Source organism: Hemiscyllium ocellatum, chromosome 1, assembly GCF_020745735.1.
Source record: "Hemiscyllium ocellatum isolate sHemOce1 chromosome 1, sHemOce1.pat.X.cur, whole genome shotgun sequence".
NCBI classification, from domain to species: Eukaryota; Metazoa; Chordata; class Chondrichthyes; order Orectolobiformes; family Hemiscylliidae; genus Hemiscyllium; species Hemiscyllium ocellatum.
In genome coordinates, this window is record NC_083401.1 from 123,396,765 (window position 1) to 123,540,943 (window position 144,179).

At 42.2% G+C, this 144,179-nt stretch overlaps 1 protein-coding gene across 4 annotated transcripts; it reads right to left on the reverse strand.

The window, feature by feature from the left end:
- Positions 1 to 3,866: 3,866 nt before the first annotated feature.
- LOC132819876 (complement C1q tumor necrosis factor-related protein 7) lies at positions 3,867 to 59,619 on the reverse strand. 4 transcript variants are annotated; one of them, XM_060831803.1, is made up of 4 exons: positions 57,738 to 57,787; positions 57,131 to 57,301; positions 30,415 to 30,672; positions 3,867 to 5,090 (listed from the first exon to the last, which is right to left on the reverse strand). In XM_060831803.1, the coding sequence occupies exons 3-4, from the start codon at positions 30,662 to 30,664 to the stop codon at positions 4,462 to 4,464; spliced, it is 879 nt and encodes a 292-aa protein (XP_060687786.1). In that variant the 5' UTR covers positions 30,665 to 30,672; positions 57,131 to 57,301; positions 57,738 to 57,787; the 3' UTR covers positions 3,867 to 4,461. The 4 variants fall into 4 exon arrangements, with proteins under 4 accessions (XP_060687786.1, XP_060687815.1, XP_060687796.1 ...); XM_060831832.1 differs by lacking the exons at positions 57,131 to 57,301; positions 57,738 to 57,787 and adding an exon at positions 59,332 to 59,619; XM_060831813.1 differs by lacking the exon at positions 57,131 to 57,301.
- Between the last annotated feature and the right edge of the window lie 84,560 nt (positions 59,620 to 144,179).

The window sequence follows — 144,179 nt, forward strand, 5'->3', positions numbered from 1 at the left end:
AGGTATTCAAGAGGGAGTTGGATGATTATTTAATGCTGGGCAGAATCTTCCAATCCAATGAACGATGTGAGCATTGGCAAGAAAGTTGGGACAATAGGTTGAGATCATGCAGAGGGTGACTGGCATGTAGCAGTCCAATTTAAAGGAACAATGAATCGGACGAAATAAACCTTGAGTTATTGACTGTTTATTCATGAGCTCACAGGGAGAGACAAGTCGACCAAATGGTCACAAGTCACTCTGATTTGATACAGAGGATTGCGTGATTATATAGATTACAACCATTTAACAATTAGCAAACTTTTAATTGCAGGATAAGGCAAGTTTAGGCACTTTGCCCAGTCACTAGCCTCAGTGACGTAGTATCTGGACAGTACTAGTTAGTAGTTGATAAGCACGTGTTAGAATGCAATAGGTTCTTGTAAAAGAAGAACATTCCCAAGCTGGGAAAGAGTTCACTATCAGGTATCAGTACAGCTGCATGGTCAACCACCTCACTGAGCCTAGGAATGTATGAGCTCAGCAAGCAGACACTGACATAAGATTCAAAATGGTTTCTAGGCTTTTAATATGTGACAAAATGGCTGCTTTGGATCTAATAAACCTCCCACAGATCAGGATATCCTTGGTGTCAGCAGCAAAAAAAATCACATTTTCCAAGAGTTGAACAGGGAGACGAGAGTCTCACTAGCAAGAGGCCTATTTGCAACCATTTGTATGCATTATTATCTTCTTATCAGTTACTCTTTCCTCATTGATATGCAGATTCCCATACTTCAGATAGAAACTAGATGGTAACAGTTTCTGACATGAAAGTTAAGTGGTTACCTCACAATTCCAGCCCACCTCTTGCTTCTCCGTACCTCTAGCTTGGACATCAACCAGCAACTCAGAGCAAACCTCATAGACAGCAACCACACACAACCCTAATCCATAGGCGTTAGCATCAGACATGTACCAGCCTCAGTGCACCCTCAGGACACATCTCCAATTGCTTGCACTTCACTGCTGCATCTTGTTTGTATAGATAATAAGGCCAGAGCATAGCATCATGCACAATAACTCACCCTGGGCCAGGTAGAAAAAACAGCATTTTACTTCACCTGTTTCCATACATTAACTTCAAAGTAGAAAATCACAGTCTTATTTTAACGGGCATGCTTTTTATATACTTGTGAATGTTTTTAAATTCTATTTTATATTCCTGGTTAATTCAGTCATTGTATTTTTTTCCCCTTTTAAATCGACCTTTTGGTGTCCCATTGTAACTTCCTAAGCATTTCCAATCCCCAGTCTTTCAACTATTCTTTGCATTATTACAAACCTCTACTGTCAAAGTAATATCATCTTCAACTTCCTTTGTAAGCCACAGATGGATTTTTACTATTTATGTTTTGTTTTTTAATTTTTGTTGAGCTTTTTTAATTGTTTTTTCTAAAAATCTTCCATTGTATAATGACTGCCATCCCTATAGCTCTATTTATCTTTGCTGGCTCTCCTCTAGTACCTAAATAGTATGATTTTCTGAGTGAAGTATATTGTTTTCAAATTTAATATGGAAGAAATGCACTGAACACTTCCAGAATTGTTATGGTGCAGAAGGAAGCTATTCAGCCCATTGTGCTTGCATCAGTTCCAGTACTTCATGTCAATCCTCTGCTTTTTCCTGATATTCCCCCACACATTTCTATCCAAATAATCCTCCAGTGTCATCTTAACTGTCCCAACTGAATCTGCCTCCATTGCATTTCGAGACAGTGCATTCCATTTTCCAGGCAACACATTTTATTCTACCCACTATGTCCCAGTGGATTTATTGCTATAAAATTACTAATTAATCCCTGCTGCATTGCACAAAGATTTACAAAACAGCTTTATCCACAACTGGTCTTTCAAAGTATTGTTCCTGGATACAATTACAAAAGCATTCTACAAACTAATCTCCCAAACCACAAATTAAAAGGACCCATCATTTCTGAATCTCTTTTTTAAATCTGTTTTGACAGACTCAAAGAAAAGCAACAAATTAAGTTAAAAATTGTTCAGATGCCATCACCTTGACCAGCAAAATGCTGCTGCAAGGCTCCATCACCCTCACCTTAACCTCCTTCCACCTATCGCATTTCCAACTCCCCTCCCCTAAGTCCCTCCTCCCTACTTTTTATCTTAGCCTGCATGGCACACTCTCCTCATTCCTGAAGAAGGGCTCATGCCCGAAACGTCGATTCTCCTGTTCCTTGGATGCTGCCTGACCTGCTGCGCTTTTCTAGCAACACATTTTCAGCTCTGATTTCCAGCATCGGCAGTCCTCACTTTCTCCATGGTCCTGGTGACAGGATTTTCTGTCTGCCATTATGCCGCCTCCTCACACTTGTTATAAATCACTGCCAAAGTTTGGTCTTCCCCATCCAAAGCATAAATACAGTAATCAATGAAAAACTGTATGGAACTCATCAACAGGTTTGCTCAATAGCTTGTCAAGTTCTAAATGACAGCAAGTTTTCAATTTTAATGCCTGCTCACCGTGAATATTCTTAGACTAGCATGATTGATGTTATGTTGCCAATACAAAATTGTCATGTCATGTTTCACAATTGTATGGGTGCCTACCAACTCTACTCCTGGCCATAAAATCAAGCCCTATGTTTCTGTAATGGTGATTAGGTCCAAACCATTTATCTCTCTATTCATGCCATTGTTTCTACTTTATTCAGGATGGTTTGTGTATCCTGATAAAGAGCCTTTAATTTTATTTTCATTGTCTGACCAATATTATTTGTATTGACCTTATTGCTGATGTCTTGGACCAGACCAAACCCCTTCAAAATATAGATAGACTAGACCCTAACTTTTTCTTATTTTAAAGGCAAATGTAAGGTGTTGTATTCCAGTTGCAATTTGATTGGTCAAACTACTCGACTTTAAGCAAAACACACTTTATTTTTACACTGGAATGAAAATACAGACAAATAAAAACAAATGAAAAGAATTGGCTTGACTGTAATTCTATCGAAATGTTTAACAAAATAATATATATGTATTAACTACTACTAATTAGCTGTTTCAATATAGTAACATCCCAAAATATACCCATGGCAAAAGGCAAATTCAATAAAATAGATTGTCTCACATGCAATTCTAGTAACAGGAAGAAAATGCTAGCTTTTAGCTATAACAAAGGGAGGAAAAATGTAGCTTTCGCATGTGGCTTCAAGTCTTCAGCAGCCGCAGAAAGCTAAAACCAAAGATCCTGGTTCAGTGGGAGCTTAACCCCACCCATTCAGGCTGCTTCTATTGCTCCAACATTTAAAAAAATGTCCCGACAAACTGCTTGCTTTACTGGCTTTGAACAAAGCGCTTGGAACCTCTGTCTGAACCTTTCTTCATAAAGAAAGGACAATATACACCTCTTAAAGCCATAGTACCATCACATTGATGCACTACCAGTAAATTCGCTGTCCCTTCCTTATTGTCTTGACACAACTTGCTTTGTTGTTTTGAGTGTTCTCTTTGGACTTATACATTTCCCTTCATCATATCCTACCTGCTCCCTCCCTCCCTTCCACACCCATTAGATTAAATGTTAACAGCAACAGTTAAATGTTCACATTACGTAATTAAGTTTAAAAACCAATATGTGCTGAATTTTAGTTTTCTTTCTAAATACTTGCTGCATATTATGGTCCAATGTATCTTAAAGCCCACTAAATAAAGCAATCATTTAAGATAGAAAGCCAGTTGCCAAATTTTAGATGTATTGTTTTTATAAAACATTCAGTTAAACATAACACTTGGTTATACATGAACAAAAAGTAAAACAACTTTCAAGTTCCAGAAAATACGTAATTCATATTCAACATAACAAATAATGAAAAGAGGATTAATCATATAAATCTGTTGTGAACAGACAAGTTGATGATCTAACTTCATACCTTAAAACTGAAATATTTGCAGTTTCTGTCATCAATAGGTTTGCGAAATTAGATGCAACCAAAAGTTCACAGTGATAGAATAAACTTGCAACTTCTCCATACGAATTATTACAGAGAACCTGTCCTTCTTGAAAAAAAATTAAACTCTAAACAAAATCAGTCAAGGTGCGTAAAATGTTGTTCCTGTAAATGATAAAATACTAGATTTGTGAATTGGAACCATTGCATCAGGAGTGTTCACATTTCCTCTGAAAAGGTCTGAGCTGTTCAAAATTCGAACCAAACTCATGGCATCCAGTACCCCTGTGTTGAATATACCAGTACTGATGTTGATCTCAGATACATCACTCCTAATTAAATCAGTAAATTAAATAACATTAAAACAAGTCCGCAAGCAAGCATTATCTCATGATCAGATCCTTAAATGATTCTAAGAACAGTTTCACATAATGTCTATAAGTCTTCATTACCATAAAAGACTATATTGCATCTTTATAAAAGATCAAATAGAAATATTTGGAGATAACTATTACAATTCATCTTCTGCCAATGCATCTAGGTAATCAGCATCAGGATAAAGTAAAAACCCAGAAAATAAACTGTCGGTCCAGTTTGGATCAGAAAACAGACCATTTTGTTCATAATCAAAGATCTCCAGCCACACTTCATCTTCTGGCTTCAGGTACATGACTGTCGATCCTGAAGATACATCATGGTTTCCTGTATTGGCATCAAAGGTTTTGATGCGATACTCACCATTGTGCACGAGAGCAATTGCAACGTGCTTATTTGCCAGGGTAATGTCATAAGAGAAATAATAAATCCCTGGAATGGCACATATAAACTTTCCAGAGGAAGCGATGTAATGACCGCCCTCATTAAGAAGGATTTTATTAAATATAATTGGTGTTTTTTCTGTTGGATAACTGGTTGTAATGCTGACAGAAAAGGCAGATTTGAGTACTAAACTCCCACATTTACAAACACCTGATGGTCCAGGCTCTCCTTTTTGTCCTTTGTTTCCTTTAAGTCCCAACATTCCTGGTGGTCCTATTTTTCCTTTTAGGCCATTCAGTCCTCTGAGTCCTGCTTTACCGATTGGTCCTCTATCTCCTTTACTGCCTATATCTCCTCCACGTCCCACTTTGCCCTTGGTTCCTGGGATAAATCACAATAATGAAAGTTACTCTGGTAAATTTTAAATAATTCAAATTCAGAACTTACAAGCCATCATCAAACATGTCGTGCTGAATTCCAAGAACAACAAACAGTAAGCAAAGTATAAAGAAATTAATTTCCTTTTCTTCTATTTATTTCCAGTAGTAGATACCAGTCCAAAATAAGTAATTTCTTTATAACACATAAAATCTGTTACTATCGTAGCTTTAATTATTTTAGAAGGATCCTCAATGAAGCTCTGCTGATGTAACTATAATTTCCATGTGTAAAATGCAGAGGTCTCTTTCTCAGGTGGAAATAAAACCTTTATTCAATGTCATCGTCATTGTTCAGTAACATGATGGACTCCTCAACAGTGCTCATTAATGACCTCTTCAGTTAAATTTCATCTGAGGTGCATTTGACTACACACGTACGTAAAGTGTGTGAAATCAGTGTTTTGCTGGAGAAGTTGACATAAGTTCTTTCAGTCAGAACAGAATGATACTTTGGAAAACGTGATTTAAATTAGAAAAGCTTCTAGGTCCAATATTTGTTCTGAGTCACAAGGTTTCTCGTGGAAATTCATCCTGAGCTGCAGTATCGCAATAACATGGAGCAGGAGCAGTAAAGAGGAGAGGCTGTTCTCAAAGAGAGGTGAAGGACATTCTCAGTAGGATTCTCAGTATCTACCTCAGGCCCTGATAGAGTATTTCTCCTCACTATGCCCCAGCCAGGAACAGTATGTTCAGTTGCTGCAATTCACCAAGGAGAGGTAACAGAACTGTGACAAGTCCTCAAACCAAATGTGCAACCTCAGAGCAAGATGAGGATGAAAGAACCCATGGTAATCAAGGACATTGGGACCTTCAAGTTTGATGCTAGTGAATTCTCCCAGGCTGGAGCAGGTGACTTTGCCAAGATGTTGCTGTTTAGCTGTACCTGAAAGGTCACAGAAGTCTTTCTCCTAGAGAGGGAATTTCATTGCTATTTAAGCAGAGAGAGAAAATATTGTGGGCTTTCCTATGGTGCAATGTGACATTGACTGCAAATGCGTTTCTTCGCAAATAGCCCTACACATTGAAGAGGTGCACTGAAACTGTGAGGGTTACCACTTTCTGAATGTGCAGCTGTGATGCAATCATGGCTCAGCCATTAAGCTGGGGAATGTTTATCATTGTGGCAGCAGTCAGGACACTTTCATCCCACAACACGCTTCAACAATCTTACAGTCACCACATGTGAGCAGAGGGTAGTTGCTCAGCTATAACAGCTCTCTCATGTACATGTTACTAATGACTCCCCTCTGCCATCAGCCATATGCGGCTAATGTTCCTGCATTGAGAGACATGCTGCAAATAGGAACACCATGAAGCATACCATTGGCATCCTCAAGCAACATTTCCACTGGCTGATCTCCTGGGAAAGGGTAATTCTACTAGCACTGGTGTGGGAGTCCCAGTTGGTGGCAGTCTGCTAAATCCTCCAAACCTGACCACCATAAAGTCTCAATGACAGGGCTTTGGAGACAACCTCAGAAAAATGAAGAAGGGAAGAGGTCGCTGGCATTTCCACATTTTCAACGGGCTGTCCTTGAGGCACTCATCAGATTTTAGTTCCTTGAATAAATTCCCAGATCCACATTTCTCAACAATTTTCATTTTGTTACTTCGGCAAAAAAATCTATTAAATTTGTCAGGTATGATTTTCCCTTTATGACTGTCCATAATCATATTATATAATTTCTAAATACTCAGCTATTATGTCTTTAATGGTGTACTCTAACATCTTCCTAATGAGAGATATTAAGATAACTGAGTCATAACACCTTTTTAAAGAAAGGTGATACATTGGCAGATTTCCAGTCCCCTGGAACTTTTACAGAAAATTCTTGGAAGGTTATTACCACTGCATCCATTCTCTCTTTGCTACTTCCTTTCATATTCTAGAATGCAATTCATTAGGTCGAGGGGATCATTGGCATTAAGTCCTATTCATTTCCCAATCACTGTTGTCTATAGTGATAGTTATTGAATCAATTTTCTCCCCAATCCATTTTTGTTCGTTATTGTTCAGCAATTTTGGAATAAAGATTAAAGATTTCCATAGAGATTAAAGTACCTATAAATAAGAAAACTGATTACAACTATTTCTTCATCCCCTGCCATTTCCTTATTCAACCCAATTATATTCTCTTATTCTGTAAGGGACTGATATTCACTCTGACCTATCTCTTTCTTTTTATGTATTTAAAGAAGCTGTTACTGACCATTTTTATATCACTTGCTAGTTTACGTGCTCCCTCTTTTTTGGTTCCCTTCTGTTAGTTTGTAAAACTTTCCAAATCTTTTGGTTTACTACTAATCTCTGTGACACTGTATGTTGTATCTTTCAATTTGTCACTACTGTTAATCATGGCTTGTTTTCCCCCTTCCTAGAATCCTGCTGCCTTATCTTTGCCATGAGTCATGATTATTTTCTTGAATATTTATGATTGTTCATTAACTGTCTTCTATGCTAAATTATTTTCCCAGTCCACTCCAGCCAATTCTGCCTCATTCCTTTGTGAATACCCTTGTTTAAGTTTAGCACAGTTATTTCTGACCCAAGTTTCACTAGCTCTATCTGAATATTAAATTCTACCATGTTATGGTCATTGTTTCCTAGGGGATATTTTACTTTGACATAATTTATTAAAACTACCTCGTTACACATCACCAGTTCCAAAACAGCCTGATCCCTGGTTGGATCCACAACATATTATTGCTTGAAACTGTTCTGAATATGCTGTATGAATTTTTCCATGTGGCTACAATGGCAAGTTGATTTTTCCAATCTCCGTAAAGATTATCATACACATAATTAAAGGATTGCTTTTTAAAGTATGTCCTCATTATCTCCTGCTTTATTCTGTTTTACAGTATAGCAACTGTTTGGGGTCTATGAACTACATCCACAAGTGTAATCTTTGCCCTCTTATTTCTTCCCTCCACCCATATGAATTCCACAACATTGGATCTAAAACTACTTCTTGCTATTATACTTACTCCATCTCATGCTAACAAAGCGACTTCACTATCCTTTATTTTCTGCTTATATTTTCCAAAAGTCACATATCCATGAATATTTAATTCCCAGCTTTGATTTCCTTGTAACCATGTTCCTATATTGGCCAGACAATCCTGCCCATTAATCTCTACTGTGGCCTTAATTTACTTGTTTTTTTTCCCCCAAAACTCCATGCATTTAGAAGAACCATTAATTTTGCCTTTTCACACATTTTCCCCCTTTGACCCTATTTGCTACTGTTTTTGTACATTGATACACTGTTTCCCTTCGTGTCCCACTCTATTTCACTAGCATGTGTCACTGTGACTTTGCCTTGCAACGCTGCCATATCCTTTTGCTTTGTAAATCTACATACCCCTTCTCCAGAACCCTATTCCATCTTTAGTTTCAAGCTTAGTCTCCAGTGTTAGTTATTTTCAATTCGCCAAGACACCGGTCCTAGCATGATTCAAACAAAGCCCATCCTACTAGAACATCTCTCTTCAAGCCCACTACCAGTGCCAGTGCCCTGTGAACTTCAATTCATTCCACCCACAGCAATCTTTAGGCCCCTGATTTAACTAGTTTACTTTATTAACCTGTGACACATTATTCATGGCTCAAGTAGTAATCCTGAAATTATTATCTTGGAGATATTGCTATATAATTTAGTACCTAGCTGTTCAAATTCAATTCAAAATGGTCCAAAATCATTCAAAATCAGCATCTTCTTTCAAGTAGTATCAATGTCATTGGCACAAAAGTTTACATTGCCAAATGGATCCCTCCTGCTCCAAGTTCTTTTCCAGTTTTGAGGAGATCCCGTGATCCCTGGCATTGGGCGGGCAATATAGCCTTCAAGACTTATGCTAATGACTGCAGAGAACAGTATCTATCCCCTAAATTATACTGTTCCTACTACAGCTATGTTCCTTCTTCCTCCACCCCCACTTGAATGGTTCCCTGTTCCAAGTTAGCACAGAGAGTTCACTCATTCCCATTCTCATTCTCAGAGTTTGTAAGCATCTCATAATTGTTGGACAATTGCAGGCGTCAAAGCTTTCTAAGAGGAATTATCCTTTCCACATAGAGTCATAGAGTCATAGAAATGTACAGCATGGAAACAGACCCTTTAGTCCAACTCATCCATGTGGACCAGATATCCCAACCCAATCTAGTCCCACCTGCCAGTACTAGGCCCATATCCCTCCAAACCCTTCCTATTCATATACCCATCCAGATGCTTTTTAAATGTTGCAATTGTACCAGCCTCCACCACTTCCTCTGGTAGCTCGTTCCATACACACACCACCCTCTGTGTGAAAATGTTGCCCCATAGGTCTCTTTTATATCTTTCCCCTCTCACCCTAAACCTATGCCCTCTAGTTCTGGACTCCTGCACCCCAGGGAAAAGACTTTGTCTAATTATCCTATAAATACTCCTCATAATTTTGTAACCCTCTATAAGGTCACCCCTTAGCCTCCCACACTCCAGGGAAAACAGCCCCAGCCTGTTCAGCCTTTCAAGTTTCACAACATCTTTCCGATAGGAAGACCAGAATTGCACGCAATATTCCAACAGTGGCCTAACCAATGTCCTGTACAGCCTCTACATAACGTCCCAACTCCTACCTTCAATACTCTAACCAATAAAGGAAAGCATACCAAACGCCTTCTTCACTATCCTATCTACCTGTAACTCCACTTTTAAGGAGCTATGAACCTGCACTCCAAGGTCTCTTTGTTCAGCAACACTACCATTAAGTGTATACATCCTGCTGAGATTTGCTTTTTCCAAAATGCAGCACCTTGCATTTATCTGAATTAAACTTCATCTGCTACCTCTTGGCCCATTGGCCCATCTGATCAAGATCCTGTTGTAATCTGAGGTAACCCTCTTCACTTTCCACTACACCTCCAATTTTAGTGTCATCTGCAAAACTTACTAACTGTACCTCTTATGCTCGCATCCAAATCATTTATGTAAATGACAAAAAGTAGAGGACCCAGCACCGATCCTTGTGGCACTCCACTGGTCACAGGCCTCCAGTCTGAAAAACAACCCTCCACCATCACCCTCTGTTTTCTACCTTTGAGTCAGTTCTGTATCCAAATGGCTAGTTCTTCCTTTATTCCGTGAGATCTAACCTTGCTAACCAGTCTCCCATGGGCAACCTTACTGAAGTCCATATAGATCACATCTACTGCCCTGCCCTCACCAATCCTCATATGCATCTTGTCAAAACAATTTAGGGTCTTACACACCTCAAAAAAGTCACTCATTGCACTTTATACTCCAATAGAAACAGGCCTATCCTGTCGAACCTATCTTCATTAGAAAATCTTCATTCCAGACTTCCATCTAATAAAACTCTCTGAGCTATCTCCAACACATCCTCCTTTAAATATGGAAGCCAAAACCACACACAGCATTTGAAACACCAATCCCCTGCATAAGTTGAGGATAACACCCCTAATTTTATGTTCAATTAGCCCTCTTTGTTAAATGTTTTATCTGCAAGATAACTTTAGTCATGCAACTCAAGATCAAGTCTGTTTTCAGTTAAGAATTTGAGTTCTGTTATGCCTAATTGTCTACCCTACATTTATTCCATTAACAAAAATGCAGCTAAATGAAAGAGGAAAGCAGTAATCAAGAAAACATACAAACTAGATAAACCAGAAGAATTTATTTCTAATGGTAAAGTATGGGTAAATTGAATCCCTTCAATAAGTATAACTTGCGTTGAATTGTACCTAAAGTTTAGGAGAAGGCAATCTAATACATTGGAATTGTTCCACAAGTCTATGGAGGATAATCAGGTACAAATTAATCCCTGTTGCTTAAAATGCTTTCTTGTAACTCTTATTATATGTTTCTGGTTCTGTAACGTTTAGTCTATTCTAAATTGCTTTGATTACAGCAATTCCAAAAGCTGTACCATTTTTATATTATTTGAAAAACACAATTTGGGGTATAAGTGCATTGCAGAGATCAGGACATTGGCCCAGCGAAAATCTTGCCTGCCAAGGCTGCAGAAGCATATATGAGGGAATGTCCTATTGTTACACCCCAGCCTGTACTGTGCAGTGCACTTAGATGTGCAGTGCTGGCACAATCTTGAATATAAGTCACGTGGAGTACTGACAGGAAAGATGCCAGCACTGAAAGATTAATTCAAGTCAGACACAAAATTTGTAATGGCACTCCTGAAGGCCAAGGGCTGCCTGGTGGCGCCTTTATCCTCTCGAGGATGATTTTAATGAAAAATGTGCTTCTTCAAGGTTTGTAATCAGCTTCACGCCTCACTAAAACCTACTCAAAGTGAAAATCTGACTAAACTGTCAATCCTGGTTATGCAGTCTGAGCCTGCATTTCATTTTTAATTTGGAAATCTGTGAAATCGACTACAATTATAACCATCGCTGTCTAAGTAGAAGAAGTGAGGAACAATTTATTACATTAGATTACTTTTCTTTAAACAGTTAATTATGAAAAATATGTACATTTCATAATCTTGATTGTGAGTACTCCTGCTAATAATCAGCAATTACAACAAACTAATCACCTGGTTAAAAAAAAAATCAGATATTCATCAAAATGAAGAAATATCCTACAGGTACCATAATTGTCATAAATGGTGGATAATGTTTGTATGAGCTGTACTTGTAACTCCTTTAACTGTCTGTCTAATTAATGTTCTTGAGGTAAGGAAATTTACCTGGTCTGACCTACAGATGACTCCAGAAACACAGCATGTCATTAATTCTGAACTGCCCCCTGAATTAGCCTAGGAAGCCACTCATTTCAGTGTAATTGAGGATGGGTATTAATGCTGGGCTTGGAGCCAATTTAACCAGACTTTCTTGAACTAACAAGAAGAATGAATTTATTAATTAGTAAATGTGAGAAGAAATAGCAATACGACACACACACACACAGATTAGAAATATGAGGTGAGTTCAACAAGATAAAAATGAAATAGAAATTCAGATATATAGACCAGTCTCTCAGCTGACTACCAAGAGTAGATAGTTAAATGTTGTGTCCATCACACCAGAGGTTAGCCGTAGCATTGATGCTGGTAATTGAACAATTGTTTCTTTCTGAGATTCTTGGTGTTGTAAGCTGATTTAAGTTATTTATTCGGATTCCTGTGTTGTAACTGATTGGCAGCACTCTGAATGAGAGAGGATCTTTACCTGAAACACAAGGGTAACTTGGGGATGGTCCTCTGACTGTGGTTTTCATAGCACACTAATGCTTGCAGACTGGTTTACCACAAGAACATTCAGTCCTAGATTTGCATTCTAGTTGAGTCAAAACTGGATTTGTAACCTCTGTCCTTGAGTATTCTCAAAGTTAAAAGTACAAATGTGTCTGCAGTTTGGGACAGAAACTGCAGTGGGTATCCTGCTGTTGAGCAGGGGGACATCTGCACCTTACTGTCATCCTTGTGATCTATTGAGATGACCCTTGTCATCTCAATAGATCACTGTCCACCATTGGTAGTTACATCTCCTTGGTCCTTTGCAGAGTTTTTTATACACCTGCAGTTACTTTGTCTCTGTAGCAGTCCTCTTTTAAAAAGACACATCTTAGGATTAAGGGCTTAAAACGCCCCTGAAATTCCAACCTATCACCATAAAACTATCTACAAACCGTGTTCTCAACTGTGCTTGCCTTGGCAGTGCAGAAAAACAAAACATGGCCGGAAACCTGGGCCTATTTTCATATTTAAGAAGATAATTAATACAAGAATGCATAATGAACAAACCATGATAACTAGATGCAGAATTGAGTGAGTTCTGAATGTAAACAGAAATGCAGGATAAATGTGAACCGTTTTGTTTAATGCGGCTCAATGTTAGTGAATTAAGCGCAGTTTCAGGGTATTTTCTTGCCTGTAAAGTTTTACATGTTGACTTTAATTTAGCTTCAATTTTAAAACAAAACATGCTTAACCTTTAACATACTTATTCATCTGTACAGTGATGTTTACCACCAGCTGCTCAAGGCAGTCTGCAGCTGTACAATTCCTTATAGAACTTCTGAACGAGTTTAGCATCTGGAGGGGCTGGAGTTAAAATCACTTAATGGCATATTAACAAGAGATGGGTGAAGTCACTTGGCATATGCTCTTTTAAGAGACAGAGATATTGTGGGTGGTAATTCCATTCGAGAAAAGTGAGACAGATCATAAATTTGGAGCTGGATTATGAAGAGGTAGAATGTACATTGCAGCTGTTCTGAGCTCTGGTTAAACTATCAGGAGTACTCCACTCGGTTCCAGGCACCATGCAGCAGAAGAATACATCCACCTTGTACAGGTTCAGCATAAATTCACCAGAATGACAGCAGGACTAAAAGGATTAAAACTACGAAGTCAGTTTGCATAGATTCCATTTTTATTTTGTTGTAATGAAAGAATTTGAAAAAAAAACACTATTTCAAATGGTGGGCAAGTCCAGAACAAGGAGACTTGAATTTATATGTTCAAAAACAGTCATTCACACAAATGGTGGTGAAACTCGGGAACTCTATCCTATAATCACTGTTGATCTTAAGTCAATTGATATTAACTGATACTAGAGCTTTTTGTTAGTCACAGTTTGAAGGTCTATGGAATAAAGGTGGTTAAATGAGGGTTAGGATTCAGCTGAAACACAATACTAGTTGAATTATAGAACAGGTTGGAATGAATGGACACATATTCCTATGTAACTCACTGAGAATTGGGTCAGACATCACATATTTTCTTTTTTAGCACTAGAAACTGAAATATAAGTTTGATTATATAAAGCATTGGTTATGCCACAGCTATAGTTGTGACAATATGATGACTTCAAGAGGTGTATTTTGTCCTTTACTTTTAATGAAGAAAGATTGGGACAGAGTTACAGAGCAGTTTGCTCAAAGCCAATATAGTAAACAGCTTGTGAGGCTTTGGATTTTTTAAAAATTAAAGTTGGAACAATAGGAGCAGCCTGAAAGGGTGGGGTCAAGCTCCTACAGAACCAGGACATTTAGTTTTGGCTTTCTGCAGTTGCTGGGATGTGGAAGCTATTGTTCCTAACTCTGTCATAGCTAAAAGCTGGGATTCTCTTCCTGCTGCTAGAATTGTATACAAAACAACCTGTTTTACTGGATTTGCTTTGCCAAAGGTTTGTTTATAGGATGTAACTACATTGGAATAGTAAATGAGTAGAAGCTAATATATCAATTATTGTATTCAACATTTTGACAGAGTTATAGTTAAGTCAATTCTTTTCTTTAATTTTTATTTTGTCTGTATTTTAACTGTAGTATAAAAATAAAGTGTGTTTTGCTTAACATTGAGTAGTTTGACCAATTGAATTGTTTTTGGAATGTAACATCTTACACTTAACTTTACAATAAGAAAAATTTAGGTTCTAGGCTAACTTCTTAATGTATTTTGAGGGGGCTTGGTCTGGTCAATAACATAATATAATGTGCAGTCTGGAATCCACATTATAGAAGGGGTGTGATTGCAGTAAAATGGGTGCAAAAGAGATTTACCAGTATATTCTTGGGATGGAGAGTTTTAGTTATAAAGAGTGAGTGGATAGATTTGGTGTGTTTCCTAGGAACAGAGGAGGCTAAGTGGAAACATTATTGAGATGTATGAAATTATGAGGGGCATAGGTAAGGGTAAACAGAAAAAAACTTTCTCCTGATGGAGGGATTTAAGGTAAAGGGGTTTAGAGGGGATGTGAAGAAAGTGACAGGAATCTGGGACTCACTGCCTATAAGGGTAGTAGAGGCAGATACCCTCACATCATTTAAGAAGTATTTAGATGTGCACTTGTCATGCTAAGTCATACAATTCAATGGCCCAATTGCAGGAAAATTGGATTGTGACCGACACAGACTCAATGGGCTGAAGGGCCTTTTTAGGTGCTTTAGACTTCAGTGACTCTATGACTTCTAAACAATGAAACACCAAAGTGCTTATAAACTAGATGATACAATGTTGCTTTATGAAGTAGTGAGGGGGAGAAATTGTGACTGAGGTCTGGAATTTTGATTACGATGACTGCATTTTTCTTCCTTTCCCTTTATGAATCTGTTAAACTGGCTTTTGTCTGTCTAAATTATGATTGAGGGTATATAATTAGCACAGGCATGGATAGAGGATTGGCTGACTGGCAGAAGACAGTGAGTATGGATAGAGGGGTCTTTTCCAGGAAGGCAGCTGGTGACTAGTGGAATTTCACAGGGGTCAGCACTGGGATTACAACTATTCACATTACGCATTAGTAATCTGAACAAAGGAACTGAGGGCATTGTTGCTAAGTTTTCAAATGGCATAAAGGCAGGTGGAGGGACAGGTAGTGTTGAAGAAGCAGGGAGCTGCGTAAGGACTTTGACGTATGAGGTGAGTGGTCAAAGAAGTGGCAGATGGAATACAATGTGGTGAAGTGTGAGGTTATACATTTTCGAAGGAAGAATACAGGTGTAGACTATTTTGTAAATGAGGAAAGGCTTAGAAATCAGAAGTGCAAAGGAACTTGTAACCCTTAGATCAGGATTCTCTTAAGTTTAACATGCAAGTTCAGCTAACAGTTCGGAAAACAAATGCAATGTTAGCATTCATTTTAAGAGGGCTAGAATACAAGAGCAGGGATGTAACTGCTGAGGCTGTAGAAACATAGAAAATCGGTGCAAGAGTAGGTCATTTAGCCCTTTGAGCCGGAACCACCTGGCTGATCGTGCAATCTTAGTATCCCATTCCCACCCTCTCCCCATACCCCTTGATCCCTTTAGCCACCAAGGCCATGTCCAACTCCCTCTTGAATCTATCTAATGAACTGGCCCCAACAGCTTCCTGTGGGAGAGAATTCACAGATTCACAACTCTCTGAGGGAAGAAATTCTTCCTCATCTCAGTCCTGATTGGCTTACCCCTTATTCTTAGACTGTGACTCTTAGTTCTGGAGTTCCACAACATCAGAAACATTCTTCATGCATCTAGCCTGTCCAGACTGCTCCAGTCAGACTGTATTTGGAATATTGTGAACAGTTTTGAGCCCATAGCTAAAGAAAGCTGTGCTGGCCTTGGAGAAGATCCAGAGCAGGTTTACAAGAATGATCGTGGGCATGAAGTGATGGTCATATGTGGAGTGTCTGAGGACTCTGTGTCTGTACTCAATGGGATTTAGAAGGATGAGGAGGGGATCTGACCAAAACTTACAGGATACTGAGAAGCCTGGATACTGTGCATGTGGAGAAGATGTTTCCACTAGTATGTGAGACTAGAACCTGGGGGTACAGTCTCAGAGAGAAGGGACTGACCCTTTAGAACTGAGATGAGGAGGAATTTCTTCAACCACAGGATGGTGACTCTGTGGAATTCATTGCCACAGAAGGCTGTGGAGGCCAAGTCGTCCAGTGTATTTAAGACGGAGACAGATAAGTTCTTGATTGGTAAGGGAATCAAGGGTTACAGGGAGAAGGCAGGAGAATGGGACTGAAAAGCATATCAGCCATGATTGAATGGCTGAGCAGATTTGATGGGCTGAATGACCTAATTTTGCTCTTACATCTTATGGTATTTGGGCTTTTAAAGGGGTATTTTTCAAGCTACATGGTAGATTACAAATCCTATATCTTCTGTGTTACTATAAGTAGTCATGTTACAATAAGTAGTTATTTTGCTGTTACTGATGAACCTGCTATGAATTGCTTTTGTTCTGTGTAGCAGTCAGTCAGATAAATTGGTTATTTTGATGGTCTCACTAGAATTGCATAAAGTTACACTTTTTCGGATGATTTGTGGAACAGTGGGGAGTTATTACTGGTACATACTTCCTCGTCAAGTCATAACAAAGGCCAAAAGGGGATGACAGGTACTGATTGGCAGGAAACTATCAAATCATTCTCTTATGCTTCTTCCACACTCAAACCAGAACTGACTAGAGAATAATTACTTTCAGCACATTTACACAGATAAGAGATTGGTCTGCTCCACATTTATTGTGTACAGCTTGAATTAATTTCATAGTAAATTGAATAAAAAAGGTACAAATTAGGGGCATTCGTGTTAAAGGAAACTAAAATAATCTAATACAAATAAATAACAAGTTAAGGAAAAAAATGTGAATGGGGATTTATTTAAAGCTAAATAGGTCATGCATTTGAAAGTTTGGCTGGGATTTAATGCTTTTTGCACGAAATATGGGGTTGGATGTCTTTAATGGTGACAAATCCTCACCTCCATCAGGTCAAATGTAAACCAGGAACCTATGTCCTGACCAATGGCTTTTCCACCTGTCAGATACTCTGCCAAGAGATCTACACCAATTGGAGCTGCCAGCCGATCAGAAGGCAGCACCCACTGAGAGCGGGAGACCCTGAGGCTGGAGCAGCAAGGAGAGTGATTTTTGTTGGAGAACATGAGGTCAGGGGTCAAAAGCAAGGGCAGTGAATTGGCTTTCAGCAACCACACACCTGCCCTAATCTGTGACTCCAATTGCCTCAGGACTGGCCTGGTTTCCAATTTTTTTTGCAACAGGGCGGGTAATGGGGCTGATGGTGGTTTGAGGCTCTAATTAACCACTTAAAGGGGTTTAAATGATACAGGGTTGGGGATGTTGTCCATGCGTCTTCCATCCGGAACCTGGTTGCTAAGAGGGCAAAAAGGGAGTGAGTTTCTCACCAGTGCAAACTTGCCCCAATGATTGCTCTCTTACAATAATAACAGAGTGTTACAGAGAGAGTACACCAGATAGAGGGACGGTGAGTGTTACAGAGAGAACACCAGGGATAGGGGCAGTGATTGTTACAGAGAGAGAACACCAGGGATAGGGACAGTGCGTGTTACAGAGAGAGAACACGAGGGAGAGGGACAGTGAGTGTTACAGAGAGAGAGAGAACACCAGGGAGAGGGACAGTGAGTGTTACAGAGAGAGAACACGAGGGAGAGGGACAGTGAATGTTACAGAGAGACAGAGCAGCAGGGATAGGAACAGTGACTGTTACAGAGAGAGAACACCAGGGATAGGGACAGTGCGTGTTGCAGAGAGAGAACACGAGGGAGAGGGACAGTGAGTGTTACAGAGAGAGAGAACACCAGGGATAGGGACAGTGAGTGTTACACAGAGAGAGAGCAGCAACAGGGATAGGGACAGTGAGTGTTACAGAGAGAGAGAGAACACCAGGGATAGGGACAGTGAGTGTTATAGAGAGAGAACACCAGGGATAGGGACAGTGAGCGTTACAGAGAGAGAACACCAGGAGAGGGACAGTGATTGTTACAGAGAGAGAGAACACCAGGGATAGGGACAGTGAGTGTTACACAGAGAGAGAGCAGCAACAGGGATAGGGACAGTGAGTGCTACAGGGAGAGAACACAGGGGAGAGGGACAGTGAGTGTTGTAGCAAGAGAGAATACCAGGGATAGGGACAGTGAGTGTTACAGAGAGAGACCACCAGGGATAGGGACAGTGAGTATTACAGAGAGAGAGCAGCAGGGAAAGGGACAGTGAGTGTTACAGAGAGAGAGCAGCAGGGACAGGGAGTGTTACAGAGAGAGAACAGCAGGGAGAGGGACAGTGGGTGTTACAGAGAGCAGCAGGGAGAGGGACAGTGGGTGTTACAGAGAGAGAGCAGCAGGGACAGGGAGTGTTACAGAGAGAGCAGCAGGTAAAGGGACAATGAGTGTTACAAAGAGAGAGAGAGAGAGAGAGCAGCAGCAGCAGGTATAGGGACAGTAAGTGTTACAGAGAGAGAACCCAGGGAAAGGGACAGTGACTGTTACAGAGTGAGAGCAGCAGGGATAGGGACAGTGAGTGTTACAAAGAGAGAACCCAGGGAAAGGGACAGTGACTGTTACAGAGAGAGAGCAGCAGGGATAGGGACAGTGAGTGTTACAAAGAGAGAGAGAGAGAGAGAGCAGCAGCAGCAGGTATAGGGACAGTAAGTGTTACAGAGAGAGAGAGCAGCAGTAGGGATAGGGACATTGATTGTTACAGAGAGAGAGAACACCAGGGAGAGGGACAGTGAGTTTGCAGACAGAGACACCAGGGAGAAGGACAGTGAGTGTTAGAGAGAGAGAGCAGCAGCGATAGGGACAGTGATTGTTACAGCGAGAGAGAACACCAGGGAGAGGGACAGTGAGTGTTACAGAGAGAGAGAACAGCAACAGGGATAGGGACAGTGAGTGTTACAGAGAGAGAGCATCAGGGATAGGAACAGTGAGCATTGCAGACAGAGAACACCACGGAGAGGGACGGTGAGTGTTACGGACAGAAAACCCCAGAGAGAAGGACAGTGAGTGTTGGAGACAGAGAACACCAGGGAGAGGGACAGTGAATGTTACAGAGAGTGAGCACCAGGGAGAGGGGCAGTGAGTGTTACAGAGAGTGAGCACCAGGGAGAGGGACAGTGAGTGTTACAGAGAGAGAGCAGCAGGGACAGGGAGTGTTACAAAGAGAGAACACGAGGGAGAGGGACAGTGGGTGTTACAGAGAGAGAGCAGCAGGGATAGGGACAGTGAGTGTTACAGAGAGAGAGAGAGAGAGAGAGAGCGCAGCAGGGATATGGACAGTAAGTGTTACAGAGAGAGAGAGAACACCAGGATAGGGACAGTGAGTGTTACAGAGAGAGAGAGAGCAGCAGGGATAGGGACAGTGAGTGTTACAGAGAGAGAACACCAGGGAAAGGGACAGTGACTGTTATAGAGAGAGAGCAGCAGGATCAGGTACAGTGAGTGTTACAGAGAGAGAGAGCACCAGGGATAGGGACAGTGAGTGTTACAGAGAGCACCAGGGAAAGGGGCAGTGAGTGTTACAGAGAGAGAGCAGCAGGGAGAAGAACAGTGAGTGTTACAGAGAAAGAACACCGGGGAGAGGTACAGTGAGTGTTACAGAGAGAGAGCAGCAGGGATAAGGACAGTGAGTGTTACAGAGAGAGAGAACACCAGGGATAGGGACAGTGAGTGTTATAGAGAGAGAACACCAGGGATAGGGACAGTGAGTATTACAGAGAGAGAGCAGCAGGGAGAGGGACAGTGAGTGTTACAGAGAGAGAGCAGCAGGGACAGGGAGTGTTACAGAGAGAGAACAGCAGGGAGAGGGACAGTGGGTGTTACAGAGAGCAGCAGGGATAGGGACAGTGGGTGTTACAGAGAGAGAGCAGCAGGGACAGGGAGTGTTACAGAGAGAGCAGCAGGTAAAGGGACAATGAGTGTTACAAAGAGAGAGAGAGAGAGAGAGAGCAGCAGCAGCAGGTATAGGGACAGTAAATGTTACAGAGAGAGAACCCAGGGAAAGGGACAGTGACTGTTACAGAGAGAGAGCAGCAGGGATAGGGACAGTGAGTGTTACAAAGAGAGAACCCAGGGAAAGGGACAGTGACTGTTACAGAGAGAGAGCAGCAGGGATAGGGACAGTGAGTGTTACAAAGAGAGAGAGAGAGAGAGAGCAGCAGCAGCAGGTATAGGGACAGTAAGTGTTACAGAGAGAGAGAGCAGCAGTAGGGATAGGGACATTGATTGTTACAGAGAGAGAGAACACCAGGGAGAGGGACAGTGAGTTTGCAGACAGAGACACCAGGGAGAAGGACAGTGAGTGTTAGAGAGAGAGAGCAGCAGGGATAGGGACAGTGATTGTTACAGAGAGAGAGAGAGAGAGAGAGAGAGAGAGAGAGCGCAGCAGGGATATGGACAGTAAGTGTTACAGAGAGAGAGAGAACACCAGGATAGGGACAGTGAGTGTTACAGAGAGAGAGAGAGCAGCAGGGATAGGGACAGTGAGTGTTACAGAGAGAGAGAGAGCAGCAGGGATAGGGACAGTGAGTGTTACAGAGAGAGAACACCAGGGAAAGGGACAGTGACTGTTATAGAGAGAGAGCAGCAGGATCAGGTACAGTGAGTGTTACAGAGAGAGAGAGCACCAGGGATAGGGACAGTGAGTGTTACAGAGAGCACCAGGGAAAGGGGCAGTGAGTGTTACAGAGAGAGAGCAGCAGGGAGAAGAACAGTGAGTGTTACAGAGAAAGAACACCGGGGAGAGGTACAGTGAGTGTTACAGAGAGAGAGCAGCAGGGATAAGGACAGTGAGTGTTACAGAGAGAGAGAACACCAGGGATAGGGACAGTGAGTGTTATAGAGAGAGAACACCAGGGATAGGGACAGTGAGCGTTACAGAGAGAGAACACCAGGAGAGGGACAGTGATTGTTACAGAGAGAGAGAACACCAGGGATAGGGACAGTGAGTGTTACACAGAGAGAGAGCAGCAACAGGGATAGGGACAGTGAGTGCTACAGGGAGAGAACACAGGGGAGAGGGACAGTGAGTGTTGTAGCAAGAGAGAATACCAGGGATAGGGACAGTGAGTGTTACAGAGAGAGACCACCAGGGATAGGGACAGTGAGTATTACAGAGAGAGAGCAGCAGGGAAAGGGACAGTGAGTGTTACAGAGAGAGAGCAGCAGGGACAGGGAGTGTTACAGAGAGAGAACAGCAGGGAGAGGGACAGTGGGTGTTACAGAGAGCAGCAGGGAGAGGGACAGTGGGTGTTACAGAGAGAGAGCAGCAGGGACAGGGAGTGTTACAGAGAGAGCAGCAGGTAAAGGGACAATGAGTGTTACAAAGAGAGAGAGAGAGAGAGAGCAGCAGCAGCAGGTATAGGGACAGTAAGTGTTACAGAGAGAGAACCCAGGGAAAGGGACAGTGACTGTTACAGAGTGAGAGCAGCAGGGATAGGGACAGTGAGTGTTACAAAGAGAGAACCCAGGGAAAGGGACAGTGACTGTTACAGAGAGAGAGCAGCAGGGATAGGGACAGTGAGTGTTACAAAGAGAGAGAGAGAGAGAGAGCAGCAGCAGCAGGTATAGGGACAGTAAGTGTTACAGAGAGAGAGAGCAGCAGTAGGGATAGGGACATTGATTGTTACAGAGAGAGAGAACACCAGGGAGAGGGACAGTGAGTTTGCAGACAGAGACACCAGGGAGAAGGACAGTGAGTGTTAGAGAGAGAGAGCAGCAGCGATAGGGACAGTGATTGTTACAGCGAGAGAGAACACCAGGGAGAGGGACAGTGAGTGTTACAGAGAGAGAGAACAGCAACAGGGATAGGGACAGTGAGTGTTACAGAGAGAGAGCATCAGGGATAGGAACAGTGAGCATTGCAGACAGAGAACACCACGGAGAGGGACGGTGAGTGTTACGGACAGAAAACCCCAGAGAGAAGGACAGTGAGTGTTGGAGACAGAGAACACCAGGGAGAGGGACAGTGAATGTTACAGAGAGTGAGCACCAGGGAGAGGGGCAGTGAGTGTTACAGAGAGTGAGCACCAGGGAGAGGGGCAGTGAGTGTTACAGAGAGTGAGCACCAGGGAGAGGGACAGTGAGTGTTACAGAGAGAGAGAGCAACAGAGATAGGGACAGTGAGTCTTACAGAGAGCGAGAGAGCAGTAGGGAAATGGACAGTGAGTGTTACAGAGAGAGAACACCAGAGAGAGGGACATTGAGTGTTACAGAGAGAGAGCATCAGGGATAGGAACAGTGAGCATTGCAGACAGAGAACACCAGGGAGAGGGGCAGTGAGTGTTACAGAGAGTGAGCACCAGGGAGAGGGACAGTGAGTGTTACAGAGAGAAAGAGCAACAGAGATAGGGACAGTGAGTCTTACAGAGAGCGAGAGAGCAGTAGGGAAAGGGACAGTGAGTGTTACAGAGAGAGACACCAGGGAGAGGGACAGTGAGTGTTACAGAGAGAGACACCAGGGAGAAGGATAGTGAGTGTCAGAGAGAGAAAACAAGGGAGAGGGACAGTAAGCAGAATTTACCAGCCCCTGAACAATGAGTAATGTTATATCAATACTGAATTTGATTAAAATGGAAATATTCCATTCTTGATGTCGATAAACAAAAGTTCTCAATTTCCCCAAAACCAAGATTTTAACAACCGGTTCAGAATTTTATACATAGCTGTCGAGAAGTTGATTTGCATGCATTAACATCTCCTATTAACCTAATCTTATCCCATTTTACTACAGTTTGCAATTTTACCAGGCACTGGAGAGAAATTAGTTGGCAACAGTTCCCAGCAGGAAATACTGAGTGGTGACCAGATGACTCCAGTCACAATTTCCTATTCTGGGCATCCATCTTGGCTGATAGTGGCCAACATCTCAGGGCCTTTTGCCCTGAGCAGTGACCTTCAGCAATCATTCACCCAAGGAGGCTGGCATTGGATATGCACCAGCTGCAAACATCCTCATAGCACATTTCCACCTGTAGCACAGTTCAGTCCTTCAGTACTGAAATTTGGAATGTTGATTCCAGATCAGTTCGTACAACAGGACAAGCACCTTTGCATTGTTGACAGTTTTTCTCAGGGGTCTTAGTTTGTTCTCTGAGCGCTCACTCACTTCTCACTTACTTGACATTCATTGCATCTCTGCTTTACCTTGCCTTTCTGTGCATTGCAACATCTTTTGGAACTTACAACTTCATGGTACTTTGGTCTTCGAGAGTGTGGTGCTGGGAAAGAGTCTGATGAAGGGCTTTTGCCTGCAATGTCAATTCTCCTGCTCCTCGGATGCTGCCTGACCTGCTGTGCTTTTCCAGGACCACACTCTCCACTCTAATCTCCAGTGTCTGCAGTCCTCGCTTTCGCCTGGTACTTGTCTTGCCTTGCTGCAAATGTGTTGCTGGTCAAAGCACAGCAGGTTAGGCAGCATCTCAGGAATAGAGAATTCGACGTTTCGAGCATAAGCCCTTCATCAGGAATAAGAGAGAGAGAGCCAAGCCGGCTGAGATAAAAGGTAGGGAGGAGGGACTAGGGGGAGGGGCGATGGAGGTGGGATAGGTGGAAGGAGGTCAAGGTGAGGGTGATAGGCCGGAGTGGGGTGGGGGCGGAGAGGTCAGGAAGAGGATTGCAGGTTAGGAGGGCGGTGCTGAGTTGAGGGAACCGACTGAGACAAGGTGGGGGGAGGGGAAATGAGGAAGCTGGAGAAATCTGAATTCATACCTTGTGGTTGGAGGGTTCCCAGGCGGAAGATGAGGCGCTCCTCCTCCAGCCGTCGTGTAGTTGTGTTCTGCCGGTGGAGGAGTCCAAGGACCTGCATGTCCTCGGTGGAGTGGGAGGGGGAGTTAAAGTGTTGAGCCACGGGGTGATTGGGTTGGTTGGTTCGGGCGGCCCAGAGGTGTTCTCTGAAGCGTTCCGCAAGTAAGCGGCCTGTCTCACCAATATAGAGGAGGCCACATCGGGTGCAGCGGATGCAATAGATGATGTGTGTGGAGGTACAGGTGAACTTGTGGCGGATATGGAAGGATCCCTTGGGGCCTTGGAGGGAAGTGAGTGTGGAGGTGTGGGCGCAAGTTTTACATTTCCTGCGGTTGCAGGGGAAGGTGCCGGGGGTGGAGGTTGGGTTGGTGGGGGGTGTGGATCTGACAAGGGAGTCACGAAGGGAGTGGTCCTTGCGGAACGCTGATAGGGGAGGGGAGGGAAATATATCCTTGGTGGTGGGGTCCGTTTGGAGGTGGCGGAAATGGCGGCGGATAATACGTTGTATGCGCAGGTTGGTGGGGTGGTAGGTGAGAACCAGTGGGGTTCTGTCTTGGTGGCGGTTGGAGGAGCGGGGCTCAAGGGCGGAGGAGCGGGAAGTGGAGGAGATGCGGTGGAGGGCATCGTCGATCACGTCTGGGGGGAATCTGCGGTCCTTGAAGAAGGAGGCCATCTGGGTTGTGCGGTGTTGGAATTGGTCCTCCTGGGAGCAGATGCGGCGGAGACGAAGGAATTGGGAATATGGGATGGCGTTTTTACAGGGGGCAGGGTGGGAGGAGGTGTAGTCCAGGTAGCTGTGGGAGTCAGTCGGTTTATAATAGATGTCTGTGTTGAGTCGGTCGCCCGAGATAGAAATGGAAAGGTCTAGGAAGGGGAGGGAGGAGTCTGAGACAGTCCAGGTGAATTTCAGGTCGGGATGGAAGGTGTTAGTAAAGTTGATGAACTGTTCAACCTCCTCGTGGGAGCACGAGGCAGCGCCGATACAGTCATCGATGTAGCGGAGGAAAAGGTGGGGGGTGGTGCCAGTGTAGTTGCGGAAGATGGACTGTTCCACATATCCTACAAAGAGGCAGGCATAGCTGGGGCCCATGCGGGTGCCCATGGCAACTCCTTTAGTTTGGAGGAAGTGGGAGGATTGAAAAGAGAAGTTATTCAGGGTGAGGACCAGTTCAGTCAGTCGAAGGAGGGTGTCAGTGGAAGGGTACTGGTTAGTGCGGCGGGAAAGGAAGAAGCGGAGGGCTTTGAGTCCTTCGTGATGGGGGATGGATAGCCAGACAGCTTTTCATGTCTGCCAGCAGTGATCAGTCTAAGAGGTGGACAGACACCAATCTCCATCAATATTTGTTTGCAAGAAGGAAGTGGATATAGCTCTTGTGGCTAAAGGGATCAAAGGATATAGTAGAAGGCTGGATTAGAATATTCAGCTTGTTGATCAACCATGATCATATTTAAATACAGAGCAGGCATGAGGGGTCAAATGGCCTACTCCTGCTCCCACCATCTGTGTTTCCCTGTTAATATCAGATGTATATGAGTGTGAGGGAATCACATAAATTTACAGTAGTTCTAACAGATTTACAATCTCCTACTGTATTTACATGACATGACTTGTTCTGCATGTTTTGGAATAATGACTCAATGTCACATCCATGTTGAACCATCCCAGTGCCCTCCTTGCCAGAAGCTCCATCTCCCACTGTATTGAGGACTATGTGAAACTGTCATTTGTGCATTATGTCAATGCTGACGGCTCATATTATTAAGGACTTGTGTTATTTCTGATATTCCCCACACAGGTTCAGTAGAACCATCACCCTTGGTTGCAGCCACAGCAATTGGACAAAAAAATTGTGAAGGAACAAATGCAGCAGCAAGTCTAAGACCAGCAGCTCCTGAGCAGCCTCCAATTGCCAGATTCATAGCTGGAACTCCCCTCAGAGAGTGGACGAGCTACAGGAAGCCTAGAGGATATCATCCTCAATGCTAATTCCTCCAGATAAGTGAGGTGCAGTGCTGTTGCTGTCCCGGGATGCCATCATAGATATTTGACGGAAGGACTTGTGAACTGAAGGGGTAAGTAGCCTTTCTATCGCACTGGCCATCAAAGTGACAGTGGCACTAATCATTTTATGGAACTGGCTGCTTCCAAGGACTCATGTGGGATCTCTCAACCCACAAGGTATCAAGGCTGTTACTGATGCAATTTATGTCAGTTCCCACTACCTTATCTTGTCTCCCTGTGATATGTTCCATGTTGACACCCAAGCGGCAGGTTTTGTGAATATGCATGTCTTCTTCCAGGTGTAGGATTCTGTTTACTGTACACGTCACGTTAGAACCCCACATCATCACGTAGGTGACTTCATCAATAGAACAGGTTGCCATCTGGTCATTGCATAAGTCCTCTGTAATCAAAGTCAGCATCAAGTACCCTGGGAGCAGCCATTATACTTATAAGAGAAGTCTTACTTCCTAGCTTCATTTTAAGGGTCAGATGCCTTACAAGGATAGCTATTGGGAGACAAGTGCTACCATGGCAGATAAATACATGAGGCAACCCCTGACTCAGCCATGTGTGAGTACAATGGAGCCTCTACTTCCACCAATTTCCCTGAAATTTTGATGATTGAATCAGTTGGAGGTATAAGGACCTCCAGATTCTTGATGAAGGGCTTATGCCCGAAACCTAAAATTTCCTGTTCCTCGGATGCTGCCTGACCTGCTGTGGTTTTCCAGCACCACACTCTCGACTCTGATCTCCAGCATCTGCAGTTCTCACTTTCTCCCAGTATAAGGACCTTGCCGTATAGTCCAGACAGAGTGTGTCACAGAATAGAAGTTTGCTGAGTTTTCTAAAGGTAAAGTCAGACCACATAGCTGCTCTCTCATTAGAGAAAAAGGACTGGTGGTGCTTTACTTGAGGGTCACCACACCTCAGGCAGTGGGAGCGACTGAGAAGGGAGAATCCTTCACGGTAACCTCAGCTAAGGCAAGAATTGAAGCCACTCAGTTGGCATTGGAAACCAGCTGTCTGGCCAACTGAGCTCACCAACCCCAAGGTGTTTTGTAGAACTAGAGCAGATAATGAGGGGATAGGATTGAGCTTAAGAGTTTGAGAACAGCAGCAGGCTTCCAAGGAGGAAGCTGAGGACATTGAGCAGGAGGAACATCGCCAGTAGCATGACACAGCAGTGCAATGCTGGACACAATTAACCAGACAGGACTTAACTGGTACTCACTTCCAATAGGTATGAGATGGGTTAAGCGGTCAGTCATTGACTGTAAATTTGATGTTCATTGAAAATCTTTCAAGGTGATTTATTCCCAGAAGCAAATGCAGTTTTGTTTTGTTTGTTGCTTCTTCATTTTTCCTGATGCTTAGTAAAAGTTAACATTAACAACTGGACAAAAGCTTTCTAACATGGGATGCTCCTGCATTGTAGCAATGACTCTATGTTATGCTGTACTTCTGACTGGATTCCAACATTGTATAGCACTAGGGGCGGCATGGTGGCACAGTGGTTAGCACTGCTGCCTCACAGCGTCAGAGAACCGGGTTCAATTCCCACCGATTGTCTGTGTGGAGTTTGCACATTCTCCCCGTCTCTGCATGGGTTTCGTCCGGGTGCTCTAGTTTCCTCCCACAGTCCAAAAATGTGCAGGCTAGGTGAATTGGCCATGCTAAATTGCCCATATTGTTAGGTGAAGGGGAATGGGTCTGGGTGGGTTGCTCTTCAGAGGGTCAGTGTGGACTTGTTGGGAAGTCATACTGGAAGCAATCCAATCTAAAGCTGAGGAGCATCTGTAGCTTCATTCCTGCAGCTGCAGTTACAATAAAACAGTCAATGCAAAATCTGATGATGTAAGAGGCAACATATTTATAGATGTGAGAATTCATTTCCAACAAAGTGTCACTCATACCATCCATGTACCATCTGAAGCTTTTCTTTCTTGTCTCTCTCTCAATATTCTCTGAAGATATGTTTGTGGCTGACACCACCTGACCTGGTACAGTTGGCATTAACTCTGGCACTGGTAGTGTGAATCCCAGAAGGTCCCAGTAGTGGTGGGTAATTCTGCCACTAGTGATCACATGATAATCCAAGTGTAGCGGCATTGAGGTGCAGTACATACATAATAGGGTCAGCAGTAGAGAATTCCTGGAGATAATTAGCTCAAGTTCATGGAGAGAAATACTCCATTAAACTCCCCTATATTTACACTTATCTGATTTTTGGTAATATGTAACCCAGATCATGAAATAAAACAAACTCCAGGGGGAGAGAGACAGGGTGTGCCACAAAGCAAAATACCTGCAATGGGATAGTGAATGACATAGACTGAACATGAGGAAGAGTGGAACAAAATATAAAGGGACATAATATCTGATCCTCAAAACAAAGCTGTACAATATATAATATAAAATCTTAAATGTAGAGGTTGTTGATCTAAAGTTTAGTTAAAATGGATCTATCTTCATAAAGCTAGAGAGCTGCTGATGCCCCTAAGGCATTTGGATATAACTCTTTAATAGAATCTCCTGTGTCTCCATTTAAAGCTTAAGGCATTGATAAATGGGTTTGAGGTGTGGGCGTGCAAACGAAGGGGTTATGGGCTCCATGAAGTTGGTTCTGACTTCTGAAAAGGTAGACTTTAGGTGAGGCAAAATTGAGGAGTTTAGCAAGGAAATATTAAAGGGATTGAGCTGAATATAGTGACGGGATGAATAAGAATTTCAACAGAGGTTAAACAAAAAGCGCCTGAGTCATTATCAGTGGTGAGCAACGTTGCAAATATATTTGTAAGTGATGTGTGTGATGGAACGTTTACGGGATTTGAAGCTCAGGTCAGAGTCAAATTGAACAAAAGCTGTGAATAGTTTGACACAGTAGAAAACTGTGATCAAGAGCGGATACAGTTACAAGGATGCGCAGTCTGTTACAGTTTGTAAAAGATGGTTTAAAAAGTCATCAAAATTCAGTGGGAAGTACTTTACCTTATCCAAGCAGAAGACTAATGCTCACCCTTTGTTTGCCACTCTCCATGGTCACCACCAAGCTTCATTAAGATACCATCAATGTACTTTTGCTCTTCTTTCCAGCGGGCTTTTGAAAGTTTTAAGAAAAAGGGGACTTCTCAGGGTGTTGTAGCAGGAAACAGGAGGAAGAGGTTGATGGCCTAAATCTTCCTTTCTGTGTCCTGCTCTTCCTGGTCCCATGGAAGAACTTACCTAGAGGCCTTCTTGAGCTTATTAATCCCCTTCTCATGGCATTCCCTCAGTGGGAAAGATGTAGGTGATGTCTTGCTCAACCCAAAGTGAAAATCATGTCAAGAATTAATGGTGTCATAGATGATGATTAATATGTGACATGTAACCAAAATACTGCACATGCTAGAAGTCTGAAATAAAAGCAGAAAATGCTGGGAATACTTAGGAAATTAGGCAGCCTCTATGTGGAGAAACACAGTTAACATTTCACATTGATGATTTCCCTTATGAAGGGTCAGAAGCTGCTTCACTTGCTGAATATTTTGAACATTTTCTGTTATTAATATCTGAATTAGCACCATGCTGACTTTAGGCAAGCAGTAGGCAGCTTATCCCTCTATCCAGAATCATTGGTTGAAATGGTGGGAACTTTCCAGCAGTTATTAACATTTTAATAAGACTTTAATCACCACCCTCCTAATATTATCAAAGTGGGTAAGGTTAGTTTTACCCAGAAACATTGGGAAAGCAGTCTAATATTAAAGAAACTACAACAAAGAGGGATGGTGATGATTTCCAGTTGCGTATCATTAATGTGCACTTCAAAAACATTTATAATGTCCCAGTACGGCAATAACATGCAGATAAATGAACTTCTGATTGACACAAGATACGTTTAAGTTCTGTTTTGATGTCTTTATTAACTGCACTGATTGAAGATTACTTGATCAACCTTACACTTTATACTTTAGACCATTGCATTTAAAGAAAAAAGTGAAATGATCCTTTGCCTGGAAATCCTTATTGATTGCGTGAAAGTTGCTCTCAGATTCAACCAATTATTCCAACAGTTAGTCTGGAAATCTGGAAAACTCTCAGATTTCCATTAAACACAGTTATTTTAAGATGTTGAATATCCATATTGAGATTGGCATATTGCAAATGTAATTTAGCATTAATCCTAATTTGACTGTTTTGTAAGATACATATATTTCTACAATAGCTGACTAAATAAAGAAATGTAAATACTGTACCCGATGCCCCTTTCTCTCCCTTTTCTCCTGGTCTGCCATCTCTTCCATCTCTGCCTGGGAGGCCTATGCGTCCATGAGGTCCTGGGTTTCCATTTGCTCCAGGTGGCCCTGGTGGGCCAGGTAAACCAGGTACACTACATATTAACTTGGAAATATTACTGGTGTATCTTCGATCTCCCTTGAGTTTGCTCAGAAGAGCTTGGCCAGATACGCAGTAAAAAAAAGCTGCCAGGTAAAGTGAGGCAAACATCTTGAGATCTATAAAAAAAATGCACAGAATGCTTTAATACAGTTTGACAATGACACACTTTCACATGAATTGTTCAGACATGAAGTAGTGCTCACTGCTGCCTACTGGTGGCAATATTCAAGCATTTGATTAATTTATGAAGTAATTGCAAAGTGAAAATGGCATGGTGGCTCAGTGGTTAGCACTGCTGCCTTACAGGGACCTGGGTTTGATTTCAGCCTTGGGTGACTATCTTCTGGATGCTTTGGGTTTCCTCCTGCAGTCCAAAGATGTGCAGGTTAGTAGGATTGGCCATGGTAAATTGCCTTTAGTGTCCAGGGATGAGGGTCCGTGTGGGATACCCTTTGGAGGGTTGGTGCAGCCTCAGTGGGCTGAATGGCTTCTCTTTGCAGTGTACAGATTCTAGGATTCATTAGCATTCTGAAGAGAAAAGCTGAACTACCTTTTTCTAAGAAAGTTCTGATTGGTTGAGTTTCGCCTTTAATTTTAATCTCGACAAAACACAGTCTTAATAACAATTATTCTCCAAGTTTCTGATCATAAAATCTTACCAAACAATGATGAAATTCACAAGTGTTTGTCCTTTCATGTTAGCCCCATGGCTTGAAGTGGGAGTGATCGGAAACTGCCAGTATTTGCTGTTGTCATTCTATTGAATTGACAGCTACTTCAGAAGTCTGCATGTGTACAGCATTAAGTCTATTGGAAATCTAGGAGATGTTTTCAGTAATTTCTCCAGAAGTTGTGTTGCTGAAATTCCTGGGGACTGAAATATCTAAGAGAAGAAAGTGAGGTCTGCAGATGCTGGAGAAGGGCTTATGCCCGAAACGTCGAATCTCCTGTTCTTTGGATGCTGCCTGACCTGCTGCGCTTTTCCAGCAACACATTTTCAGCACTGAAATATCTAAGCAAACAATGAACTTTTAAAATGTTCCACTTTCATGCTGTTAGTTGTGTTGCAAAAAAAACCCTTGAGAATTAGCTTGTTGAATGAGAAGTCTTTAACTTCAAATTTATCAGTTTCAAATTTACCTTGAATAATCTCAAACTTGATCCTGAAAAGTTTATTTTATGTTTGTCTTTATATTTATGCCAATTTTTTCATTGCTGATAAATAACAATAAGTAGCAACAATAAAAATCTTCCTGTTGCAGTTTGCACACTTTCATTTTAACCATTTTCTTAATTCTATCATAATTATTTGCTTCACTGTCTGAAAATTTAAATAAAAATGATAATCAATATTTTTAACCACTTAGTTTGGTTTCTGCAAGAATACTTCAATGTCATTGGCTGCTCATTCCGCTTCAATAAAGTGTGGCGCTGGAAAAGCACAGCAGATCAGGCAGCATCCAAGGAGCAGGAGAGTCAAAGTTTCAAGCATAAGCCTTTCATCAGAACTGGGGAGAGGGAAAAGGCTCAGAAATAAATAGAGGGAGGGGGATTGAGGTTGAGGGTAACGTAGGTGGGATGGCGATAGGTGGGTGCAGGTAGGCGGTGTTTGCGATAGGTCAGTGGGAAGTGTGGAGCGGATAGATGGAAGGAAGATGGGCAGTAGGTCACGTCAACAGGGCAGTGCCAAGTCAGAGGATTGGATCTGGGATGAAGTGAGGGGAGGGGAGATTTGGAAACAGGTAAATTCAATGCTGAGGCCGTGTGGTTGTAGGCTCCAGTTTGCAGGTGGCCTTGTGTAGGCGGTGGAAGAGGCTCAGAACAGACATGTCATGGGGGGAGTGGGAGGGAGAGTTGAAACGGATGGCTACAGGAAGGTGGGGTTGGTTGGTGTGTATGGGCCAGATATGTTCTCTGAACCGCTTTGCAAACTATTGCTTGGTCTGTCTGATGTAGAGGAGACCACATCGGGAACAACGGATGCCGTAAATGCAAGTAAATCTCTGCCGGGTTTGGAATGATCCTTTGGGGCCTTGGACGGAGGTGAGGGGGGAAGTGTGGGCCCAAGTTTTGTGCCTCTTACAGTGGCAGGGGAAAGTGCCAGGTGTGGAAGGGGGTTGGTGGGGAGTTTGGACCTAACAAGGGAGTCACAGAGGGAATGGTCCCAACGGAATGCAGATAGCGGTGGAGAGCGAAAAATATTTTTGGTAGTGGGTTCTGACTGTAGATGGTGAAAATTGCAGAGGATGATCTGCTGGATTTTGAGGACCAGGGGATTCTCTCCTTGTTGGGGTTGGGGATGGAGGGGGGTGGTGGTTTGAGGGCAGACGTGCAGGAAATGGGAGGAGATATATTTGGGGGCATTGTGATCATGGGAGAGGGCAAATTATAGTCCTTGAAGTAGGAGGATATCTGAGATGTCCTGGATTGAAATTGTTCATCCTGGGAGAAGATATGGCAACGGCGGAGGAATTGGAATTAAGGGATCGCATTTTTGTGGGTGCAGTGCGAGGACTGCTGATACCATTGCTGATGGGTACTTTGAGATCTTAAGTATGTATGTTAGCTCGCTGAGCTCGAAGGTTTGTTTTCACACGTTTCGTCACCATACTAGGCAACATCATCACTAAGAGTCTCTGGTGAAGCGCTAGTGGTATGTCCCGCCTTATATCAGAGGTGTGCACATGTTCCACAGATACCATTTTGGAAGAAAACTAGTTGTGTTAATACATTGGTGAGCAAAGAGTCAATATTTTGGACTATTATCTTTATGTGTTATATCTTCTCCTCGTGCTCAGTTGATATTTTGTACATAATGTTTCTAATTAACATGTGATTAACCAACCTCTGAACTTCTGATTGATTCCAGATGTGGTCAAATGTGGCCTGTAATTACTTACAGATTTTATAAAAGAAGATTGACATGAAGAATTAATCTACCACATCTGCCATTCCCTGGTCTACCAGGATATGTTCTTTGATTTGAACCCTTTCTATCGAGCCATGACCTTGAAATCAGGTCTAATTATGTAACAAGACTTAGCAGAATCTTCCCTGCCCTGTTGAGGCAATTTTGGAAACTTGGTCCAAGGCACGTCAATTCCACTCTCACTTCCAGATTTTCCCAGAAGCAGACTCACTGTTCTCAGTTTTGATAGGCATTAAATCGGGTTATATAAAATGGACAATTAGAATGTAATTGCGCACAGCAAACTTATAGGAAGTGCATTGACCCCACTCTACAATAGAAACTCAACAATACTCTGGTGAAGATCCCAAGACAGAAGGTCAGAAGGAGTGCAGAGGCTGCTGGCCTTGCCGCTATCATGGAGCCCCACAGCTGAAATCAGCACAGCTGTGCTCTGAGGAAAACTTGCAAAGGAATTTATTGATATCCTTGACAACTCTGGGCTGGTGTGTAAGCTCATGGTTCTGAAGTAGTTAATACTCATAATACATTAACATTATCCATTTTAGTAATGTCACACAGTGCATGGTGGAGGTAAGGAGTCTTACTCTCAGCTTTTGAAGAGAATGAATGAATGTTTAGACCTCACAAGTCCTCGTAGTGAAGCTCAGCTAAATGTGGTTGTTAGCATGCAATAAAACCTCCTATCTAAGGGGAGAATATCTTCTGTAGATAAACTACAGCAGTGCATCTATCAATCACTAGATCGAACTATGACAAAGCAAAGCCAAATGACGATTGGCAGCAAAATATCTCAAACTGCCCTTTCCCACTACCACAGACTGGGAGAGGAAGCAAAAACCAGAAGGTTGCAGCAGAGGTCATTTGGGAAATATCACATGTGCCTTCTTCTTTACGAGCCTCGACAATGCCTCCATCTGCCTCAGGAGTGACCACCTCTTCACTGGGTTTAGTAGCTGGAGGACTGGCCAATCCTGTTGGCCCCTCCCATTGGGTGTTCTACTTCCATATTCCACGATTCTCTGAGAGGGAAGGGCACGTCGTGGGATTAGGTCCTCTATACAACCTGATGATTGAAATTTTTTAAGATGGAGGATAATTCATCGAATTGTTTTGAAATCTTTTTAACAACAACTGTATCATGTGGCTTGGTCTTGGCAGCCTATGAAACAAAACTCTGTGCAAATTGGGTTCGGAAAGTGCCCTGGGGTAGAATGTAAGGATGGGGGGAAGGGGAAGATGTGGGTTATCTGACACATCATAAACTTAAATATTTTAGTTTTAATGCTTTGCAAACTTAGAAATTCCTCCCCACCCTCAACCGTTTATAATTTATCAATTGGAGAATACTGTATCCACATGCTGTTCTTTGTCAATGGTACTTCACAATAACTGGGATCAAACTGGTCACAGTATCAACACAGAGGTCATTGATTCCAGCAGCAACAGTGTGCATTGTATTCCTCTTAATACAGAAGGAAATACGCAATCTCATCAAAAGGATTCAAATAGAGAATTGGTTCAGAGTCCCCTCAGAATGAATTGAAAATTGAGATTGATCAAATCCCTGCAAGTATTTCAACTGTGTACTTCCATGAAGCACTATCACCTACTGAAGTACAAAGTGATTATTCTGGAGCTAATGGGGATTGATTTCCTGACCATCAATCCTGCCCAGCTTAACATCTGGCACACTTCAGTAATTCAAGACACTTTCTGCTGATATTATGAGGTTAAATATTTAACTGTCGTGCTTTAACGAACAGTAGAAAGGAAATGGATGATGAACTGTGAAAATAAGTTACAAAGACACATATTAACTATGCAATTATAATTGCTGAAAGTTTTAGCCATCTGAAAAATATTGGAGAAAAGCAATATGTTCAGTCTGTTCTGGACTATTTACGAAGTCAATGCGCTATCACTTAAATTAAAAAAAAATTAAAAATCACACAACACCAAGTTATAGTCCAACAGGCTTATATGGAAGCACTAGCTTTTGGTGCGCTGCTCCTTCATCAGGTGATTGTCGAGTATAAGATTGGAAGACACAGAATTTATAGCAAAAGTTTACAGTGTGATGTGACTGAAATTATATATTGAAAAAGACCTGGATTGTTTGTTAAGTCTGTCATCTTTTCAAATGAACATGTTGGTTTCAGTTCTTTCATATGCAAATCTCAGAACATTTAAAAGTTACATTCTCAAGTGAACTTTAACAATTGGTGTCATGTTGGCCCAGATAATGCACTTAAAATGTGTGCTGTCCTGTGTGAGACTGTCTATGCCACAATGGACAGACTGAATCTAATCTAAAAAAAAGATTTACAGAATCCTTCATGGATTCATGCAGTTCTTGAGCAAAGTAAAATGTAATTCTGCAAGTACAAATTCACCCCACAAACTTACATTTGTGTGCATTGGGTGTGTGTATGGGGAGGGGGTGGGGGAGTGCTTTATGAGTGTCTGTGAGAGAGTGTGTGTATGTGTGTGAGTGTGACTGTAAGGGAGTGTAAGTTTGTGAGAGGGTGCATGAGTGAGTGCAGGACTGTATGTGAGAGTGTATGAGAAAGGGTCTGCGTGAGTGTATGGGGCTGTAGGAGAGTGCATGTAAGAGTGTGTATGTGTGTAGGAGTTCTGTGTGTGTGTGTGTGTGTGTGTTTGCAATTGGCGAGACTGAGTAGAGGCCATGGCAACTGATGAATGGACACCGCACAAAAATCAACAGACAGGAGTATTCTCTCCCAGTCAGAGAACATTTCAGCGGTTCAGGACATTTGACCTCGGACCTTCAGGTGACCATCCTCCAAGGCGGACTTTGGGACAGGCAACAACAAAAAGTGGCCGAGCAGAGGCTGATAGCCAAGTTCGGTACCCATGGTGATGGCCTCAACCGGGACCTTGGGTTCATGTCACATTAAGGGTGACCCCATTGCACTATATACACACACAAACAGACACGCATACACAGATGCACACACACACTCACGCAGACCCTCTCTCATATGCTCACACATTTACTCCCACATGCACCCTCTCACAGATGTACACCCCTTTACACTCACACACTCTCTCACAGACACTTATAATGCCCGCACACCACCCCCCCCCCCCACACACACACACACACACACACACATACACACCCACATGCACACCCACATGCACACAAAAACACACACCCACAAGCACACAAATACATATAAGTTTGTGGGGTGAATTTGTACTTGCAGAATTACATTTTACTTTGCTCAAAAACTGCATGAATCCATGTAAGATTCTATAAATCAATTTTTTAGATTAGAATCAGTCTGACCATTGTCGCACAGACAGTCTCACACAGGACAGCTCACACCTTCAGTGCAGTACCTGGGCCGAAATGGCACCAAATGTTAAAGTTCACTTGAGGATGTAAGTTTTAAATGTCCTGAGATTTACATATGAAACAACTGAAACCAACATGCTCATTCTAAAAGATGACAGACTTAAACAATCCAGGTCTTTTTCAATATATAATTTCAGTTACATCATACTGTAAACCTTTGCTATAAATTCTGTGTCTTACGATCTTATTGTCCACAACTACCTGATGAAGGAGCAGCACTCTGAAAGCTAGTGCTTCCAAATAAATCTGTTTCACTATAACCTGGTGTGTGATTTTTAACTTAGTACACCTCAGTCCAACACTGGCATCTCTAAATCAAAAGAAAAAATTGATTTTATTCTGGAAAACAGGCAATTTATACAGGAAATCTATAAATAAGAAGCCATGCAGGATATAATTAGGTTCAGCACTGGGTTGGAAACTGAACAAAAAACATGTTAAGTGCAAAGGTACTCGATAGGAATAGTCAAAAAATCATTGCATAATGAAAAATAAAGTTGCCTGGATCAAATGGAAAGAAATATCAAGAAATAGAGCTGTAATTAGCAGCAGTAAATACTTGAAGAGTATAGTTTGATTCCTTTCCTTTGCTGTGGATCCATGGATAAACAGAAGAAATAGGTCAAATTTGAAACAATAAATACACATTTAATATCTGTCGACCCAAGTAAAAGGTATTTTTCAGAACAAATATTAATCCCTAATATATAGTTCTACCAAAATAAAGTTTAGAAAAATTAAGACAGTGTGTGCGAGATAATTAAGAAAAACATACATGTCAATGAAAAGACATTTTAGAAGTGGACAATTGTGAGGTTCATGGGAGAATTACTCACAAGAGACATACTTGTGATTAAATTAGGAAGGATGAGGATAAACATTATGGTTGTGATCAATGGAATTTGGCTTGGTGGTCTTTGTGGAGGAAAACATCAGCACAAACCTATTGGGTCGGTTTTTCTGCTGTGCTATGATTCTGGAAAAAGCTGACATAGTGAATCCACGAGAAATGCAAACTACTATGTTTGCTGGAAATCTGAAACAAGCAGAGAATGGTGGAGAAATTCAGCAGGTTCAGCAGCATCTGAAGAGCGAGAAAGCAGAGCCAATGTTCTGACTCTGATTAATTGTTTCTCCCTTCACAGATGCTGCCAGACCTGCTGAGTTTCTCCAGCATTGTTTGTGTCAGTGAATCTACATCTGCCTGTTGCTCCTTAAGTTAGATAAGAGTTGATACTCTAGATGCGTCTTTTCTTTCTTCTTTATTCTTTCATGGAATGTGAAACATCACTGGCAAGGCCACTGTTTGTTCCCCATCTTTAAATGGTTGAGTGGCTTGGTACCAGAGGGCAGTCAAAAGTCAACAACAAAGCTGTGGGTTGAGAGTCACCTGGGATGGGACAGATGGGTTATTATGACAATTAATAATAGTTACCATGGTTACCATGACTGAGACTAGCTTCTAATTCCAAATTTATTAATTCAACTTTAAGGTCCACCAGCTGGATGTTTCCATTGACTTCCAAATTTCCTAAGGCTCTTGCTACCACAGTAGACAGCCTAGTGGTCACATGATGAAGTTTATTTCACAAGTGGACAAGCGAAGAAGCCGGAGACAGGTAGAGCTGAGGAAAATCTTCATCAGAGAGTGTAGGATACTGCAAGCTCTGCTCAGCTGGATATAAGAGCTGAATCTCAGTGGTTATCAATAATGAGAACTATTCGGGAGCAGTAGTTGAAAGTGTCTCAGGGTTATTACAACCTTTCCAGAGGCTCTGTGCACACTTGAAGAGTGATTTCAGCCATCTGTCTCCAGCAATGTGCTGTGAAGTTTCGATCTTTGTGATAATGTTCAAATCCATGGAAAGAGCGGTCACCTACACTGAGCATCAAATGAGTAATCAAGCAAGTGCAAACTTGCCCAGGCCATAAAGACTAGACCATAAATCTACACTTTAAACAGGATGAAGTCAAACTGACCATTCAGTGCCTCACTCAACGCAGCAAAGTGCTGTAGCATTTGGCTGGCAGGGTACAATGAGTGGGCTATCAGATGGAGAAAGATGTCATGGAAGTAGAGACTCTGCTTGAAGCACTTTCACTTCTCATCCATTCCTCAGTACACCACGTGTTGCCTCCTGTCCTGATACCCACTCTACAGCTGCAAGTGGACCAATCATTGGCAGGATCCTCATGGGCTCCAAATCCTCATCAACCAAGAACATCTGAGCAGTCCCATGCAAATGTGAGCAGGCTGCCTCTGCTGAAGCCAAAGGATAGCACCATGTGGTAGTTGAAAAAGGACAGGAGAGGAAGTTTATGGTTACATAAGGGTTTGCACATAAGTCTTTAACAAAGTATCACTGTGTTATATTTCTGGTAAGATATTTTGTACCACGAAGGTTATCTAATAGTTCTATGTAATTCCTATTTATCATTGCTGCCTTACAATGGCCTTATACCCTTGTGAAAAGCCACAATGTCAGGGTTAAAGAGGAGAATGTGCAGCTGGGAAAGAGATGAACTGTTGATTTTGGGACTGCTTTGTGTTGAGGTTTGGGGGCTTGCCAATTGGGCTAAGAATATGTGTGACATCTGGTTGTACTGCCACACATTCTTGATTGGGAATACCTGGTTTATACATTAACTACTTTGTGTAAATGCTGGTACCCGAAACACATCACAGTTCTCCCCCTCTTGCTCCTCTAATTGTTGCTCCTTCTCAGCTTCCTCCTACAAAGCATTCAGCACCTTCTTCCTCTTGGAGTTTCAGCCCTTTTTGTAGCTCAATACCACACATGACGCATGAGACCTCTTTCATCCTGAACACCCTGACTGATACAAACTAAAGTGTAGCTCCCCAGATCAGTGTCAGCTCCTAAGTGCATCTTTGGAACAGTGTTTCCTTGCTCTATTATAGTTCTGATGATCAGCAGTCTTTCCTTGGCATCACTGTATCAGCTCCTTACTAGTTTCAGAGTGTAGCCCTTGCCTCCAAGAAATTATTTGCTAATTCTGGGGTGTGAATATCACAGGGAGATTTGCCCCACACAGAACAGATTCAATGTGGGATCTCCCAGGGAATCTTGCAGAGATAATGATGTTGATCCTTGTGTAGTTGTAGATGAGCTGAACATGAGGGAAGTGGAAGCCATTTTGGTTGATGAAGTCGCCAAAGATGACCTGGAGTGTCTGGATTGCCACAAACAGGATTAATGAGATTACATTTTTATCCTGTGCTTTGAAACATTTAAACGTATGCCATCTGTAAAGAGTTTATTCTATTTTATTATCATTTCTGTTGCATAATAACCTTTCATTTTCATATTAAAACAACCTCTGCAACATTGAAGGCTTATGTTCCATTGATATCCTGATACCACCTCATTAAAATAAAAAAAAGGCAAATATGATTTACCAAGCCTGATTTCAGTCTAGGATCTGACTTGTCTACTAATAACATCAGCTGGACCATAACACAAGGCATGCCTGTTTAAAAGTCTGGTTTTAGCTTATAATTTCAGGCCTAGTTGATGTCCAAAGATGTGCAGTTTACGCGGATTGGCCATGGGGCCCAGGGATGTGCAGGTTAGGGGAATTAACTATGGGAAATGCAGGATCACAGGGATAGGGTAAGAGGGCAAGACTGGCCAGGATGCTCTTTGGAGGGTCAGTGTAAACTCGATGGGCCAAATGGCCTGCTTCCATATTATAGGGATTCTATGGTTTTATGAATCCCATAGTCTAATATGAATTTGCCTAAAGATGGTAAAACAGTCTTCTATTGGTTTGGCACTTGAGTGCGAGTTATAAGTAACTTTCATGGAGCAGTATATGTAGCCAATTGTTTTTTTTATATAGTAGTACCATGAGTGTCAAAGCCTGAGCCCGTTTCTAATTGATCCCAGTGGTTTGCTGGGGCCATTTCAAGGAAGCCACTCACAGACCAGAGCAGATAAAGTTGTCAAGTTTTCTTCCCTAAAAAGGCATTAACAAATGAACCTAGTGAGTTTTTAAGACAATCAACCATAGTTATCTGGTCTTCATTCGGCTAGACTTAAATTTCAGAATTTTATTGAATTCAAATTTCATCATCTGCCATGCCCAATGGTATTACTCTGGGTTTCTGGTCTATTAGTCCTATCATGCTACTATTACACCACTACCTCCCCTACCTTTCACTGCTGTTACAGCGTGGGTCTTTCAGTCTGGGTGACTGAGTTTACACATTCACAGTTAGATCCTTAATAATCCTCTGAGCAGCTGTTCCTGGTTTGTGCTTCCTCTCCCTTAACAGAATGACGTGTAGCTCAATGCTGAAGTTCATGGCTCTACCTTGGCCACTTCAGAAGCTGTTTAGCACCTAAAGTATCTAAATAAATCACCGCCTTTGAGGCTGAATAGCACCTGCAGAATGTATAACATGCAATTTTTGTGACACACTCTGTTCATGACCTGTCATGAACTGTCAAAGGAATTTTAAGTACAAAGATAGCTGACATTTATTTTCACCTAATTTACAGTATTGTCATATACATTTATCTTTAAAACTTGTAAGGACTGTGTCTTTTTACTTTGCCATTTGAAACAAAAAATAACTGGATTGAAATGAGAGGGAGCTGTCTTAAACAAAACAATATTTGAAAGGGTGACTGCAGTTTTGAAAGCAAGTGACTTGATAGCCAGGGCAGGTATCATAAATGCTGTTGGAAAAGTAAAGATTGAAGAAAATTGCAGATGATTTGGAATGGAGAGGGTATACAGATTCAGCTTGTGTGGTCTACGGACTAGTGAATAGTTTTTGGTGTCTTTTTGCCTGTGTGATTGGTTCTTAGATAATTGATTAGCTTAGTGCTCGGAACAAATTTCATAGAGAAGAACACTCAGTTCAACCCCAGGTCAAGAGCAGTCTCCCTATTCTCTGCAGTAAAACTCACTATAAACTTGAAGGAAACCACTTTATCTTTTCCAAAACAGTTGTTGTGAACTGACTTTTAACTGATCAGTCAAAGCTGTTTTATGAGTGAATCAACCACATTGTGTCTCTTACCAACCAGTGATAGAATCTGGAAAAAGATGACTGAAGGACTGTGCTGTCCAGTAGAAGAATCAAAAGGATCACCTCAGCAACAGAAGCTGAGAGGATCTGAGCTACGAGGAGAGGCTGAACAGGCTAGGGCTGTTTTCCCTGGAGTGTCGGAGGCTGAGGGATGACCTTATAGAGATTTACAAAATTATGAGGGGCATGGATAGGATAAATAGACAAAGTCTTTTCCCTGGGGTTGGGGAGTCCAGAACTAGAGGTCATAGGTTTAGGGTGAGAGGGAAAAGATATAAAAGAGACCAAAGGGCAACTTTTTCACGCAGAGGGTGATACATGTATGGAATGAGCTGCCAGAGGATGTGGTGGAGGCTGGTACAATTGCAACATTTAAGAGGCATTTGGATGGGTATATGAATAGGAAGGGTTTGGAAGGATATGGGCCGGGTGCTGGCAGGTGGGACTAGATTGGGTTGGGATATCTGGTTGGCATGGACGGGTTGGACCGAAGGGTCTGTTTCCATGCTGTACATCTCTCTGACTCTATGACTCTATAATTGAACTGTCTTTCCAGTTTGCCTGTCTGCTCATTGCCTATTTTATCTGGTCTGTTTGTCTGTCTGAGTGTGTAAACAGGGAGTTTCTAAGCTGATTAGAGCTTTAATTAGTAGTGTTAAATGCTGACGATTTGTAACTATTTAACTTTCGCTAGAATCAAAGTACTTATAATGAATATTAATTCTTGTTCAGTCCAGACACCTGATCCATGCTTTCTATCAATCAGAGTATCAAAGTCAGGTAAAGTAGAAAACTTTGTATACTTCATAAATCTTTAACTTTTGTGACAACCATGGGACTAGTAGGTCTCAGTTTCCAGTTCACTGTCCCACTGAGATGTAATGAACTGTAGAAAAAGTTCAAGTACAATCCTATTTGGAGGTCAGAAAAGAATCAGCATAAAATTTTCTTGGGTATGATGTTTGTTTTCCTGGTTTTATGTCTCTGTAAATTCCAGGAAAATCTGCCTGCTTGCCCTTTGCAGACAATTTTAGAGCCCCTTCTCCAATGCTGGTTATGTGTCAGATTTAACTGAATGAAAGTATCCCTATAGAATTGTGACTACAATTCAAAAGCATTTCATTGATGGAGTGCTTTAGAATATCCTGAAATTCTGAGATATAAGTTCTTAGCTGATATAGTTTGCAATGCAGAGTGATCCCAACAGTGTGCATTCAGGTCCTGCACAGGCTGAAGTTACCATGAAGGGCTCTCCTTCTCAACCTCTCCTCTCACCTGAGGTGTGTTGATCCTTAGGTTAAGCCACCAGCAGTCTCTTTCTCTCCAGTAAGAGAGCAGCCCTATGGTTCAATAGGACAATGGACATTTCATGTTTACCTTTGCCTTTAGCTAGAAGTCTAACAATTACATCTGAATTTGGTCTACATTGTCAGGCTCCAGGGATATGCTTTCCTGAAAACATTTCTTTGTGCTTATAGACTTTCTTTATATAGAACTCCACTTCTCACTTTAGAGACTTCTTTGTTCCATTTTTTTCCTCAAGTTTCAAACTCAACTGCTGATTCATAAAAATCAAGGGCTCAGTCCCTCCTGGTTTGGAATTTAATTGGTTAACCAAAGTAACTAACATTGGATTGGATCAAAACATTATCATGAGATATTGTTGGCAAAACTGTCCACTCGTAAATGATATATTCAGCTATGCATATCTAATAGAATATCAGCTAAACTTTCAGCGATGTCCAATATCTTTGCTAAGTGACAAAGTAGCTAAGTGTTTACAAGTCTAATAAATATTTCAGTCCACAAAACATATCATTTTACTGTTAGTATTAACAGTAGTTGTATTTTTATTCTCTTCACTTTTAAAAATGGATTAGATGCTGCTTTTGTAACTTAAGTGTCATGAACAATAATTTAGATTGTTTCCTTTTGGCACCAACTAACTTGGCAAGTCAATATTTTTCTCCTGCAATGAGCATCAAGAATTTTCAGACATCTTGTTTCCAGATCTGTGGAATTTATAGACTAGAATTGAAGCTTAATATGATCTATGAACAGTGACAGATGGGCAGGCAGTAACACAGAAACAACTTCCCCCAGAGATAATAAATAACATTTTAATACTCTGATTCTACTTTTCCTTCTGAAAGAGCTCTTAATCTAGATTCCATTCTTAAAACTAACTTGATGGTTATCGACAATATCTGTCAAAATATATTCTACAAACTGAATTATAGTGCAACTCATGTAGGTTCAGAAGAGTTTAAATAAAAATTAGTTATCAATCCACACAAGTAAATCTGTTTCTCTTCAGGCAATGGATTTCACTAAAACAAACCTTCCAGCTCAGTGAGCTAACTTACAGACTTATCATCAACCTCAGCTACAAATCTTCTCAAAAATCACTAACTTAATTAAAATTCTTAAAATAAAACAAGCATTAAAAAAGGAGGGATTACATTCTAGAGTCTATTTCTCTTGCTTTCATTGCCACAATTTTTTATGAAGTGAACTCTTCACGACTGAAATTGCTGCCAATATAGAATCCCAACAGAATGGAAGCAGGCCATTTGATCCACCAAGTCCACACTGATCCTCCAAAAAAATACATACCACCCAGACCCCCACCTATCTCATGGCTAATTCCCAAGCAGACACAGTGAGAATGTGCAAACTCTACGCAGACAGTCACCGAAGGGTGGAATTGAACCTGGGTCCCTGGTGCTGTGAAGCAGCAGTACTAACCACTGTGCCATTCTAATATCCAGCAACTTGAAATTGCCTCCCTTTACCAATACTCGTACAACTTTACACGAGGGAGGATAGGAGATTTAGGGGTAGATGAGGCTTGGCTGAGGGAAAGTGGGGAGAAATATTGTTGAGCTATGAATTGTAAGCTACAGGGCCTTGGAGGGAGAATCAAAGATCAAATTAGAGTAGGTGCATGCGTTAAGATGTGGTATCAAACAGGAAAAGCAGCTTCTTCAAATTCTGCTTCTGCCTGTAGACTCCCTTTGCTAGTATGATTCAATATGAGCAATTTGGACAGTACTGTACTACTTGAACAATATATATGAAATAATTCAATGTATTAAGTACTTTTCAAAACATTGGCATACTTTACAACACCTCTTCTTTGCAAATGACTGACAACATGTTTCAATGATTTATGTCCAAAGTGGCAACAATAAACTAAATCATTACCTGAACATTGAGCATTTTATCTTTTGTATAATTTAACAATGCGGTCTGTTATATAGAATAAGATAAAAATCACCGACGGCAAGTGGGAATGGACAACACATACTGGCCGACTAACTGATGCCCACATTCCCATCAAAGAAAAATAGTCACTTAGTAGGATAAGTTCACAAGTACAGTAGAAAGTTTCTCCCATGAGTTTTGGATGTTGTCAGGTGTGATCTCACTTGACCTGCTCTTCATCTGGGATGTTGGTGTCAGAATTGAATTCAATGCTTATGAGTAGAGTTTTCATTGCTTTGAGAAATGCCACTTTGTGTGATGATTTTGTGTACCTACTTGCACTGGTTCAAGAAGGCAGCTCACTACCAACATCTCAAGGTCAAATTGGGATGGCAGTCAACCAGTGACACCTACATACCCTGAAGTAAGTATTTATAAAGTATCGTGCTTGGCCATGATAATTGATCTTTTTAGGTCAGAGGAAATTGTTTGGTTTCCAACATTATCATCACATTTCACAAATGCTTTACCTTCTGGTTTTAAGGTGTTGTGCTAAAATTCATGTTTCATTATGTATTTATTTTTGATCCTTTAGTTCATGTACAGTTGGCCAGTAGCTCTGAAAGGTGTCTCAGTAAGATGCGTATGCATAGGATGTGCAAATCTGAGTGCAGCTGGAGGCTTTCCAATAGTCAAGTGAGCAGTCACTCTGTATTTGAAAAGAAGGCAATACATTGCCATTTCTGTGACTGGTTCTTATGTCACTTATCACTGACCATAACGGACCTAAAAAAAAAATTATCTTGACCACGGCACAGGTTTAGATTCAAAGACAAGAAGCAGATTGCAGAATGTTAACAACCGAATTGTGTGTTACTGTCTGTCAAAGCCATGATCGTAAAGTGTGCTAAACAGAAACCTAAAGTTTCAATGATCTTTATAAATAGAAGCATGTAGTATGAAAATGAAGTTTTACAATAGATCGACTTTACCATAACTTTGGTTTCAATTTCTGGATACTAAAAGAATGTGAAGGCTTTGTAAAAGATTCAGAACAGATTTACTAGAACAGTTCTAGGGTTGGGGATTAGAGAGTAACTGGGGCTCTTCTCCTTAGTGCCATGAAGGGATTTGATGCAGGTCTACAAAATTGTGAAGGGTTAGATAGAAACTGCTTCCAATAGCTGAAAGATTGACAACTGGACAGCCCAGATTTAACTCCATCTGGGTTAATTAGCAAAGGAGCCAAAGCAACATGAACATAAATCTTTAGTCAAAGAGTACGATTTGGATATTGTGATCAAAAGGAAATTAGAGAAATGCTTAGAGAATAAAAAAATGAAGGAAAATACGCTGGGTAATTGGGTAGGTATGGTGGTAAGACTGAGTACATGTTTATTCAAAATAAATGGTATAGACTCAACAAGCTGAATGGCTTCCTTCTGTTCAGCACCTAAGGACCCAAAGCACATCCCAAAGGCGGTCAAAGAAAGCTGTTAATGAGAGTAGGGGAGGGAAAATACAGGACCTAGAAATAGGAGAATCTCTAAGATTACTCTCCCTGGCCCTGAAGTTTGTGATGTGATTGAAATCACTTTGCACTATTTGTGAATAATCTTGCTCTATGGGTATTAGTGATCAACTTTTTTTTTGCATGAGAACATTACCTAAGTCATCCAAATTTGCATTTAAAAATCATTGGGTGGTTTCTCAGGATCTAATCAGGCATTTGCACAACTAACAACCATTCTCTAATCTGCTGAACAACCTGTTCATGTTATACATTTTACTTTCATTTTGCAGTCTCCTTTTTTCAGATCACATGGTGGCCATAGATAGTGTAGAGATGTCAAGAATGAAGCACTTACATTATGCAAGGAGTCCGAGTAAATTCTATTTCTAGGATCTGCAGCATTTGCAATGGCTTCAACAATTCATGCATCAGGTGATATTGCTTCATCACTGAATACATGACTGAAGAATTTTATTCTGCTATCAACTCAATGAACAAGCCTGGACCAATGATTTGGGGAGATAAAAAGAGCAGCATTAGGTGTACCTAGTAAAGAGATGCCAAACTTGTGGAGCCGCAGGACAAACTACAAGCATACTTGTCTGCATGCAATAGACAGTGCTAATCAACTCTACAAATCAAACCTCTGTAGTCCTGTCACATCCAGTCATTCATGTTGGTGCAAAATTTACTAATGGGGGGATGTACAAACATCCAAGAACATCCTCAATGATGGCAAAGTTCAGCATGACAAAATGAAAAGTTTGAAGTATTTCCAACCATTCTCAGACAGAAGTGCTAGTGGATGATTGATCTAGGCTCTTCTTAAAGAATCACAACAGATCACGTCACCCTCATGCTGCTTAAATGCAAATAAGCTCCCTGAATCTTGTATTAGGATGGAGGTTGTTGGCAAAAAAAAGGGGTGACATGGTGGATCAGTGGTTAGCACTGTAGCCTTACAATGCCAGGGACACAGGTTTGATACCAACCTTGGGCGACTGTGTGGAGTTTGTACATTCTCCCCGTGTCCACATGGGTTTCCTCTGAGTGCTCTGGTTTCCTCCTGCAGCCCAAAGTTATGCAGGTTAGGAGGACTGGCCATGCTAAGTTGTCCATTGTATCCAAGGATGTGTAGACTAGATGGGTTAGCTATGAGAAATGCAGGGTTGCAGGGCTAAGGTAGGGTGTGGGTGGGATGTTCTGTCAGAGGGTTGGTGTGGACTTGATGGATCGAATGGCCTGCTTCCACACTGTAGGAATTCAATAAACAGATGGGGTTTCATTAGCAAACCTGATCGACTCCATGAGATAACAAGAGAAACCTGAGTGTCTCATTGAATATAATAATGCCTATGGGCCTCAGTAACAGTCAGTCATAGAACTGAATACTGAGGGAAGAGATTGCTGGGGCCCTGTTTCAGTCACAGGAGTGGTCCCAGGTGGCTGGAGAATAGTCAATGTTGTTCCTTCATTTAAGGAAGGCATCAGAGATAATCCCGGAAACTACAGGTCATCGAGCCTTATGTCAGTGGTAGGAAATTATTGGAAAAGATTCTTAAGGTTTGGACATACTCACACATGGAAAAAATATGGATGCATTAGCAATAGTCAGGATGGCTATGGGGGAAGGTCAGGTCTCCTAAACTTGACTTGAGTTTTTTTGAATAACAAGTATATCACTTTTTGAATATGTGATAAAGATGGTTGATGAGGGCAGGGCAGTAGATATTGTCTTTAGCAAGGTCTTTGACAAGGTCCCTCATGGCAGACTGATACAAAAGGTGAAGTCACATGGGATTTGCAGTGAGATGCTAAGGTGAAGACAGAACTGGTTTGGTCATAGAAGACATAGAGTAATGGTGGAAGGGTGTTTTACATACGGAAGATCTGTGTTCAGTGGTGTTCCACAGGGATCAATGCTAGGACCCCTGTTGTTTACAATAAGGATTCAATTACCCATCCCAGCTGGAAATGCATCGATGAATTCACACTGGGGAGAAGCCAGTTTTACGTGTGTGGGAAGGGATTTACTGAGACAACCAAACTTGTGCCACATGAGTGAATTCACTCTGAGAAGAGACCATTCTCCTGTTCAGAGTGTAGGAAGGGATTTACACAGGTATTCTGCCTCATGTTACACAGGCCCTTCAGCTGCACTCATTGTGCAAAGAGGTTCGTGTCTTCATCTGATCTGAATATACACAGTGACTTCACATTGGGGAGAAGTCATTCAACTGTTCTGTCTGTGGGAAGAGATTCACTCATTCAACTGGCTTTCGATCATGCCAGTAAATTCACACTGTGCAGAAACCATTCAGCTGCACCCCCTGTGGAAAGAAGTTCAGGCATTCAGCTGCCCTCATTGAACACCAGTGAGTTCACTTTGGGGAAACACCATTCACCTGCTGTGTGTGTGGGCAGGAGACCACTCAGTCATCCAATTTGCTGAGACACCGGCAAGCTCACACCAGAGCGAAGCCGTCTAACTGCACTCCCTGTGGGAAAGGTTTCTGGCAGACATCCACACTCATTGCACACGCATGGAATCACTCGGGGGAGAAACCATTCACTTGTTCTGTGTGTGGGAGGGGAAGCACTCGGTCCTAGTGAACCTCAGTAAGCTGCATGCTGCAGGGGTTCAGGTCAGAAACTCACCGCCGTCTTTTTCAGTGTAACTAATGATGGTCCAGCTAACAATTTCCATATCCTCTGAAAGAACTGGATTCTGCTGTTGTTGCTGACATCTACGATTGATAGTCTGACAATATTATATTTGTTTCTACTGACAGTAACACACCTATAGCTGGCTGGAATTTGGTATTCTGGACATTTCTTTTCCACCTGTCAAACATTTAGAATTATGGTCACTGGCCCCAAAGTGCTCCCCCACTGACACCTCAGTGACCTTCACTGCCTTATTTCCCAAGAGTTGGTCAAGTTTTGCATTTTCTCTAATAGGTACATTCACATGCTGAATCAGAAAATGTTCTTGTACACACTGAATAAATTCTTCTCTATCCAAACCCTGAACACTATGGCAGATCCAGTTTATGTCTGGAAAGTTATAATCTCCTCGCATAACCAACCTATTATTCTGACAAATAACTGAGATCTCCTTACAGATTTGTTTCTCAATTTCTTGCTGACTATTCCAGGGTCTAGAGTACAATTCCAATAAGGTGATCATCCCTTTTTTATTTCTCAGTTCCACCTGAATAACTTCCCTGGATGTATTCCCAGTAATATCTCCCTAAGTACAGCCCTGGACAGCAAAGAAAGTTAGCTCAGAATGCATTGGGATCTTGATCAAGTGAGCTAATGGGCTGAGGAGTGGTAGATGGAGTTTAATTTAGATAAATGTGAGATACCGCATTTTGGAAACACAAATCATGAGACCATAAGTCCAGAAGACACATGAGTATAAATTAGGCCATTCAGCCCATCGAGTCTGCTCTGCCATTCAATCATGGCTTATATGTTTCTCAACCCCATTCTCCCACTTTCTCCACATAACCCTTGATCTCCATGATACCTAAGAACCCATCTGTCTCAGTCTTAAATATACTCAATGACCTGGCCTCCACAGCCTTCTGAGGCATTGAATTCCATAGATTCACACTCTCTGGCTGAAGAAACGTCTCCTTACTTCCATTCTAAAAGGTCTTTCCTTTACTCTAAGGCCACTGGTCCAAGTCTGTCCTACCAATGGAAACATCTTCCCAACATCTACTCTGTCCAGACCATTCAACATTCCGAATGTTTCAATTAGAACCTGCCCCTCATCCTTCTAAATTCCACCATGTACAAACCCAGAGTCCTCCACTGTTCTTCATATGTTCAGCTTTTCATCCCTGGATCATTCTTGTGAACCTCCTCTTAACACGCTGCAAGGCCAGTGCATCTTTCCCGAGATAGTGGGCACAATACTCCAAATGTGGTCTGGCCAGAGCCTTATAGAGCTTTTATATCCCTGCTTTTATATTCAAGTCCTCTCAAAATAAATGCATTTCCCTACTTCACTACTGACTCAACCTACAAGTTTACCTTGATAGAATCCTGGACTAGAACTCCCAAGTTGTTTTGCACTTTAGACTTCTGAAGTTTCTCCCCATTTAGAAAATAGTCCTTGCCTCTATTCTTTCTACCAAAATGCATGACCTCACACGTTCCCACACTGTATTCCATCTGTTCAAATCCTTCTGTAGTCTCCCCACCTCTGACTCACCACCAAGGCTACATAATATATCAAGGACATTGCCATCAAGTCACACTTGTTCATAAATGATCTCCTAATTGAGGCTCAGGTTTTGTTCCAACAAAGCTACTTAACCACAACTTAATTTAAAACAGGGACCAAAACCCTGAATTTCAGGAATGAGATATGTACCAAGTGGGCATTAAGGAGCACTAGCAAAACTGGGGTCCATAGGAATCATAGAGGAAAACTTCCCCCTGCTAGAAGCATAGCTGACACAATCATATTACAGTTGTTGGGGCACAATCATCTCAGTCCCAGGGTATAACTGGAGGGGATCATCAAGATATTGTCCTGATCTCCACCAACTTCAGCTGCTTTAACAATGACCTTTCCTCCATCACAAGGTAAGAAGTAAGGATATTCACTGGTGACTGCACAGTGTTCAGTCCCATTCATAAATCTCCTTTTAATGAAAGCAGTCCATGCAAAAAGACCAAGGCGATATTCATGCATGACCTGATACATACTAAGTGGTATTGAAAGAAAAGATTTCAACATCTATCTCCACAAAAGAGAATCTTACTATCCCTCATTGACGTTGAATGACATTATTATCGCTGAAACACCTACTATTAGCATGTCGCGTGCTATTGGTGATCAGAAACTTAACTGGCCCTGCCATGTAAAGGCTACAGAACAGACTAAAGATTGGCAATTCTATGACAAGTAGTCACTGCCTGACTCCTCAAAGCCTATACATGGTCTGCAGGTCAGGAGTGAAATGGAATGCTTTCCATTTATCTGACTGAGCACTAGGGAAAAGCAAATCTCTTGATTGGTATCCTGTCAACCATCAGCGCAGTGATAGCAGTGTGTATCGTGTGTAACTTGCACTGCACCAATTTGACAAGAGTGCTTCAACCATTCAAACCTATCACCTCTACCAGTCAGTAAAACAAGGGAAGCAGGTGAACGGGATCATTACCTCAAATATTCAATCAATCACACAGAGAAAAAATGATTTTGAGCTTAAATAAAAACAGAATACTGGGGATGCTGGAGAACTAAATTAAAACAGAAAGTGATAAAGAAACTCAACAGTTCTGACAGGATCTGAGGAGAAAGATATGAGAGTTAATGTTACAAGTCTGAAGAAGTTATAATAGGCTTGAAACATCACTATTTCTCTTCCCACAGATACCTCCAGAGTTGCTGAGTATCTTCAGCATTTACTGCTTTTATATCTGTTTCTTTGCTGTCATTGGATCAAATCCCAGAACACCCTCCCTAACAGCACTGATGATGCACTTAAATCAGATGAATCACAGCAGTTCCAGACCATAACTGTTTCAGTGGTAATTAGGGATGGGCAATAAATACTGACCTTACCTCAGATCCCATAAATTAATAAAAAGAAAAATGGCAATCCTCCCTGCTGCTCTATTGCAGCCAGACTGTCAGCTCACAGGCTGGTGACTGAACAGCAAAGGGTATTGCCTCATCATTCCTGCCAGGAACGTAGGCACACTAAACAGTTGGAATGCCTAAGTAATATATCCAGGAACAAATGAGGACTGCAGATGCTGGAGATTAGAGTCAAACAGTGTGGTGCTGGAATAGCACAGCAGGTCAGATGCTCCTTGGATGTTGCCTGTACTGCTGTGCTTTTCAGGCACCGCACATTTCGTCTAAATAATATATCCACTTAAACAAATATAGAAAGTGCTGGAGATAATCAACTGGCAGCCTCTGTGGACAGAGAAACAGAGTTAATGTTTCAAGTCTGTTATAACTTGTCTTTGGTATGGAATATCTCCACTGTCTGAAACATTAAGGAGTACATTCTGATTGGTTATCCAGATGAATGGTGCTGTGGTATATCTGCATGACCTTACCATAATGAGGAACCTGCATTTATTCCCATTGGTATGCTGAAGAAACCTCTACATGGCTGGACGAATCAGGAATAATCATGAGTGGCAACACCAGGTGCATTTTTAGCTTGACAAGGAAATGAAAATCACAATATGATGAAGCAGTTTCAGGTTTTCCTGCCAGATTAAACCAGTCTGAGACAGCCAAATTCAGTAATTACAGATCTTTTAAAAGGAACTAAATAGGGAGAGCCTTCCACCTCATTTAATCTTATTTATTCCAGTTAGAGAGGTAGGTACTGACAGGAAGTCCAAGCTGGTGAGGGAGAGGCCCAGTTCAAAGGTCTCCACCTCAGCCCCACCACTCTCAACCTCCTCCCACCCCCCCAACACACACATACATGGACACACACACACAGACCTGCCTCGGACCCATAAATAACTCAATTATATCATGCCTGAAGTCCCATATCTCTACTCCAGTAGATTCGTTGTCCAAGTTTTTAGTATGGCCAATTCACCTAATCTGCACATCTTTGGACTGTGGGAAGAAACCAGAGCACCCATAGGAAACCTGTGCATACATAGGGAGAACATGCAAACTCCCCACAGACAGTTGTCTGAGGCTGGAATCGAACCCAGGTCCCTGGCACTGTGAGGAAGCGGTTAGCACCACTGAGCCACCCTTATTGCCACTTCTCTTGAGATTCAATGCATTGTCAGCAGTGAAACCCCACTATCAACATCCTGAGGAATACAATTGACCAGAAACTGAACTGGACCAGCAAAATAAATAATAAATACAAGAACAAATCAGAAGCTGTGAATTCTGTGTTTGAGTAGCTCACTTCCTAAGTTCCTAGAACCTGTCTACAGTCTACACGGCACATTGGGAGTAAAATAGAATACTCTCCATTTGCCATGACGAGTGTACTCCAAAATGTTCAAGAAACTTAACACTACCAGGGTAAAGCAACTTGCTTGATTGGCACCAAATCCAAAAACATTCACTCCCTCCACCACTGATGTTCAGTAGTAGCAGTGTATACCAATTATAATATGTACTACAGAAATTCACCAAGGACCTTTGGATATCACCTTCCAAACACACAGAGATGGATGAAGGCAGTAGATGCCTTGGAATCCCACTATAGTTTTCCCTCCAAGCCACACGTCATTCTGACTCGGAAATATATTCCCATTCTTCATCTCTCTGTGGGTTACATGACCTGCAGCAGTTGAAGAAGGGCCCTTACCTTTTCCTCCTCAGGGACAATTAAGGATGGGAAGCAAATGCTGGCCTGACCAGGATCATCCACACTCTGTGTTACACATTGAAGATGTGGAAGGTTTAACTAATGGAAATAGATGCTGGTGTTGCAAAAGAAAGTTACGGCCCATAAGTTTCTGCAGAATGTCCTCACTCCTAATATAAGACCAGAACAAGTGCCTGAGAATTAGTTCAGAGGCAGATTTATTCGACTCTGGTCTGGCTAAGGTTTCCTAAAGCCATGATTTGGGTAAGCCTTTACTTCAGAAGGATTGTGGTTGCCAGGGGAGGGAAATTGCTCAGAGTTTTCTTATTTCTGACCTAAGATCTTTAAAATGATCCTTTACATTGTGTAAGACAGAGCAGCCTGTCAGCTCATGCAAATGAAGATAGGCTTGGCACGTGTTAAAAAAAATCATTTTATAAAAGCAGTCTCTTGCTAAAAGAAGAAAATAACAGGACATTTTCAGAAACTAAATTTCTGTAGCTCAAGCTATAACTAATCACAATACAATCAACAATATTCCAAATTATAATTAGTCACCACGGGATCTTATTTTGCAAAGGAGTAATGGAATTTATATCGCAGTAGAGAACACTAAAGTGGAGAGATTGTTGAATCCAAACCAACATGGTTATTGAGAGCAATTTTAACCTCAAACATCAGTCAGCTTGAGTCATTTGGGAGGTCAAAGTATTGAAAAATTGTATCCTGACCCAAACCAACCTGCAGTTCCAGTTATATCAGCAACAGAAGGTGGTGGAGTTAGGATGTGTGCAGGGGGAAATTAACCTGCTTGAAGGAGTTGGGTTTGCATTTTTAGCATGATAATGAGGTTATAATGTACATTGTTCCAAAACAAGTTAAAGGGAACAGCAGTCAGACAGGTTTCTTGTGTGGGAAGCCTCAGGGGTTAATGTCAGACAGTGGCAGCCCTGTCACTGACCTACTGAACCCAGATATCCTCCTGGGTAACCCCCCCAATGATTACACACCACTCCCACTCCTGACTTTCCAAAGTTCCTCATAACCTAGCCGTTATAGTTTCTGACCATTCCTGAAGCCACCTAAAGACGCCAAGTTTCCTGGCAGCCCTGAACTCAGCCCAGCGCTGATCAATCGTGACTCAGATCCCAATCCCAAATTGTCCAACAATCCAGCCCACAGACCACCACTCTCTCCTTAACTAGGCTCCCACCCAGCCCTCACCTTATCGGGCCAATTCAACACCTTCACTGCAGCCAACCTCTGTCACACCCCAGCTGTCCTCACAAACCTCCAATTATCCATCCATCTCTGAAGCACCTAATCCTGACCTCACCACCGCTATGACTAATAACCATAATTTCTAGTGATACACCCCCTCCTCAGGACCACCCACCCCTATCCCTTCTTCCTCTCTGGGGGTTTTCCTGGACCACTACTCATCTCCGTTAGGACTAGCCAGTTCCTTCCCTTTCCACAACAAACCTCCCAAGAACGTTCACCACCCAACACAAGACCAACCAGATCCCTCCTCATTACAAGTTATTCCACCCCACATCCACTGCCCAACCTCACTCCTTCCACCATCTGAGAGCAGGATTTGTTATGTCCTCCATTGAACTTGTTAATCAGCCTATGGATGGGGTTTCGGTCAATGCCAGTTTACTGAGAGTGAGGTGTCTGTGTGCGAGCGCGAGAGCTGGGGATAGGGAAGACTTAAATTCCAGCTTCTTTGGCCCCTCTCTTCTCGAGGCTCTTATTAGTTAAAATCCAGCCTCATGACCCCTATGTTACCTAAACTTACTGAATGGGTCAGGCCTATGAGGGACTTCGGGGGTCCAAAAAGCACAGAAATCAGAAGATGTCTTGTCTGAGCATCAGCGCCATCAGACTCATCCCAGTTTAAGGTGTTGTCAGATTCACAGCTGAAGACCCTGGGCTGGGACTGGGGCACGGATGGCGGCAGAAATGGAAGCTCTGGGTGTCCCTTGTACAGGGCGATCGCCGCGTCCCACATTCCGAGCCTGGGGCGTCTTTGAAGTGTCCCACACGGCTCACACTGTCACACCGCTGTCTGTGTCAGCTCTGGGGAAAAGGAGCAGCCACAATTTGCTGCAGCCCTTTAATGTGCTGCACCGACCGCTGTCCCTCACCTAACCACGGCTGCTTGTACATTTATTTGTTTTCATATCGATTTTACTAAATTATTCCTCGCGGTCCTTATTAAAATGAAAAAAAAGGCAAAAAGATCTAGTCCAAAATCTTTGTACATAGTGTGACCCCCAAAGTCTAGGAGGATATTACAAAATTTTACATTGAAGTAATATCTTTAAAAGGCTGAACAAACAGCTCATTCCAATTCATTTGAATCAGAAAGAAGGCAGCAAACCCCCATTTTATCATCCGCACAGTTCTTCCATCAACATTAGCTATTAAGACTAATTCATGAAGACCTTCTGTGGTCGAAATATGGCGTGTGAATTGTTTTTGCTAGAAAGGGTTAAGAGAAAGACCAGTTATCAGATGGTGTACGTTGCTGCTGGTGTCCCTCCTGCTCCAAACACGTTGTTCAGTGCAACACTGGATAAACACTGGCTCATGTTACAAAGACAAAACAGATACTTTTATCTATTCTTTTCGGAGTTTCGAGGTTTTGGTGCACCTCACCAGTTCTGGCTCGCATTTCCGTGCACGTCCAATGTATATGCTTTCCAAACCGTCAAGCCTTCATATTGGAAACAGTGTTTTAATTCCTGCTTATGACCAGTGTACATGTTCCTGTCCAGGGACTGGCAGGGTTCAAATTCTAAACTGTTCTGTACTAAAAGCTCTGGACAACTTCCTTGGCTGTGTTCGCCCAGGGCAGGGTCTATTCGCAGATAAACAGTTAAACTCACCAGAAATGGAGAGGGCCAGCTTGTTACATGTGCTGACAATCGCTTTAAGGTCTGTCAGAAATAAGCGCTTAAATTATCTGCAGAATAAGAAAACATCGGTCCAGCTGTCGTCTGTTGGATTGCTGAGAAGTCACAGCCTGACTCGTTTTAGTTTACAGTTTGCCCCAGCGATTAAAATTGCAACATTCTTTCAAGATTTTATATTGCAACCAAATACTTTATTTTATTGACTAGACCTCTTAAAATCACTTACCACCAGCTTCCTGCCGCTCCTTAACAGTTGGGTACAAATGCAGTCGAGCCCAGCTCTCAGAAGATCATTTCACGAGATTGTGCTTGGCTTCAGAGTGAAGGTCATTTCTAATGCTTCTTTATACATTCCTAAATCTACCCGCTACCCTCATTGCACCAAGGTAGAGAACTCCTGAAGACAGAAGCGGATCGTCATACACGTATTGTCAGAATGACCGTTTGTACTACTGCCGATAGCTGCAACCCATATTATGTATTTTCCCCTGTCCTTCCCTTCTCCACACCCTTCCCCACCCTCCCCCTGCATCAAACCAGAAACATTTCCTCTACCATTTTTGGCAGATATGTTGGTTGCATAGTTTAAGAATAACATAATAATGGGCCGGATTATTTCATCAAAGGATAACATGTAATGTCAGAAGAAATTAGAATTGCCTGAAACAGTTCGAACAATGCCATGACATTGGGAGTGACTATCGACAATTTTCAGTTCACTTCTAATGATAAAGGAACAATTGCATTGTTGTGTTTACAGTCTGTTCATTATTCATTTTCAAAATGTCTAAACTAATCCATGTGTGAAAATGCAATAGCTTAATCAAACTTACCATAGAGTGAATGCTGCTACCAGCTCCCAGACACATGCACTCTCCTGACTAGCAAAGACAGGAATGCAAATATAACAGAGCGATTAACACAGCGAAATAGAATAAAGTCTGCAGCACTTGTCTATCAGACACTTGTCTACGAAAGATATGAGATCACAGCTACATTATCGTCATTTATATGTTTTAAGACACTCAAGTTGAATCCAGTTCTGCAGCACAAACTTTTCGGGGCACTGTATCTTTGGTTCTAAGAATAGATTTTATCATTGAGTAAACTGTATATTTATCCAGGCAGATCTGTAGCTGCTCCCACAGGAAAGATTTAGAAACAGTGTCTTAGAAATTCATTAGCACTGTGCCCATTTTAGAGCCAGATTATCAGGCAATTTATGTAGCAATATGGACATTTCTGCACTGGAAGATTGCCACACGGGATTGGACTCTCCCCTCGGCATCCAGGGCATACACACAATCAGGAGAACGTGTATTGTCGGATTCTCATCTGAAATTAGAATCGTAATAGCTTTATGCTTTTCATACATTTCTCTCTTTAGAGAATAGTGGGGATTACTGGAAGAAAATGCAGTTGATTAATAATCTGATAGCCCACGCCTTCAATAGTCCTTCAATTGCCATCTACAAGTCACAGAATGGCGCTTGAAACCAAAGCCTTTTGACTGAGGCAAAAGCTAGTTCCATCCTATAAAACATTGACAGCATGGAAAGAGGCCATTCAACCTATCACATATGGGCAAGCTTTCTGCAAAAGCCACTCACGTACTTCTACAAATATTTTCTCTTCAGGTGATTATTTAATTCTCTTTTGAAACCCGCAATGCACTGCACTCTCAGGCAGTCTCACACATGTCCTATCCACTTGCTGTGTAAAAATGTTTTTCTCCCAGTACTTCTGGTTTACTTACCATTCATCTCAAGTCAGTGTTGATTGATTCTTGACTTTTCCACAATGGGAACAGTTTCTCTCTATCTATTCTATCTACACCTCATGGATGTGGACACCTCTATCAATATCTTTCAATATGCAAGTGAAATTCCTCACTCCAGGAACCTTTCTGGTTAATCTTTCTTACCCCCTCCCTAAAGGTGAACTATAGGACACAGTACTCCAATTGAGAACAAAACAATCTTTTTTATATAAAGGTTCATCAGAGCTTCTTTGCTTCTGTACTTTATGTGTCTAATTTTAAGACTCAAGATCCATATGCCTTTTATCATGCACAGGGTTTGTGAGCTGTACAACAAATCACTATCAATTCTCATCGCCTGCCTGGAAGCAGATTGTGGTTTCAGTTCTTTCCCTTTTTGACTTAAACAGTGAATGGCGTATTTACCTGACTCTGGCTTTGCAAGAGCCACAACAAGATTGAGGTAAAGTTAAAGAGGAACAGAAGTAGTGTGTTATTTTACACATTCTTAGATATATGAAGGTTGTTGGGCTTGGTGGACAGTCCACAATGTGGCCACGCATACAAGCATGCACAACAAGATAGGATCAGAAAAGTGAGAGATTTTTCAAATAGCAACAATTTAAGTATAAAAGAAAACAAGCGAATTATACCAGTTTAGCAATGACCTTGTATTTTAAAGATGAGTCCAGAAGTCCATCCTTAGCCTTAATAGTTCGAAATTCCTTTGCAGGTTGATTTATTGGTTGGCCAGCAGTTGGTGATTTGTAGTCAGTTTCTTCTCTTTAAAAGATCTTTTCAAAAGTCTTCTGAGGAACTTTTGCCAAACTGTAACATTTAGTTCGATGCTTTGGTGAAACAAAATTTTACTTACAGAGCACAAGTGCATGCTGTTGGCTGCTTTTCACAGGCCAGAGTTTTTTTTTTCATTTGTAGCCTGGAGTTAGGCATGTTGATATTCAGTAGATGTTGTCGAGAGTAATACTGGTTCCTTAATGTCTGCTGCTTCAAAACCCTGTGTTTATAAAGGCAGCTGCATTAAATTCTGACAGAGTCATGTGGTCAAGCCTCCTAGTAGTAGGGGCAATGTTTCCATCACATTTCAAGGGTCTGTGCATGCCAATCAATGTGACAATACCATGCAGCCACATTCACATCCACTTTCTCCAGCCACTGCTACTCATGGACCTTAGACTGGAAAAGTTAGTTGTAATTTGGCTGGAGGGGAGAAGAAGTTACTCTCTTCAGGCAATGAATTGTATTGCAGATAACCTGTTGCTTATGGTTCATTTTGGCTTTAAGTGGAAAGCCATTAGCATACCTTGTAAAATAGGTGTAAGTTGTAATTCTATTATGAAGGGGTTTCTCTTGAAATCGATCAATTCTGCAGCAGATTATAACAGTGAGCATACATTATGAGGTACCTGAGAGTTGATTATCTGGTGTACTCATGTGATGATCCTGTCCCTTTAACAAGGTTATGTTGCCCTTAGATTTTTTTTTAAAAAAGGGTTGTAAAAGACAAAGGTTCCGACTTGTCTGGATTAGGTTACTTTGATTAGAGCTAATAGATACTACCGGAGCCAACAATCAGAGAAAATGGCTTTTAGATTTTTTTTAAAAAAACAGTTGTGCAATGGAAGGGGAGTATCCATTTCTCCCAGTTCAGGGATTTTCTAGTTTGGTTTAATTTGTAGCTGGGGACCCAGAGAAGCTGCTGGTGAAAGAAAGCTGCTGAGAAGGAAGTTGCATGCCTCAGCAAATGATCCCTGGCTGATCCTCTATGACATCTCTCCTGTAAGAACCTGTGTTTGAATTTACCTTTTTTCCAAAGGGGTGTATTTATGGGATGTTGCAGGAAATTGAACAGCTCTTTGTTAAGTTGCTGGGGATATTGTGTTGGTCGGGTTTTCAAATCATTGTTATTCTAAATTCTGTTTTCTTGTGTTTGTGGGTCCTTCGGTGGTGTGAAATTAATTTTGTTTTACTTGAAGCCAAGTGATTTGACCAGCGGTATCCCTCCTGGAATATCCACCTTATATCTCCCTAAAACAACTAGAAAAGTTAGGGTCTGGGCTACCTTCTTAAAATGTTTCGAGGGGTCTGGCCTGGTTCATAACATGCAGGGACTTTGGAGGGGTTCAGGAAGGTTATACCAAGTCCAGTCACATGAGTAAGTCCAAAATCTTTGTTGACAGCTCATTATGTTTTTGAAACTGTGACCAAATATGCACAGATAGATATCAGCATTTTACCATGTTCATGCCACTTTCATTGCTTTCTCCATCTGCCATGCTACCTTCAAGAATTTGTCTTTTGTTTCTCTACCTCTTCAGAACTGAACCGTGATTTTATGTTACCTCCCCTCTTTCTTTCTTTGAAGTTATATCATTCATAATTACTTCCATTACGTTTCATCTGCCAAACATCCACCAATTCCATCATCCTGCTCACATTCAAATATTTATCATTATCCTCGCAGTTCACAATAGGTCCAAGATTTATGTAATTTGCAACTTTTGATATTGCACCTTTTGCCCAAGTCTAGGTCATTGGGAAATATCAGGTAAAGCAGTGGCACCTGGAAAGCATCAGTTTCAGTGTGGAAGTGGTGTCATTGCAATGTCACTGCACTAGTAACCCAGAGACCCTGGCTGACATTTTGGTTATGTGGGCTCATATTCCGCCATGGCACAGGCTGAATGGTGAATTTGATAAAACTCCTTAAAAATACAAAGCAAGGCTAACGGTAACTACACATCAATTGATCAAAACACTCATCTGGTTCACTATTGTTCTTTTGGAAAGGAAATCTGCTAACATTACCTGATCTGACCTATATATGATTCCAGATGTACACAGTTCACTTTTAGGTGCCCTCTGGGCAACTAGCCTTGGGCAATAGATGCTGTCTTAGCCAGTAACACCAACATCCAGTGAATGAATACAGAAAACATTGCACCTCTTTCTCTAGTCTGAAAATCAACCATTCGTCACTGTTCTCAATTTCTTATTACTCAGACAACTTAATACCTATGCTGCCACTGTGCCTTTATTCAGTGGGCTTCAACATTACTGGCAAGCCTAATGTATTAATCTTTGTCAATTGTGTATTGTAAATCAATTTGCATCACATCAACTTTATTACATTCGCCAGTCTCATGGTTGCCTTACCTTACATGCTCAACGAAGTGAGCCAAACGTGATTTAAAACCTTTCTGCTTGTTTCTTTAATTAACCCACAGTTTTCCAAGTGGTGGTAAACTTTGTCCCATAATATTGTTTCGAAAAGGTTGTCTACCACCAAAAGTTTAACTGAATGGCCGAAGTGGCTGGGCTTATTCTTGGAGCCTTTTTATGAATAAGAGTATAATAAATGCAATTCCTTAGTTCTCTGGTAATGCTGCTTACCCTAAAGTGGCGAGATGATTATGGCCAGTACCAGCCTTGCTCCCAGCAATATCCTCAGGATGGGTAAGCAGTACCTCAAGTACTTATTCTTTCACTATGATTTTGATAGCATGTTCTTGCTTGGTAAAAATAAATTAATATATTCATTTAGTCCCTCAGTTATGCCCTCTGCCTTCGCGCATATATCCCCTTTTTGTTCTATAATCAATAACAGCATCTTATTACCAACTTTTTATTACTTATGACCCTGTAGAAGACTTTGTTTGGATTCCCTTTTACATTAGCTACTGGTATTTTCTCATACTTTCTTTTTGTCTAAGTTATTAATTTTTTCACTTCACATCTGAACATTTTATGATTAGCCATGTTCCCATTTACATTATCAATCTGGCATTTGTTATATACTGTACATCATTTCTGCCTCATTGTACCCTCTACAACATTCATCATCGAAGGAAAGTGAGAGGCATACCTGCTGGTTGTGGAACATCCTCATTACTGCATGCTCCACCATCCTTCTTGATATTCTACCCATGCAAATCAGCATTAGCAACCCACCATCCTTGCCACGTCATGAGGACTGCTGTCAGTCCAGCTCTCATATCACTTCAGCCCTTCAGGTCGTGACGGTGGAGCTCGGCGACATTTGTAACTTACAAGCTTCTGCCAAATCACTTTGCATGCAGGCACACAAACACGTCTCATGTATCTGTATAGGATGCAAATAATCAATTGGGTCAATGGGTTGAGGAGTGACAGATGGAGTTTAATTTGATAAATGCAAGGTATTACATTTTGGTCATACAAACAAGGGACAGGACTTAGAAATTAATGGTAGGGCCCTGGGTAGAATTGTAGAACCGAGGGTAACAGGTACATAACCATTTGCAATTTGTGTCAAAGTTAGACAGGATAGTTAAGAAGGCATTTGGCACACTTGCCTACATTACTCAGATCTTTGAGTATAGGAGTTGGGATGTCACGTTGAGGTTGTCCAAGACATTTGTGAGGCCTCTTCTGGAGTACTGTGTACAAAATGAGGTCTGCAGATGCTGGAGATCACAGCTGAAAATGTGTTGCTGGTCAAAGCACAGCAGGCCAGGCAGCATACTGTGTACTGTGTACAGTTCTGGTCATCCCATTATATGAAGGATATTATTAAGCTGGAGAGGGTTCAGAAAACCAGGATATTACCAGCAATGGAGGGTTTGTGGTATAAAAATAAGAATGGGACCTTTTCAGTTCAGCATAGGAAGTTGAGGGGTGACATAATTAAGATTTTTAAAATCATCAGTAGCATAGATAAGGTGAATGACAAGGGTCTTTTTACTAGGGTGGGGGAGTTCAAAACTAGGGGGCATATTTTTAAGGTGAGAGGAGAAAGATTTAAAAAGGACATGAGGGGCAACATTCTTTTCACAGAGTGATTAACCTGTGGAATGAACTGCCAGAGAAAATGGTGGATGCAGACACAGTTACAACATTCTTAAATGGAGAAAGGCTTCAGAAATCTGAAGTACAAAGGGACTTAGGAGTCCTAGTTCAGGATGCCCTTAAGGTTAACATGCAGATTCAGTTTGGCAATTGGGAAGGCAAATGCAATGTTAGCCTACGTTTCAAGAGGGCAAGAATGCAAGAAAAGGGAATTAGTGCTGAAGCTGTACAATGCTCTGGTCAGAATGCATTTGGAATATTGTGAGCAGTTTTGGGCCTCATATCTATGATAGACTAGCATTGGAGAGTGTCCAGAGGAGATTTACAAGATTGATACTGGGGATGAAGGGCTTGTCATTTGAGGAGTGACAATAGACAGTGGACAATAGACAATAGGTGCAGGAATAGGCTATTCTGCCCTTCGAGCCAGCACCACCATTCATTATGATCAAGGCTGATCATCCTCAATCAGTATCCTGTTCCTGCCTTATCCCCATAACCCTTGATTCCACTGTCCTTAATAGACAGTGCCTCTTTCCTCTGCCCTGAAGCTCTTCAACCATGTCCTGAAACAGACTCTCTACCACAGCCACATTTGCTTCCTCAGTGCCTGCTTCCGTAACCAATTCATCCCACATGGATTCCGGACCACCTTTAAACCAGCAGCATTTGGACCCGAACAGGATAAACAGTACAGACTACAGATTCAAAAACACCAGCAAAGGTTCTCCTTCAAGATCCTCCGCTCCACCCTCGCAGCAATGCGCCAGCACCTAACCTCTCTACAGTCAGCCCTGCCTCAGCTGAGGGCCACACTCTCTCAGAATTGCAAAGGACCCACTCTGTACTACATCCTCTGGAGAATCCATAATCTCAGCAAACAGTATTTCAACTCCATCTCAAACATCAAAAACTGTAAGGACAACAAACTTTTAGCTACCCACCTCCATAACCAACACTCCTCAAACATTCCAGAAGATTCCCCTGGCCTTGGAAACTACTCCGACGCCATTAGCTATGCGGCTGATGCAGCTGCCACCCCCACGCTGATTGATGATGCCACTTTTGCCCCCATCATGGACACTCCCACAACCACTTCCGCCCCTCACAATTCCTTATGCATCACAAGTGACATCACTTCCGCCCCTCACATCAATGCTGATGCCACACGCTCAGTGACTTCCGCCACCCCTACTGCCGTGGTCGCCACCACTTCCGCCCCCACCAGCGCCACTCACCTGCATTCTGCTGACACACCCTCCACAGACCCCACTGTCACTATCCCCACTCCCCAGTACCCCGAGGGGAACACTACCCCTGCTCATGACTCCACCCGCATTCCCCCTACCACCACACCCACTCCAGTTACAGGTTCCTCCCCCACTCCCAGCTCCACAACCACACCAGATCCCAGATCCCAGCTCCCAGCCCTGCCAAGTTTTCACCAACCCTCCAGACCTCCCCCTCACTGAGGATGAACGATCAGTCCTCAGCAAAGGACTCACCTTCATCCCCCTCCACCCACGCATCAATGAATTTAATACACGCCGTGACGTCGAACAATTCTTCCGTCGCCTCCGCCTCCGAGCTTACTTTCACAATCAGGATTCCCGCCCACCTTCCGAGGACCCCTTCGCCCACCTCCAACACACTGCATCTACCTGGACACCCCGCGCTGGCCTATTACCTGCCCTCGACCTCTTCATTTCCAACTGCCAATGTGACATTAACTGCCTCAACCTGTCTACCCCCCTCCCCCACTCCAACCTCTCATCCTCACAACGCGCAGCCCTCCAATCCCTCTGCTCCAATCCCAACCTCACCATCAAGCCAGCAGATAAAGGGGGCGCAGTGGTAGTCTGGCGCACTGACCTCTACACCGCTGAAGCCAAACGCCAACTCGAGGACACTTCTTCCTACTGCCCCCTCGACCATGACCCCACCCCCCATCACCAAACCATCATCGCCCAGACCATACAGAACCTCATCACCTCAGGAGATCTCCCAACCACAGCTTCCAACCTCATAGTCCGAGAACCCCGTACTGCCCGGTTCTACCTCCTTCCCAAGATCTACAAGCCTGACTACCCTGGCCGACCCATTATCTCAGCATGCTCCTGCCCCAATGAACTCATCTCTACCTATCTCGACACTGTCCTATCCCCCCTAGTCCAGGAACTTCCCACATACGTTTGAGACACCACCCACGCCCTCCACCTCCTCCAAGACTTCCATTTCCCCGTCCCCCAATGCCTCATCTTCACCATGGATATTCAATCCCTCTACACCTCTATCCACCATGACCAGGGCCTCCAAGCCCTCCGTTTTTTCCTCTCCAGACGTCCCCAACAGTACCCTTCCACCGACACTCTCATTCATTTGGCTGAACTGGTCCTCACCCTTAACAATTTCGCCTTTGAATCCTCCCACTTCCTCCAGACCAAAGGGGTAGCCATGGGCACACGTATGGGCCCCAGCTATACCTGTCTCTTTGTTGGCTACATAGAACAGTTGATCTTCCGTAATTACACTGGCACCACGCCCCACCTCTTCCTCCGCTACATTGATGACAGAATTGGTGCCATCTCGTGCTCCCGTGAGGAGGTTGAGCAATTCATTAACTTCACCAATCATTCCACCCTGACCTTAAATTTACCTGGATCATCTCTGACATCTCCCTCCCCTTACTGGACCTCTCCATCTCCATTAATGACGACTGACTTGACACTGACATTTTTTACAAACCCACCGACTCTCATAGCTACCTGGATTACACCTCTTCCCACCCTACCTCTTGCAAAAATGCCATCCCGTATTCCCAATTCCTCCGCCTCCACCGTAACTGCTCCCAGGAGGACCAGTTCCACCACAGAACACACCAGATGGCCTCCTTCTTTAGAGACCGCAATTTCCCTTCCCACATGGTTAAAGATGCCCTCCAAAGCATCTCGTCCACATCCTGCACCTCCGCCCTCAGACCCCACCCCTCCAACCATAACAAGGACAGAATGCCCCTGGTGCTCACCTTCCACCCTACAAACCTTCGCATAAACCAAATCATCCGCCGACATTTCCGCCACCTCCAAAAAGACCCCACCACCAGGGATATATTTTCCTCCCCACCCCTTTCCGCTTTCCGCAAAGACCGTTCCCTCCGTGACCACCTGGTCAGGTCCACGCCCCTCTACAACCCACCCTCCCATCCTGGCACTTTCTCCTGACACTACAGGAACTGTAAAACCCACACCTCCTCCCGCGTTCTATCCAAGGCCCTAAAGGAGCCTTCCACATCCATCAAAGTTTTATCTGCACATCCACTAATATCATTTATTGTGTTCGTTGCTCCCGATGTGGTCTCCTCTACATTGGGGAGACTGGGTGCCTCCTAGCAGAGCGCTTTAGGGAACTTCTCCGGGACACCCGCACCAATCAACCACACCGCCCCGTGGCCCAACATTTCAACTCCTCCTCCACTTTGCCGAGGACATGGAGGTCCTGGGCCTCCTTCACCGCTGCTCCCTCACCACCAGACGCCTGGAGGAAGAACGCCTCATCTTCTGCCTCAGAACACTTCAACCCCAGGGCATCAATGTGGACTTCAACAGTTTCCTTATTTCCCCTTCCCCCACCTCATCCTAGTTCCAAACTTCCAGCTCAGCACTGTCCCCATGACTTGTCTGGACTTGTCCTACCTGCCTCTCTCCTTTTCCACCTATCCATTCCACCTTCTCCTCCCTGACCTATCACCTTCATCCCCTCCCCCACTCACCCATTGTACTCTATGCTACTTTCTCCCCACCCCCACCCTCCTCTAGCTTATCTCTTCACGCTTCAGGCTCTCTGCCTTTATTCTGGATGAAGGGCATTTGCCCGAAACGTTGATTTCACTGCTCCTTGGATGCTGCCTGAACTGCTGTGCTCTTCCAGCACCACTAATCCAGAATGATGTACAAGAACCTGGATCTCGTTGTACTGCCCCTTTACCTAACTTGACTAATTTAGGTAGTAATCTGCCTTCCTGTTCTTGCCACCAAAGTGGATAACCACACATTTATCCACATTAAACTGCATCTGCCATGCCACTCACCTAGCCTGTCCAGGTCACCCTGTATTCTCCTAACATCCTCCTCGCATTTCACCCTGCCACCCAGCTTTGTGTCATCAGCAAATTTGCTAATATTACTTTTAATACCTTCATCCATATCATTAATGTACATTGTAAAATGCTGCGGTCCCAGCACTGATCCCTGCGGCACACCACTGGCCACCGCCTGCCATTCCGAAAGGGAACCGTTTATCACTACTCTTTGTTTCCTGTCAGCCAACCAATTTTCAATCCATGTCAGTATTTTGCCCCTAGTACCATGTGCCCTAATTTTGCTCACTAACCTCCTAGGTGGGACTTTATCAAAGGCTTTCTTAAAGTCCAGGTATACTACATCCACTGGATCTCCCTTGTCCATCTTCAGAGTTCATCAGAGTGGCTGAGGACTCTGGGGCTGTATTTGATGGGGTTTAGAAGGGTGAGGAGGGACCTCACTGAAACTTACAGAATGCTGAGAGGCCTGGATAGAGTGGATATGGAGAAGATGTTTCAATTATTAGGAGAGACTAGGACTCAAGGGCAGTGCCTCAGAGTGAAGGAACAACCCTTTAGAACTGAGATGAGGAGTAATGGTTAGTCTGTGGAACTCATTGCCACAGAGGTCTGTGGAGGTCAAATCCTTGAGTATATTTAGGACCGTGATAGATAAGTTGTTGATTAATAGGTGAACAAGAGTTATGGGGAGAAGCAGGAGAATGGAATTGAGGAACACATCAGCCACGATTGAATGGTGGAACAGAATCAATGGGCTGAATGGCCTAATTCTGCTCAACTATTATGGTCTTATGGTTTCACTCCGCAACTGGAGGTACTGTTTTGAGCTGTCAAAGTCCCAAAGCCCTAAGCTCCAGATCCTTTTCTCAAATATCTCTGTCTCTCCCCAGATGGTTGTTGAAATCCGTCACTTTGACCAAACCTTGTCACCTATGTTCCTTACATTTGGATCATTGTTAAATTTGTTTTATGTTGCCCCTGTGAAACACTTCGATATGTATCATTATATTAAAGATGCCATATAAATATATGTTGCCCCATGGGTGGCATGGACCCAGGTTCAATTCCAGCCTGTGCAGTCTGTGCAGAGTTTGCACATTCCCCCTGTGTCTACATGAATTTCCTCTGGGTGCTCTGATTTCCTCCCACAGTCCAAAGATGCACAGTTTAGGTGAATTGGCCATGCTAAAGTGCCCATATTGTTCAGGGATGTGTAGATTAGGTGCATTAATCAGGGCCAAATATAGAATAAGAGAGTCTTGGTGGATAACTCTTTGAAGGGCTGGTGTGGATTTGTTGAACTGAATGGCCTGTTGCCACACTATAGGGATTCTATGAAATTTAGATTAGATTAGATTACTTACAGTGTGGAAACAGGCCCTTCGGCCCAACAAGTCCACACCGACCCGCCGAAGCGCAACCCACCCATACCCCTACATATGCCCCTTACCTAACACTATGGGCAATTTAGCATGGCCAATTCACCTGACCCGCACATCTTTTGGACTGTGGGAGGAAACCGGAGCACCCGGAGGAAACCCACGCAGACACGGGGAGAACGTGAAAACTCCACACAGTCAGTCGCCTAAGTCGGGAATTGAACCCAGGTCCCTGGCGCTATGAGGCAGCAGTGCTAACCACTGTGCCACCGTGCCGCCCGACCTCTGGTAGGAGGTTGCTATTAGCGTTGTGCTACTATCAGATGCTTTTGGAAATTGTTTGACTGCAGTCATGGATAATCTGCTGGAACTGCAGGATGAGCAGCCTAAAATATAATGGCGAGCAAGAGCAAATGATGGAGGTACTTACACAAGAGTTCATACCCGCACTGAGGAACAGTGTCTAAAGTCATCTTCACTGCCCCAATGAGGCCATTACCATGCTATTTCATCTAATACAGCCAAAGCCTAAATTTCAAGGGACAGCACTGCTTTAGCAGTTAACCTTGATTGGCTCCTTCCAGTTTGCAGCAGTGGTGTCAGCAACATAGTGAATTGTGAGGAAAATTAGTAAAAACCTCCAACCGAAGAAGAACATGTGCATTTCTTTCCCCATGGATAAAGTGAACAAAGCAAATGAGTACCAGTTTATTTGCATTGTATAGATTTCATGCATAGAATGTTGAGTGCTTCCCCATCAATGTCCTAGAATCCTTTTGAATAGATTGGGATTGCATTTCCTTACAGTCCAATTTGTTTGTGACCACAGGCAGCATATCCTGTACAGCTGGGCCCTGTTTCCTGGCTATAGTTATAACTTATTCATGCTGGTGGGAAAGATACAAGAATCTTTAGCATATAACCTGGTAGAAAAAATATTTTGGAGCAGATTAAATATTTTTAAGTCATCAGCATGGTTCCTCAAGGGCTAAACCATGCTGAACTAACCTGATAGAATATTCTGTAGAGGTACCAATGTAGGTAGGGAAGGTTAATGCAATAGGTATAATATACTATACTTGGGATTTCATAAAGCCTTTGAGATGGTGCAATATCGCAGATTCATGACAAAAGTTTGGTTTGTAGAATTAGGGAACAAAAATCTGTATGGATAGCAAATTTTCAAGTATAGAAAGCAAAAAAAAAGATAAAACAAAGTTATTCAGATTGGAGTCAAAGGGAAAGTTGTGTTTCTCAAGGATCAGTGCTGGAAACACTATCACACTGCACATTCATGATGTGGTCTTAGGAATAAGTAAGTCCCTAACAAAATTAGCAGATAATACCAAATTGGGTCTTTAGCTAACGCAGACAAAAAATATGAAGTACTACAAGAATACACTAGAAATCTTGCAGTTTGGGTGGTTAGGAACAAATAATCTTAATGTAAATAAGTGTGAGGTGACACAATTTGATGGGAAAATCTGAACATTTGCAACACCATGAAAAAATAATGTGAATAATATAGAGGCGCAAATGATACTATAAGTGAATAAATTATTAAAAACAGCATTTAAAATGCTGATAAAATAATGGGATTTGTTTCTAGAAGTGTGAAATTCGGAAGTAATAGAGTTACGTTAAATCAACTTTGAATAGTAACTTGGTCAGGAGGAAATCAGAGAATAGTGCACGTTTCTTGTCTCTGTCAAGTGAAGGAGAAAGTAAGAATAAGTTTGACAATGATAGGGTCAGGACTGAGAGAATAGTGATCAGGGCAGATTAAGCAGATTGTGACTGTTTTACTTTACAAAAGAAGAGACTTGGAAGAGAACTGGAGAACCAAATCTATACAGTTATGACAAGGCTGAAGAGAGTAACTGTGTAGAAAATACTTACACCTGCAGCCACAAGCACACAATAGCTTCTAATAAATCTAGTCGAGAAATAAGGATAAATGTATTTAATCATAGTGTGATTTGAAAGTGGAACTTGCAATTGCAGGAATTGGTTCCTGCAAATTTTATGGATGCTTTTGAAAGGAAACTGGATGAATCCATAAAAGAAAAAAGAGCAGCAAAATATAGCGAAAGGCTGCGATGAGCTAGTGTGATGGCAGGAGATGTGAGTGGAATGTTAACACCAGCGAACTCATTATGCAAAGTAGCCTGCTCCTGTCTTGTTTGTAATATGTAATTTTGTGGAGTTTTGTGTCAGATCTCTACTTGTATGAGGAGATAGAAATGACAAATATTGTCAGGAGTCAACTAAAGTGAAATGAGGGAATGGAGTAATATAAATAATGAGGCTGCCGTAAGGAAATATTAGAGTAGGGGTGTGGTATAGATATCTTGATAGCTCAAGTAATGTACTTGACCATCTTTCAGCATTGCAGCTGTACCCTGGAAGTTGTTTTTCAGGCTTTGCATTCTCAGCAAACTCTTCCCACTAGTAAAGGAGTTGTTGTCTAGTGGATTTTCTGCTCCCCTAAAAGGGGAATAGGGTCTTCCTAATCTTGTCCATTAGAATAGGATCTCTCGAGAACCTGGGAGTCATGTCACAACCTCTTGCAACCAGTTTGTTCTGATATTGCTTCCTGTTGCCTGTCATCAGTGTGTTACTCTCCTCTTAGAGATACAGACAACGTTCAAGTGCTCAGCATGAAACATATTATTACTGTGGGATATGGTAAATTAATGTTACTTCTGCAATTCTCAATTATAATTTCTGATACAAGGTGAATGAACTCACATCAGTGTGGAGGAAATGCATAACTGTTTTTTTGTATTAGCTAAAAATGTATGCAAGAAAGAAATGGGACTGTAAGACAATGGTAGAAGGACAGGCTTAGTGGTAAGATGCTGTGAAGACAGGCCTGTATAAACAGTAGTTATAAACATCTGTTTCCCACTTTTACAGAAACACAGGAACAAACACCAATTAAAAGGGCTTAGTGATAAGATGCTGAGAGGGATGGCACAGATGAAAGGAGTAGATAATGGTAGGGCAAGGATGTGCCCACAGCAGGATGAGGTCAAATGGCCTTGAGAACAGGAATGAGCATTTATTTCACAGACAAGACTGGATAAGACACGAGATAAACAGGGGTAATGGGTACCGGTCTTAGGGAAGTGGAGGATGCAAACAGGGGGGGAAACAATGAAATAAGAGAAAAATGTAGGAATCAAATTATATAAATATCGAGTATTTGTTGAATTCAGTGTGTTTTGTCCCTGCCTTGTGGACATCACACCCACTTGCAAGTGTGAAATAAAGGGCACTACTGATTCAGATCTTGTCTCGGACTGAAATTATTGCAAGTGAATGAGCATTGTTTCTCATAATTGGCGCCCAATGTGGGGCTGTCCGGGATGTTCTTCCATCGCCGGGGGGAGTGGCTGGCCCTGGACACTGGGAAGACGCGTCCCGTTCCCCATTGAGGAGCGGTCTCGTGTCCCAGTTTAGTTCGCTCCCTTGGGCGACTGGTACGAATCCGACAAGAGAGACATCTGAATCAGACAGTGACAGGCGGTCGATAGAACATACGGCAGAAATGGGCCAGGCAACTCTGTGCACAGACCAAGGTAAGAAAATTGACTTTTAAGTATTGCCTCGGTGGCCGGGATTGAGTTTTAGTAGTTAATAAGGGACTAACGAAGGAACTCAATATGGGTTGTGCCATGGGTAAGGAAAAAGCCTCCGGGGAAACAGACAAAGATCAAAGCAATGGAAATGGAGGCGGGGTCTCGTACAACATACCTCCAGAAAGTCCGTTGGGCAGGATGTTGTGGAATTGGAAAAATCATTTTCGCACAAGGAAAGAAAATGATTAAATATTGTTGCTTTGTATGGACTAAGGAATCCATTCTTCGTCCCGCTGTCTTCTGGCCAAAGTGCAGGGCGGATGAAGACTGGGTTTGTAAATATCTGAATTTATATGTCAATGCGTGAGAGAGAGAGAGAATGAAAAGAGCTGGACAGCTGATAGAAAGTTTAACCCTTTGTGATTTGGTTTGAATGCACATTTGTTTGTTGGTGATTGAATGTTTGAGTTTTATTCCCTGGAGCTTGAGTTCCAGGACTGTTTTGAATCTGATTTTTTATTATGGAAACTTAACATGATTTCTTTTAAGGTTAAGGATTCTATAGAGATTATGAAAAATGATAACTCCTGTGCTTTTTACAGGTCATGACTGCCTTACTATCAGTTTCTAACTAATCTCTTTTATCTTTACATAAAAGCGATTTATGGAGGACAGTTGAAGTTTCAGTTCAACATTAGATTGTAGTACAAACGAAAACTCCTATGGCCAATATCTGTGACCTTGGATTCGACCATTGTTCATGCATTAGAAGTTTTTTTTTTAACTTGAATAGACAAATTATTTTAAGGCAGCTCTGATTATTTCACGACCTACAGTATTGTAATTGAGCAATGATTGGTCAGGTAGTAAAAAGTGAGGTCTGCAGATGCTGGAGATCAGAGCTGAAAATGTGTTGCTGGTTAAAGCGCAGCAGGTCAGGCAGCATCCAAGGAACAGGAAATTCGATGTTTCGGGCACAAGCCCTGCCTGACCTGCTGCGCTTTAACCAGCAACACATTTTCAGCAATGATTGGTCAGGACTACTTAAGAAAACTAATTTTGGATTTAAATTAGGGGACTAAAACTGGGTGATTACAGTGGATTTCAAAATTGGGAACTGTGCGCATTTTACATTTTTAAACATTAAATACTGAATAAATGAACGTAAATATATAAATATGTTTACAAGTTAGGAACAGGCTTTAAAGTTAGTCAAGCATGAATTGATGAATTGGTGTTTGAAGTTATGGGGAGCTAGAAATATTGCAATATTTCTTAAAAGAAAGAAAAAAAGGGAAGAATGTAATGACTTGTCCCCTTTGGGAGGTACCAATAGGGGACAAAGAGATTGGGTTTGTGTTTGTCCCCCTCACCAGTGGGGAGGTCAGAACATTTAAAAAGGAAATGACGGTCCTGGTTGAGGATCTGGTAGGATTGTCTCAACAAATTGATCAATTCTTGGGGCCCAGTCTGTATACGTGGGCTGAGTTAATGTCTATTTTGAATATACTATTTACTGGGGAGGAAAGGGGACTTTTACAGGGAGCAGCCATCAAAATATGGGAAAGGGAACACCCGATTGGAGATGGGGATGCTGGACAGGGAGAGATGAAGTTTCCCCTCAGAGACCCCCAGTGGGAAAATCAAAACCTGGAGCATAGAGAAGAAATGAGGGAATTGAAAGTCCTGATTCTAAAAGGAATGAGAGAGGCAGTTCCGAAGTCGCAGAATCTGACGACAGTCTTTGAAGTTAGACAGGAGAAAGATGAGACTCCTTCAACTTTCTTGCAAAGATTAAGAGCCTCAATGCGGATATATTCTGGGATGAACCCTGAGGACCCAGTGGCGCAGGGTCTTTTGAAAGTACATTTTGTGACAAAGGCATGGCCAGACATACAGAGAAAGATACAGAAGATAGAAGGGTGGAGTGAAAAACCATTAAATGAACTGTTAAAAGAGGCACAGAAAGTGTTTGTAAAGAGAGAGGATCAGAGACAGAAACAGAAGGTGAAAATGATGGTAGCTACAGTTGATGAGGTAGTTAAGAGAAGAATGGAACCAATAGTGAGCAACCGGAGCGGCGGGTGACAGCATGTAGGGCAGAGAGGAAAGTGGAGAGGGAGAGGACAAGGGGGAGCATTTGATCGAGGGTTCGAGCGACATGGGCAGAGATGGAGGTCTCCACAGGAAGGATGCTATTATTGTGGAAAGATAGGGCATTTTAGGTGGGAGTGTCCTGGTCTACAAAGGGAAGAAAGGGCAATCCCGCTTATGGATTTTGATAATGATTAGTGGTGTCAGGGGTTGCTGCCCTCAAGGACCCACCAGGAACCCTTGAAATAAATTTAAAAAGGAAACGGGACATTGTCTGTGAGAGACAATATCCCATTTCCATAGAGGGTAAACAAGGACTGCAGCCAGTAATTGAGGGACTGATTAGAGATGGACTGTTGGAGCCATGCATGTCTCCTTATAATCCCCCAATCCTACCTGTGCGGAAATCTGATGGAACTTATCGATTGGTGCAGGATTTGAGAACATTAAATCGAATAGTACAGGCCAGACATCCAATGGTGCCAAACCCCTATATGTTATTGAGTAAGATCCCTCACGATCACAAATGGTTTAGTGTGATAGATTTAAAGGGTGCCTTTTGGGCTTGTCCCTTGGCGGAGGAAAGTAGGAATTTGTTCATCTTTGAATGGGAAGACCCCAAGACAGGACGGAAACAGTAATACCGGTGGACTGTGCTCCCCCAGGGGTTTACAGAATCCCCGAATTTATTTGGACCGATGTTGAACAAAATGATGATGCGAGAGATTATGGCTGTCCTACACCAAGGCAGTCATTGGGGAGTACAAGCAATGTGTGATTTAGTTCTTAGGAAATATGGATGTAAAGGAATATATACAATTGCTAAACAAATATGTGAGGGATGTATAATCTGCAGAATGGTAAATAAAAAAGTCTTGAGAAAACAGACCCTGGGAGGAAGAGACCCAGGATTGAGACCCTTCCAGAGTATACAAGTAGATTATACTGAGTTACCCAGGGTAGGGAGACTAAAATATATGTTGGTCATAGTAGATCATTTATCCGGTTGGGTTGAGGCATACCCCCTAGCTACTGCCACTGCGAGTGGGGTGTTTAAAACAATATTGGAAACACTCAAACGACAGCTCTCTAAATTGATAATAGAAACCAGACTCCGTTGGACCAAATGTTTACCTATAGCTCTTTTGCGAGTACGTACAGCCCCAAGGAAAGATTCAGGACTATCCCCCTATGAAATCTTATTTGGATTATCTTATCTGGGAACAAATGGAGAATTGCCAATTCCCGAAACTAAAGATTTATTCTTAAAGAGCTATATATTGGGCTTGTCCTCCTCTTTTGTGTTTCCTCAGGAAACAAGGTTTATTGGCACAGACTCCGCCCCTTGAATTCACCGTTCATCCCATCCGGCCGGGAGATTGGGTCTTAGTAAAATCATGGACAGAGACTAAATTGCAGCCGGACTGGGAAGGGCCGTACCAGGCTCTTTTGACCGAAATGGCAATAAGGACAGCAGAGAAAGACTGGACTCACTACACTCGGATCAAAGGGCCAGTGGAATCTCCAGTTGAGGAAGAAGTCTGGACAGCCAAATCAACGCAAGACCCGCTGAAACTCAGACTAAAGAGACTTTGAGTAACTGATTATAGAGTGGCGACGCGAACGCAGGGATTATTTCTGTAGGATTGTATATTGAGTCATTTTGTGCTTCAGCATGATGTTTAAAGTACTGGGAATGCTTATAGTTATGATGTTAGCCCTCTTAGTATTGGGATTTTGTCAAATATCCTTTTCATATGTATTATTAATGGTTCCTGAGTCTGATAATCCACAAGTAATAGATGCTGATGCATGCAGCTTAGTCAATTGTGGGGATATAGATAATCAGAGACAGTACCACAGTTCAGAGATACATCTTAAGTCCTATGGGGATGGCCTTGGGGATGGTACTTGGTATAATAGTCACGTCACAGTACACCGGACCGCCTTTCAACCAGCTCGCGATTGTCCTGATAAAAAGTGTATCCCAATATAACTGACAATAAAGAAAACCAAATGGCACAAAGGAATTTTGGGAGGGGGCACCTATGAGATACAATTAAATGAAACATTTGGGATAGAAATGAAAGCACATGGGAAGAATTTCGTGGGCTGTTGTTTTCGAATTAGCGTAGGACAGGGAAAACGGGCAGAATTACTGGATAATGAGATACAACCTTTCACCCCTCCCACTGATCCGAACGTAGTAAAAATTATAGAGGTAAAGGACTTGAAACAGACTATCAAAATAGAAACTGGGTACGGGGATGCAAATGCCTGGGTTGAATGGGTAAAGTATACTGTAAAACGTCTGAACAAAAGCAATTGCTATGCATGTGCCTCCAATAGGCCAGTGGCCAAGGTGGCTCCCTTTCCACTCGGGTGGAAGCGAGATAGGCAGGGCATGAAATGTATGATAGCCCTGTATCAGGATGAGACTGCATGGAATGGATAGGAATTGTACCTCCCTACTCTGATGTTCCCTCCCTTGGAGAAGAAAGATGTACAATTTCCCCCCACATTTTCCGCCGCAGTTGGAAATCACACGGTGTGTGTGTGTAGATGAGGTACAAGTTGGCCTAGAGATTTGTGGGGAGCGTGTGAAATTGTGTACAGAGATTAAAAATGTTACCGACACGGAGAAAGGAGGGAACTACTCAGCACTAAAGGTTCTCCGAGCGGATCTGTGGTGGTACTGTGGAGGCAAAATATTGAGATCCACCCTACCTCCGGATTGGCAAGGGATATGTGCAATTGTACATTTGGCAATTCCATTTAACCTGGCATTTGAGAAGGAAAAGATAGTAGGGAAAAAGGGAAGGGGTAAGAGATCACTGTTAGACACTTCTTTCGATGACAGGATTTATCTCAATTCTGTAGGAGTCCCTAGGAGGGGTACCCGATGAGTTCAAGGCTCGTAACCAGATTGCAGCAGGCTTTGAGTCAGCTCTCTTTTGGTGGGTAACAATTAATAAAAATGTAGATTGGATAAATTACATTTTCTATAATCAACAGCGATTTATAAATTATACAAGGGATGCAGTTAAAGGAATATCAGACCAGCTTGATGCGACAAGTAGGATGGCATGGAAAAACAGAATGGCCCTTGATATGATTTTAGCTGAAAAAGGGTGTGTGTGTGATGTTAGGAGGAAGCTGTTGTACCTTTATTCTTAATAACACTGATGGTTCAATTACTCGGGCCTTAAGGCGATTGACTACCTTAGCAGAGGAACTGGCTGAGAATTCAGGAGTAGACACAGCTCTCACGGGATGGCTTGAATCCTGGTTTGGAAGATGGAAGGGGTGTAGTTTCCATCCTTATTTCCCTGATAGTAGTAGTCAGGGTATTAGTGGCCATTGGCTGTTGTATCATACCCTGTATACGAGGGCTCACCCAAAGACTGATTGAGACAGCCTTAATGTAACAGATGCCCTTAAAAGGAAATCAGACAGAAGAACTTTATCAGCTAAATAATGAGATGAGTGAGACCAAGATGGATGAAATCTCCGGAATGATGCTTGCGAATTTAGGGGCAATGCTTAAAAGAATAATGCAGAAGATAACAAATGGTAAAGATAGAAAAAGGGAAAATTGTGGGATATGGTAAATTAATGTTACTTCTGCAATTCTCAATTATAATTTCTGATACAAGATGAATGAACTCACATCAGTATGGAGGAAATACATAATTGTTTTTGTATTAGCTAAAAATGTATGCAAGAAAGAAATGGGGCTGTAAGACAATGGTAGAAAACAGGCTTAGTGGTAAGATGCTGTGAAGACAGGCCTGTATAAACAGTAGTTGTAAACATCTGTTTTCCACTTTTACAGAAACACAGGAACAAACCCCAATTAAAAGGGCTTAGTGATAAGATGCTGAGAGGGGCGGCACAGATGGAAGGAGTAGATAATGGTAAGGCAAGGATGTGCCCACAGCAGGATGAGGGCAAATGGCCTTGAGAACAGGAATGAGCATTTATTTCACAGACAAGACCGGATAAGACACGAGATAAACAGGGGTAAAGGGTACCGGTCTTAGGGAAGTGGAGGATGTAAACAGGGGGGGAAACAATGAAATAAGAGAAAAATGTAGGGACCAAATTATATAAATATCGAGTATTTGTTGAATTCAGTGTGTTTTGTCCCTGCCTTGTGGACATCACACCTACTTGCAAGTGTGAAATAAAGGGCACTACTGATTCAGATCTTGTCTCAGACTGAAATTATTGCAAGTGAGTGAGCTTTGTTTCTCACATTACTGATAGCATGTTTCAGATGTTTTACAATGAGGATTTAAGCAATAGCTAAAGCTGACCCTTGCATTCCTTAATCTGCTTGATTAAGATTTGACACATGTTTCCCAAGGAAATCAGGCCAGAGCCCATTTCACCTTGGTTAATGGCTCTTCAGAGCTTCTCCCGTTACAGCACTTAACCCCCTTTGCACACACAAATCTAATGTTTGTGTAATAAAATTATGGGCAAGCAGGAAAGATCCAAAATATTTTACCTCAAGCCTTGGTTAATCATAATAAGGTTAATATAAAAACAGGTGGATGCCTTTCTCCCAGGCACAAATGAACTTATGCTTCAAAATGAGCCAATTTAATTGGACTTCCATAAATTAATAAGAATGAGTTTCTTAATTACTAATCCCAAGAAGAATTAGCAATGCACTACATCACATACAGATTAGAAATAAAACATGAGTTCAAAAGGATAGAAATTACCAAAAAGATACAAATATCCGTCATTGAATTGCTGATGAAGAGTAGGCAGTTGAAGACTGTAGACTTTGCGGTGGTGGTAATGGAAGCATAAGTGAACAATCAGTTTCACAATTTTTGGCTTTGTAGATTGATTTGAGATTTTGTATTTCCTATTCTTTTTTATTCTGATTAAATTCCAGCACTCGGAGTGAGAGGGAGTACGTTTGCTGTTCTGTTTCTTTTTGTCTGGCTGCCAGTTAGCTGACCAATAACATTCAATGTGTGAAAGAGACTTCACCTACAATATAGGGGTGACTAGGAGATAGTTCGATGTGTGAGAGAGACTTCACCTTCATTATATGGGTGACTAGGGGATAGTTCAATGTGTGAGAGAGACTTCACCTACAACAAAGGGGTGACGAGGCAATAGTTCTTTGTTTATGAACTTCATAAAAGGCTAACGCCCAAACCCAGGCTAGTACACATTAGAATATCCAGCCCCATTGGCTCACTCTGGTGCAGAGATGAAACTGGCTTTTTAACCCCTGCCCCTCATGTATTCATCAAGACCATACCTGTTGAAACCAGACATGCACCCATGTGCTGATTAAATTTACACAAGGGCTTTTAAATGTGTTTGGAGGAGCATGTCCCTCCCTCCCTCTGCATTATCATTTCCCTGAGTGTCCTCACTCACCCCCACACCCTTAGTCTTCCATGCCATACCCTTAAACACCCCCACCCCCCACATTGTCACTATCCCAACAGCCTAATCTCTGCCCTCAGTTTCTGCCCTCCACCATGATGGGTGTGTGTTTGGAAGGAGCTGTCTGAGGATCTTTGCTGAATTTCTGCTGTGCATCTTGTAGCTAGTACACACTGCTGCTACTGAGCATTAGTGATGGAGGGAGATGATGTTTGGAGATGTGGTGCCAGTCAAGCAGGTTGCTTTGTCTGGATGGTGTCAAGCTTTTTGAGTGTTGTTAGGGCTGCCCCCATCCAAGTAAGTGTGGAGTATTCCATGGCACTCCTGACTTGTGCCTTGTAGATGATGGACAGACACTGGAGTGTCAGGAGATGAGTTACTTGCCACAGTACTCCAAGTCTCTGACCTGCTTTTGTAACCATTGTGTTTATGTGGTGAGTCCCGTTGAGTTTCTGGTCAATGGTAAGCTCCAGGCTAATGATAGTGGGGGATTCAGTGATGGATTGTTATCTTTAGGATGAAAAGCTATAGCATTCTGCTTCTAGTCATTAAGGAACAACCAAAGAGATCTATTTTGCAATTTGAGATACTAGGGGTTCAGGTACATAGTTTTTTGAAAGTTGTATCACGGGTAGACAGAGTCATTAAGAAGGCTGTTAGCACATTGTTTCAACCACTCAGGAGCGGAGTTAGGACGTCATATTGAGATTGTACAGGATGGTGATGAGGCCACTTTTGGAGTATTGTGTATGCTCTTGGTTGCCCTGCTATAGGAAGGATATTATTAAATTGGAGAAGGTTCAGAAAAGATTTACCAGGATGTTGCTGGGTCTAGAGGGTTTGAGGAGAGGCTGGATAGGCTGATTTTTTTTTCACTGGAACGAAGGAGGTTGAGTGGTGACCTTTTTAGAGGTTTATAAAATGATGAGGGGCATAGATAAGGTGAATAACAAAGATCTTTTCCCTCAGGTGGGTGTGTTCCAAACCCAAAGGGGGCATATTTCTAAAGTGAGAAAGATTTAAAAGGGACCTGAGGGGCAGCTTTTTCACACAGAGAGTGGTTCCTGTGGGGAATAAACTGCCAGAGGAAATGGGAGATGAAGGCACAGTTACAAAGTTTGGAGATATTTGGACAGGTACATGAATGTGAAAGATTTAGATGAATAAGAGCTAAATGCAGGCAAGTGGGAATAATTTAGCTTGGGAAATATGGTTGGCACAGATGAGTTGGACTGAAGGATCTGTTTCCACGCTGTATGACTCTGACTCTTTTTTTGACAAATGTAAACCATTGGAGAATAACTTAGACTTTGGGCAATAGTGCGACCATTGATTCAACAGCTTGTTACAGTTCTGCCTTGAGTCTCATTCCATTTGACTCTAAACGTTTACTGGGGCAATTGTTGATGATGTGTATATATATATGTGTGTGTGTATATATATATATATATATATGTGTGTGTGATATATCAATTATATCATCAGGATGGCCCACAGCACTTCAGCTCTTTATTTGCCTAGAGACAAATATTGTGAACGATTATAGCCCCAAGAGTTGGATTGTTCATAAGGTCACAGAGCCAGTGAAAGCTTTCATATCTGAATTGTATTAAACAATAAAAGAAAGTAAAAGTTGGTTTGAACTTTATGGTGACCACAGTGGCTACAGTGTCCAAAGTTTACTGTGAAAGCCTGAATTTATTCAGAATCAAAATGTTTAATTTTCTGAAGTAGCATTTAGTATAAATATTTTCATTAAAATTGTCATCAATAACTGAACTATATCATTTTAACAGCTGGAATATTGTATTAATGAAATCCAAGGACTAAAAATATTCCACAATATTAGTGCAATTTGTCATTCATCCCCTGAGCATTTATATATCACTGAGATTTCCACATGTTTGTTATGTTTAGGTCAGTCTTGCTTTCTGGATTATGGCTTTTCTCATTAGAATTTTTCAAATGATTTATTATTATAATTTCACAGTCAACTCCTCAGGATTCTTTGGCAGTAGTACTCCATGTAAACATGGAAACCTAACTTCACATAAACAATTTTTCTAACAGAAGTTCAGGCTGAGGATGAAAGGTTGTACCTACAGAGAAGTGATAAAAGTTCACAACAGATTCCCCCTTTCTGTTGCATTTGAAACTTTCAAAAAAATAATAATGATTGAGAGGTGTTTTACAAGACATGCCGTAAGTTAGATTTAACCTTCTTAAGGAATGGATTTATAATATTGCTGGAGCAAACACATAGTGAGAATTGTCTCCCTATTCTCTGAATCAGTGTATTTAAATGAAGCTCCAATATGATTTGAAGAACAATCATAATATTAAAGTATTGGATCATTCCTTCTTGTGATCTTTATAAATAATGATAGCCGGTAGTTACATCCTATAGGTTTGAATCCTCTCATCTTGGAGGAGCTGATCTTGAGGCAGGGGCAAGAACATTTCATGAGGTGGGGTGATGACACACCTAAACTCTGCTGCCTTCTCAGCTCTGCCAGAATTAGGTTCTGAATTAGATTGACTTTACTGTCACACTATTGAATGACAATCTTACATATCCAAGTACGTTCAGTAGTTAGAGGGTCAGACAGAAGGTTTCTTGGGAATGAACGAGACTCACGGTTGGTGTATGGCCTCCCAGGTGCCAGGTCCATGATAGCTCAGATTGTGTCTTTGGGTCCTGAAGGGCGAGGGTGACCAGATACAAGTTGTGGTCACATAGGTACCAAGGACCTAGATAGAAAGAGGGATAGGCAGGGATGTAAGGCAGGATTTCAGGGAGCTAGGGTGGAAGCTGAGAGCTAGAACAAACAGAGTTGTTATCTCTGGTTTGTTATCCGTGCCACATGATAGCGAGGCAAGGAATAGGGAGAAATATCAGCTGAATACATGACTGCAGAAGGAAGGGTTTCAGATACATTGATAATTGGGGTTCATTCTGGGGAAGGTGGGACCTCTACAAACAGGACGGTCTTCTCTTGAACCAGAGGGGTTCTAATATCCTGGGTGGGAAATTTCCTGGTGCTTTTTGGGTGGGTTTAAACTATTATAGGCCTCCGCAGAGTTCCAGGGAGGTGGAAAAGAGGATTAGCAAAATTATTCTGGGTAGGAGTGAAAGGAACAGGATGGTCTTTATGAGGGATTTTAACTTCCCCAACATTGACTGGAAATGCTATAACTCTAGTACGCTGGATGGATCAGCTTTTGTCCAATGTGTACAGGAGGGTTTCCTGACACAGTATGTTGCAGAGCTGACAAGAGGGGAGGCCACATTGGATCTGGTGCTTGGTAATGATCCAGGCCAGGTGTTTGATTTAGTGGTAGGTGAGCACTTTGGATAGAGTGACCATAATTCGGTTACATTTAATTTAGCGATGGAGAGGGATAGGTACATGCCACAGGGCAAGAGTTATGGATGGGGCAAGGGCAATTATAATGCAAACATGTGGATGAGGGTAGAGTAGTGGTGTACATAGATTTTAGTAAATCATTTGATCAGGTTCCACATAGTAGGCTGTTGGAGAAAATGCAGAGGCATGGGATTGAGGGTGATTTAGCAGTTTGGATTAGAAACTGGCTTTTTGTAAGAAGGTAGCAAGTGGTGGTTGATGGAAAATATTCAGCCTGGAGTCCGGTTACTCGTGGTGTGCCACAAGGATCTGTTTGGGGACCACTGCTGTTTGTCATTTTTATAAATGACTTAGACACAGGCATAGGTGGATAGGTTCGTAAGTTTGAAAATGACACTAAAGTCGTTGGAATAGTAGACAGTGTGGACGAATGTTGCAGATTGCAGGGGGACTTGGATAAACTGCAGAATTGGGCTGATAGGTGGCAAATGGAGTTCAATGCAGATAAATGCGAGGTGATTCACTTTGGGAAGAATACCAGGAAGGCAGAATACTGGGCGAATGGAAAGATTCTTGGTAGTGTGGATGTGTAGAGGGACCTTGGAGTCCACATACATAGATGCCTGAAAGTTGTCACGCAAGTTGATAGTGCTGTTAAGAAGGCATACGGTGTGTTAGGTTTTATTGGTAGAGGATTGAGTTCCGGAGTTGTAATGTCATGCTGCAAATGTACAAAACGCTAGTACGGCCACAGTTGGAATGTTGTGTACAGTTCTGGTCGCTCCATTATAGGAAGGACGTGGAATCATTGGAAAAAGTGCAGAGGAGATTTACCAGGATGTTCCCTGGCATGGAGGAAGGTCTTATGAAGAAAGGCTGAGATACTTGGATTTGTTCTCATTGGAGAGAAGAATGCTAAGACAGGGTTTGATAGAGATGGAAGTCTTTTTCCTAGGATGATGACGTCAGCTTGTACGAGGGGGCATAGCTACAAATTGAGGGGTGATAGATCTAAGACAGATGTCAGAGGCAGTTTCTTTACTCAGAGAGTGGTAAGGGTGTGGAATGCCCTACCTGCCAATGTAGTTAACTCAGTCACATTAAGGAGCTTTAAACAATCCTTGGAGAAGCACATGGATGATGTTGAGATAGTGAAGGATGATGGACTTAGATTAGTTCACAAGTCAGCACAACATCGAGGTTTGAAGGGTCTCTTCTGAACTGTATTGTTCCAAGGACCCCTTAAGGATCCCAATTCACTGATCCTGGGATTAATCCAGTTGAAAGTAGGACTATCACTGTAAAGTCATCATGATAGCTGCTTTCCTTGCTCCTGACCTCCTAACCCTCTCACTCTCTCTCTCTTCATGACATCCAACCCATGCAACAGCCTCATTTCCTTGCTAAGTCACTTGCTGAAGTCCCTGAGGATGTTTGTCCTCTCTGCACAAGGTCCTCTCTGTTGCTGCTGAGTACAAGAGCTGCTGGCTGCTGGTCAGAGGCTGTTGCTAAATGGGACTTATGCAAAATAGGACATTAACTAGCCAGAGCAATTTCCCACTGGAAACCTGCCTCATTGAGAAGCAGAGGGATTTCGGTGTCTATATACACAAATGATGGAAAGCCAGAATTAGAAACCTAATAGAATGTTAGCCTATATCTCAAAAGCTTTGAAATTCAGGAATGATAAAGTGGTTATGTAGGGCTGTGGTCAGATCCCAGCTGAGCAGTTTAGTTTAGATTCCCTACAGTGTGGAAACAGACCCTTCAGGAAACAAGTCCACATCGACCCTTCGAAGAGTAACCCACCCAGACTCGTTTCCTTCTGACTAATGCACCTAACACTCGGCAATTTACCTGACCTGCACATCTTTGGACTGTAGGAGGAAATTGGAGCACCCAGAGGAAACCCACGCAGACATGGGGAGAATATGCAAACTCCACAAAGACAGTTGCCCGAGGCTGGAATTGAACAGGGGACCCTGGTGCTGTGAGGCAACAGTGCTAAACACTGAGCAACCGTGCCACCCCTATATCACTTGATCACTCCGTTTGGTTTTGGACACCACACTGAAGGAAAAATGCTTTGAGATAACTTGCTGTGCTGGAGGGTCAGTACCATCATGGATTAATTGGATCAAATATCCTGGCTCCATCTGGTTACCTTTCTGTACTTCATTTCATTTCAGCACAATGCCTCATTTCAAAGTCAGTTCACAAAGTATTTGTCAAAACTAAACAAAAATAGATTTTTATTGGCCCCAAATTGATGCAACTTTATATCCCTAGTCGAGTATCAACCTGCAAATCTTTTCATCACACCAATGAGCAGGTTGGTGGAGTGGGAGACATTCGGGTCAGTTATGTAATGAAAAGAAAACCGGAGCCTCTACCATCATTATCAATAACGCCAGAGTATGACATTAATGTAAAAGTATATGTTTTCACAGCTTCCTGGACTCAACCGTGATTGATCGTTAACATACAATCTCCAAGCTGGAAAGCTGCAGAAGTGAATACAGCAGGAGCACCCAGACTTTATGCGACAGGCTCCTCTGGACACCTGCAAAGGGCATAGCTGCGGAGTTATCCCTCTCTATGTAAAGAAGGCAATGACCGTTGTGCTGATGCTTACCCAATACACACAAGACAGCGTGACCTTCGCTTTGAAGCCAACAACTGTGACAAAGCAAAGGAAGCAAAGCAATTGGTTTGAATAAAGCTCGTCAGCCTCCTTCCTGTATCCCACACTCCAAATACTACCACCTTGTCAGTTAAGCGATAATTACAACCATCTCCCCATTTACCTTCAGAATGTCACTACATTCATGAACAATTTCTTTGCCTCCTACAATTTCTTTGCCTGGCTGCAGTTTCCATCATTTATGCTGCCAAATCTCCATGCTGATGGCATGGGACCTACCACCATATCCAGTCTCCCCTCTACTCTTCAAACACTTCCACCCCTCTCATTTCTTCTTTTAAAATTGTGTTTGCCCACTGCCCTACACTAACCTGACCTCAGGACTCTTGCTGAGATGTATTCCTCCTTACCTCAGTTATGTTTTGTGCTGAACAACAGCTCATCCTCAGTGATTTCAATTTCCATCACAGCTCTCCTTCTGTCCTACTGTTCTTCATACTAAAACCTCCGGCAAAAGTTCCTATTCTGTTCATGTTTGTATTCTTGGTTTCTCAGCAGAGACCTCGACATTGATTAACAATGAATTGTGTTTGTTTTCTTAACAGCCCCAGACGCATAGACGTTACCTCTAATATCTCTCTTTCTTTCTCTCTCAGTTATAACTTCAAGTGAGTAACTTAGCACAGTTTGGGAATCAAAACTGACACTTGAATCTGTTTAACTGACTTTCTGATGATACAAATGTAGTGAATGTTAGGAGAAACTTAAACAGTGCTTTTCTAAAGCATCAGAAAAAACTAAACCGTAATAACACTGAAAGCTAACACACTTCGTTTTTTGTTCACCAGTGATTATTGCAAGAGTAAATGAACTATAAGTCATTAAACAAACTGAGAAACTTATATTGCTAAGAAGCTATTGATTTCTGGCACAGATATTTAACTTATGTACAAACTCTAAAGTTTCTCAGAGATATCATTGGCTGTGAGGAGTCAAACATTTCCCAATGACTGTGCAAATAATCCCCTTATTAATTCATTTGTATCATCAGAGAAAATGAATGAAAGGCAATGAGGGGTTATAGGCTGATCCAGCCCCAGAATCTGGGGGCTTACAGTTTTAGTACAGGAAGCTGCAGGGATAGCAGATATTATAGTTTTGTCACTTCCAAAATTCCTTACATTATAGAAAGTTCCTATTGGATTGGAAGTTAACAAAAGTAGCACCTTTATTCAAGTCAGGAGGAAGTGAGAAATCAGAGCAACAAGCCATATTGAAACAAAAAAACCCCGCAGATGCTGGAAATTTGAATCAAGAACAACAGTTGCTGGAATAAATCAATATATGTGTTGTTTGCACTGCTGTTTGTTTAAGCAGTGAGGGAGTAGTGTTACAACATGAGATTTGATTGGCAACAAGTAGCTAATTGGTCTATGGAATGGTGACCAGTTATTAATGGTACAGGCCTTCTTCCTGCCAATAGTATGTGATTATCTGCAAGGTAGCTGAATGGCTAATGGAAGTGATTGTTTGGCCGGAAGGCATCAGGTCTCCAAGAAGAAAGATGCTGTCCTTTTCTCTGTGTTAAAAAAAGCAGCTCAAGCCTAAAAGAAAGCCGATATTTCCTCTCATCAGTCACTAGAAGCTATGGTTTTTACCGATAAGTCATAAACCTTACAAGGGTGAGCCAGTCACTCTGTGCCTCCTTCAAGCAACAGAAAATACCTGGAGAAGGAAATCAAGAAGTAACATGTCCTAACAAGCCAAAAAATTATCCTCAGCAAATCCTGTGGATTGGGAACCTTGAATTGTTTTCTCAGTTTTTCCCTCCACCCATATCACCTTTTTTTTATTTTGTAACTGTCTATAAACGTGTGAAGGTAGTTTCTAAGGGGTGAGAGTTTTAATTGGTTGAATTATTTGTCGATGATTCATAGTTGTTTATCTGTAGATAGCATATATTTATTTGTAATAAATTGTCATTCTTTTTAATTATAGAAAGGTGGTCTGTGCTATTTGTCAACCTGAGTGTAAGAGAAAGGTTATTTAGGGAATTTTGTGTACTTCTGTAAACTCTTTAAACAATCGGGGGCTTGATTTCCAGAGCACTACCCTAGTGATACATAATAAAATGTAACATAAGGGATTGTGGAGTTGTTATCAATAGAGGACTGACTAAGGGACAGGAAGAGAAAATATTGATCAATGGCACAATTTCAAATTGATCGTTTATAACTATTGCTGCAAGAATCGGTGCAAGGACATCAGCAAGTTACAAGCAATGCTTGATCCATGGCCATCACTAGAGGTGCTGGAACCAGTACCACTGGTGCCACTACCAGTAATGCTGGCATCCTAACCAGTATTACTGATGCCCTGACCAGTGTTACTGACAGCCTAGCCAGAATTGCTGACAGCTTAAATGATATCACTGGTGCTAGCATTACTAGCATCACATTCGGTATTACTTGTAAATTATACTGGTAGACTCAAAGCGTTAGCTTGCTCTCTCACCACAGATGCTGCCTGAGTCCCTGTGATCTCCAGCATTTGTTATTTTCAGTAGAGATTCCAGCACCTGCAGTACGTTGCTCCTAGTGGTTTTCCACTGGTACTAGGATGCCTGGTTTCTCCCCCGAGATAACTTTGATGAAGAGATCATGAATAATGTATCTATGTTTCTGTTGATACAAAGCTAAGTAGCAATGCAAGATGTATGGAGGACACAAAGAGGCTGCAAAGAGATATAGACAGCTTACATCAATGGGAAACACAGTGGTAAGTGGGATACAACATAAAGACATGTCAGGTTATTGACTTTGATAGGAAGAACAGCATTTTTTAAAAAATACATGAAATTTCTGAATGGTAATGCCCAGAGGGACTTTGGTATGCTTGTACAAGAAACACCAAATATTGGCATATAGTTCCAGCAGCAATTAATAAGGAAAATGTCATGTTGATGTTTACTGAAAGGGAATTGGTGTACAAGAGCAGGGATGTCTTGCTACACTTATATAGTGCTTTAGTGAGATAGCACTTGGTATACCGTGTGCATTTTGGCATGTATATGCATTGTAGCTAGTACAATGAATGTTCACTGGGAGGCAAGGGCTGCATTATGGTGAGAGGCTGAGTAAATTGAAATTTTATTCCCTGGAGGTTAGAAGAATAAGATTTAGTTTCAATGAAACATTCAAGGTTCTGATGGGACTTGATTGGGTAGATCATTACATAAATAGGAAAGGTTTGGACGAGTGTGGGCCAGGAGCGGGCAGGTGGGACTAGTTTAGCTTGGGATTATGTTTGGCTTTGACTGATTGGACCGAGAGTCTGTTTCCATGCTGTATGACTCTCTGATTGTGTGAGGTTGTATCCTTTAGCTGAAGAAATCTAGAACATGAGAACATCGACTCAGAATAAGGGGTTGATCATTTAGGACTGATATGGGGAGCATTTTTTTCATACAGAGGATTGTGAATTTTAAGAGTTGTCTATTCAAGAAGATCGCGAATGCTCTCTTGTCAAGTATATTCAAGGATTTCTCTCTAAGAATCAAGGGAAGTAAGAAGGAAGGCAAAATGTGGAATTGACATCAAAGACATGCTGTATTGAATGGTGGAGCAGGCTTGAAGGGCCATATGATACTAGTCATGTTCCTATCTCTTATGTTCTTATTCTTTCAGCGCTCCTGGGATCTCTAATTCAGAACAAATGTTCCAAAATGTTACACATGCACTAATCTGGAATCCATTACTATATGAAAATTTCTGTTTATGTCTAATCATCTGGTTTAAAATGAAACATGAATGGAATATTCTATTACATTTCTGGAAACATTTATTCATTCTCAAAATATATAAATTTCTGTGCTAACAAGAATTTATAAGGATGTGGTCGGTTGTAGATATACATCAGCATGTCTGAATCTGGAAAGCATTTGCATACATCATACAAAACAGATTGTATTTCAGTGCTACGTTCAGAACAATTTATATGAAATATAACCTACTGTTGAAAGGTTTAGAAATCTTCATAAAAGCTGACCACCTTGTAAATTGCAGACCTGAAAAAAAATTGAACCCTCTCAAAGTCATTCCTACTTTATGATATTATAGCCCATTTATTTAGGGAGTGGTCACAGCTACTTTCACTACAGATTAGATTGTTAAATTGTTGTGACTTTTAGAATTCTGAGTCAATAAAGTGTGGTGCTGGAAAAGACACTACAGGTCAGGCAGCATCTGAGGAGCAAGAGAGTTGACATTTCGGGCATCACCCATCCAAAGTGACATGAAACATTTGTGTGGTGTTAGTTTTTTGTTGGGATTTTATCTTCTCAAAGTTCATTTTAATGATGTGACAAACCCAGCACTTATTGCTGTCTTAGCTGCTCTGAGATGGTGTTAGTGGATAATTTCCTACAGCTAAGTGACGACTTCAAAAGACAGCTAAGAGTCAACTACATTGGTTTGGGGCTTGGTTCATATGTTGCGTTTCCTTTTCTAAAGACCATAATGAGCTAATGGGTTCATTGACAGCTTTACAAACACTTTTATAATGATTGAAACTTTTTATAATCCAATTTTATTTCACTAAATTCAAATTTCCAGAACACCATGATGAGATACGAACTCACATTACTATTCAAGTAAGAAAACCATTATTTTATCTGAGCTATAACTATTTGGTTCTAATTAGGGCAAATACATCATTCTATGCATCATCAATCTACATTCAAGCCATTCTGTTCAGTAGCAAAATTGTATTGCATCATTGTGTAAAACAACTTTCACACAGGAATTGAGCTACAGGGCTACATACACATAAGGATGCTGCAGAAGAATAGCAATAAAATCCTCACTACTGTTCAGGGAATTGAAATGACAAGAAGAAGTTCATAATACATTTTATAAAGTAGTTTATCTGCAATGATACTGTGACTGAACATCCAGAATATGAGGGGCTAATCCAATTTCAAGGGATTAATGCAAGAGCTCTGCAAGTTTCTGGTTTATGTTGATGTTCTTGAGGAAATCTAAATCAAGGTCCATAGGTTCGAGTTGATAGGTTTTCTGTGTGCACACCATTGATAGATAATGATAAGTTCTGACTTCTGCATTGCACTGTTTGATCTTGAGAAAGCTATATGTTGGCATCTAACTTGCATAGTAATGAGCAGTTTTTGCAGAAACTTTTAGTTTCACTAATCTTACCTTTTAACATGGTTTGTAATGTTTGTACTGACATTCAAAAACTTGTAGAACTCTTTGTAGTTTTTTTGTATAATATGCAATAAAATCTAGTTGAGAAACTTAAAGAAAAAGTCTGTGACAGTTGATGGGCTCTGTGATGAAATCCAATTCTGGTAGCTGTTGCCACATTTATTTAGACCATTTCTGATAGTATTCAGATGGTGTGTCCATCTTTTGACACCCTCATGATCTTCCATCTACATTGGCAGCCTCTGTGTAACCTGGCAGGGCAGCTAGCTGCCTATGGCTTAGAGCATTTTAATCGCCCTACCCCAGCCCCACTTAACTGTGTACAAACTGACCGTCATATTTCCTACATGTCAAAAATAGTTTATTGGAAGTGAAACACTTCAGACATCCTGAAGTTGTCCAAGAGAAGTTATTTATTTTTTGTTCTGTTTTGATACTCAGATTCTAAGCTCATTTTGAGAAATGTGAAGTTGAGTGAGGGGTCAGGAAATCTATAGCTGCACACAACAAGTTGTCATCTGTGGAGGTTGCGGGGGCAGTAACTGGGAAAAACAAAGGAGCAACAGCGGCGACTTATTCAATAAATTATTAACTTACGTCACAATTTACCTAAAAACAGAGGATAAAATGGAGATAGTTTTACAAGTGGACAGCCCTTTATCTGAAATCCCAAAATCCGAAAAACTTCAAAGTCCGAAGGCTTATTCGTGAAGATTTTTTTCTCATTAACAAGGTTGTTTGGCGTGCAAACAGTTAACCCAGGTCCACACCCACTCGATGCGTGTCACTCAGATACAACTTGTGGGGGCGTGGCCCTGCACGGGCAGGCCTCAAATTTGTTCCAGAGTCCGTTCGCAGCAAGTCTAATCTTCAGAAAGACTTTAAGAAATTTCACCATCAAACTGCCAGTTATTCTGAAATTCGAAAAATTTGGAATTCTGAAAACCAGCTGGTCCTGAGCATTATGGATAGAGGATTGTGCACCTGTCCTATGATAACTATTTCTGTAATTGGTGAAACTAAAGTAAATGAATCAATTTTAAAATAAATAATGAGATGACGATATCTAGAAAGGTTACATCTTAAAATAGAATATTGTATAGCATGGTGTACCAGTCCTTTATTTCAATCAGGAATCAGGAGATCAACAAATGATGTCCTTCCACTATCAGAAAATCCTAACCTCTGACCAGCACTCTGAGTGAGTGGACGGAGACGTGAGAAAGCAACTCAGACGCTATTAACCCATTGGATGTTTAAGTGCCAAAGTCTTCAGAAGGACAACAGTCCAGATACAAAATAGATCTAGAGCAATTGAAATGAAGTAAAAATAAATAAACTTCTCCTCTAGATAAGGATAGCCAGGTGCTACACCTGGTAAAAAGGCTAGCACTAGTTTGTTCAAAATTTAGCACTTTCTAAGCAGAGTGCCATTATATGAGGGAGCACATCTCAGCAAACCTGTCTAGTTTGCAGCTTGCATGATATTCTATGCATAAAGAAGTCAGAGAAAACTTGAATCAGTTATATTAGCTTCTAAATTTGGACACATAAACTCTTAAAAAAAAGGACAGTAAAACTGAGCCTGAACCCACTTGATAAACTCTAACTTCCACACACAGTCATTCCCAAAACTCCCGAACCATTCTCATTCATGTTCTATCGAAAGGGAGATCAAATAAAGAGAAGATCCTTAGGACAGTTAAGTAAAATCTTATACCATGGATGAAGTTTCTTGAGTATTGCTGAAAAAAAGACACATTTTGTTTATGTTTTCTGTCTTGCACTCATCAGGACAATTCATTAGAGATTCAAGATAAAGGGAAACCACCTTTTTATACTGAGAGGAGCATGCAGATTGATTGGCAAGTAAACTCTTTGCAGACATAAATAACATGAATAATCTTTCACCTATTTCAACTTAACAAGACAAGTGATAATCATTAGCTGAATAATTTCTCAGGGTAATGTCTGGACCACTCAGAGCTTCTTGTCTGGTTCGAAATTTAAACAAAGTTTGGCAATTAACTGTCAGTCATCAGCTAACTAATGCATTCTTCCTTGTAACGCCTCTACCATTCAGAGTCCATCTGCCGAGGGCCACTTCTCCTGTAGTATAAAACGGTGTTTTTCCTTCATCGTTATTGCTTATGAATCGTCCTGATGAGTGCAAGAAAAAAAGCTTTTACAAAATGTGTCTTATTTCAGCATGAGTCAAGTATTGTTATAACAAATGATGATATCTAATTTCTCTAGAATTCTGTCAAACCCCACTGAAGTTAAGATAACATTTTGGAAACCCCCTGCTGAATATTTGCAAGGGATAATTTTCTGAAATAGCAGACCCAAAAAGGAACCCCCTTTGCCATTATATATTCTGGCACATACAGCATGTGGTTTGAGCCATTAATTTAAGTTGTCAGAACATAATGTACCATGAGACCAAATTTGCAACTTGTACTCAGAGCGCTTTATGGGTGTTCAAATTTAGAAATACTGAATGGATCAGAACTTTGCCCTTTCTGTGTGTCAAATCCTTTTAAGTTGAACTAAAAGTAGATATTTGAGCCAAGTATTTGCATTTGGCCTGAGTTAGGCACGGACAAATTAGAGTTGGCTTGATTTACAGACAATCTCCTCTACATTCCAAACTGAGTTTAAAACAGAATATGGAACATTACCAGATATCTTTAGTAAATGCAATTAATTATTTCTGTTGTTATGATGAGAGTAAAGTTATAAACTATGGAATTGATTTTTGCAACTGAGGAGGAAGCAACTAGAATAGTCTTTATAGAATAGCTTTTATAGAATAGCCTTTATTGTCACGTGCACTCGAATGAGTGCAGTGAAAAGTTTGTAATATTGTCTCTCGGCACCATCTTGGGTATAGATACAGTAAGTGTTGTCACAACATTTGACATAGTAAAAAGAAATACTAGCATGGGAATACAGAGTTTAAGTAGTCCAGAGTGAGAATGAAAAGTGTCTTTAAACTACTCCAGGTATAGTCCCTCTTTCAAAGTCTGTGCCTGCCAGGCTTCAAAGCATGACCCCTCGCTGCTTTCACGCACTGGCCTCCAGGAATCAACCCTCTGGCCAGACTGCACTAAGTCTGCTCCCCGGTCCAGGCTCTGGACTGCAACTCCCTTCCAGAACTCAGCCCGCACTTGCTCTACTCCTATTCCAGCCCGCAATTCACTTCTGGGCTCTGATCCGTAAATTATTTCCAGGACTCGGCCCGTGATCACTTTGCTTCCACCTTCCATCTCAGCGTGTTATGACTGTTTCAGCTTTTTGGTGAAGCAATGTATTTTGATAATTGTTAAAATTTGAAGGCTTTTTTTCCTTGTATTTTGGTGTCTTATTTCATCACTTTAACAATATTTGTTACTTCCATTCTTTTCAGCTGTCTCACTAAGATCATCTGTCCAAGTTTTTATTGTTATTCTACATTTCAAGAAAACCGTTTGTTAATTCTACTGATAACTTTTCTTCTGCCTCCTGATATATTTCAGTTTCATTCTGGTGCAGAATTATACTCCATTTTCCAACTCTAATGATAGATTCCAATGAGATTAAACCATCTTCGAATGACAATGCATTGACAGTGAATTTCCAACGCTATCTGTTTTATTTTTGCTTAATGTTTGTAATGAAGTTGCTACAGTCTTACCAGACCATGTAGCTGTGCTGGTGGTGATTTAACCTGAGGATCACCATACCTTAGGTGAGGGGAGGGGTTGACAAGTGGAAATGTTTATAGAAACCTCACCAGGTACAGGAATTGAACACCCACTGTTGGTGTCACTCTGCATTGCTGAGCCAGCCGACTCCCATTGCTTGCAACATGCAAGCACAAGATATATGCCCCTTACTCCAGTTTCTCTCTGATTTAATGTCTCCTTTACTTTTTATTCTGTTTCAGAATTGAATGTATCACTTGGTGGGAGAGAAATTAAATATTGCTGAAAAAAGGAACATGCTTCTGAGTGTTTCATTTTGTGTTCATCAGGACAAATGCAAAACTACCAAATCCCAAACAAGTCCAGTGATTGATACCACAAAGTAAGGGCCTGTGGATTGCTTGACAAGTCAACTCTGATTGGCCAAGATATTTTCATGGACAAAGCAATGTGGTTATATGAGTGCAAGCAAAAAAGCTTGGGAATATCTCAGCAACATTCAAGTTGGGTTCTGTATGTTAGTTAGTTAGTGTGTGTCGATGCCTGGAGAAGGCACAGCTAAGTTTTATTCTTATAACTAACAAACATTGTGCTGCTTGTGATTTCAAACAGGTATAAAAATCATTCTGCTCCACACATCCATTAGGTAGATCATTGTTTTAGGTGTAGACACAAGATCAGGCATGTTTGTCATGTTTGCCAGCTGTAATCACTTCAAGGGCTTGGCATGTTGCTGTACACGCAATGTGACATCAATGTCATACCTGCAGCATGTGCCAGCAGACCAGGCAGCAATCACACTGCATGTATTATAACCAAGTGGCCATTTCTCAAAGTCTAATGGAACAATCCTCAGTAAAGCTTAGGGTAACTGCTGTCCTAGGAGTCCCACTACTGCCAGTCAAGGGCATTGTCTTATATCAGTACAGGACCTTAGATACTGTGAGCACTGTGTCTTGTTATTTTTGTGTCTTTAAAACGTGGGGACTGTAAAGAGAAATAACAGTTTTTAAAAGCAGGAATTACCAAGTTGGCTGCATAATTTTGCAGCAAGGATTTTGGCACCTATTGTAAACTCTGTTTTTCTGGCTGTGGATTCCTGTGGTATGAAAACAATCAGGAGCTGAGATATTATTTCACAAATGAAGCTGATTGGTTCTCAGTTAACTGAGCAGAACTGGAAACAAGTTCTGGAGAGACAGAGAAAGTGGAAGACATGGAAGTTTGTGCTGTTCAGCTCCCAGCAGAAGGTGCCTATTCTGACTTTTCATCAGAAAAGGTGCAGAATCTATTCCCCCTAACAAGACACTTTTCGACTCCTAATAGGTCCAATCAGCCAATGCATCTTGTGCCTATTGTTATCATTAAAAAAAATATATCTTACTCTACTAACAATTACCTCTTCTTGTTAAGACTCATTGGCAGTTTATCTTCTACTACGTAAATGAACTAAGCCCTTAGACTCGGCACAGAAAAATGGATTGGTGACAACACTTTACCCAATTATTAGTAATCTTACAAGTTGTACCCAGCACAAAGCAAGATGGTTGCGATAACTGGACATCAATCATCTCAGCATCAGACCATCTCTGCAGGAGTTCCTCAGGATAGTGTCCTCACCCCAACCTTCTTCAGCTGCTTCATCAATGACCTTTTTCCACAATAAGATCAGAAGCCAAGATATTGTTTCATGATTTCATAATGTTCATCACCTTTCGTAATTCCTCAGAAACTGGACCAGTTCAAGTCCAAATGTAGTAAAATCTGAACATTATCCAGACTTAGAATGACAAGCAGCAAGTAATGTTGACACCATATATATGACCATTATATATTAATCATCTGGATGAGGGGACTGGGGGAATTCTAGCGAATTTTGCCGATGATACGAAGTTAGGTGGATAGGCAGGTAGTACTGAGAAAGTGGGGAGGCTGCAGAAGGATCTAGACAGTTTGGGAGAGTGGTCCAGGAAATGGCTGATGTAATTCAATGTGAGCAAATGCGAGGTCTTGCACTTTGGAAAAAAAGAATACAAGCATGGACTACTTTCTAAACGGTGAGAAAATTCATAAAGCCAAAGTACAAAGGGATCTGGGAGTGCTAATCGAGGATTCTCTAAAGGTAAACATGCAGGTTGAGTCCCTGATTAAGAAAGCGAATGCAATGTTGTCACTTATCTCAAGGGGGTTGGAATACAAAAGCACCGTTGTGCTACTGAGACTTTATAAAGCTCTGGTTAGGCCCCATTTGGAGCACTGTGTCCAGTTTTGGCCCCCACACCTCAGGAAGGACATACTGGCACTGGAGCGTGTCCAGCGGAGATTCACATGGATGATCCCAGGAATGGTTGGTCTAACATACGAGGAATGGCTGAGGATCCTGGGATTGTATTCATTGGAGTTTAGAAGATTAAGGGGAGACTTAATAGAAACTTACAAGATAGTACATGGCTTGGAAAGGGTGGACGCTAGGAAATTGTTTCCGTAAGGCGAGGAGACTAGGACCCGTGGACACAGCCTTAAAATTAGAGGGGGTCAATTCAGAACAGAAATGCGGAGAAATTTCTTCAGCCAGAGAGTGGTGGGCCTGTGGAATTCATTGCCGCAGAGTGCAGGGGAGGGTGGGACGCTAAATGTCTTCAAGGTAGAGATTGATAGATTCTTGATGTCTAGAGGAATTTAGGGCTACTGGGAGAATGCGGGTAAGTGGAGTTGAAATGCCCATCAGCCATGATTGAATGGCGAGTGGACTCGATGGGCCGAATGGCCTTACCTCCACTCCTATGTCTTATGGTCATATAATCTTATGGTCTTATGGACCACCAATGACCATCTCCAAAATAACCATCATACCTTGATATTCAATGGTGTTACCATCGCTGAATCCTCATTATCAGCTCCCTGGGGTTACCATTGACCAGAAACTGGAATGGTCCTATAAATACTGGGGCTACAAGAGCAGGTCACAGGCTAGAACTGTTGCAGCAGGTAACTCGCCTCCTGAAACTCCAAATTCTGTCCACTAACTCCAAAGCACATACCAGAATTTTGTGAAATAGGCCTCATTTGCCTAAATAGGTGCATCTCTAACAGCACCCGTGAGGTTTGACCATTCAGGTCGAAGGAACCTGTGTGATTGGTACCATAGCCACAAACATTCATTCCCTCCATCACCGACACTCAATAACAGCTGTACTGCCGAAATTTTACTGCACTTATCATATCATACTGTATTATACAAACATGGCGACAGAATAAGCTCCACTGTGTGTGTATAACATCCACAAGTTGCATTGCAGAAATTCACCAAGCTCTCTAGCTCAGTGGTATTGAACTGATGTGCTGTGGTCCACATTGGTGCGTCATGAAATTTTGCACAAAGGTAAAGAATCCTGTTTCATCTGAAGCAATAGTAAACAAAATTAAACTAAACCTCATGAAAATTAATCATGAGATAAAAAGCAAATTGATCTCTCAATTCTAAAATGTGGGAACATTATGTAGAGGGCCATTAACAAAATTGAGATCTTGTGATCTCTTTTAATCTGTGGCCATGCAGCAGAGACAAAATAATATAACGTCTGTAAGGAATGCTTGTCATTGGAGAAGGATCTACAGGTGACTTTCTCCAGATTAAAAGGCTGTGCACACACCATCAGGCCCAGGTTTCCCACCAGCTTTGATAAATTGCAAGTTACACTGTATTTTGCTCTGATCCATTCAATCTCAAGTTATGTATCTATTCAATGCAGAGTGTAGAACAGATTCAGGGTCATGAACAGTCAGAAGTAATGGAGTTGAGCAAATTTTGATAATGTGCTTTCACAAAATGTGAAACATTTGCGCATTTGGTTTTCTTTATCTTGTTGTATGCACTTTGTGACAAACCTCCCTCATAAGACTGTGGCCATAATAAGTGCAAGTGAATGTGATGCTTATGAGCAGTCAATTCAGATGATAAAAGTGGGTATGATGTGGAATAGTTTGTCTCATTAAAGTGTGTTCTCTTTAATGAGTGCAGGAACTGCTGTATTGTGTCATATGCACAGAGACTGCTGTTCTCCGTAATATAGTCAGAGACTGCCACTCTTTATACTGTAGACAGGTACTGCTGTCAATATACACAGGATATAGTGTTACTGAGGGGTTGGGACTCATTGCCATGACAGCACTTCCAAACCTATGAACACACCCTGTCTGGAAGGACAAGGGGCAAGATTTCCATGGAAAGACCCCTACCTCGCCCAGGCAGTCGCTGACCTGACTTGAGAATATGTCACCATCCTGCCCTAGAAATCTCCCTGAACTGTATTGTCAGTCTACATACAACACATGGACTGCTCTAGTTCAAGATGGTTCAAGAAGACAGATTACCGTCTCCTGTCAAAGGGTAATGAGGGATGGGCAATAAATGCTCAACCAGCCATTGGTACCCACATCCCATGAATTATCCGAAACAAAAGTAAAATATAAATATTTCAGCACCAGATGCAACATTGCAACAAATATACAGACTGGTCAAATATACATAGGTTCATAGAGTCATAGAGATGTACAGCATGGAAACAGACCCTTCGGTCCAACCCATCCATACCGACCAGATATCACAAACCAATCTAGTCCTACCTGCCAGCACCTGGCCCATATCCCTCCCAACTCTTCGTATTGCCTCTTAAATGTTGCAATTGTACCAGCCTCCACCACTTCCTCTGGCAGCTCATTCCATACACGTACCACTCTCTGTGTGAAAACATTGCCCGTAGGTATCTTTTAGATCTTTCCCCTCTCACTCTAAACCTATGCCCTCTAGTTCTGGATTCCCCGACCTCAGGGAAAAGATTTTACCTATTTACCCTATCTATGCCCCTCATAATTTTGTTAACCTCTATAAGGACACCCCTCAGCCTCTGACGCTCCAGGGAAAACAGCCCCAGCCTGTTCATGCTCTACCTATAGCTCAGATCCTCCAACACTGGCAACATCCTTGTAATTCTTTTCTGAACCCTCTCAAGTTTCACAACATCTTTCCGATAAAAGGAGACCAGAATTACATGCAATATTCCAACAGTGACCTAACCAATGTCCTGTACAGCTGCAACATGACCTTCCAACTCCTGTACTCAATATTCTGACCTATAAAGGTCACTATCCTACATACTTGCGACTCCACTTTCAAGGAGTTATGAACCTGCACTCCAAGGTCTCTTTGTTCAGCAACACTCCCTAGGACCTTACCATTAAGTGTATAAATCCTGCTAAGATTTGCTTTCCCAAAATGCAGCACCTCACATTTATCTGAATTAAATTCCATCTGCCACTTCTCAGTCCATTAGCCCATCAGATCAAGATCCTGTTGTAATTTGAGGTAACCTTCTTCTCTGTCCACTACACCTCCAATTTTGGTGTCATCTGTAAACTTACTAGCTGTACCTCTTATGGTCACATCCAAATCATTTATATAAATGATGATAAGTCCCCATTTACAGCACCAGTTTAGATACAAGGTACATGGGTACCGTTTTTATGTAAATGACAAAAAGTGGAGGACCCAGCGCTGATCCATGTGGCAATCCACTGGTCACAGGCCTCAGTCTGAAAAATAACGCTTCACCATGACCCTTTGAGCCAGTTCTGTATCCAAATGCTTAGTTCTCCTTGTATTTCATGAGATCTAACCTTACTAACCAGTCTCTCATGGGGAACCTTGTCGAACACCTTATTGAAGTCCATATAGATTACGTCCACCTATCTGCCCTCATCAATCCTCTTTGTTACGTCCTCAAAAAACTCAATCAAGTTCCTGAAACATGATTTCCCACACACAAAGCCATGTTGACTATCCCTAATCAGTCCTTGCCTTTCCAAATACATGTACAACCTGTCCCTCAGGATTTCCTCCAACAACTTGCCCACCACTGAGGTCAGGCTCACTGGTCTATAGTTCCCTGGCTTGTCCTTACCACCCTTCTTAAACAGTGTCACCACGTTTGCCAACCTCCATCTTCCGGCACCTCACCTGTGACTATCGATGATACAAATATCTCAGCAAGAGGCCCAGCAATCACTTCTCTAGTTTCCACAGAGTTCTGGTGGAACTGATCAGGTCCTGGGGATTTATCCACCTTTAACCGTTTTAAAGACATCCAGCACTTCCTCCTCTGTAATCTGGACATTTTGCAAGGTGTCCCCATCTATTTCCCTACAATCTATATATTCCATATCATTTTCCACAGTAAATACTGATGCAAAATACTCATTTAGTATATCCCACATTTTCTGCAGCTCCACATTTAGGCTGCCTTGCTGATCTTTGAGGGGCCCTATTCTCTCACTAGTTACCCTTTTGTCCTTAATGTATTTGTAAAAACCCTTTGGATTCTCTATGAATTCTATTTGCCAAAGTTATCTCATGTCCCCTTTTTGCCTTCCTGATTTCCCTCTTAAGTATACTCCTACTTCCTTTATACTCTTCTAAGGATTCACTCGATCTATCCTGTCTATACCTGACAAATGCTTCCTTCTTTTTCTTAACCAAACCCTCAATTTCTATAGTCATCCAGCATTCCTATACCTACCAGCCTTTCCTTTCACCCTAACAGGAATCACTTTCTCTGGATTCTTGTTATCTCATTTCTGAAGGCTTCCCAATAACCAATATGCAAATTTATATTTGCTTGTGAAAAGAGCATGCAACTATTGAAATGTTTGAAGTATATTTTACTGATTTGTGTAAACCATGAGTTGAATGGTGCTCATCTATATCAGGGGACTATAATGTAGAAATCACTAACAAAGACAGATAATGCTGGAAGTCCTGAACAGGTCTGCTGGCATCTGTGGAGAGGAAAAATAGGGTGAATATTCCAGGTTGAAAACCTATCAATAAAACTGGATGAGTTTAGAGCTGCACAGCTTTTAAACGGGTGCAGAGGTATGGAGAGGACTGAGGGAGAAGATCAAATGGGATAGGTCTGTAATGGAACTCAGGGCAGGAATTGTTAACTTAGGAGAATTATGATGATATAGCACAAAATGAGGTGATGCTGGAACAAAGAAAGGGATGATCACCTTATTGGGATTGTATTACAGACCCCACAACAGTCAGAGGGAAATTGAGAAACAAACTTGTAAGGAGATCTCAGCTATCTGTAAGAATAATAGGTTATGGTAGAGGATTTTAACTTTCCGAACATCGACTGGGACTGCCATAGTGTTAAAGGTATGTGGATGTACCTACTAGAGAAGGTGCAAAACCTGACCTACTCTTGGGAAATAAGGCAGGGCAGGTGACTGAGGTGTCAGTGGGGAGCACTTTCGCGCCAGCGACCATAATTCTATTCATTTTAAAATAATGATGGAAAAGGATAGACCAGATCTAAAGTTGAAGTTCTAAATTGGAGAAAGGCATTAGGCAAGAACGTTTGAAAGCTGATTGGGGGCAGATGTTCACAGGTAAAGGGACAGCTGGAAAGGGGGAAGCCTTCAGAAATGAGATAACAAGAATCCAGAGAAAGTATATTCCTGTCAGGGTGAAAGGGAAGGCTGGTAGATATAGGGAATGCTGAATGACTAAAGAAATTGAGGGTTTCGTTAAGAAAAAGAAGGAAGCATATGTCAGGTACAGACAGGATAGATCAAGTGAATCCTTAGAAGAGTACAAAGAAAGTAGGAGTATATTTCAGAGGGAAATCTGGAGGGCAAAACGGGGACATGAGATAGCGATGGCAAATAGAATTAAGGAGAATCCAAAGGGGTTTTACAAATATATTAAGGACAAAAGGGTAACTAGGGAGAGAATAGGGCCCCTCAAAGATCAGCAAGGCAGCATTTGTGTGGAGCCACAGAAAATGGGGGAGATACTAAATGAATATTTTGCATCAGTATTTACTGTGGAAAAGGATATGGAAGATAAAGACTGTAGGGTGACATCTAGCAAATTGTCCAGATGACAGAGGAGGAAGTGCTGGATGTCTTGAAACGGTTAAAGGTGGATAAATCCCCAGGACCTGATCAGGTGTACCCAAGAACTCTGTGGAAAGCTAGAGAAGTGATTGCTGGACTTCTTGCTGAGATATTTGTATCATTGATAGTCACAGGTGAGGTGCCGGAAGACTGGAGGTTGGCAAACGTGGTGCCACTGTTTAAGAAGGGCGGTAAGGACAAGCCAGGGAACTATAGACCGGTGAGCCTGACCTCGGTGATGGGCAAGTAATTGGAGAGAATCCTGAGGGACAGGATGTGCATGTATTTAGAAAGGCAAGGACTGATTAGGGATAGTTAACATGGCTTAATGTGTGGGAAATCATGTCTCACAAACTTGATTGAGTTTTTTGATGAATTAACAAAGAGGATTGATTTAGGCAGAATGGTAGATGTGATCTACATGGACTTCAGTAAGGCATTCGACAAGGTTCCCCATGGGAGACTGATTAGCAAGGTTAGATCTCAGGAATACAGGGAGAACTAGCCATTTGGATACAGAACTGGCTCAAAGGTAGAAGACAGAGGGTGGTGATGGAGGGTTGTTTTTCAGACTGGAGGCCTGTGACCAGTGGATTGCCACAAGGATCAGTGCTGGGTCCTCTACTTTTTATCATTTACATAAATGATTTGGATGTGAGCATAAGAGGTACAGTTAGTAAGTTTACAGATTACACCAAAATTGGAGGTGTAGTGGACAGCGAAGAGGGTTACCTCAGATTACAACAGGATCTTGATCAGATGGGCCAATGGGCTGAGAAGTGGCAGATGGAGTTTAATTCAGATAAATGTGAGGTGCTGCATTTTGGGAAAGCAAATCTTAGCAGGACTTATTCACTTAATGGTAAGGTCCTAGGGAGTGTTGCTGAACAAAGAGACCTTGGAGTGTTGGTTCATAGCTCCTTGAAAGTGGAGTCGCAGGTAGATAGGATAGTGAAGAAGGTATTTGGCATGCTTTCCTTTATTGGTCAGAGTATTGAGTACAGGAGTTGGGAGGTTATGTTGCGGCTGTACAGGACATTGGTTAGGATACTGTTGGAATATTGTGTACAATTCTGGTCTCTTTCCTATCAGAAAGATGTTGTGAAACTTGAAAGGGTTCAGAAAACAAAATTATGAGGAGCATGGATAGGATAAATAGGCAAAATCTTTTCCCTGGGGTTGGGGAGTCCAGAACTAGAGGACATAGGTTTAGGGTAAGAGTGGAAAGATATAAAAGAGACCTAAGGGGCAACCTTTTCATGCAGAGGGTGGTACATGTATGGAATGAGCTGCCAGAGGATGTGGTGGAGGCTGGTACAATTGCAACATTTAAGAGGCATTTGGATGGGTATATGAATAGGAAGAGTTTGAAGGGATAGGGGCTGGTTGCTGACAGGTGAGACTAGATTGGGTTGGGATATCTGGTATGCATGGACGGGTTGGACCGAAGGGTCTGTTTCCATTCTGTACATCTCTATGACTCTAAATACAAAAGCCAAAGATAGATTTCAGTGAAGGGGAGTAGAGATTCCAGTAAGTGAGAAGGATCCAGCAGGATCACTCCAGTGAGAACCAGGAAGCCAAGTTCAATGTGAAACTCATTTGAGTGTAACTGCCATTCATGACTTGGTAATGAACACAACTTTCACACACAAGTGCTGCTTAATGCTTTCTTTAATAGCTTTAGATAAAGACATGGATACTCAACCCTTAATCTGAGTTCCGCCTGCCCACTGTTTGAGTCACATTCTCAAATTTGAGGGTTTAAAGCAAATAGCATTCTTGAATGTGGAAAATGAGCCTTGTAAATGGACATGGATTATTTTGTTTTTGCAAAGGCAATATTATAATAAAAAGGGGATTAGCTTCCAAAGCCCTCCTGACTGTTTTCATTACTTACGGGCAAAATCCATCAAAGAAAGCATACCAAAGAGATGAACTGACATTAGAGTCAGGCTGCTCATTCCCACCAACCGGCAATGAATGGAACTGTTTCCAAAACCTATTTTACTGGGAAACGTTTTCGCAGAGGATCAGTTACTTCTTCAAAAGGTTGTACTAAATCAAACCAGAATTATTGCTGCTTTTCACAAATCTGTGTAGTTCTGTATGGCCAAATAATGTGTCATTCTCAGCCACAAGCTTGAGATAACTGGCAGGATCCATTCCACACGGCAGTTTTACAAAGGCACACTTTGAGAATTGCTCTCTAAAAAGCTGTCTAAGTATCTAATTTAGATTCCAAAGACATTTTTTGACATCCTTGTGGCATCTGTTCACTCCATGTGATAATTGTGAATGTTATATGGAAAGAACCAATCTGTATTGTACTTTATGCAATATCTAACTCTCCAAAACACTGCAGAGATAATTATAGTTTTAGAAGGATAATAAAATAAAGTCGCTATGGTCCTACTGGTCTATAGCGCTGTTGTATCATTAGAGAGTGAGATGGTTTAACCTGAGGATCGCCACTTCTCTGACAAGGTGCAAGGTTAACAAGGAGAGTCTTTTCTACAGGAATTAGAATCTACATTGGTAGGCATCACTGTCTATCAGAAAATCCAGCCAACTGAGCTAACTGATTTCAGATGAAGATGGTTTGACTGAGGATACTACCCTGAAGAACTCCTATGGAAATGTCCTGGAGCTCTGATAACAGTTATCCACTGGCCATTATCATCTTCCTTTGTGCTAGGTATGGCTGTAATCCGTGAAGTGGCTTCCCCTTGATTCTCAATAACTTCTGTTTTGTTAAGTTTCCGTGATGCCACACTCAGTCTCATGCAATTTTAATGTCAGGACAGCCACACGGACCTCTTGAATTTAGCATTTTTATTCATATTTGAACTAAGGCTGTTATGAAATGAGGAGCTGAGTACATGCAGTGCATTTGACACATATGCAGTTGCCTATGGTGCGCGCATTGAATTGATGTTACACTATGTAACGCAGTAGCATGTCCACTCTATTAATTAAAGGAATGGAATACAATTGAATTGAATTGAATTTATTATCACGTGTACCAAAGCACAGTGAAAAGCTTTGTCTTGTGACCAATACAGGCAGAGCACAGAGTTAAGTAGCATAGATAGTAAATAATAGGTAAACAGCAGCAAAAACAAAAAAAGCAGGTACAGGCAAATGTTAAGAGTTGTGAATCCATTCAGTATTCTAGCAACAGTAGGGTAGAAACTGTTGCGAATCCGGCTGGTGCATGTGTTCAGGCTTCTGTACCTTTTTCCTGATGGTAGAGTCATAGAGTCATAGAGATGTACAGCACAGAAACAGACCCTTCAGTCCAACTCATCCATGCTGACGAGATATCCCAACCAGAGTCTAGATTAGAGTGGTGCTGGAAAAATACAGCAGTTCAGGCAGCATCCAAGGAGCAGTAAAATCAACATTTTGGGCAAAAGCCCTTCATCAGGAATACAGGCAGAGACCCTGAAGGGTGGAGAGAAAAGTGAGAGGAGGGTGGGGGTAGGGAGAAAGTAGCATAGAGAACAATAGGTGAGTGGGGGAGGGGATGGAGGTGATAGGTTAGGGGGGAGGGGGGAGTGGATAGATGGAAAAGAAGATAAGCAGGTAGGACAAGTCATGGGGACAGTGCTGAGCTGGAAGTTTGGAACTGGGGTGAGGTGGGGGAAGGGGAAATGAGGAAACTGTTGAAGTCCACATTGATGCCCTGGGGTTGAAGTGTTCTGAGGCAGAAGATGAGGTGTTCTTCCTCCAGGCGTCTGGTGGTGAGGGAGCGGCGGTGAAGGAGGCCAAGGACCTCCATGTCCTCGGCAGAGTGGGAGGGGGAGTTGAAATTTTGGGCCACAGGGCGGTGTGGTTGTTTGGTGCGGGTGTCCCAGAGATGTTCCCTAAAGCGTTCTGCTAGGAGGTGTCCAGTCTCCCCAATGTAGAGGAGACCACATCGGGAGCAATGGATATAATAAATGATATTGGTTGATGTTCAGGTAAAACTTTAATGGATATGGAAGGCTCCTTTAGGGCCTTGGATGGAGGTGAGGGAGGAGGTGTGGGTGCAGGCTTTGCAGTTCCTGCGGTGACAGGAGAAAGTGCCAGGACGGGAGGGTGGGTTGTAGGAGGGGCGTGGACTTGATAAGGTAGTCACGGAAGGAACGGTCTTTGCTGAAGGCGGAAAGGGGTAGGGAGGGATATCCCAACCAGACTTTCAATTCATTCAGAAATGGGAATGTATATGTTTTTCAATAAGTTAAACATAATAAGGTTTCCTCTCTTAACATGCTCTTCCCATGCTATGTCTCACTCTCATTTTAATTACAGTGTGATAATCGACTTGATCTTCAGTGAAGACAAGCTCAAAGTCTTCAAGATGTCCCTTACCATATTCTCTGCCTCCACAGATAGGTTGCCATTTTGATCATAATATTGCTGACTTGCTGCTTCATTTATCCTTGCGCTTTATAGAACATAGAAAAATACAGTGCAGTACAGGCCCTTCGGCCCTCGATGTTGCGCTGACCAAAGCCTACCTAACCTACACTAGCCCAATAACCTCCATATGTCTATCCAATGCCCGCTTGAATGACCATAAAGAGGGAGAGTCCACCACTGCTACTGGCAGGGTATTCCATGAACTCACAACCTGCTGAGTTAAGAATCTACCCCTAACATCTGTCCTATACCAACCTCGCCTCAATTTAAAGCTGTGTCCCCTAGTAACAGCTGACTCCATACCCAGAAAAAGGTTCTCACTGTCCACCCTATCTAAACCCCTAATCATCTTGTACACCTCTATCAAATCTCCCCGAAACCTTCTTTTCTCCAATGAGAACAGCCCCAAGTGCCTCAGCCTTTCCTCATACGATCTTCCTACCATAACAGGCAACATCCTGGTAAACCTCCTCTGCACCCGTTCCAGTTTCTCCACATCCTTCCTATAGTATGGCGACCAAAACTGCACACAATACTCCAGATGCGGCCGCACCAGAGTCTTATACAACTGCAACATGACTTCAGGACTCCGGAACTCAATTCCTCCACCAATAAAGCCCAGTACGCCAAATGCCTTCGTCACAGCACTATTTACCTAGGTGGCAACTTTCAGAGATCTGTATACATGGACACCAAGATCCCTCTGCTCATCCACACTACCAAGTAGCCTACCATTAGCCCAGTAATCCATCTTCTTGTTACTCTTACCAAAGTGAATGACTTCACACTTAGCTACATTGAACTCCATTTGCCACCTTTCTGCCCAGCTCTGCAACTTATCTATATCCCGCTGTAACCTGCCACATCCTTCTTCGCTGTCCACCACTCCACCGACTTTCATATCATCCGCAAACTTGCTCACCCAGCCTTCAAGCCCCTCCTCCAGGTCATTTATAAAAATGACAAACAGCAATGGTTCCACAACAGATCCTTGTGGAACACCGCTAGTAACTGCACTCCAAGATGAACCTTTACCATCAACTACTACCCTCTGTCTCCTTCCAGCCAGCCAATGCCTAATCCAAACCTCTAATGCACCCTCAATGCCATACCTCCGTAGTTTTTGCAGTAGCCTACCATGGGGTACCTTATCGAACGCCTTGCTAAAATCCATATACACCACATCTACTGCTTTACCCTCGTCCACTTCCTTGGTCACCTTCTCAAAGAACTCAATAAGGTTTGTGAGGCACGACCTGCCCTTCACAAAACCATGCTGACTATCCTTGATCACATTATTCCTATCCAGATGTTCATAAATCCTATCCCTTACAATTCTCTCTAAGACTTTGCCCACAACAGAAGTGAGACTCACTGGCCTATAGTTACTAGGGCTGTCCCTACTCCCCTTCTTGAACAAGGGGACCACATTCGCTATCCTCCAGTCTTCAGGCACTACTCCTGTAGACAACGACGACATAAAAATCAAGGCCAATGGCTCCGCTATCTCCTCCCTAGCTTCCCAGAGGATCCTAGGATAAATGCCATCAGGCCCAGGGGACTTATCTATTTTCACCCTTTCCAGTATTCCCCAGACCTCTTCCCTACATACTTCAATGCCATCCATTCTAACCACTTGTGACTCAATATTCACATCAGCAACAATGTCCTGTTCCTGAGTGAATACTGACGAAAAGTATTGATTTAGTGTCTCTCCAATCTCCTCTGCCTCCACGCACAACTTCCCACTACAATCCTTGACTGGACCGATACCTACCCTAGTCATCCTTTTATTCCTGATATACCTATAGAAAGCCTTTGGGTTTTCCCTAATGCTACCAACCAAGGACTTTACATGTCCCCTTCTCACTGCTCTTAGCTCTCTCTTTAGATCCTTCCTGGCTACCTTATAACTCTCAATCGCCCCAATTGAACCTTCATGCCTCATCTTTACATAGGTCGCCCTCTAGAGTAAAAGTCACCGAGTTGTGGTCACTGTCCCCGAAGTGCTCACCCACCCCCAAGTCTAACACCTGGCCTGGTTCATTACCTAGAACCAAATCGAGTATGGCCTCACCTCTTGTTGGCCTGTCTACATATTGTGTCAGGAAACCCTCCTGCACACATTGGACAAACACCGACCCATCTAACGAACTCGAGCTATGGCTTTCCCAGTTAATATCTGGGAAGTTAAAGTCCCCCATAACAACCACCCTACTACTTTCACTCTTCTCCTGAATCATCTTTGCAATACTTTCCTCTACGTCTCTAGGACTATTAGGAGGCCTGTAGAAAACTCCTAACAGGGTGACCTCACCTTTCCTATTTCTAACCTCAGCCCAAACTACCTCAGATGGCAAGTCTTCCTCCATCGTCCTTTCCACCGCTGTAATACTATCCTTGACAAGCAATGCCACACCTCCCCCTCTTTTACCCCCACCTCTGACCCTACTAAAACATTTAAACCCTGGAACCTGCAATAGCCATTCCTGTCCCTGTTCTAACTACGTCTCTGTAATGGCCACAACATCGAAGTCCCAGGTACCAACCCACGCTGCAAGTTCACCTACCTTATTTCTTATACTTCTGGCATTGAAGTATACACACTTCAAGCCACCTTCCTGTTTACCGGTACCCTCCTTTGAGATCGATGCCTTGTTCCTAACCTCCCTACACTCAAGGTCCTGTACCCTAAAGCTACAGTCCAGGTTCCCATGCCCCTGCAGAGTTAGTTTAAACCCTCCCAAAGAGCACTAGCAAACCTCCCTCCAAGGATGCTGGTGCCCCTCAGGTTCAGATGGAGACCATCCTGTTTATAGAGGTCCCACCTTCCCCAGAAAGAACCCCAGTTGTCCAGAAACCGGAATCCCTCCCTCCTGCACCATCCCTGTAGCCATGCATTTAACTGTTCTCTCTCCCTATTTCACGACTCTCTATCACGTGGCACGGGTAACAAACCAGAGACAACAACTCTGTTTGTTCTAGCTCTGAGCTTCCAACCTAGCTCCCTGAAAGCCTGCCTAACATCCTCACCCCTCTTCCTACCTATGTCGTTGGTGCCAACATGGACCATGACCTGGGGCTGCTCCCCCTCCCCCTTAAGGACCTGGAAAACACAATCAGAGACGTCACGTATCCTTGCACCTGGGAGGCAACATACCAATCGTGAGTCTCTGTCGCCCCCGCAAAACCGCCTATCTGTGCCCCTCACTATTGAGTCCCCAATAACTATCGCTCTACCTTTCTCCACCCTTCCCTTCTGAGCAACGGGGACAGGCTCCGTGCCAGAGGCCTGAACCTCATTGCTTACCCCTGGTAAGTCATCCCCCCCACAAGTATCCAAAACGGTATACTTGTTATTGAGGGGAACGGCCGCAGGGGGTTTCTGCACTGGCTGCTTCCTCCCAGTCCCCCTCACTGTCATCCATCTGTCTATAACTTTCGGAGTAACTACTTCCCTAAAGCTCTGATCTATGACAACCTCTGCCTCCTGAATGATCCATAGTTCATCCAACTCCAGCTCCACTTCCCTAACACGGTCTTGGAGGAGCTGGAGATGGGTGCACTTCTTGCAAGTGTAATCAGCAGGGACGCTAATGGCATCCCTCACCTCATACACCTTGCAAGAGGAACATTGCACTGCCTTCGCTGCCATCCCTCTAAAAGGTAAACTTTAAAAACTAGATCTAAAGAAACAAACAAGCAAAATGCAGCACTTACCTGCTTACCACAACGGGTCTTATTATTAGGTTAGAGGAGGAGGGCGGGTGGGAGGCCCTACCCCTGTAGTGCCTCGGGTTCCTTGCCTACGCGCTTTTATAAGAAAAAAAAACCTTCCCAGGTAAGCTAGTGCGACACCAGCTTCCGGATCCGCTAGGCGCTTAAAAAAAACTTTAAATTTTAGCCGTTAAAAAAACAACAACTGGACTATACTGCGACTTAAAAAAAACACCACCAGACAGCTGTTACCTGCTCCGCCGAGAGAGTGAGCTTTACATACTTCCAACACAAAAAAAATTTCTTTTGGTATATCCTCTCCACACATTTTCAGGATCTGTTTACTTTTCTTTCCTGAACTTCTTTTTGCAATTCACCTTTATGCTTATTGTACTATTTTTGATTTTCTGCAGTATTTCGCTTGCTTTGCCAGATATTATTTTTCTTGCTTTTTTGAAATTGGATCCTTATTGCAGCTGCTCATTAGAGCAAGGTGTAGAGTTTGTTGTTCCACACGTTTGAGATTATAGAAAAACATTGCCAGGATGGGATGGATCTTTGAGAATGCTGGCGGCCTTTCCTTGAAGGTGGGTCTGGTAGATGGATTCTATAGATGGGATGTTGGCCGTTGTGATTGTCCAGGCTGAGTTCACCAATCTCTGTAACCGTCTCTGATCTTGAGTAGTACAGTTGCCATACCAGGTAGTGACACATCCGGACAGAATGCTCTCGATGGCGCACCTATAAATGTTGGCAAGGGTATTCACCATCATGCCAAATTTCCTCAGCGGCCTGAGGAAGGAGAGACGTTGTTGGACCTTTGTAACCAGTGTGTCCACATGGAGAGTCCAAGAAAGCTTGTTGTGGATGACCACTCCCAGGACCCTGACATGTTCCACCTCTGCATTGTTAAAGTGTAGGGCGGCAAGAGTAACATCCCCCTGAAAGTCAATAATGAGTTCCTGGGTTTTGCTGGCATTGACAGTTAGGTTATTCTCAGTGCACTGTTTTTCCAGGTCTTCCACCTCCCGACCGTAGTCTGTTTCATCACCATCTGAGATTCAACTGACTATGGTGGTGTCATCAGCGCACTTGTAAATGGCATTATTCTGGTCTTTGGCAATGCAGTCATGGATATACAGTGAGTACAGCAAGGGGCTGGTTACGCACACTTGGGGGGCTCCAGTGTTGAGTGTTAGTGAGGACGAAGTATTGTCCCTTAACCTCATTGATTGTGGCCTGTGGATCAGAAAACTAAGGATCCAGTTGCACAGAGTGGGACTTAGTCCGAGATCACTAAGTTTAGTAATCAGTCTCGAGGGAATAATAGTGTTGAAGGTTGAACTGTAGTCAATGAGTAGGATTCTTACATAGCTATTCTTGATGTCAAGATATTCTAGGGAGGAGTAAAGGGCAAGTGATATGGCATCTGATGTGGATCTGTTGGTCTGACAGGCAAATTGGAGTGGGTCAGGAATAGTGGGGAGGCTGGAGTAGATTAATGCCATGACCAGCTTTTCAAAGCACTTCATGACCACCGAAGGTAAGGCCACTGGGCAATAGTCAATGAGACATGCTGCAAGAGCCTTCTTAGGCACAGGGATGATGTTGGCCCTCTTGAAACAGACAGGGACAGTGGCCTGCTGCAGGGAGAGGTCAAAGATGTTTAAGAAGACCTCTGCCAGCTGATGTGCACATGCTCTGAGTGCACGGCCTGGTACTCTGTCTGGTGACATAATTGATCACATGACAACCATGAGAAGCTGCCTTCCAGTGTGTCTGCACTGAAAGGCAAGGTAATGCAGATGTACTATGGACCTTTATGTTCTAGTTGTAGCGACAATGAATAAAGAAGTTAGGTGAGGGACTCCTATGTCCATTAAAGTTATCATCGTTGGTGTTCCCTCGCAGATGAGGATGACTCTCTTCCGCTCTCAGGGTGATTCTGTAGGTGGCTATACAGACCGATGCAGCTACCATTGGCTCTGCTATACATGTGGCAGAAGGTGGTCATGGGGTGGGGTGGGTGGGGCATTGGTGTAGCAGCACACTCCTTTCGTTGTTTTTGCCTGGATTCTGCTCTTTCCCATTGACAAGTCTCAAGGCTTAGGACCCCTTCCTGGATGCATCTCCTTCACTTTGGACAGTCCTGGGCCAGTGCTTCCCAGGTGTCTGTGGGAATGTTGCACTTTGCATGTGATGCGTTGAGGGCATCCCTGAAATATTTCTTCTGTCTACCTGGGCCCACCTGCCATTTCAAAGCTGGGTGTACACCTGCTTGGAGAGTCTCATGTCGGTCATACAGATGATGTGCCCAGTCCATTGGAGCCAATCAGGTCAGTGACTCAATGCTGGGGATGTAGGCCTGGTCATGGATGCTGGTGTTAATGTTTCTGTCTTCTCAGCAGATTCACAGGATTTTGAACAGGCAGCATTGGGGGGACTGCTCTGGTGCCTTTAGGTGTCTGCTGTAGACATTGAAGTAGGCAAAAAGTGAGTGAACTCTAAGAGAGTAAGCAGGGATCACTGAGGTGCACCCTGATCCAAAACTGAGTGTTGTCCCCATTTGAAAAGGGACCATGAAGCAGCATTGTAATGAGAGGTGCCAGTGTGATCCAAAGTTTCCTATAAGTGGATCAGAGATGTGCCATGATGATGCAGTGTGAATGGTGTGTCTCAGATCACAAGGTCCATGGATGTGGGATGCCTGCACATGGATTGTGACCTGGGATGATAGTAATATGTGTTCAAGGTGAAGGTCCAGAGAAACAAGCGGTAAGTGAAGTCTCCAAGTAACTGCTGTGACTTCCATCTAGTTTCCATCCAGTTTTTGGGAGAACAGAAAACTAAATATTAATGAGATGAGCGTAAAGACTAATAGGGAGTAATAATAGCAAGAATCTTGTCTCACAGTTTTATAATTGGTTAGAAAATGGGACTTTTTCCTCTTAGTGTTGTGAACGTCTTTGCTGGACAGCTCATGTGATTTTCCTAACTTTCTCACCAAGGCTCATATTGTTCAGGGCTGGGAAGATTCCACCTACAGTAACCGCTGAGCCCAACACCAAGCCACTTCAAAGGATTTTCATCAAACCATTTCAGACTGCTGCAAATCATCTTCAAGAATATGTTACTTCAGTTATGGAGCTATCCGATGGACATTACAATACATGCAAGGAAAGCAAATGTACATTGCAGACATGCTGCCAAGTGCAGCACTCCTGATGGAGAATACAGAATATGCCATGACAAGATGTGAAATCTTCAAGATCCAACACAAAGCAACTGCTTGACAAGCTCTAGAAACCATACACCCAAAGGAGTTGAATCTAAGGGACAAACTCAAATCAAGCAAACTACCAATGCAATGCAATTGCCCAAGCATTGTGAGAAGTTGTGATGAAGGGGTGACCCGAGGACACCCTTGTTGCTATAAGAGTATATTGAACACGTAGAAAAAAATAGATAATCCAAGATGGAACGTTGTACAAAAGAAAATAGAGTCAATATAGCTCAGGAGTTGAGAGAAAAGGTGATAAAGTTCATCTATGCAATCCAATAAGGAACTGACTAGGAGGAAGTGAGGACTGCAGATGCTGGAGATCAGAGCAGAAAAATGTGTTGCTGGAAAAGCGCAGCAGGTCAGGTAGCATCCAAGGAGCAGGAGATTCGACGTTTCTTCAGGAATTGAGTCTAGTCTGAGGAAGGCAAGAAATGTGCTCCACAGACCAAATATGAGCAACAAAATCAAGGATCACATCAGCCAGTGAGTAGCTGTCATGAATACCAAGCTAAGCAAGCTAGAGAGCGATTGATGACACATATTTTGGACAGACCATGAATGAATCTAGGAGTAAAGTTCTTCACATGCACGTAGTTGTCACTATAGACTACTATCCTGACTACTGGGAGTTGGACCAACTGACTTCAGTGATACTGATGAGATTTTCAAAAGCCTTCTGAAATCTGTTTTTATTTTAGCTTTCAAAATGTCTACTAGGTGTCTCAGTTCAACCTTAGTTAAAAATTTCAAATAATCCATTGTCACATTCTCCACCCAGAAAAATCTCAACAGCAGTCAAAGCCATTTTAAATTCTAATCTGTGTGATATACTTCACAATCACACTTCTTGTTCATTACCTTATTGCACATTGTTTTTAAAGATTTACTGGTCCTACCTAAATTCAACGAATATTCAAACGCATGAAAAGCCCTATTATATTTTAACCTAGCTGACAGTAATACCAGACAAGTCAGATCCCAAGGTGAGACCTTACTAGATAGAACATGAGTTTAACTTTTGCTGTTTATTTACTGTGGTGGTACTGTCACTCAACTTATCCACAAGAGGCTGTTGATTCACTTCTACCAAGAACACATATAAGTTTACCACAAAAGAAGATAAAGTATCAACTATGTTTCACTAAAAGAGCAATGTCTGACACAATGTTATTACAAATATCAGGAAGATTCAAGCTTTTGACACAGCCACAACTTTACAGATACTCAAACTTCAATGAAGGGTCAGTGTCTGCCTTCATGTTAAAGCTCCTTGTTCAGGAGATGTGACTATATTTGTTTGGCAAATTTCTGTATTAACACAATGCTATTTTCTTCGATTAATGCTTTTTTTTTGAACAAGTTGCAAATTCATGTCACCTACTTCTCAACATGTATTCCTTAAAGTTATGTCTTCGATGGTCTTGTAAGATGTTTTCTACTCAGATATCTCAAACACTGAACGTTTCTGGCCCCTTTCTCTTACTGACTTCTAAGCCACCCAGGGTTTCTTTTCTTCTACCCTGACTGCTTTGGAGACTGCTAGACTAACCTCGCTGTTATAGACCTTCCTGTCTGAATGACTGCACATTATCCTTCTTTTCTTTCACATTATCTTTTGTTTTTATTTCTGTTTCAAAAACCTTGATGCTCGGCAACTGCCCAGTTTCTTGAACTCCTGTTGAACACTGAACTATTAACCCTAAGGGTTTAAAGGCATTAATTTAAACGCATGTTTAAATCCATACAAACAGAACAACTGTGCAGATACTCCTCCACACTCACAGAACAAATCTAAAATTAAACTAAAAAATATCTACCCCTTCTTAACGCTCGCAATATAGAAATTCAAATGCAACATAAAGCTGTACATCATTTCTCCAATTCAGACCTGAAGTTCCCACGCAATAATAGTATATTTTGTAAATTAGTAAACAAATATTAATTGCCTTTGTATCTAGAATATAATTGCATTTGACATATCACACCAATTCTCATCTTTCTATCATAGCTTAAATGTCTGTCACACACGTTTCATTCAAATGAAGTACCAGTAAGGTTCAATCAGTGCTATTAAAACAGTTTGTCTAGTAACCTCCTAGTTGCATGTTTTCTACACCTTAGCTACCACCTTTTCCTGCATTACAAAAGTGACTAAACAAAAAACGTACTTTGTTTGCTTTAGGACATTCTACAGTCATGAACGTCTGAATATAAGTGCAAGTTCTTGTTTCCTTCTAAGAACTCTAGACTAAGTGATCCATAGACTACAAGGTTTGATATCTGTGGCCGTGGAAAATGAGTTGAAGCTTTAATGCTGATATTATTTTGACATGCCAATAAAGTATTTTCCACATGTTCCAGATATTTCTGGAGAACAGTGAGAGCTCCTCCAACTTAATCTTCCATAGTCATGTGTAAAAACTAATAAAACCAGCCTTTGTAATGAATCCAATTTTGCCTTTAAGGATATCAGCAATCCCAGCATTACAGCTGTTTTGCAAGAGCCAACTTTGCCATTTGGCATGGCACAACAGACAAGCAGGAGGCTACTTAAATATGTTATGCTATCTTTTATTCTACTAACGCAGCTAGGAAGTCCAGTGTTGGTGATGTGACTTGATTAATAGTTGAATTGACAAGGGAGGATTCTGGCTCTTCATATTAGGAAACTGTTCTGCTTTGTTTGGCCAACTCTGTACCAGATTCACCTTCACACAAAGGAATACTCCAAGCTAATAGCCCCCAAGACAATATGAAAATGTGTCATATATCTCTGAATGAGTTTTCTGGAAGACTTTGGTGATTAAAGGAAAATGGCGAAATGGAATATTAAACAAACAACTTTTCCAGAAAAGTCATTGGAAGCTATTTTTCAATTCTTCCTTTCCTCCCCTCAGGAAATATTTACCTTTCATAATTAATGTAAGTCCAACCTTGGTTTTGCCTGTCCTTTTATATTGGTAACAAAACCTCAAAATGTATCTAGGATGTTTTTAATGATAGTTATCATTTACACTCCAACATCTGTATGGGCTGGACTTGGAGCTGTACTGACTGGAATAACAACTATCAAGAAGGAATTATAACAAATGGATTTTTAACAGAACAGAGAGAGTTGTTTATTGGAGATGGTTTCCTGTCTGACATTTTCCTTCAATCGAAGTTGAATGTTGGATTAATGAGAGTACTTTTGCCTCAAATTATAGCTTTGTTTTCCAAAGTTAGTTGTCCAGAGTGATTTTAGCTTTATTCTGTGGTCAATAGAAGTAAAAACAAATCTGTCTGTATAATACTGATTGTCCAGCTTTGCCTCCAAGTGTGCTTATGTGTGTGCTGAGCTGAGCTACAGCTGCCCCAGTGCCTAGAAGCAAGGGACCTGCAGTGACTCTAATGGATGCCACTTGTGAGTTCATTGGCTACTGCTCAAAATTAACTGCCAGAAAATCTTCATCTTTGAGAGTCAATGAGAAAAGCTGAAAAATGTGTTGCTGGAAAAGTGCAGCAGGTCAGGCACATCAAAGGAACAGGAGAATCGACGTTTCAGGCATAAGCCCTTCTTCAGGAATGGGCTTATGTCCGAAATGTCGATTCTCCTCGCTCCTTTGATGCTGCCTGACCTGCTGCGCTTTTCCAGCAACACATTTTTTAGCTATGATCTCCAGTATCTGCAGTCCTCACTTTCTCCCAGTCAATGAGAAAAGTCAATTAAACAGAGCAATTACCCCTTTCTGGGTATTCCATGGATTTCTGGCTGGTCATCTTATGTAACAGCAAGAATCTTCACTTGGATGCCCATTGTCCACAAGAGTTCTGGAGTCATCATAGGAGGAAAGCCTCCAGCTTCCTAAAGGATGAGGTAATATTGCTGTAGAGGCCTCATGTTCTGAGCTTAAGGACCAAGGTTGCAGAACTTATTCCCTTAGGACGGCACAGTGGCTCAGTGGTTAGCGCTGCTGCTTCACAGCACCAGGCACCCAGGTTCAATTCCACTGTCAGGCAACTGTCTGTGTGGTTGGCACATTCTCCCTGTGTCTGCATGGCTTTCCTCTGGGTGATCTGGTTTCCCTCTGCAATCCAAACATGTACAGGTTAGGCGAATTGGTCATTCTAAATTGTCTATAGTGTCTATGGGTGTACAGGCTAGGTAGATTAGCCATGGGAAATGTGGCACTACAGGGATAGGTTGGGGCTGGTTAGGATGTTCTTTGGAGGGTCGGTGTGGACTTGATGGGCATTCTATATCTCAGGTGCACTGGGAAGTCTTCAGAGTGTACACAAAGTGACGGTGCGTGGGCAGGTTCAACTTAAACCTCTCACAAGACTTCGTGGAGACAATGAAGAACATTCTGAATAACCTGAGCTGAGTGAGCACCTCTAGTTGGGTGCTGGAGGTAGAAGTGTTGCTTATGCTCAGTGATGATCTGCTGGGTAATATTTCTCGTGGTACCACACCTCTCATTTTAGGCCAGCTTTGCAATGTGAAGATTGATAGCCCTCGTCTCCCAATCCAGAGATCCAGAGAGAACATAACAAATAAATGTAAGAGTGGGCAATTAGATTGACTGATCTGCTATGAGTTTACAAGACAATAGTCTTGTGTGTCCTGCGTTTTTATTGAACAAGTTTTAAGATGTGTACCTGCAGCTAGTGTGCCTCATGGCATAAGTCACATGACCAAGGCAAGTTAGGAAGGATATTTGTACAAGATTACATTTGAATCCAAATACACCCTTTTCACAAAAAAAAGCAAGTTTAGATGCAGTACCCTTTATAACTAAGATTTGATTTATTGAAGTTTTGTGCTATTCAAACAACTGTTCTCACACATTAACAACCACTTGTTATTCTAACAAAAAAGTGCTGGAGAAATTCAATGGGTCTGGCAGCATTTTCTTCAGTTTTGAAAGTTGAAACATTAACTCTGTTCCTCTCTGTACAGATGCTGCCAGACATGAGAGTCACAGGAAACAGAGTTGTACTCTCAGTGATCCCCAATACTCTCACAGCCCAGTGTCCAGACCTTTGATCAGGCACTGAATACCTCTTATTGAGGGACCAACACCACTCTTCCCAAATCCCACTGGCCACATTGTTTACTTCTTGGCATGCTGGGTGATGACAATCTGCCTACTATTGGATTAATCCCAGTGTTAGCAGAAGGAGGTCTTCAGAGGTCACCAACTGGCCACTGAAGGTTTCAATTGGCACAGGAGTAGGAAGTTCAACTGCGCTTCCACAACTTAATTCCATCAGAAAGAGGGGGGTGGCGGGGATATGGTGCCTCCTAATTAAAAGCCATTTCTATCTCCAATTTGCTATCAGCAAGAGCAGAGAATTCTTGCCATTGTTTTGCCTGTGGTTGCAAATAAGCTGGACATGAGTGAGTGAAATTCCTGCAGGTTGGCAGGGTGAGGATGGGGACCACAGCAAGACAATGTCAGCAACTACAGTTAGTGACATCTTGCTCTAGGAGGAAGCTTACGTATGAGCGATTATTTTCACTCTGTCAGAGATGCTCTAGCCTTGGCTTCCGGGCATCCGATGATAAGTGGGTATATGGTTTCCCTTTGCATCTTGTGTAGGTGTCACAGTGGGAGGAGGGTCAGGAGAGTAGTAGGCAAGGGTAGAAGTCGGCTTTTATAATTTTAATTTGATTCCCTACAGTGTGGAAACAGGCCCTTCGGCCCACCAAGTCCACACCTATCCTCCGAAGAGTAAACCATCCAGATCCATTTCCCTCTGACTAATGCACCTCTGACTGACACACTACGGGCAATTTAGCATGGCCAATTCACTTGACCTGCACATCTTTGGATTGTGGGAGGAAACCAGAGTATCTGGAGGAAACCCACGCAGACACAGGGAGAATCTGCAAACTCCACACAGACAGTCTCCCAAGGCTGGAATCAAACCTGGGACCTTGGTACTGTGAGGCATGAGTGCTAACCACTGAGCCACCATTTCTGGGCCAACTGCTTATCCCTGATCCATTAGAATTGCCCCACACAATGGCAAAGGTAGGCTCTCTCCTACTAACCGTGCTGGTCACCATGGTTTCCCAGTCAGGAAGCTGATATTCCTGAGACAGCAAATGTACCCCAAACTTAGAGATGTTACTAAATGTAATCTGCAGGCTGGAAAAAACCCACTGTGTAAGGGGTTGTAGCCATCACAGACTGTTTGTGGGAGACAAAAAGCTTCTCAGTAAAGTTAGAATGTGAGAGATGATTTCTAAGGACTGACTATAGATGTGGACTCTTGCACTAGGTACCTCCTCCCTTGCTGTTCTGAGGTCTTCTTCCTCTCATTGGCATCCTTCGCTGCTCACTTTTATTCACAATCCACAAGGTAGATTGACAGGAGCACCCACAGCTGCAGTCAAGTTGGTTTCAATGAAAACGAAAGCCAGAGAATTCCTTTCAGTCAAAGTCAGAATTCAGTTGTTGAATGAAGAAAGAAAGTCCAGAAGATGACAGGATGCTCTGGCTAAGTTCATTAATTGCAGGTTTGACCCTGCTGGTTTCTTCACAATTGTTCGTTCCTTTATTTAAAGATGAGCCAAGAACTGGGAAAGCCCAATTTCATTTAAGATCCATTAACAACCATTGGATAATCATTTAAATATTATTACAAACATATTAAGAATTTCGGGAATGCGCACCTTGGAGACGTGTGGTTCTGATTCATCAGGGCAACTACCAAACCTTGAAAGGGCGATGCACATATGTGCAGTGTTTGTTATGTTTGCCTTTGAGGTACTTCTTTTATATTTGTAAAACACATTCGATATCACACACACATCATTGTCTCTCCAGAATTATTCTGTGTGTATTTTCCTAACTACAAAAATATGGCATTTGCAAATATAAATCAGCGACGATGCCAAACTTACACTACTACAAGGTACAAACAAAAACTTGGCATTTTGCATCTGGTTTTCAAATTTTCACTTGCAAAATGTGTTGCATTTTCAGTCCAAAAAGAATGACATAAACTTGGTTTTCACTTCCTTTAATTGTGTGGAATGAATGGAAAGGGATTTCACAGATTTACAGATCTGCTCTGGCCATGATGTCTGTAATGTTTGGCCATCTGTAGCAAAAGTGCTCCCTCCAATGTTAATGCAATATGGTTTCCACTATCGTTGCCATTTTGGTTGAACATAGCCAATCCTCCCTAGATGAACTGATGTTTTTTGCAATGTGTCAGGTTTCAGTAGGGATTCAGGTTTCATGTTGGTGCACATCAATAAAAATCTGACAATATCATTCCTAAAATGCTGCTGAAAGTACAATAGCTGGTGGCGGATCTATCTGATTTTCACATCTGAGAGACACGAGCAGATGACAGAGGGAAATGGTGTCATCACCTGGGAGCTGGTATGTGCTGCTATGATGACGAGTGACTACAGCAATATGTAACAAAACCAAAAACAACAAGTCCCAATGAAACCTGTCTGACAACTACTTCCAAGTAAAAGTTCAGCTTTCTTTGGCAAACTGTTTGTCCAGCACCAAGCAAACAAGTGTAAATTATGAAAAAAATGCACCATTGCTGAATTTTGCCACATCAGGCTGGGCAGGACCCATGGGAAAACCAAAACTAGGCTAACTACGTTTATAGCCAATGAGATCTGTTCAGCTGGCTTTTGTTAATTTAAAATGGAGTCTAGGTGATTTTAGATTGGGGCAGTCTGGTTGAATTTATCAAGCTAACAGTTACAAATGGACCCCTTCAAATTAAATAGCTCAAATGCTTCAGGGTTGACACAGATAGACCGTGAGGGAAGACTGAGACACTAAGTTGATGGATAATATAATTTGATGAATTTTAATGAGATCAGTCAGCTGTGTTACATTCACCCAGCAACTAAAGATTATTTAAGTAAGAAATACAACACACAGAAGTTATATGTATCAGAAGAATAAGAGACTTAAACAGGAAATCCAAAATCTGGCTTTTGGACAGGAGGAAGATTCCTTTTGAGACCAAACACCTCCCTGTTTCACAGCAACAGAAACTGTTGTGGAAAACTGACACCTCTTTCAGATTGGTCTGAAGCAGATTTACATTTCAACTGCCATCAGGGTACTTGGAGAACTCTAAAATATGCCATACGGAGCTTTTATCAGACTAAACCCCCACTCAGTTAAAAGGTTTTGTTAAAATCCAATTTACTAATGATATTGTAATGGTTGATGTAACTGAATCTTTCTATATGTACATGAATTCTCTCTTTAAGATTGTCTCAAGCTGCCTGTTTTATCTTTAGTACAGGCATTACCCCATTTGTTACTAAGTTGTGGTCTTTGCATGAGTACAGTTTACACTGACAGCCAGAGGTCCCTGATTTTTCTTTCTCACAGTCCATGTTGAAAAATGTAAGTAATTAATAATGCTAGTACCAATTGCTTTTTATTTACTGCTGATTATTACTCACTAATCCTTAAAATATACAATAACTGAGATGTTTCTTTTAATCAACCACACATTGGTGATGGCTACTCATAAATTATTTTGTCAGTGCTCTGGGACTGATTAATGTGTCTGGAAAACTGCACAAGACGACTTCTTTAAAACCTCATATGTTACTTCAACAATTATCTCTTTCCCTTTCAGGATAATAAATATATGTCTCTGTAAAGCCTCAAAAATTACACAGATCACCTAACACTTAAACTAAAATACTAAATCACAGGATTATAGACATGGTGGAATTCCTGGAGGTGGTGAGAAGGAGAAAGAATTGGGCGAGTTGGTCCTGGAGAGATATTCATGTCTTTTCTTCCATCTCACCAATGAAGTGGTGGGTGAGAGGTTTTTTGGAAACTTTCATGACTCATCGTTATCAATGTCATAAAGAGGTCGGAAGAATAAGAAAGTAACTTACCATTTAAATGGAAGAAGACTTCAAAATGTTTCAGTGCAGAGGGATCTGGGTGTCCTAATGCATGAGAAGCAAAAAGCTAGTTTGCAGGTACAGCAGGTATTAAGGAACATTGCATTTATTTCAATGCGAGAGGCCGAACATGGAAGACAGATGAATTCAGGGCATGGTTAGGAACTTGGGACTGGGATATCATAGCAATTACAGAAACATTGCTCAGGGATGGGCAGGACTGACAGCTAAATGTTCCAGGATCCAAAAGCTACAGGAAGGATAGAAAGGGAGGCAAGAGAGAAGGGGAATGGCGTTTTAGATAAGGGATAGCTTTACAGCTGTACTGAGGGAGGATATTCCTGGAAATACATCCAGGCAAGTTATTTGGGTGGAATTGAGAAATAAGAAAGGGATTATCACCTTATTGAGATTATATTATAGACCCCTAATAGTCAGAGGGAAATTGAGAAACAAAATTGTAAGGAGATCTCAGCTATCTGTAAGAATAATAGGGTGGTTATGGTAGAGGATTTTAACTTTCCAAACATAGACTGGGACTGTCAAAGTGTTAAGCATTTAGATGGAGGGGAATTTGTTAAGAGCATACAAAAGTCTTTTCTGATTCAGTATGTGGATGTACCTACTTGGGAAATAAAGCAGGGCAGGTGACTGAAGTGCCAGTGGGGGAGCACTTTGGGGCCAGCGACCATAATTCTATTAGTTTTAAAATAGTGACGGAAAAGGATAGACCAGATCTAACAGTTGAAGTTCTAAATTGGAGGAAGATTAATTTGGATGGTATTAGGCTAGCTTTCAAAAGCTGATTGGAGGCAGATATTCGCAGGTAAAGGGAAGGCTGGAAAATGGGAAGCCTTCAGAATTGAGATAACAAGAATCCAGAGAAAGTATATTCCTGTTGGGGTGAAAGGGAAGGCTGGTAGGTATAGGGAATGCTGGATGATTAGAAAAATTGAGGGTTTTGTTAAGAAAAAGAAGGAAGCATATGTCAGGTATAGACAGGAGAGATTGAGTGAATCTTAGAAGAGTCTAAAGGCAGTAGGAATAGAATTTTGAGGGAAATCAGGAGGGCAAAAAGGAGACATGAGATAGCTTTGGCAAATAGAGTTAAGGAGAATCCAACGAGTTTTCACAAATATATAAAGAACAAAAGGGCAACTAGGGAGTAAATAGGGCCCCTCAAAAATCAGCAAGGCGGCCTTTGTGTGGAACTCCAGGAGTTGGGGGAGATACTAAACATGTACTTTGCATCAATGTTTACTGTGGAAAAGGAAATGGAAGATAGAATGTGGGGAAATAGATGGTGACACCTTGCAAAATGTCCATATTACAGAGGAGAAAGTGCTGGATGTCTTCAAATGCATAAAGGTGGATAAATCCCCAGGACCTGATCAGGTACCCGAGAACTCTGTGGGAAGCTAGAGAAGTGATTGCTGGGCCTCTTGCTGAGATATTTGTATCATTGATAGTCACAGATGAGGTGCTGGAAGACTGGAGGTTGGCTAGCGTGGTGCCATTATTTAAGAAAGATGGTAAGGACAAGCCCGGGAACTATAGACCGGTGAGCCTGATGTCAGTGGTGAGCAAGTTATTGGAGAGAATCCTGAGGGACAGGATGTATATGTATTTAGAAAGGCAAGGACTGATAAGGGATCGTCAACATGGCTTTGTGTGTGGGAAATCATGTCTCACAAACTTGATTGAGTTTTTTGAGGAAGTAACAAAGAGGATTGATGAGGGCAGAATGGTAGATGTGATCTATATGGACTTCAGTAAGGCATTCGACAAGGTTCTCCATGGGAGACCGATTGGCAAGGTTAGGTCTCATTGAATACAGGGAGAACTAGTCATTTGGATACAGAACTGGCTCAAAGGTTGAAGACAGAGAGTGGTGGTGGAGGGTTGTTTTTCAGACTGGAGGCCTGTGACCAGTCGAGTGCCACAAGGATCGGTGCTGGACCCTCTACTTTTTGTCATTTACATAAATGATTTGGATGCGAGCATAAGAGATACAGTTAGTATATTTGCAGATGACACCAAAATTGGAGGTGTAGTGAGCATCGAAGAAGGTTACATCAGGTTACAACAGGATCTTGATCAGATGGGCCAATGGGCTGAGGAGTGGCAGATCGAGTTTAATTTAGATAAATGTGAGCTGCTGCATTTTGGGAAAGCAAACCAGAGCAGGATTTATACACTTAATGGTAATGTCCTAGGGAGTGTTGCTGAACAAAGAGACCTTGGAGTGCAGGTTCATAGTTCCTTGAAAGTGGAGTCGCAGGTGGATAGGAGAGTGAAGAAGGCATTTGGTATGTTTTCCTTTATTGGTATGTGTACAGGAGTTGGGAGGTCATGTTGCAGCTCTACAGGACATTGGTTAGACCACTTTTGGAATATTGTGTGTGCAATTCTGCTCTCCTTCCTATCGGAAAGATGTTGTGAAACTTGAAAGAGTTCAGAAAAGACTTACAAGGATATTGCTAGTGTTGGAGGATTTCAGCTACAGGAGAGGCTGAACAAGCTGGGGCTGTTTTCCCTGGAGCATTGAAAGCTGAGGGGTGACCTTATAGAGGTTTATAAAATCATGAGGGGCATGGATAGGGTGAATAGACAAAGTCTTTTCCCTGGGATGGGTGAGTCCAGAACTAGACAGCATAGGTTTAGGGTGAGAGGGGAAAGATATAAAAGGGATCTTAGGGGCAACTTTTTCATGCAAAAGGTGGTGCATATATAGAATGAGCTGCCAGAGGAAGTGGTGGAGACTGGTACAATTGCAACATTTAAAAGGCATCTGGATGGTATATGAAGAGGAAGGGTTGTAGAGATATGGGCCAAGTGCTGGCAAATAGGATTAGATTAGGTTGGGATATCAGGTCAGTATGGATGAGTTGAACGAAGGGTCTGTTTCTGAGCTGTACATCTCTATGACTATGACAAATGGAATTTTAGCATTATCACTCAAGGAATTGAAGATAAAAGAAGGAAAATGTTGTTGCAACTGTATAAGACATGGGTGTGACCCCATCAGGATATTTTACTGGTAAGGCCAGCAATAGGGTGAGATGCTTGCCTGTCACAGGTTGATTAGTTCACGACCTGGGAGGCATTCCTTCCTGTCCTTTGTCTCAATTAATCTATTCTCTCTTAATTTGATCTTTATGTCTCTTTCTTTATTTCGACCTATATACCTAATTTGATTGAAAGATTTTCTCCTAACACAATATTAAATGCTACAAATGGCATTCTATGTTGCAGTAATCTTTTAAATCTGTCTGCAATGTGACATAAGCTGTGTGATTTCTATATATTTTATTAGCTTTTATTAGAGTTTGGAAATTTTTACTAGCGGCATATCAGCTATGCTGTGTGTGCATGAAGGGACTTAATGATTAATTTGGCAATGGTCCTGGAGCCATTTTTTAAAAAACATAACAATATGAGAAGCAGATTGCCTGGAGCGGTAATGGGAATTTGTTTGTCTTGGGAGAATTTTTTAAGCAGTCAGAGTAAATATTGAAGAGCATTCAGTTGCTTTCAGTTGGAAGGATCAAAAATCAAATTTCTTTTGCTCAGATTTCAGGTTGCTTATTTCCTGATTGAGGTGAGATATGTGGAAAAAAATTCTCTGAAGAATAGAGATAATTTGGAACAATTAGGGAACAGATTACTTCAGTGTAAAGGCTTTAGTTTGAAAACTCCAGACCAGATGTGTTTGGTTAGACCCCTGAATTATTCAGAGCTGAGAAGGTTTAAGCTCAATTGTGTGAACATTCAAGAAAGAGGCTATCAAAATCTCAGGTTAGAAATTGAAAACAACAGTTAAATCTGTAGCTGTGATAGAGAAGGGAATTCTCTTTAATATTGGAGTATTGTAAAAAGATGTTGCAATATTTGAAATAAGTGGTATATTATATTTTTACCATGTTTCAAAATACTTAGTATTGTACACTACATAATTAGTTTGAGTTTTTCTGTTTTATCCTCTTTGCTTTTGCATGATAAACACAGATTGGCAACATTGCATGCCTGTGTTTCTGTGAAAAACAAAATCATAAGCAAAAGCCCCAGTAACTTTCCGCTATTAGCACTGCTGCCTCACAGTGCCAGAGACCCATGTTCGATTCCCGCCTCAGGCGACTGTCTGTGTGGAGTTTGCACATTCTCCCCATGTCTGCGTGGGTTTCCTCCGGGTGGTCCGGTTTCCTCCCACAGTCCAAAGATGTGCAGGTTAGGTGAATTGGCCATGCTAAATTGCCTGTGGTGTTAAGTGAAGGGGTAAATGTAGGGAAATGGGTTTGGGTGGGTTGCGCTTCAGCGGGTCGGTGTGGACTTGTTGGGCCGAAGGGCCAGTTTCCACACTATAAGTAATCTAATCAGAATGTGATTATTGGTATCAGATTGAGCTGCAAGAGTGATGTTTCCAAAGAATAACAAAGTCTGACTAATTAGAGATAATTGGTTCAATGAGACATGATTAATCTGCTGTTATCAGGTTATTGATTTCCATTCAGAGTCTGTTGTGGTCCAGTGGTCATGCTCCAGGTCCTACCTGCTCCAGACGTGTGTGATAATGGGGGCTGAGTAGGATGATCTAAAATTACCTGTTGGTTTTCATTCCAAATCAAAACTTTTTTAAAGCTCGTTTAAATTCTATTAAGCATTCAACCTTTTTGATATTTTTAAAATTAAATGCTTAGAAAATGAGGTAAGTGATTTATAAGCTCAAACAACATTTAAATATAATGGCAAAATATTTTACTGAAGTATGAAAAATATATAATATTTCCAGAGAACGCTGATATATTTTCAATAATTCCTTTTGTGGGATGCAGTTGTTCAATTATGCCAAAAAAGTGCTGATTTGCAAAAAAAATTAATTAATCAAGGGGACCTAGAAACCTTATTCTGGCAAAGTAACAATAAACAGGATCTATGTCGTATGGCTCAAATATTCCTGAGAGGCACATGATCTAACACCGGATCCTACAGGCCTTCAGGGTAACTACTTACAATAGTCGTAGGGCCTTTGCATCTGCAGAAGGGGAACTAATACTTGCTTCCACATCATGGAATCAATATTTGGTCTATAAAATATGAGTCACATGCACTTATCTTCATTTCCTAGGGCACAGTTGTTTGTCGAGCAAAGTAAACATTCCACGTTCCGTTGTTTAGTTTGGCACAGCTGTCCAACAATGATCTTTTTTCTTGTTCAGTTCCTCATGTTAGTGCAGCTCCATTTGTCCCACCCTTGCAATGCCCCTCTCTGAGGTGAGCTGGAGGGGCTTATTCAATGTTTCCAAAAGGGTGCGATAAGATCTAAGCCAATTTAAATTGCATGTATGTATGTACTCCTCCATCATTAAGTCAGTGTCTTCCCATGGGCTCCTGAGTTGGTCAGACTCCCACCACCCCAGCTGCAGAATCAGGGAGTGCATGGGAGAGAAAGACGGAAACTTATTGAGGGTACTTTGGTGGCACGGATGAAGAAGGCTTATCTGTAAATAATAGCTTTCCCACACATGGTCAAGATGTTCACTTTCTTTCATATGCTTGTGAATTTATTTTTATTCATTCATGGCACATGGGACCTGCTGGCTGGGCAGGCTTTTCTTGCCTGTCCCTTGTTGCCCTTGAGAAGTTGGTGATGAGCTGCCTTCCTGAACTGGTGCAGTCCATATGCTGTGGGTAGACCTACGATGCTGTTAGGGGGAGAATTTCCAGATTTCTGACCCAGTGACAGTGGCTATATGTTTCCATGTCAGGATAGTGTGTGGATTGGAGGGGAACTCACAGGTGCTGGTGTTCCCATGTATCTGCTGCCCTTGTCGTTCTAGATGGAAGTACTCCATGGTGTGGAAAGTGCTGTCTAAGGATCTTTGGTGAATTTCTGCATTTCATCTTGTAGATAGCAGACACTGCTGCTACTGAGGGTCGGTGGTGAAGGGAGTGAATGTTTGTGGAGCTGGTGGCAATCAAGCAAGCTGCTTTGTCCTGGATAGTATCAAGGTTGTTGGGACTGCATCCATCCAGGCAACTGGGGAGCATTCCATCGCTGTGCAGATAATGGAGAGTCTTGGAGAGTCGGGGGAGGATGAGTTATTCGCCTGCAGTATTTCTAGCTTCTGACCTCCATGAAGTGGATAGTGAGGGATTCAGTGATGGTAACACTATTGAATGTCAGTGGTTAAATTGCCTCATCGGAGATGGTCACTATCTGGTGTTTGTGTGACACAAACACTACTTTTCAGCCCAAGCCTGAATGATGTCCGGATCTTGTTGCTTTCTGAACTGCTTCAGTATCTAAGGAATCTGTTTGTGTAGGTGTGAAATGAATTTTTACACTATCCACCATATATCATTCATGGCCATACACAAAGCGCAGTGAATGGAGGCCTGTGCTGAGAGACAACTGCACAACCAACTGTAAAAGAGTTGGCCAGCAGTGGTTATGCTAGGGACATGTAACCCACAGAGAGGGTCGGTGCAGTAGGTTGGGGTGAGGCAGCCTGCTGGCTTGTGTGCTGTGTGCTATACTGGGCCTGTGTGCTGTACTGTCCATGGGCTTGTGTGCTGTACTTTGCATAGTACAGTTTGCTGTACTGTGTATGGGCCTATGTACTATACTGTGCTTTGGATCTGTGCACTGTACTGTGCTTGGGTCTGTGTACTGTACTGTGCATGGGGCTGAGTGTGAACTGTGCTTGGGTCTGTGTACTGTACTGTGCATGGGGCTGAGTGCTGTACTATGCTTGGGTCTGTGTGCTGCAATGTGCATATGGGCCTGTGTGCAGTACTGCGCACGGGTCTGGATGCTGCATGTGAATGGGCCTGTGTGCTGTACTGTGCATATGTGTTTGTGTGCTATACTGTGTGTGGGCCTGTATGTTGTACTGTGTGACCCTGTGTAGTATACTGTGCTTGGGTCTGTATGCTGTACTATCCGTGGTCCTCTGTGCTGTACTGTGCATGGGTGTGTATGCAGTACTGTGCATGAGCCTGTGTGCTGTACTGTGCATGGGTCTGTATGCTGTACTGTGCATGGGTCTGTGTGCTGTACTGTGCATGGGTCTGTGTGCTGTACTGTGTGTGGGCCTGTGTGCAGTGCTGTGTGTGGGCCTGTGTGCAGTGCTGTGTGTGGGTTTATATGCTCTACTGTGCATAGGCCTGTGTGCTGTACTGTGTGTGGGTCTGTGTGCTGTACTGTCTGTGGGTCTGTGTGCTGTACCGTGTGTGGGCGTGTGTGCTGTACTGTGCATGGGTCTGAGTGCTGTACTGTGCACGGGACTATGTGCTGTACTGTGCTTGGGGGTGTGTACAGTACTGTGCATGGGGCTGTGTGCTGTACTGTGCATGGGTCTGAGTGCTGTACTGTGTGTGGGTCTGTGTGCTGTACCATCTGTGGGTCTGTGTGCTGTACCGTGTGTGGGCGTGTGAGCTGTACTGTGCACGGGTCTGAGTGCTGTACTGTGCATGGGCTGTGTGCTGTACTGTGCATGGGACTATGTGCTGTACTGTGCTTGGGGGTGTGTACAGTACTGTGCGTGGGTCTGTGTGCTGAACTGTGCATGTGGACCTGCGTGCTGTACTGTATGTGGACCTGTGTGCTATACTGTGCATGGGCATGTGTGCTGTACTGTGCGTGGCCCTGTGTGCTGTACTGTCCATGGGCCTGTCCACAGACAAGTGCAAGACATCCTCAAGGATGAAGGTGAACAGCCAGAGGTGGTGGTACATAGAACATAGAACGTAGAAAAATACAGCGCAGTACAGGCCCTTTGGCCCTCAATGTTGTGCAGATCCAAGCCCACCTAACCTACACTAGTCCACTATCTTCCATATGCCTATCCAATGCCCGTTTAAATGCCCATAAAGAGGGAGAGTCCACCACTGCTACTGACAGGGCATTCCATGAACTCATGACTCACTGAGTAAAGAATCTACTCCTAACATCTGTTCTATACCTACCTCACCTTAATTTAAAGCTATGCCCCCTCGTTATAGCTGACTCCATACATGTCAGCACAAATGATGTTGGGAAGAAGTGGAAGAACATACTACAGCGGGACTTTGGAGAACTAGGAAGAAGGCTGAAAAGCAGGACGTCCAAGTTGGTTATCTCTGGTTTGCTTCCAGTTCCTTGGGCTGGTGAGGCCAGAAACAGGGAGATAATAGACTTGAACATGTGGCTGGGGAACTGGTGCAGGAAGCAAGGATTTAAATTCTTGGATCACTGGGGTATGTTTTGTGGTAAGCATAAATTATATAAGAGAGATGGTTTGCACCTTAATAGGTTAGGGACCAGCATTCTGGCAGGCAGGTTTGCTACTGCAACACAGCTGCGTTTAAACTAAATAGCGGGGGGGAGGAGGGGATAAACTGGATGTTTAAGAAGGAAATTGAAGGGAAAGTTAGAACAAGGGAAGTCAAGAAAGACAACTGTATCAATGAGGCAGAAAACTCAAAAAGGGATCATGCTGTAAGGCTGAGTGAAATAGGAGTAGATGGGAAGGGTGAGGGCAGTCACAAATTAAAAATACTATACATGAATGCACAAAGCATTAGAAATAAGATGGATGAGCTTGAGGCTCTTTTAGAAATTGGCAGATACGATATTGTGGGGATAACTGAGACGTGGCTTCAAGTGGACAGGGCCTGGGAAATGAATATTCAAGGCTACACGTGCTTTCATAAGGACAGGCTGACGGGCAGAGGGGGTGGGGTAGCCATGTTGGTAAGGGATGATATTCAGTCCCTTTTGTGGGGGAACCTAGAATCAGGGGATGTAGAGTCAGTGTGGATAGAGCTGAGAAATTCTAAGGGTAAAAAGACCCTCTTGGGAGTTATCTACAGGCCCCCAAACAGTAGTCTGGATGTTGGATTTAAGTTGAATCAAGAACTGAAATTGGCCTGTCACAAAGATGTTACTACAGTTGTTATGGAGGATTTCAACATGCAGATAGTCTGGGAGAATCAGGATGGTATTGGACCTCAAGAAAGACACTTTGTGGAGTGCCTCCGAGATGGATTTTTAGAACAGCTGGTGCTGGAGCCTACCAGGGAGAAGGCAATTCTGGATCTGGTATTGTGCAACGAACCAGAATTGATCAAGGACCTCGAAGTGAAGGAGCCATTGGGAAGTAGTGACCATAATACAATAAGCTTCAATCTGCAATTTGAGAGGGAGAGGGTGCAATCGGAAGTGACAATATTTCTGTTGAATAAAGGGAACTATGGAGCTATGAGGGAGGAGCTGGCCAAAGTTCAATGGTGCAATACCTTAGCAGGGATGACAGTGGAGGAACAGTGGCGGATTTTTCTGTGTATAATGCAGAAGTTGCAGGATCAGTTCATTCCAAAAAGGAAGAAAGATCCTAGGAGAAGGCATGGGATGCCATGGCTGACGAGGGAAATTAAGAAAAATATAAAGTTAAAAGAGAAAAAGTGTAACATAGCAAAGAAAAGTGGGAAAACGGAGGACTGGGAAGCTTTTAAAGAACAACAGAGGATTACTAAGAAGGAAATACGCAGAGAAAAATGAGGTACGAAGGTATACTGGCCAAAAATATAAAGGAGGATAGCAAAAGCTTTTTTAGGTATGTGAAAGGCAAAAAAATGGTTAAGACTAAAATTGGACCCTTGAAGACCGAAACAGGGGAATATATTACGGGGAACAAAGAAATGGCAGAAGAATTGAATTGTTACTTCAGATCTGTGTTCACTGGGGAAGACACAAGCAATCTCCCTGAGGTAACAATGGCTGAAGGACCTGAACTTAAGGGAATTTATATTTGCCAGGAATTGGTGTTGGAGAGACTGTTCGGTCTGAAGGTTGATAAGTCCTCGGGGCCTGATGGTCTACATCCCAGGTACTGAAGGAGGTGGCTCGAGAAATTGTGGATGCGTTGGTAATTGTTTTCCAGAGTTCGATAGTTCCTGCGGATTGGAGGATGGCTAATGTTGTATCACTTTTTAAGAAAGGTGGGAGAGAGAAAGCAGGAAATTATAGACCAGTTAGTCTGACCTCAGTGGTGGGAAAGATGCTGGAATCTATTATAAAGGATAAAATTACGACACATCTGGATAATAGTAACAGGGGATAGATCAGAGTCAGCATGGATTTATGAAGGGGAAATCATGTTTGACTAGTCTTCTGGAATTCTTTGAGGACATAACTCTGAAGATGGACGAGGGAGATCCAGTAGATGTAGTGTACCTGGACTTTCAGAAAGCTTTTGATAAAGTCCCACATAGGAGGTTAGTGAGCAAAATTAGGGCGTATGGTATTGGGAGCAAAGTACTAACTTGGATTGAAAGTTGGTTGGCTGATAAGGAACAAAGAGTAGTGATAAACAGCTCCATTTCGGAATGGCAGGCAGTGGTCAATGGGGTACCACAGGGGTCAGTGCTGGGACCGCAGCTTTTTACAATATATGTTAATGATATAGAAGATGGTATTAGTAATAACGTTAGCAAATTTGCTGATGATACTAAGCTGGGTGGCAGGGTGAAATGTGAGGAGGATGTTAGGAGATTACAGGGTGACCTGGACAGGTTAGGTGAGTGGTCAGATGCATGGCAGATGCAGTTTAATGTGGATAAATGTATGGTTATCCACTTTGGTGGCAAGAACAGGAAGGCATTTTACTACCTAAATTGAATCAATTTAGGTAAAGGGGCAGTACAAAGAGATCTGGGTGTTCTTGTACACCAGTCAATGAAGGTAAGCATGCAGGTACAGCAGGTAGTGAAGAAGGCTAATAGCATGCTGGCCTTCATAACAAGAGCTTTTGAGTATAGAAGCAAAGAGGTGCTTCTGCAGCTGTACAGGGCCCTGGTGAGACGACACCTGGAGTATTGTGTGCAGTTCTGGTCTCCAAATTTGAGGAAAGACATTCTGGCTATTGAGGGAGTGCAGCATAGGTTCACGAGGTCAATTCCTGGAATGGCGGGACTACCTTACGCTGAAAGACTGGAGCGACTGGGCTTGTATACCCTTGAGTTTAGAAGACTGAGAGGGTATCTGATTGAGACATAAAAGATTATTAAAGGATTGGACACTCTGGAGGCAGGAAACATGTTTCCGCTGATGGGTGAGGGCCGAACCAGAGGACACAGCTTAAAAATACGGGATAGACCATTTAGGACAGAGATGAGGAGAAACTTCTTCACCCAGAGAGTGGTGGCTGTGTGGAATGCTTTGCCCCAGAGGGCAGTGGAGGCCCAGTCTCTGGATTCATTTAAGAAAGAGTTGGATAGAGCTCTCAAGGATTGTGGAATCAAGGGTTATGGAGATAAGGCAAGAACAGGATACTGATTAAGGATGATCAACCATTATCATATTGAATGGTGGTGCAGGCTTGAAGGGCAGAATGGCCTACTCCTGCACCTATTGTCTATTGTCTATTATCTGATTTAGACACTAATTCTGCCTATTTCCACCTTCCTGACATTGTTCAATTTCCTCTCCTCCCTCATCTGCTGCTGAAACCCTCATCCATGATTCTGTTGCATCAAGACTTCACTGTTCCAGCACATTCCTAACCAGCTTCTCACATTCTAATCTCTCTGCAAGCTGGAGCTCTTCAGATGCCTTTGTCCGAACTTATACAAAGTTCTGTTTGCCCATTGACTCCTGATTAAACATGAAAACTCTCTAACTTGTTCTCAAACCTCTCCTTCCCTGTCACTGCAATCTCCTTCAACTCTGAGATAACAGCATGGTTCCTCAATCTGGTCTCCTGATTTTAAGATATTTTCCAATCAACCTGTTTAGAGATGTGATGACATACACGTGGAACGGGTGTGACTGGAATCCAGGACCTTCTGGCTCAGAGGTGGTGACACTACCACTGCATCACAATAGCCCTCCATGCCTGATTTTAGTGTCTCCGACATTAACAGCTTACAGCTGCAAAAGAGGTTGGTGCGCAGGAGAGCAAATAATGATCCGAGGGGAGTATAGAGGCAGAAGTCATGGGAGGGACTCTTGGCCTGTTTGAAGAGCAGTCTTTTTACAAACCGCGATTGGTAAGACAGATGATTGCTGACATCTGCAGTCTCCTTCAAGAAGAGATGTTTCCAGAAGCATCTGGGGATTGCCCAACACTCTAAAAGTCATCATTTGGCTCATGCGATGCAATGATAATGCCGCTACCTCTCAGGCAGGAGGCCCATGTTCAGAACCCATTTGGAGTGATGTAAAACATCTGAAGAGGTTGATTAGTACAATATTGAAGACATCACTGCCCTCAACTTCCTTGCCACTATCACCCTCTAGTGAACCACTGGACACATTGCAAGAGTATCTCAATCAGCTGCTGGTAAATACATACAGTTAAGATAGGTAATGGATGAATTGTTTACCAGGGCATTGCATTATGTAAACCTTCCTGACAAAGGTAATATTCAGACTGAATAGGCATGTCTATTAACCTCTCCAGCTGACATTCACTGCGCAAACGTGGCAATCCAAGCACCATAAAGTCAACCGGAAACATTGATCAACTACAAGGAATTCCAAAGTATAAAGCCTTTACAACCACATGAAAAGCTTTACGCTGATGTGTGCCAGATTTCCTGAAAGCTTTCATGACACTTTTATGGTAATGCAGCATTCTAGACCTTTTCATTCCAGGAGCTAGATTTAGGGACCAGCTTTTGGAAGACAAAGTATACTCCCTTCAAACATAGCTTGTGATACCTCTGAAGAATTCAACTCTGTACGATGCAGGAGTGCTACAACCAGAACAACTTAACCACTCTTCAGTACTCACCAGTGTGAGCTGTATGGAAGAACAGTGATTTGCAGTGTTCTTATGACATATGATCAAAGTGATCATATGAATCTTCATGATTACTGAAGAAGAGAAGGAGGGAGAGGGGCATAAAATGGGCCACTGCTACCCAGAATGTCTTAACAGATCAAACATTTTCATTGCGTTATTCTAACTGAGAAAAAAATGCAAATCCATCATTGCCACTATCGATCCTTACTCTCTTGAATAAAACAATTCTTTAACCACATATCCATTGATTCCACATAGTTCAAAGGTCCCATCTTTGCATTAATATTCATCATGGAATAAATTGGGTGACAAGTTGGCACTTGGAGCAAGTGCAAGAATGGAGGTAGTGTCGAACAATCAGTTTAAATAATAAAAGTGAATAACATGACATTTTAGCAAATGTATGCGCACACACTCGTCAGCTTAACATCAGTTACAGGAAAGATCACAGTAACCATTGTCAATGAGAAAATAAAGAAACTGTGGAACCTAAAATTATCACAATGAATAGTATATATGGATTTCAAAGATGGAAGCTTGTTATCCTCATTAAATTCTTTAAAGAGACCACAGATGAGGGTAATGTAATAGATATAAATTTATAAACAGTACAAGGTGCCAGATGATACACTCTTGAAAAAGTACCAGAATGATCTAACTGCAAAACCAGATGGAAAAGTTAGGGATAAAGGATACTTCACCCATTCTCTTGCTCAATGATGGTCCTACGGTTTAGAATCTGTTTGCATTTGAGCAGAGCTGGGAGAGGATTGTACCCCTTAACATGAGCTCCCCACAGCTGTTCCTGCCACCAGTGCCTGCTCTTGCTCACTTGTGAAATCTTGTCAGTGGCAGCAATGGATGGATACATGAGGAAATGTATAGAAAGTAAAGTATGCACGGTGCTTCAACCTGGTTATGAGGACTGCCGTAATCGAGTATGCTTGGAAAGATAGAGCACAGTTGGGAGGAAGGGGCTACAACAGGAGATATATGTGAATCAACAAAAGTACTTCTCACTTCTCCTAACTGAACTGGGCTATGTAACGACACCGTGCCTTTAAGAGATGTGTTCGGTCCTGTTACTCTTGCAGAGGGTGTTGTCACAGTGGTACCCAAATGTCTCCCTCAGACAGACAGTTGGTAAACAGCTCTGTGTTCTCCCTTGGTGTTTTTTTAAAAAAGACAAATGAATCTTGTGTGGCTGTGGTCAGGCTCACACAAACCCAAAGGGATTTTAGTTTTGTTTTCAGTTAGTTCACAAGGCTTTTGCTGCTGCTGGAGCTGAAAGCTTGAGTTCTCTGCTGCTAGAGTGAAGTCTTAGACAGAGAGACTTCCTCTTCAAAATCAAAAGGAGCAGATTGTTTCTTTTTTCTGGTCTGAAGGGTCTCAGCAAGTGAGAATAGTAACTGTGTAACTGCATCGCTGCGTTGTCTTCACCAAGGCTGTGTTAGTGGGGTGCAGCTTTTGATGGAACAGTCGATGTTTAGTGGTTCAATAATACATTATCTTGCTAAGCATTTCCATAAAGCTATGTTAATTCTTCCTTTTGTTGCATGTTAACTGTGTGAAAAGAATAAAGTGCGTTTTGATTAAAGCTTAGTGGTGGATCAAATGGACCATATCAGGAGCACAATGCCTGACTCTTGCCTTTTTAAAAAAAAATAAGGTTTAGGGTCTAGACTATCTCAATAATATATTTTGGTGGGGGTGGGGGTGGGGGTGGGGGGAGGGGGAGTGGGTGGGTCCATTTATGAACAATTTACAATCTTACTTCTGCAGCCACCTCCAACTCTTGGTGAAGTTCATAGGTTTCTTTCTCCTATTAGCAGGGAGAAGTGCATCTCTCCTGCTTCTGCCTGAACCCTGCATAAATTCACTTGAAAGTTCATTAAGTCTGAATGTTACTGCGCCTCTTTGTGAATCTATCCTCAATGTTTCCTAGTTCTCCGAAGTTCCAGATGGGTGTTGGTTATTTAAACAGTGGGCCTGAAAGGGTAGTGTGTGTACATTACACCCACTTCACAGTCTGAGAGCCACGAGGAAGTATTTATAATGCAATTAACCCCAAATAACAGAATCCAATCCACTCACTTTACTTCAGGATTTCTCAATCCTGCCAATCCACAACCGTGCACCTATTTCCAACACCTCACCCGCTCCTGACCTCTCGGAACCCAAATTTTTACAAATGTCATGACCAGAGTGACAGGAGTCAGCATTCAGCCCTTGATTCTGTCCCATTGGTCAATGAGATCGCGGATGATTTCAACCTCACTTTCATTTATTCATTTTCGCAGCATACGTATCCTACCCACTAAAACTAATCAATCCTTGCATCCCAGCCTTTTTGAGAGGGAATTTTGAAATTATTCTACATCATTGTGTTAAAAACTGCTTCCTGATTTTACCCCTTAAATGACTTCACTCAAAACGCTGAGGTTATGTCCCCCGCTAACCTGCAACTTTGTTCCAGATTCCCCTATCAATGTGAGGTAGTACTTGAAGTTCAGAGACCAGACAAGAAATTTCAGACAAGGAAATGTGTGAGAAGTGTGGTATCATAAGAACATAAGAACTAGGAGCAGGAGGAGACCATCTGGCCCATTGAGCCCACTCCTCCATTCAATAAGATGGTTAGTTCATGAACTCAACTCCGCTTACCTGCCACTCACCATATCCCTTAATTCCTTTACTGTTCAAAGCGCTATCTATCTTTGCCTTAAAAGCATTCAATGAGGAAGTCTCAATTGCTTCCCTGGGCAGGGAATTCCACAGATACACAACTCTTCAAAGACGTTCCTCCTCAACTCAGTCCTAAATCTGCTCTCCCCTTATTTGGAGGCTAAGTCCCCTAGTTCTAGTCTCACCCACTATTGAATTACTTTTGCTGCTTCTTATATCAATTCCCTTCATAATTTTATATGTTTCCATAAGATCCCATCCTCATTCTTCTATATCCCACAGAGTACAATCTCAGTCTATTCAAACTCTCCTCAAAAGGCAGCTTTCTCAACTCTGGAATCAACCCAATGAACCTCCTCAGCAGCCCCCTCCAGTGCCAGTGCATCCTTTGTCAAGTAAGGAGACCAAACCTGTATACAGTACTCCAGGTGTGGCCTCATGAGCACCTCACAAAGCTGTAGCATAACAGCCCTGGTTTTAAACTCAATCCCTCAAGCATTGAAGGACAATATTCCATTTGTCTTCTTAATTACCTGCTGCACCGATAAACCAATTTTTTTTCCCCACAAGGATAACCAGGTCCCTCCGCACAACAGCATGCTGCAAATTTTATCCATTTAAATAATAGTCCATTTTGCTATTATTCTTACCAAAATGGATGACCTCACATTTACCAACATTGTACTCCATCTGCTGATCCTTCTTCACTCACTTAGCCTATCTATATCCCTCTGCAGACTTTGTGTCCTCTGCACACTTTTTATCACTCATCTTAGTGTCACCTGCAAACTTTGACACGGTACACTTGGTCCCTGACTCTAAATCATCTATGTAAATTGTAAACAATTCTGACCCCTGGGGCACACTACTAGCCACTGATCGCCAACCAGAAAAACACCCATTTATCCCCACTCTTTGTTTCCTGTTTGTCAATCAATCTTCTATTCATGCTAATACATTACCCATAATGCCATGTGTCTTTATCTTGTACAGCAACCTTTTGTGCGGCATCTTATTGAATGTCTTCCAGAAATCCAGGTACACATCCACCAGATCCCATTGTTCACTGTGCTCTTAATATCCTCAAAGAATTCCAATAAATTAGTTAAACATGACCTGACTTTCATGAACCCATGCTACATCTGCTCAATGAGACAATTTCTATCCAGATGTTTCACTTTTCTTCCTTGCTCATAGATTCAAACATTTTCTCCATGACAGAAGTTAAGCTACTGGATCTATAGTTACCCATCTTTTATCTACCTCCTTTTTTTTAAACAGTTGGCATCACATTTGCTGTTTTCCACAAGTGCATTTGTAATTTCCCCGTCCAGTTCTTTTAGTATCCTGGGATGCATTCCATCAGAGCCAGGAGACTTGTCTACCTTTAGCCCCCATTAGCTTACCCAACATTACCTCCTTCGTGATTGTTTGTAGGCTAGACAATATCCCAGTCTCGGCTGATAAGTGGCAAGTAACATTTGTACCACACAAGTGCCAAGCAATAATTATGTCCAACATGAGAGAATCTAATTATCGTTCCTTGACATTCAATGCCATTATCATCGCTGAGTCCCCCACTATCAACATTCTCAGGTTGCTATCGACCAGAAACTCAATTGGACTAGCCACATAAATACAATAGCTACAAGAGTAGGTCAGAGGCCAGGAACCCTGCACTGAGTAACTCATCTCCTTACTCCCCAAAGTCTGGTTGCTATCTATAAAGCACATGTCAGGAGTGTGATGGAGTACTCCCCACTTGCTTGGATGAGTTCAGCTCCCACAGCCCTTGAGAAATTTGACACCATCCATGACAAAGCAGCCCATTTGGTTGGCACCATGTCCACAAACATTCAAGTCCTCCATCAATGTTCAGCGGCAGCAGTGTGTACCATCTGAAAAATATACTGCAGAGATTCACCGAGATTCCTTGGATAGTGCCTTAGAAATCTTCAACCATCTGGAAGGACAAGGGCAGCACATACACGGGAATGCCACAATCTGTAAGATCCTCCCTAGGCCTCTCACCATTGCTGTCTTGTGTCCCCTTAAAACAATTAAGATAACTCCGACCAGGATGTTATGAATGAGTTTGCCCAGGTATTACAATGCTGAAGCAGTCAAATCAATTTGACCACAAGCTGGACCAATACAAAACAATCCCAACTTTATTAGGAATAAAGTTACAATAATCGTTAGTACTAAACTAATCTTTAACATTATTTGGCCTCTTAAGGTTACAGTACTTCCTGGGTCTCATGTCGATTAACCAGTCGCTCTCTCTCTCTCTCTCTCTCTGGGTCTGTAGAGCTGCTTTCATCCCCTCTGTCTCGGGGTGGTCAGCTGGTCTCTGCTGCTTGCCATGCTGATCTCCTCAGAAGGCCTCAGATGATTCCAAGAGTAGTTCCAAGATCCAAGTCTGTGTGAACCCATGTGTTTATATCTTTTAGATGATTTTCTGGAACTTTCTGAAGTTCTGGCCAATCAGGAAAATATACTCAATAAATTGAAAGAGAATCAATCAATTAGATGGCATGCTACTGTTAGTTTCCTTGTGTAGCAGGACCCAGTGTCTTTCTGTCTGGGTCCTCCTTTGTTTAGTGAATAAATATGTTGGGGATATGCCTGTCCAGAATAACTGTTGCCTTTTACATTCTGCTGGCTGCTGTCTTTGCACTGTGTCTAGTGTTTTTGTGAATTCAGAGTTTTACTAGGCCAATGTATCCAGCATCCCTTGCTGTTTGGCCAAGTTAGCAATCGATCTGTGTTTTCAGGAGGCTGCTATGCCATCCTGACTTGGAAATATATCATTGTCCTTTCCGTCTCCATGATGGAGATTCAGTGGATCAAGAAGGAGCTGGAGTCTCCATGTTAGTGCTCTGATGGCTGGAATTTTTGCTGCCAAATTTCTATCCAGTGAGAGTGAGAATAAGAAATTGCATATCAGTCAGGTGAGCTGATGTAATATTGAGGATGTAATATTGAGTATGTAAATAAACCTCTCTGGCATGAGGATTGCTTCCAGTGCCATGGGCTAGTGAGGCTAGGAACAGAGAGCGAGTGCAGCTGAACACTTGGCTGCAGAGTTGGTGCAGGAGGGAGGGCTTCATATATGTGGATCATTGGGATACCTTCTGGGAAAGGTGGAACTTGTGCAAGGAGGACTGGCTGCAAATGAACTGGTGAGGCACCGATATCCTGGTTGGGAGGCTTGTTAGAGCTCTTTGGGAGGGTTTAAACTAGTTTGGCAGGAGGATGGGAACTGGACTTATGGATCAGAGGATGGGATAGCTGGTGAACTGGCAAATACAGCATGCAGAACACCTATGAAGAAGGATAGACAGTTGATAGGGCCAAGTTGCACTCAATATGATGGGTTCAAGTGTGTCTATTTTAACGCAGGAAGTGTCAGGAATGAGGGTGATGAATATAGAGCATTAGAACTATGATGCTGTGGCCATTAAGAGACTTGCATATCATGGGGGCAGGGATGATTGTTGGATGTTCCAGGATTTAGATGTTTCAAAAGGAATAGGGAGGGAGGTAAAAGAGGTGGGGAAGTGGCATTGCTAATCAGATAGTATCACAGCTGCAGAAAGGGAGCTCACCAAGGAGAGAGTCAGTATGGGTGGAAGTCAGAAACAGGATAGGTGCAGCCTCTTTATTCAAAGTTTTCTATAGACCCCTCCCCCCCCCCTCCCCCCCAATAGCAACAGAGATATGGAGGAGCAGATTGGGAGGCAGATTTTGGAAAAGTGCAGAAGTAACAGGGTTGTCGTCATGTGTGACTTCTACTTCCCTAGTATTGATTGGAACCTCCTTAGTTCAAATTGTTTGGATGGACCAGAATTTTTCTGGTGTGAAAAATGGCCCTTCAGCCCAACAAGTCCACACTGACCCTCCAAACAGTAACCTACCCAGACCCACTCTCCTACCCTATCACTCTACATTTACCCCTGAGTTATGCACCCCACCTACACATCCCTAAACACTATGGGCAATTTAGCTTGGTCAATTCACCTCACCTGCACACTGTTGGACTGTGGGAGAAAACCAAACCACCCAAAGGAAACCCACGCAGACACGGGGAGAGCTTGCAAACTCCACACAGTCAGTCGCCCCAGGCTGGAATCGAACCCACATCCCTGGGACTATGAGGCACCAGTTCTAACCACTGTGGGCCGAATGCTGAAAATGGATCTGGTGTAGAGTTAGAGTATTGTTGAAGGTACAGACTCGAGGGCTGAAGGGTCTGTTCTGTACTGTATGATTCTATGGGTATCCTGCTGAGACGCCTATCAAAAATCAAACAAATTACTGTGGATTAGATTACTTACAGTGTGCAAACAGGCCCTTCGGCCCAACAAGTCCACACTAACCCACCGAAGCGCAACCCACCCATACCCCTATATTTACCCCTTACCTAATGCTACGAGCAATTTAGCATTGCCAATTCACCTGACCTGCACATCTTTGGAGTGTGGGAGGAAACCCACGCAGACACGGGGAGAATGTGCAAACTCCACACAGTCAGTCGCCTGAGTCGGGAATTGAACCTGGGTCTCTGGCGCTGTGAGGCAGCAGTGGTAACCACTGTGCCACCGTGCCGTGATCTGGTATCACATGTAGGCCAGACAAGGTAAGTTCAGTTGATTTCCTTCCCTAGAGCTCATAAGTGAAACAGATATGTTTTTAACAACAATGATAAATAGTGTCATGCTTAACATGCCTGAGACTAGTTTTTAATTTCAGATTTTATTATTTGGAATTCAATTCCACCAGCCACCATGTTGAGATTTGAACCTTATATCCCCAGACCATTCCTACTGTGCTATCACCAGAAAGTTCACTGGAACCTACTCCTGAAAGCAGACAATGTGTTCCCTGTCTACCTACTCAGTAAATGTTATAAGAACTCCAAAATCAAACAGAGAACCTTAGCTATTGTCACCCTGGTTACTGAATCTATTATGCACCACTATGGATCTTCTTAGCTTTCGCAAGATGAGTGATTAGACTTTACATTAGACTATGGCTCACACTATGGATAGACATTTATTTAGGAACAGATCAGTAAACAAAGAGAGCTCATCACAAATGGTTGCCACAATTAATAGATTTTACTATTGCTCTGCACTGTGCAGTACTTAAACATTGAACTTAACTTTCAAATCAAAAAATAAAAGTAGTAACATAAAGTTTATAGAATATAGAACTCTTAGATTTCTTCAACGCCATGTCAGTTCCAGACAGTTACTGCTGAACCCTACAGAACCAGGTCAACCTGCCTGCCTCAGCTGCTTTTAAAGCTGGTTAGTTGTTTATTGGGAAAGCAGTTAGTGAGCAGCTCCCTCTAGTGTCATATTTGATAAAAGCAGCAATAACCAGCCACACCTGAAACTGTAACTGGTCAGATATCTCTACAACTGT

Coding starts and splice junctions, on each gene's coding strand:
- LOC132819876 (XM_060831832.1), bottom strand. CDS start 30,664: ATGTTTGCCTCACTTTACCTGGCAGCTTTTTTTTACTGCGTATCTGGC. Junction 5,091..30,414: donor GGGAGAGAAAGGGGCATCGG/GTACAGTATTTA, acceptor GATTTATCCCAG/GAACCAAGGGCAAAGTGGGA.